The 144,179-nt window shown below is 35.0% G+C and overlaps 1 protein-coding gene across 4 annotated transcripts; it reads right to left on the bottom strand.

Annotated features, from left to right (window-relative positions):
* Nucleotides 1-33,204: 33,204 nt before the first annotated feature.
* On the bottom strand, nt 33,205-125,782 carry LOC138701777 (sodium-independent sulfate anion transporter-like). 4 transcript variants are annotated; one of them, XM_069829027.1, is made up of 13 exons: nt 68,699-68,853; nt 68,317-68,518; nt 59,450-59,703; nt 56,317-56,512; nt 54,603-54,823; nt 51,030-51,201; nt 50,471-50,635; nt 48,129-48,290; nt 47,841-47,981; nt 45,769-45,914; nt 42,348-42,515; nt 40,214-40,367; nt 33,205-37,373 (listed from the first exon to the last, which is right to left on the bottom strand). In XM_069829027.1, exons 2-13 carry the CDS (start codon nt 68,459-68,461, stop codon nt 37,285-37,287), a joined length of 2,013 nt encoding a protein of 670 aa, XP_069685128.1. In that variant the 5' UTR covers nt 68,462-68,518; nt 68,699-68,853; the 3' UTR covers nt 33,205-37,284. The 4 variants fall into 4 exon arrangements, with proteins under 4 accessions (XP_069685128.1, XP_069685129.1, XP_069685130.1 ...); XM_069829028.1 differs by lacking the exons at nt 68,317-68,518; nt 68,699-68,853 and adding an exon at nt 125,640-125,782; XM_069829029.1 differs by lacking the exons at nt 68,317-68,518; nt 68,699-68,853 and adding an exon at nt 68,999-69,520.
* Nucleotides 125,783-144,179: the final 18,397 nt, after the last annotated feature.

The following is a 144,179-nucleotide window of genomic DNA, read 5'->3' as shown; positions in this document are numbered from 1 at the left end:
TCGAAGTTGGTTGCTTGACGGTTGTCAGCCCACTTTGAGATCTGTGGATATAAAGGGAAAAATTGGATCGGTGTCGGGTAGAGTTCCCGGGTAGCTCAGTTGGTAGAGCGTTGGTACGTTAAACCAGAGGTCCCGGGTTCGATGCCCGGCCACGGAACAATTTTTCCCTCGAAATTATTCATGGCGGACTAATGTTCAAATTGTCTTCAACCAGAAGGCGTTGTAGCCAATCTATAGTAATATAACTCGTTGGTTACAAGCAATGAAAGATAGAATTATGTCATGGCCTCCTTGCTACAAAATATACGACGACCAAATAGCTTTTTGATGATAACAGAATGACTCTAGTAGGCTATGAACGGAAACGAGAACGGTAGTTAAAACTTCGCCAACCTTTACATTCCCGTTCCCGGGCTCCGGCAAGCTTCTCGTTAATAATTATTGTGAATGCTCACATTTAGATTTATGTATTTTAACAATTTATCTCTTCTCGTTGACTAGCCTTAAGCGAAAAGGACATATGGGCGGTGGTTTCTGAGTTCCGTTTCTCTTCCCCGTTGTGCCCAGGACTGCTGCACAACAGCTACTGCAATGTAATGTCGAGTTTGTCGAGCCGACCGCGGTTAAGCACACATAGTGTGCCATGGTCAGTGTGCCGCGCGAGACCGTGACCCAGAGAAAGAAGAATCTCTCGCGATTCGTTATTCTGGATGAAAGTCGCATGTGAACAGCTTACTTTCAAACTCGCTCATTCTACGCCACTCGTTAGCACTCTATGCTTGATTCGTATTAAAATATCTCCGTTTTTTTTTATATTGATGGCGATATCCGAGAGTTTACAGACAGGCGGTTTGTCTAACATATGGGTAAAATGTAGAGACAGTATATTAATTTATAAAATAAAAATATATTTGGTTCAAGATAATTAATACATTTAATTTATGTTAACATCTAAATAACTGTGTCGACATTAAAGTCGCTGTGCGATACACACCAAAGGGAGGAAGATAATATGACTACGAACATGGTAACCAGGGTGTGAGTGGAATGGCAATGTCTGTGAAGACGGAGTGGACCATTATTGAGCTTATAGGTTTTTACTTCTCTTCTTCTCCTGTCTTTCAGCATGTAGGTCTCTCGACCTGTTAGCACCACCAATTTTTATTTTTCTGAGTTTTTTCAAGTGATCTCTCCTGTTTTTTCTGTATTAATATTGTTTTGTAGTAAATATGACCAACTCACTTCTAATTCCATTATTTCAAATGCTGTCCATCTTTTCACATACCTTTAAAGCTCAGAAAAGTTCTACTTCCATTGTATCATTTCGAATCTTATCTCTTCGTGATGACATAACACAAGATTCACACCGATATAAGAGGGTAGACCATAGATGTCCAATTGTAACTCGTACGAGGTAACCTCTGGCGTAAGCAACCCGCAGCGCATATTCTTTAAGGTCGATTTTCCTATTTTATATGGAAAGTTATTGACCTCAGCAGAGCATGCTTGACGTGCAATATCTCCTGGTTCTATAGGCCTTTGGACACCCATGGGATAGACATTTAAGCTGTGTTCCTTATGTATTTTTAAAAGTTTTTCGAATTTCATTGTTCCACAGGTAGTTTGATGGCGGTAACCTTTAAATTTTATAAAAATTGACACAGAATTTGAGGAAATTCCTATGATTGGATGAACGTCTACAGGCCTACAGGGGTAATGGAATTGGGGTAAATACAGATAAGCCTACAATTTGCTATAAATTTAAGTGTCTTATGGCGAAATGAAATAAGCTATGAATAACAGCCAATCTTCCTTCTCCTTCTCCTCCTTCAACAACAATAACAACAACAACAACAACGACATAATAATAATAATAATAATACTAATAATAATAATAATAATAATAATAATAATAATAATTCATTAAAACAGAATGCACTATGGACAAGTATAGAACTGATTTTGAGCCACAGACAACTAACAACTAACTGGTACCTATACTGTATATAAGTACTTGAGAATATCCCGCAAATATTCTTATTATCATTTATCCATCTATATATCAGTAATGCAAAGTTTGTAGTATTAACTTTCTATAGTTACGCATGTATTTTTAAAGTGTCTGTTTCGCATCCATATCAAAATAACTGAATAACATTTTTATATAGGCTCATTGCAAGCCCTCCCCATGCATTATAATTAACTCTTCCTGTAGGTTTATGCGTACTCCCTCCTTGTGTATAGAATGGACTCTTTCACATTGTTGAGTTATCGGATACGACGCAAGCATTTCTATGGCGACCGAAGTCCAATGACGTCAGTATAATTTCCTTTCCACTAGATCCTTTGAGTTTGTATTAATGTAGGTCGAATATGCACATTATACGTGAAAAATAGAAGCGTCATGTAAGCCGTCGTCGTCATCATCATCATCCTGACAAGTATTAGGCCGAGTGGCCTGTTACGTCATGTAACATAAACGAACGTTAATTTTCATCGAATTTTATAGATTAAAAATTGGTGAGTTTCGAGTTATTATTCAACTCGATTTTCGTATGATTATGGCAATGACTAATTGTCTTATGCATATGGATAGACTCCAGAGTGTTAAAAAAATAATACTTCTTACACAGATATGTATTTCTAAAATAACATAAAAGAGGCATTTGGAGCAACATAAAGATATCTTAACCACCTTCAATATTCATTGCTTCCTTTTTCTTTGTTTTTATGTGAGTGACAGGCATGTTATGGGGTAGAATACAAAATTACTGCATTTTTATTATTAATAATTTACATAGACAAATAGTTATGTTTTCAAGATATGTTAAACTTGAAGTGAATATATGTCAACAATACGCAAAATGATTAGAAATTCTTTTGTTTTTCTAAATCTACATCTGTATAAGTAAAGTAAACTAAATAGATTAAATAATATGCCTGGATGTGTAATAGATGAACATGTTCTAAGATATCAGAATCAGAAAAAAATGTGTTTACACTACTTTTAACTACTTAATCGGAGAACAGACTTTTGAAATCATCATTCTATCTTTATGCATGAGTGTACCGTGGTACAGTTGGAACCAATGTATTGAAGTTTTACGAACCTGATGCCGTAAAAAGTTACTTTGACGCTGTCATTCATAATTCCAATTCAATATGAATAACATTCGTTGATTAATAACACGGTGCCCTTGTGAGATCCAATGAATATGAAATCTATTCAACAGATACGATCTCAGTTTACTCGTCTAAGTTTCTTTGAAATGAGGTGATAAAATATCTCCGTACGACACAATTTGTCTGGCACTAATTTTTTTACAGCAACTGTGTCAACACGATAGCTGCGAAGTTTGTACTTGAGATGTATATTATCAGCTGCACACTTGGCGTCTACGAACAATAATCACACATAGCTCTTAACAGCTCTCAATTCTGTGCTACATTTCCGCTATTTTGAAAAGCGACCCAGAAAAAAGATAGGACTATTAATTGAGAAAGGAAGAAGGGAATAAAAGAAAGGAAAGGAAAAACGAACGGAAGAAAATGAGAAAAGAAGGAAGGAAGAATGAAAAGGTAAGAAAAGGAAAAAAAGAATAGAAGAAAAAAGAAGGAAACAAATAAGCAAACAGAAGAAAGAAAGATAGAATGAAAGAAAGAAAGACAGAAAGAAAGAAATAAGGAAAATAACAAGAAGAAACAAAAATAATTAAAGATGAATGTAAAAATTAAAAATGAACCAATGAATGAAGGAACGAATGAATGAATGTATGAAATTTATTCACTTGCTAGCCTATCCATGAAATAATTGTCCATATACAATGCACAATCTGTGAAAAATATAAATACCGGTATTAGAAATTTTAATATTTGTAGCTTTGGGAATAGCCTATATTATGCTTTATAAAGTAGAGGATTTGAGGAAATCGCTAAAATTATGTGCAAACGTACAGACAAGAATTAGAGTAATGGAATTAGGATAAATAAACAGTTTGCTGTAAGATTTAAGTGTCCAATGAACGGAATGAAATAAGCTATGAAAAGTCAATCCTCCTCCTCCTCCTCCTACAACAACAACAACAACAACAACAACAACAACAACAACAATAATAATAATAATAATAATAAATAAGCCACCACGGTGGTCTAGTGCTCTGGACTTATAATCCTGTGGACTCGGGTTCGATCCCCGATTTATAACTTGTGTTGGGCAAGCCCGTAGTCTAGATAACACAGGGGTTTTCTCCGGGAACTCCGGTTCCCCTGTGGCATCCAACAAATCTCCATAATCATCTCATCTCATCGCGTAGACCAGCCTCCTCTGGCGCACCCTAGGCAACGACTCTGTCGGTAAATTGATCTACATAACTGACTTCATATGGGTGAATGACATAAGTCAAATACCCGCCATTAGCAAAATAATAAAACTAAAAATAATAATAATAATAATAATAATAATAATAATAATAATAATGCATTGAAACTGAATGTATGATACTATTGAGAAGACAAGTAAAGAACTGTTCTTGAACCACAGACAATTACAACTTAACTGATATACTGTATGTAAGCACATGATAATATCCAGTAAATATTATTACTTATCTATCTGTGTGAGAATAATACCAACCTTGTATTAACTTCCTACAGTTACGCATGTATTGTGCACGTGTCTGTTTCGCGGAAGCACAACTGAATAACATTTTTTTTTTTTTTAATTTGTAACTCCTATAAGTGGATTACGTACTGTATATTATTATTTGAGGACTTCCCTTGTGTGTAGGAATGAACTTGTCCACATTGTCATTTTACCGGATATGACGTAAGATTTTCCATGGCAACCGGTCGAATTTCCGTTCCACAAAATCCGTCCATTTTTTCTATTAGTGTAAGTCGAACATAGACATTACAGGTCAAGAATATTAATATACGGTACTCTTTCTTTCCTCCTGTTTAATGTCATCTGTGACAAATTTATTATATACTAGCCGTACCCGTGCGCTCCGCTGCACCCGTTAGAAATAAATATAAAGTAATTACATAATTAAAATAGGACATTGATCCAGGGAAAATTCGTGTTTGATAGAAGGATAAATCGTTTAATATGATACTTAATTTAAATTGCATCCAAATAATTAAAATGCGATCATTTTGGTCCAGAGACCACTCATTGGTGCAATGACAATTCCTTTAACATGTTTCTAATTTTTATTACATGCCACCATAGTTTAATGAACATTGACATCATTTAGGTTTAATGTGTATATTTTATTTTACTTGTTACAGGTTTTCATTGAATTATGGTAATAACTTAATTTTAACCCTTGTTTTCTATGTATTCAGTAAATGGCGTTTGGCCCACTATGGTTCTGAACCCTTGAAATAACTTAAATTATATTATATAATATTACATTTCATATATTATATTATATTATATTATATTATATTATATTATATTATATTATATTATATTATATTATATTATACTATATTATATTACATTACATTATATTATATCAGAAGTTACTGTAATAACATTATAGCATTATGCCCATCTAGAGAAACTACACTTTCCAATGGTGAAATAATAATTAATTATACAAATCGGTTAATTTAGCTTCCGATATTACTTCATACAAACACAGAAACATTCTCTGTAGGCTATCTTTCATAGCTTTCGATTGTTGCTGTCCAAGGCCCCTTATAGACGAGTCATTTGTTTTTTATTTCATTATACGGCCTTAGATGGCAGTTATTTTAATTTTAAAACTCATTTATTTCATTAAATATCAGTCCTATCAAAATTTTTTAAGGAATAAAACTTATCGAAAATTATTTTTAAAGAAACTTTTGTTATGTAACATTTTTCACAAAAATCAATAATAAGCGAGATATTTCGATTTATTTAATTCAGGCCCCCTTATAACCCTCCTTTTAAATAATGTATTTTGAATGCCATATAGCCTAAAATCTAAGTTACAACGAACATAATTTATATTCCAATTTTCATCGAAATCCGTTCATCCATTATCGCGTGAAAAGGTAACAAACATACAGACAGACAGACAGACAGACAGACAGAGAGACAGACAGACAGACAGACAGACATACATACAAACAAAAATTTCAAAAAAGCGATTTTCGGTTTCAGGGTGGTTAATTATATATGTTAGGACCAATTATTTTTGGAAAATCGAAAATTACCAGAAAAATTTCGGCTACAGATTTATTATTAGTATAGATATTTTTTTTCTTCAAAATTTGCCCCTTCCTGTTCCTCGATTATTTAACGATATGCCATTTTGCATACCCCTTCAGGTCTTTAAATTTTTATATACGTAACACCGTGGTTTAGATACTGACTGATATGTAGACTAAAATACAAGAAGTCGAAAAGTCAAATTGATCACTCTGTATATAATTGGGAATCAAAGTTCTTCGGTGTTTCGTTTTTCTGTTATACTATGTACAAAGTTAAACAAAGATAATGAAAGCGTTTCAACTTTATGCATATGTTTCTAACTCATAAATTTAAATATATGCCTAATATATAGATGTTAAGTTATTCTTTTTAAGGCCTAGTGTAGTTTTCCAGTTGTTTACGAGAATAATAAATGTAATTTGCAAATGTAATTATGCACTGCAAGAGCTGGAGCGCACTTAATCGCATGGGAAGAATGTGAAGTGACCTTGTTATGAAGTGTTTTGTAAGAGTAAGGTTAGCCCTAACCATTCTTCATCTTAGAGCACGTTTGCCAAATATCTCACGCTATTTCTTCCTTTATTTTCTTTTAAAAAAGAAGTCCGGTCTATTACTATCTAGGCCTTGAAATGAAGAAAAAATCTATTACGGTTGGACGCACTTCTTATCCACTCCGCATTAGAACGTGCTATTGTCAGATGTTTCCGTAATGTTATACACGTCGCACATCATATTTTATTTTTTAATGCGATTTCTTCTAAACATCAAGAATTCAATAGGTTTAATGTATAAAGGCAAAATAAGTTAAAAAATAAATAATATAATGATAGGTGTAACCTGGTCCGTATTTACGCATAGGCCACATGGGCTCAAATTCAAGGCGGCAAATTCGTAGGTGCCGAAAATTTTTTAGAAAAGATAATAATCGAGCTGAAAATAATTAGCCGATATTTTCCTACTTCGCATTTGACAGCTTTAGATAGAAGCATATGCTACATTGTTATCACTGCCACTTTCTTTCACTGCTAAATTCTAAGATTTGCATAAGTTAGTTGGTGGGGGGGGGGGCATAAGATTTTTTCGGGCCCATGGACCTATGTATAGGGCTGGGTGTAACATGCGTAAGTTTTAACATCGAGATTGAGTTCTGGTTAATTCATATGAAGGGAAATATTGTGTTATTGCTTTAGAGCGATATTTCAATATGAAACCCATCAATGTTTATTCTTAAATTATTATGGCTTCATTCATTACTTTTAGATATACAACTTATTACTAAGGTTGGGATAAAGTAGTTGCATCAGGATAGACATCCTTGGTACGCACGTTTTGTTTACAAACATTAACAAGGTTCTATCCTATACAGCCTATTCTGTTACAGCTACTTTATCCGAACCTTACTTATTAAGCATTCCTTTTTATTCTGTAAGCATACAATATTCACTTATGTGGTCTCGAAAACGTTCGCAACACTAATAATAATCAGAGAAAAGCAAAGCTAGCTCACTACAGGCACAGAAAGACCCTAAGGATAGGAGAAAGTTAAGGAGGGATATAGAGGTTTGAGCACTAAAAAATTAGGAAAATTCAATATTTTTTCTGGGCAACTAATGACTCTTTCACCTTGCAATTTTACGTGCTCAGTATTCACTGCTTCTGCAATTATAGACTATTTTCAGATTTACTTAAAGTTTCATCATTATGAGTAATTATTATAACAAAAAAGTGGCCTTTTTGTGCAATGATGTGCCGTTTTTATGATAATGTCCACAAATATGAATATTTTTCAGCCATTCTTGTTTATATTTATTCCTGAATGTCAAATGAACAATAAGAACTACAATCTTTGAAACGTCTACATTAGAAGTATTTTTTAATTTTTTTATGAGAAGTTAAATTTTTAATGTTTTTTACGTAAAAGATAAATTAAAAATAAACTAATGTTCGGCAAAAAAGCGATACACTTAAAATAAATTACATTTTTCTATATAATTAGGAACCAAAGAATTCTCTTCTCATTTTTAAGACGTTTAACACATTAGAACATCTCTCTGAACTGTTTGTGAAAAGAAATTGAGGATATGACCATCTTCAGAGCAGTTTATTACACCCTAATCTCCGAATCTTTATGATTTTATTGAAGGAGCGCAATAAAAGCTTCTAAGGTTTACAAACTTGTGGAACCCTTATTGATGATCTATGGACATCGAAAAACATTTTGAACCACTCACTAAAATTTTAGTCAGTTATTCATGTGCTGTTGTGAGTAAAACATGCTTCTTAGCTGTGAAGATGTCGAAAGGGTAGTTGCTTTGGTGGAGGATGGACACAGCCTTCGTTATGTGGCTCGGGTCATCAGAGCATCGCTCAGTAGCATTCACAGTGCAATGCAACGCTATGGGGAACTTGGAACATACGACAGGAGACAGGGATCAGGCTATGGGAGGAGTGCAAGTGCCAGGGATGACAGGTTTCTCAAAGTGCAAGTTCTGCGTGATCACCATACCACAGCAGTACAGTCAAGAAATTGACTGGAAAATGTCAGGAATGTGAGAGTGAGTGAGCGGACAGTGAGGAGGAGGTTTGCAGAAGCTAATCTTCTGTCCAGAAGACCTGCATATGGACCCCAACTCGAGCCACAGCACAGGAAAGTGCGCCTTCGTTTCGCGAAGCAGTACCAGGGATGGACTCCAGAGCAGTGGGCCTCTGTCCTCTTCACTGATGAGAGCCGCTTTAACCTGAGGTCTGCTGATGGACGAGAAAGGGTATGGAGAAGGCCCGAAAACAAGTACTCGCCCATTGGTTTCTCCTCCAGGACTCCGTTTGGGGGCGCCTCAGTAATGGTGTGGGCTGGCATCAGCAGTGTGGTTGAGCTCGTGTTCGTCGATCACGGGACCCTCAATGCACACAGGTACATCGAAGGGATCCTGCAGGACCATTTGATGCCCTTTGCACCTATCATTGGCCAGAAATTTATAATCATGCACGACAATGCTCGTCCGCATACCGCTCGTTGTGTTATACAGTACCTACAGGAAGTTGGGATACGAACTCCAGACTGGCCAGCTCGTAGTCTCGACTTAAATCCTATTGAGTATGTGTGGGGTATGCTCGGAAGGAATGTCCAACGGCGTGACATCAACACCTTGGAGCAGTTGAGGGCAACATTGCTGGAGGAGTGGGATCTTATCCCCGAAAGGCTCTCCAATGGTTAATGGGCAGTATGACTCAACGCTTACAGGCTGTCATGGACACCAGGGGTAAAAATACCCGTTTTTAGTGATTAGTGACCTCATGTTAGGAGAAAATCCACAAACGATTAGGGAAAACACGGGAATTTTACTGGAAGCAAGTAAAGAGATAGGTTTGGAAGTAAATCCCGAAAAGACAAAGTATATGATTATGTCTCGTGACCAGAATATTGTACGAAATGGAAATATAAAAATTGGAAATTTATCCTTCGAAGAGGTGGAGAAGTTCAAATATCTGGGAACAACAGTAACAAATATAAATGATACTGGGGAGGAAATTAAACTCAGAATAAATATGGGAAATGCCTGTTATTATTCGGTTGAGAAACTTTTATCATCCAGTCTGCTGTCGAAAAATCTGAAAGTTAGAATTTATAAAACAGTTATATTACCGGTTGTTCTGTATGGTTGTGAAACTTGGACTCTCACTTTGAGAGAGGAACAGAGACTACGGGTGTTTGAGAATAAGATTCTTAGGAAAATATTTGGGGCTAAGAGGGATGAAGTTACAGGAGAATGGAGAAAGTTACACAACACAGAACTGCACGTATTGTATTCTTCACCTGACATAATTAGGAACATTAAATCCAGACGTTTGAGATGGGCAGGGCATGTAGCACGTATGGGCGAATCCAGAAATGCATATAGAGTGTTAGTTGGGAGGCCGGAGGGAAAAAGACCTTTAGGGAGGCCGAGACGTAGATGGGAAGATAATATTAAAATGGATTTGAGGGAAATGGGATATGATGATAGAGAATGGGTTAATTTTGCTCAGGATAGGGACCGATGGCGGGCTTATGTGAGGGCGGCAATGAACCTCCGTGTTCCTTAAAAGCCAGTAAGTAAGTAAGCAAGTAAGTAAGTAAGTAAGTGACCTCATGAGATGCAGTGTAAACATTAACTTTGTTTTCATTGGCCTTAAATTGACAAAATCGTGATGCGAGGTAATTTAAAAGTTTCAAGATCTGCTAAAGTTACAGAAAATTGTGAGTTACATGCATGTTGCTAATAATGTTTCAGTATTTTTTATAATCATATATGTTTTCATAAAATTGTCATAAATATTTTAAAGGAAATATTTTTATTGTAATAAATTAGGCCTAAGATTTTTATAAAAATGTGAAGTGTATTGGTTTTTTTGCCGGCCAGTGTATAAATGTTACAGCAGTAATTTATTGTAGTTCATCTTGTTCACGAGTATGAAAACATGCAAATTTTACTGCGGTATCTTAAAAACTTACCGAGTTACCACAAAAACGGTTTTGAAAAATACAAGTTACGGGAAATGAGTGTTAAATATAGGCCTATCTTATGTGTGGAGAGTTAAACAAGCGCACTCTCGCACGTTTATGGTTATATCTACCAAAATATTGTAGGCCTATATATCGTAAAGACTGGCCTTCACTGACATAAAGATAAATGTTCAATCTTCATACAAAAATAAATTGAAAAATGACTTTCTTTTACTCTCAAACCTACATAGTCCCATTAAGGCTCCACCTCACAAGACAATTGGTATTAGGTAGCAATGGGTATGTTAGTCCTACTTGCTAGTCGCCTTGATACTCATTTGTGTTAGAGACTGAGTGAACTCCAGGGCCACAGAGGGCCGAAAGAATTAGATCAGTGGAAAAAATCCATGACCTCATCGGGAACCGAATCTTGCTTGCAGCACAAAGCATTAATCGCGACTCTACCGCTCACTCCAACACTTACACATTTTTCGTTTGTACCTGTTGGTGAGTTTATCTCTGTACTTACTTTTTCCTATCTTTTTGTATTTATATTTCTACTTTTATTCCATTTTCTTATTTATTTCTTTCCTCTGCAATTTTCGTTTGTTTGTATTTCTGGTATAGCAGAGAAAGCCTGTTTACCTTAATTCTACTAGAATAAATAAATAAATAGATGGATGGGTGGATGAGTAGGTGGGTGGGTGGGTGGGTGGGTGGGTGGGTGGGTAGATAGATAGATAGATAGATAGATAGATAGATAGATAGATAGATAGATAGATAGATAGATAGATAGGTAGGTAGGTAGGTAGGTAGGTAGGTAGGTAGGTAGGTAGGTAGGTAGGTAGGTAGATAGATAGATAGATAGATAGATAGATAGATAGATAGATAGATAGATAGATAGATAGATAGATAGATAGATAGATAGATAGATAGATAGATAGATAGATAGATAGATAGATAGATAGATAGATAGATAGATAGAAACCACTAACACTTTTATCCAATCTCTAATTAACTCATACATACATGCTGCATACATACATACATACATACATACATACATACATACATACATACATACATAACATAAACACTTCCTTGGGAGAATGAGCCAGATTTGTTTGGTCGGTAGTCACACACACACTATCAGATAATATTTTATTTTCGCACGTAAAACATGCGTACCGTGTAAAGAATTCGTTCGAATAAAGACGTGACATTAAGACAACGTTAATGGTTTTGTTAAAATTCCTACATCCCATGACAAGTGACAAGGTTAAAAACATTTACTCATGCCTGACACCCTCTATTGTTAATACCTCTTCGAGATTGTCCAGAATTCTTCCGGGTGTTAGTGAGATCGACACTGTGGTTTTATTTCAGACTCTACTGTTGCAAATTTCCAGGGTCACCAGAAGTACGACAAATACTTTCATGCTCCTTATATAATTATGCAAATCATGTCATGATTTCCAATTGCCGATACTCAATTATTGTTATTTTATTAGCTTTCCGCATCAGAGATATAGGTCAAATGGCTGAAGGAACAGAAAAAAATCACACTTCTTCGAAAAGTATGGGCACAATAAATATTGAAGGTTCAAATAGACAGAGATGTTTTGGCAAATAAATCAGGCGTAACAATAATTAAGAATAAATATGACCGTCATGAAAATGACACATGATTTCTCATTATAAGTTCTATGCATTCGCAAAAATTCAATTCCTTTATCTTATGGTAAATAAGATTACTATTCGTAGTTTCTTTTATGTAATTATTATTTAAAAGGCATACTACATGAAGTAATTTGCTATAGACTAAAAGGAAATACATTTTCGTCTTCTAGATTGCTTACAAAAGGATATTCCTTATAATCCTAAAAAGTAAAGTAGAACCTAAGTTCCTGCTTTTACCATTTTAATTTCTTTTTCAGCATTCTATCTTCGTAACGGCTAGGGGTACATTAGTTATAAAATTAATTCATGTAGATAATATCTTAAAACTACAAAATATTTGTCTAAATTTTCAATTAAACACGCAGACTAATTATGGGTGGAGTGAAAATAGGACAAATTTAGTAATTCTGCATAAATTAAACGCCTATGTGCAGAAAAGTTGTCTATTGTAATGCAGAATAATCCGCAAAATCTGAATTTTCTGTGACGCCATCTTTAGCTGCCCAAACGACCTTGAATTTGAATTTTTTATGCTTATTTTAAGATTAGAGATTTCACTTTGTGTACCTATTTGCTTGTTTTCTTTCTGAAATACAACCCAGAACTCAGCAGGCGGAGGTGGCTGTACTTCCGAGTTCCACCCACCCTCCCACCTTTTACGCCTGATCACATATAACAGATTGATCAGCCTAATGCATTTCAATACAACTTTTATAAATTTCACTGCTGTCATCTAGCGACTACAAAAGAAGTCACTTTATAATCCTGATGGAATTGCATGGAGTAATAGCACAGTCTAATATATATAGTCAGGAAGCTTGAGTTTATGAGGGTACTAGGAACAATAGACTGTGCAGGTACTATTTCGCATTGTCTGTAATGAGGCGATAGTAGCGATCCTAGTCGTTAGCAACTGTCTATGGATGCATATTTACTACGGTACGTATTGAGCTTCGTGACTGTATATACTAGACTGTGGTAATAGCTTGCAGTAGTACCTACTTCCATCTAGCATCCTTAGGAACATACTTCTGGAAAGTAAAAGAAAACGAATGAGGGAAATAAATAAAAGACATGTAAAATAAATTTTAATTTTTTTTTAATGTATGTGTGCATATAATGTAAGAAGGTATATGTTGATAAGTGAGTAATAGCTATATGACCGGAATTCAATGCTGTCATTTAGCATTGTAACGAACTGGAACTGCAGCTAAACAAACAAACAAACAAACAAACAGACAAACAGACAAACAGGCAGACAGACAGACAGACAAACAGACAGACAAACAAACAAATAGATAAATAGATAAATAAATAAATAGATTAATAATAATAATAATAATAATAATAATAATAATAATAATAATAATAATAATATCTGTTCCGATGATCGAAATGCAATGCATATGGAACACAAAAATAATGCTACTATTGGTTAAACTGGGGATATAGGTCTAATAATAATAACTTCAAATTATCTTAAAGCTGTTCATGAAAACACACACCAAATGCAATGAGAAAAATAACCCTGGAAACTTTCCATATATGCTCAGAAAATATATAGGCCTAGTGTGAAATATAATAGGTCTAGTAGAAACTGAAGGATTATCTTGGACTGAAAAGCGACTATGCTTTCGGATTAGAGAATAATACTTTCCTAAAGAGGTACGAGCCACTGGGGTAAGGGCGTGATCTGATCCGAGGCTGCTCTCGGACATGGGTTCGAATCCCGCTTGGACTCCATTACCTGGTTTGGTTTTATCAAAGGTTTTCCCCAACTGTAAAGCGAATGCCAGGTAATGCATAGCGAATCCTCGGTATGACCTCACCATCATCAATTCTACCGTCGCAATTGATAGAGAATTTAGATAAGTGTGAAGTATAATAAATAGTAACAACGAACGTATTGTTGCAGTCCACAGCTGTGAGGAACAGCATGTCTGAACGTAAAACGAGTAGGCACGGGATCCAATCCTGGTTGGGACAAGTTACCTGTCTGACGTTTTTTTTTTTTCAGGGTTTTTCCTAGCAAATGCTAGGTACCATAACTTTCCACGCTGGACACTGGGCTCATTTCGCTGGCGTTATCACTTTTATTTCACTGATAGATAATCATCGCTGTAGATAAAGCATTGTAAAATGAACCAATTAAAAAACTCGCGCATTTGAGAGTCGTTCAAAAAACTGTTCAAAGAAAGATTTCGCAACGTATACTATTAACTATATTTGTTTATGATTCGGTTTTATATAAAACACTAGAGGGAATATCACTAATTGTTAGAAACATCTGCCAAATGACAATAAGTTTGCAATTTACATTAGCTAAGGACTAATGACTGTACATTTAACAGCGTCAATTATTCTTTCCCGCAGCCTCTTATCAGGCATCCCGCGACACAGGTAGAGTCTACATTTGCTTTGCCGACAGATGGTACAATTAAAGCAAAACACTGCAGCCTTGAGAACCTCCGTCTGCTTCCGCGAAGTTGACACCCTAACCTACTCGTGCGTCCATTCGACTTTCATGAAGTAAATTATTTTCATTTAATACCCTGAGATTCAAGTGATAGCGCATCCAATTACAAATATAGCGTATCCTGTTTCGATTCCCATAAGAGAAATATAGAATTACTTTACTCTTATAAGGAACAGATGACGAATGTGTGTGTGTGTTTTTTTTGTCTTGTATTGTAAGAAAAGATGGACTTTTGCCATACTGATCACATAATCAGGAAGTCTATTATTGTAGATATCTACTGTTGGTTTAATATTGTTACTAGAATAGGACGAATCACGGAATAGCCCAAAAGGTCCAGTTCTTGCAACAGGTCATGATGATGATGATGATGATGATGATGATGATGATGATGATGATGATTTACTGTCTCAAAAAATATAAAGTGCGCATCCTGAAGAAGCGGATTTCCTGTGTCGATCACGCAGAGTTGGAAAGCACACAAAAAATGCGTGTTAAAAAGCATGTAAGCCTGCCAGTTCCTTCCTCTAATTCAAACTTACAGCTCTTTGTGTTCACTCACAGATATTAGAGATACCTTCCAGTTCATTTGATAATAACTTTATTTTCATCGACAGTCCCATTTTGAAAGCGAGAAGTAAAATATAAATTGGCGTTAGGCCAATTAAATAATTGATGCAATATCACAGCGTCGCGCATTACAGGGGCTATGTCCGGTTCAAGTTTGTCGAATATGGCGAAGTTCGATATTCGCCGATGTTCGCTCTGCAGAAGAAGGCCTGTAGTATTTGTCAGTGGTGGCTCGTGATCATTTTTGTTGGTGGGGCCAGATATTTCACAAATTTTACGGTATACGTTAAATAATGCACCAAGATTTATTTCATTTTAGTTAATTGTTTCTGCTTAAAAATTAGTTCAACACAAAACAACTAAAACTACCACTCATTACTGCAGAACCATCATATGCTTGAGCTATGAGTTTATTTTCTAAATTGAAAGGTTGTAGACTTTGTTTTAGAACATCGCTCAGACCGTTAGCCATGCGGTTGTTTACCTCTTTGATAGAAAGAAACCTTTCCACAGTTTTACAACCTTTTATGTATCTCAATATAATAACAAATTGGCTTTTGTAGGTTATGTCTGTTGTTTCGTCAGCCTGCACAACAACAAAATCTGTAGAATTAATGTTCTGTTTCAGATCTTCGATGTATACATCGTACATAGGCCTACTGTCTGATAATTCATTTTGTATAATGTGTAACTTACTTACTTACAAATGGCTTTTAAGGAACCCGAAGGTTCATTGCCACCCTCATATAAGCCTGCCATCGGTCCCTATCCCGTGCAAGATTAATCCACTCTCTATCATCATATCCCATCTCCCTCAAATCCATTTTAATATTATCCTCCCATCTACGTCTCGGCCTCCCCAAAGGTCTTTTTCCCTCCGGCCTCCCAACTAACACTCTATATGCATTTCTGGATTCGCCCATACGTGCTACATGCCCTGTCCATCTCAAACGTCTGGATTTAATGTTCCCAATTATGTCAGGTGAAGAATAATGTGTAACTTAAAGTATATTTAGAAACAGAAGCACTGTTTAAGTGTTCATCCAATACATTATCAAGACTGGCAAATAAAGATAACAAGTCTAACAAATTTCCCCGATTTGCAGAGCCCTGATTTTCGTTCTGAACCCTCAGTTATAATTAGTGAGTTCCGCAAAATACTAAAGAATCAAACTTGCTAGTATACTGTATGTCTGTTTTTTGTGACCTGTTCGTTGTGTTTCTGGATTGAAAATTTGACCGCGGAATCAATTTGTGCTGCGATATTTTACTATCCCTAAATCTTACAAGCATTTTCTAAATGTATTGCACTTTCTCCTTGTTTTTTGGTGCGCTCCCTTAAATGCTTTTAGATCTTTACAACCTGTCGACGTCCACAGTCCCTCGCCACCAAACAATAGACAATAGAAATAAAATAAACTTTGTTTTTCGTCACTTACAGTGAGCCAAGACTTCTTTGTAAAACCAGTTGAAGAAAGTTCTCCTTTTCATACCATCCGCCTGTGTAAAACTGAAGCCATTAGGTTGATGTGTGCCTAGTCGCTTAACTTCAAGTTTACCTTCTAATTTTAACGAAGAAAACGATGTTTTAATAGGCAATCCATTTTATTCACATTTTCGCTCGCATGCACTATTCAAAGTTCACACGGACACTTCTAGAATTAACCCACTGTTCAGTGGCACTGCGACTCACAGTCAGTGTTGCCAACATATAAATTGTATCCCCGTCAGTCTAACACATGGAAATCTGTCAGAATCCGTAAAAAAAATAATAAGACCCACTCAATATACCTATATACAAATGAAAGCAAATATTAACGCAACTTCCTTACCAATCTTGATTAAAAGAATTATACTTCATCCATATCATCTGCCTCTAAGTTTGCAGTTGATGGGCTAGGTTGAACTACGCTTTCCCAAAAATTAAACTATTAAAAATGACAGCAGCTAAAAGAATCAAAAGACGATGTGAATCGTAATTTCCGCCAGAAAATCCATCACCCGTCAAATCCATTCTTTTTCCGTCCTCTACATTGAAATTCCGTCAAAACTGACGGAATTTACGTCCAGTTGGCAACCTGCTCACAGTACAACAAATAACTGCGACTGTCGCTCCCGTCCGGCAGGCGGTCCAGGCTCGGCGAGCCCCAACGAGAAGCATTATACTCGTGACGGTAACTTCGTAACACTTCGTGAATCTCCGTCGATAGCGAACAATGCATACCTCGCACCATGACAGTTGAGCGCTAAAGTGATTCAAGTTGTGGGTCCCTTTGACACGGGCCCAAGCTCACAATGTTTAGTGTCATACAATCTTTGACGTTTACCGACACACATTGCGCCATGTTATGAAATTTACTGAAACAATTATGAATCCAGTACACTGTACACTGTCCTAAACAAAATTTAACGTATTTTAAATGAGAAAAGAAAATTGCTGGGGAACAAAATATTGGTGGGGTACGGCCCTGGTGGTTCCTATGAACGGGCCGCCCCTGGTATTCGTTCCACCTTGTTATAGAAATATTCGCTGTCCTCCACTCCCACACCTTCATGTTTTAATAGCTTAAGGATTTTAGCACAGATCTTGCGATTAGTTTTTCATATTAATAAGACAATGTTTGTAATGTTTTGGTTGCCTCTCTCATGTTTGACCATTGCAGGACACTAATAACAGTACAGTGCTTGCCAATTAGCTAAGGACTGCAGACCCCCTGTTTTTCAAAACCCAAGCCATAGACTCCTGATTTTATATATATATATATATATATATATATATATATATATATATATATATATATAAAGGAGTCTTTCCTGGGGGTAAAAGGTGGTCAGAGCGTGGTGCCGACCACACCACCTCATTCTAGTGCCGAGGTCATGGAAAGCATGGGGCTCTACCTCCATGCCCCCCAAATGCCTTCGTGGCATGTTACGGGGATACCTTCTTTTTTTTATATATATAGAGGAGTTACCTATGCAAAGAAATTTTTGGAGAAAATGTGGGGCCGCCTTTAACAATTAAAAACACAACATAAAATGTAAATAAATATGATTTAATTGGTGGAGGGAATTACCAACTTAAATAAATGAAAAATGGAGGCATGCTAGACATAAAGGGTTAATATGTCTTTTTTTGTCCCGTCTCTTCTACATCGGATTCAATATTTCCTACTATTATTCTCAAATCTACATCAACATCGAGTATATTTCTATGAAACTAGAACACAGGAAGTTCAAATGACTGTGTTGCATTTTTGGTCCAGGGAAAACACCGTTTTTTACGAAAATGCTAGCGTGGTTTGCTGAAGTATAGCACCTTAAATAGTAAACGTCATCTCTATTAAATAGAAAAAAAAAACTTACGAGTTTCACTTCCGAAATCACCTTAATTTCCCGTGCGCTAGTTTAGCCGTTTGTTGTTCATATAACAAAATTGCGAAAATGTCACTTCAATAAGTGCAGTTTAAACTTTCACATATACTGTTAGTTGGACATCATTAGGCATACTCAAAAGGATGCCTTGTACATGAATTTTTAGGATTTGGTGCAGGTAAATAATCTGGAGCTACTTGTTAAGTCATGCATGTGCTTAGTGTTATAATATATTTACTTTTTGGTAACAATTAATTTTACATTTTCAGTGTACTCAGAGAAGTCTCCTCCAGTGTTGGGATTTACTGAGAACTTTCACTTGGCCTGCCCATAACAAAAATTTTTTGATCACTACCTCAATCTTATCTTCAATACTCACATCATCACCTTGAAAGCTTATGTTGAGAGTGTTAAGTATGTCAATGCCGTACAAAACTACTTACCATTTTGTTCAACTGAACACATGAAAATTTTTAATTTTTAAGAAAAGTTCGTACATCATCACTGGAATTTTTCCATGTGAATAAAGCAACAGAAAACCCCCCCCCCCCTGGGATTCGTGGATCACCAAAATTGGGAACCATTGTAATACTGTATATTAGTTTTAGGTCTACTATGTGTTTCTAATATTACCCATTTCAAACTCCCACGTATTTAGAGATTGGCAGGAAAGAACTGAAAAGTTCTCTCCCACTTTGCGAAATAGAATCGAATCGAAGTGCTTTCTTTACAACGAGTTAGATACTAACTCGTTGTTTCTTTAGATCTCATTTATGGAGTCAAACCAAATGAAACAGATATTCAAAAGTATTTCATTTCAGTTGGTATAGTAGTACCATAGCAAAAAGACTCATTAGTGAAATAAGAAGTAGATTCAAAATAATATTCACAATGAGGGATGAAAGAAAGATATGAATGAATGAAAGAAGGTAAGAGGAAGAATTATCAATAAAAAGCTCTTGGAAGTCATCATAACCTTTATGTGAGCACTTAGCCTAAAGGTCATTCGTCTCATTTCATTCACACTGTCCCAATTATGGGACTTATGGAATTCTGCAGGGAAAAAGACCCATAAACTAGGAAAATGTCTGGAAGGCACTGAGAAAATACAACTTGCATGTAAAAGTGGCTATAAAAAAGCCCTACATTAGATAATTGTCTGTCGATGAGGACTTCACAGTAAAAATGATACATGGTAATATTTACATTCTTACCTCTGTAAGCGTCTTTGGTAAAATGTGTGTACCAGTGCCAGTGTTCAGTCAGATTCAGTTGAAGCGAAATGTTCTGTCTCAAACATTGCAATGGATACTTATGATATTCGTACAACAGTGAAAAGAACGTAGATTAGAGAGCAGTCATTTCAAGAAGAGAAAATTTGTCAGGTAAATAATAGATACCATCTAGAGAAATCACACAACTGTTCAGAATTGTTATTCGAAAGTTTGAGAAGGAGAAAAGATTCATTGCTAAAATAAGGGAGGAGTTACAAAATGATATTTAAAGTGAGAGATAAAGGATGGATTATAAGACGGATTTCTAAAATCCGAAACTAAGTGCGACAAAATTGGTCAAAGAAATACAGCAACAGTTACATCTGAATATTGCTGTGGAAACTGTCTGACAGGTACTGAGAAAACACAACTTACAAGTAAGAGTGACTAGATAAAAACCTTACATTAGTAAGAAAAGTCAAACAGCTCACATGGAATTTCGAGAAACTCACATACATATGGATTCTGAATTTTAAGGAAAGATTTTGTTTGCTGAAGAAATAAAGTTTAATGTATTTGAGTCAGATGAACGTAATTAAGTCAGGTGAAAACCCAGAGAAGAGTAAAAAAATCTTCCTATGCTACAAATTAAACTTTTTTACACAGCGTCATTACAAGACACAAACATTTTGAAACTGAGGGAGAAAAGTGGAACGAATTGCAAAAGCAGTTAAATCCCTGATCTACTCAATTGAAAAATCAGCCACATTCATCAGTCATGTTTTTAGATGTAAAAACAAATAAAATTATAAAAACTGCAATGGCAATCTCAAGCTTCATGCAATCTTTCCTTTCCCATATGAACTTACAGTTAGGAAAGAAAATGCTTACAAAAATATTATGTTGGCTACACCTATTTGCTGAGTTTTGTACAGTGCTATATCTGGGGAAAGACTGTTTGGTTCAGGACCAGAAAGTATAAGTACAATGATGAAGTACTGAAGCAGCCAGGTCAGTGACTTTTTCAGGTTCAGAAAACAGAAGAAGTAAAATAAAAAGCATTCTTGCCCAAGGTGAGCTGTTTCGCAAATTTGAGAGGAGTTAGTCAAAAGCTCTGACCAGGTAGGCAAGGCTTTCACCAGTTCAAAGATCCCTTTTCTTCCAAAAGGTGCTACACTCAAACCTGCAAAATTGATTGATATGCACTTATTCCTAGTTCTTCAAGCAAAGCTCAAACATGTTTTATATCAGATCAATGGACAAAATAAAGAAAAATGAGCAGGAAGATCTGTTGCATAATTTTGAAACAAATCCTGAAGGTGTAATGATGTAGTGTAAACTGTTATATACTAAACTTTTTCCTGTTGAAACTTGACTAAACGAGAAAGATTTTTCCTACTTACTAACGAAAGGACTATGATTTGATTTCTGTCTAACATTGTTTTAAACGTTACTGATAAATACGAGAAAAATTCGTACCAGCACCGGAAATCGAACCCAGGACCTCTCAGCTCTGCGCGCTGAGCGCTCTTCACCAACTGAGCCATGCCGGGAAACGATCCACAGTGCCGGCCGAACCCCTCTCGTAGTACGTTTTACGCTCTTACTACCTGCATTTGAGACGATACACGTCATATGTATGCAGGAGCGCATATTAAATGACTTTGTGGCCGTATTCAACATCTTAAATGTTTTAAATTTTTTTTCATGCTCAAATCTGACAATAAAAGAGAGAACAGGCTACTTTACAGAAATTCGTTGTACATAAGTGATGGGTGGTATACGATTTTCAATTAATGAAAATGTTTCCCCATTACTATTTTTATTCAAAAATCTACTTCTCTTACATTTTGACTGGTTGTGCATCTGGATGTAAAATCCATTTGCAAAACAAGTTAAATGCATTTTTTTTTTTTTTTTTTTTAGAAATTAAAACTGAATTAGATATCCTATATTATACAACTTTTGTGAAGTCTGTTTTTTTTTTTTTGCCATTTCAGGAAAGTAAATCGCACAGATAAATTGAAAAGGTAGTTTTAAAAGTTTTTTGTCATTATCGAAAATTCATCGAAAGTGAATTTATCTGGTTTTGCAACTGAGTTAGTGAATTAAATAATTATCTTTACTTACTATGTTTTCTTCACAGCCTATTTAACGCCAATGTTTCACACGAACATTGGGCAACCTGAAGGACAGAAAATTACTTTGTAAAATATTATTTTTTGTTTAGGCATGCACATACATGCATGCTTTGACAATAATCATTTAAATAGTTTGTAGCGATTTATATAATTGTGTGCATGCTGGTATTAATCAAAACTATATAAGTAAAATTAAGCAGGAGGTTAGAGGTCGATAATGACAGTCTATGTTGGCCATATAAGCATGTCTGATGTGTTTCCAGCCGGGACCCGAGCTGAACATTCTATAATAGTACATGAAATATCAGATGGCACTGTGAAGAATGAGATGACAATTTGTGAATCCATGAACATTGCATAAAAGTGGTCTTTGCTTCTTGGCACTAGCAACATCTATGAGCTGCATGTAGGCAGGGTGAATAACGAAAAGTTGAATCCTGCCATTGGGAGGGAGGAGGAAGGATAAGAAAATGTTCCATTATTATAGTTTAACAAGACTTAAGATGCAGAGAACTGAGTTTGACGTGTGCTTAACCAGAATTTAATCTGTATCTTCATATATGGGGAGTGTCACTTCAAATCGTATTGTCACTCCTCCATCAAAATTTAGTTTAATGCGATTCTGCGCTTATAAGCATGTCTTCTATCATATTCTGTAACAAAATTGGACCATTTCGTATTATAGTCTATGTTTTTTGCATGCACTTTCTGATGGGTCGGATCAAATCGTCTTATGTTCGCGAAACTGATCTGTTCAAAATTTATTAAATTCCAGATCTTCTTCCTTGTATCGAAATGCCGTCTTTTTCTTAAGTTGACAGTGCCTGTATATGAAACAACAAATACCAATTGCTTACTGCTTCTGCGCAAAATGGACGATTCGGGAATAGTTGGAGGGAGATCAAAGGAGAGCTAGAAGAGTGCAAACAAAAAGGAAGCATGAAATGGAAGTAAATTGAGTACATCAATTGTGTTACTACAACGAATTGAACTAAAAATCACATTCTGGGATGATATATTTCAAACAACATAATAAAACGAAGAGCATGGTCATAGGAAAAAAAATACAGAAGATAAACTTGCGAATTCTAAATAAGGCAGTAGAGCAAGTGGACAGCTTCAAATACTTGGCGTATACTATAAGCAGCAACATGAGTTGCTGCCAGGAAGTCAAAAGGAGGATAGCAATATCCAAGGAAGCTTTTAATAGAAAAAGGAGCATCTTCTGCGCACCTCTGGAAAAAGAACTAAGGAAGAGATTAATGTGGAGTGTGGCATTGTATGGAGCAGAAACATGGACATTACGACGAAGTGAAGAGAAGCGAATAGAAGCATTTGAAGTGTGGATATGGAGAAGGATGGAACGTGTGAAGTGGACAGACAGAATAAGAAATGAAACTGTGTTGGAAAGAGTGGGTGAAGAAAGAATGATGCTGAAACTGAACAGAGAGAGGGAAAGGAATTGGGTGGGTCACTGGCTGAGAAGAAACTGCCTACTGAAGGATGCACTGGAAGGAATGGTGAACAGGAGAAGAGTTCGGGGTAGAAGAAGATATCAGAAGATAGACGACATTAAGATATATGGGTCGTATGAGGAAACAAAGAGGAAAGCAGAAAATAGGAAAGACTGGAGAAAGCTGGGTTTGCAGTGAAAGACATGCCCTTGGGCAGAATACTAAATGAATAAATGCATTTAATTATACACACAATTGGACAAACTAGACCTTTCTACAACCAACAGTTTCCAAATAAAACGCAACAAGAGCCTACGACTTTATTGTCATCTGATGTAAATATTAACAAACTCTTTAAGTAATACAATTCGAAATTACAGAAGATTTTTCTTCAAAACATTTTTCGTGTCCATTTCAACTTCAACTTCAACTTGATTGCGTTACATGGCAGTAAAAATTTTTAATAGCCTCCCTATCAAATTGTTGGATTCTTTGTTAAATTGTTGGATTCTTTGTAAGTTCATGCATATGTATATACACTTTTTGCTGGTTGAGTGGAAGAGAAGGCCTTACGGCCTTAACTCTGCCAGCTAAAATAAATCATTATTATTATTATTATTATCAATATAAAAAATGAAACTCAAAACATAACATTATTTAGGGCCAAATTAAAGAAGTACCTAATTTCTCATGCCTTCTATTCTGTAGGTGAACTCATGACATTCAACAATGCTTCATGGAATTGATACTAAAACTTTATGTTGTACTAATAGATTATACTGTAAACCTCTTCTGTATATATTTCAACTAGACTGTGACTATAAATTAAGACTTTATAGTAGTATTAAGTTTTCTGACTTGTTCATATTCGAGCTGTGAAGCAATGTATGAATATCATGGAATGTTAATAAATACAATACAATACAATCACTGGTGACAGATGTGTGTTGTTGCATTGCTCGTACGGCAAGTGAAATAAAGACAGAAATGGTTTCAAAACAACTTCTTATGCTATGTGCTCACAAACTTAAATCGAAACAGTTTTATGAGCTAATGAAAAAATACCTCCCTGGTTCAATCGAATTCTGGTTTGATTTACAGCAGGTATAATCGTTAGTAAAACTGGCAATTGATGAAGCCTATTACTCTCGCCAAATTGCACTTTATTCACTGAATTACTGACATTCACACAATGTCCCCAGTATTCTACATGTGGAACGAGACTCAGGCTGGAAGAGAGCAAATAAAGTGGCATCAGCATAGTGTCATTTTTCGAAGAACTCTGCTTTCAACAGGATGTTACTTGTATAAGCCCTTTCTGTGAAGAGTGCAACAGACAGAATAAAAACATGGACGTCGTACATGTTCTTTCTTTCTGGCTTCAAAGTAAAGCACCTCCATACATTTCCAAAATTGTAATGCATTTTCCAGTGCGAGGTCATTCACTTTCTATCAAGACTTTTCAGAGCTGGAGAGAAAACAGTGCGCAAGTAAGCCGAGATAACTGCCTCTAATGATTATAAGGCTGTTTATGGAACTGTGGTTTCTGTTAAATCTCTCGGAGAAAACTGGACAATTCGAGATTGCAAATATCTGGCTTTACAATACAAGAAGGTGGACGGAATCAAGGATATGAAGAGGGTTATGCTGAAAAGGATCCATAAAATGGAAAACCACAAGTTACTTTGAAAATGGAACCCACATTTAGATGTGATAATCCTTTCAAAGCAGGCACTCATATTGTACAATGAGAAGTAAGAACAATAACAGAGCCACAAACCAAAGGAATTTATAAACCTCTTAGTGTTGCTAATAAGAACGATGTGGATACTCTGCTGAAAGAGAGATTTGGAGATAGCTGGAAAGAACTCCATGTCTTGGGGTTCTATGTTTCTGCTCTCAGTATTGACACAGGACCTTCTGCTGAAAATAATGAATATAGTGAACTGTGTGATTGTCTTCGTGAAGAATCTGGTTTCGAAAGACACTGAAAGAGTGTATTTTCATGATTGTATTAATTATTTGTATTCATTTCAGACTAAAAGATAATGAAATACAGAATGACGGATTATTTAGTCTCCAATATACATTTGTGTTACTTTAGAGTTGGTTATAAATGACATATTATGTGAAAATTGTCAATAAACGGAACAGTATTGCGTAAAAAAACAGAAGGTGATAGATCAAAGCATATTAAATTCATTGTGTTGTTTCAAAATGTAATAAATAAAAATTTTAAAGTCAAATTGCTATGCATTGAGATAGAAAACTCATGTCGGATTTTATCAATAATAGTTCTAAATTTCTATATTAATACGTTGACAGTTCATTCTTCTACATATTCAAAACACTTCAGAAGAGGAACGTTTTTATTACTTCCTGTAAAATTATAATTCGGGAACAAAACACATTTTGAAACGATGGTCCACATCCTCATGGCCTTAACTCTGCCAGGCAAAATAAACCTACTACTACTACTACTACTACTACTACTACTACATATATTCTCGTAACTTTTCTTTAGCAAACAATTAAATGCAAATGAATTATATTTTACTGTATCCTGTTAATTCTGATAATTTGCAATGACTGGAAAGGGAAAATGAGTTAGGAAAGAAAGTGAAGGTGTTTTGATTTATATCATTGTACTACAGTTTTCAAAACATTATATAAATATATTTCAATAGTTAAAAATAACATTTTACCACTTTCAAATACACACTGTATTCCACACACACACACACTTTTCTGATCCGAACTGATGCACCTAGAAAAATATTACACATACTGGCAAAAGAAATGCCAAGAACCAGACTAATTACAAAAGAAAAAAATATGAAGCAACATGAATTGAGGACCATTTTTGCAAACTTGCTAACTGCAAAATTTGCAAAATTGAGATTTAAGTGAATTCGTTAACATAAAGAAGGCCACTACATGATGTTAAAGTTATCTTAGTAAAATTGAATTATTTCTCTTCATTGTAGTGTGTCAAAGTGTGATGGTTGCACCTATAACCTATTTGTCTCCATTCAGTTTTTAGTGTTTCCTGTAAAATTTAGTTTTTTCAGTTAGCAAGTTTTGCAAAAACGGTCCTCAATTTCTTTTTATTCAAGAATGGAAGAGAGTTTGCAACCACTCGACATATAAATGGTGAAGAAGAATCTTTTCTCAGTACTAAAGTACCGAGTGAGTCAGCCAGGGCTAAACTGGCGTCAGCAGAAAGTCGTATCACAGTGATCAGACCTCTTGCCCGTGTACGTTTCGTGTTTAGTTATGTAAACACGTTCACACAGTGAGGGTGCAGCTGTATACCGTACATTTAGAGTGCAGTAGTGTGTCCATTATGAAATATAACCTTGAACAACGAGTGGTTATTTACGACAACTTTGTGAAATACGAATCTTGGTGAACAGTTGTAACAAATTTCCGTCAGTCATTCCCTAATTCGCCAGAGCCTTCTACAGCAACGATTTACAATTTAGTGAAGAAATTTCGTACAACTGGATCAGTATGGGATAAGAAATTAAAATGTTTGAAGCATGTTTTCACTGGGAAGATGTTAGATGAAACTGGCCACCGAATAGAGAGAAGTCCTACGACATCATCCCAACGTGTAGCTCAGCAGGTAGGGGTGTCACAGTCTTCAATGATAAGAGATACGAAATAATTAAAACTAAAACCTTACAAAATTCGTTTAGTTCAGAGGTTAACGGAACCTGATTATGAGAGCAAACTTAGGTTTTGCATGTGGTTCCAACAGACAGTGTATGATGGACTACTTTACCTCACCTTAATTTTTTTATAACGACGAAGCATGGTTCCACCTCAGTGGTTAAAAGTAAAGTTTACACGAAGAACTCACATTCACTTGAGGAACTCAAACAAAATATCCGGCACGAAATTTGAGCCATTTCGGAGAACGAACTGCAGTGAGTTGCTGGACATGTCTTCAGGAGATGTACAGCCTGCCAGATATCACAAGGACGTCATTTCGAACATGAATTGTGAATTAGGTAAGTACATTATTATGCAATACTAGCCGCAAAAGCGCGGAATGAATCCTCCGCATATGGTAGTGTCGATACATATGAATTAGCCACTGTGAGTGCAGTTAGGAGTCTAGCCCTGGCTGGTTCACCCTATACTACAACTCAGGTACATGTACTAAACTTAAGACACTCGAATTTCTTTAAATAGATGTGCTAGAGGAGACGAATGCACTACAATAAAGAGGAAGAAATCACAATCATAAATACAAATTAAAACTTCTAACATCCATCATAAGATCACACTTAAATACACAAAGAACAGAGGGATTTTGATACGAATGAAATATTTTAACACTAACTTTTATAATTTTCGTTGTAGGCCTCACATGAATTGCTTGAAATCTTACTTATCATAATGCATTTGTTTCTTCAACAAATCCTTCAGCGAATTTTACTACTGTAACAAGTGGAATACAAAATGGATAGGCCTACTGTGTAATTGAATTCATATTTATATAATTATATCAATATTTAAAGATTCGTAGATTACCGAAAAATACATTATATCTGTCTCAGCACAATATTTCAATTGATAGTTAAAAAAATTATTGTTCATATTTTCTGAGGACAGAGATTAAAGTCGTTAATATTAAAATAAATTACTGCAAGAAAGACAGTTTTTGTTGCTAAACTAGTACAGTTATTTCAATGTCAATATAAAACACAAGAAGATACTCTCCCTCTTCATTTAACTTAGCTACCTTTCAAAGATAAGTTCATAACAATGAATATTGCACCAGCCGTCGGTATTATAATTTAATTAGGAACTTGTAATTGGCATTTTCATTTTTGGTATTTTTCAACGTCCCTTTTAAAACTACAATGGGATAATGAAATGCCAGTATGGGAACTATGAAGTTTGGAGGAAAGTAAATTAAGCTGAAATATTTGAAGAAAACTGTTTTGAGGCAGCTTTGCATAATCTTTCAATAAATGCTATACGAAATTAAACAACTGCATTTTATAATAATGTTACAAGATGACTCCGAAGGGTGGATGGATGAACAAAGGGATTGGTGTATGAGTGATGATAAAAATAATGGCGAAAATAGACGACAATGTGGGTAAGTGTGTATGCAAGTGTTTAAAAAAAAAAAAAAAAAAAAAAAAAAGATAGCGAAAATAATAACACTAATGGCCGAGTGCAACAATCTTAGTCACAAAACGTAATGATCAGGGGTCACTGGAACACAGTAAAAAGAAAACTGCGGTCAAAATCCGATTGCGGTGCACCAAAAATGATCCTCGGTCACAGAAATCCATTCTTCTGACTGCCCTCTTTGCCTGGGTTAACTCAGAGATTGCATGCTATTTTTGAAGAGCAAAGTTAGCAATAGATCATATCCAATTGTTGCACGCTTCAATTTTGTTAGACTGCTCTGCTTGATTCATTTGTTTATAACACCACAGAAAGATAAAATGAATATGGAGAACAAAAGAGAACTCCAATTTTTCAGATCATGAAATAGGGATTCCATTACAGCTGATTGGCTCTTATGCCAAGAAGCCAAGAAGGGAGAGTGAATTCTGATGTGACTACAGCATATCGTTCCCACAACACCAGGAAATCCATGTATTTTATGGAATCCATCCATTGCAGATCATAGTTCTGTCCTTGAAAGAAATGAAATATAGCGTGGGCAGAAAGACGTAATAATGTTTGACACATGATTAATAATACTACGTAGTGCAGTGGTAGATGAATATTACAAATATTATCTATCACAATGTTAGGCCCTAAATGTCCCTGCAGCATACCCGTACTATCTCAATTGTCAAAACTCTATTCACAGGTGAGACAGAATTCAATTGATCGAATGCAATGAGTGTGTCTGTGATATAGATGGGTATTTCTTCTTTGTTTATTTTATAGAAATTACACAGAATATTATCCGACAGTTTGAAGAACATCTGAGATCTGGATCATTCATTTATTTCATTTAGTGTTCTGCCCAAGGGCAGGTCTTTCACTGCAAACCCAGCTTTCTTCAGTCTTTCCTATTTCCTGCCTTCCTCTTTGTCCGCTCATATGATCCATATATTTTAATGTCGTCTATCATCTGATATTTTCTTCTGCCCCGAACTCTTCTCCCATTCACCATTCCTTCCAGTGAATCCTTCAGTAGGCAGTTCCTTCTCAGTCAGTGACCCAACAATTTTTTTTCCTCTTCCTGATCAGTTTTAGCATCATTCTTTCTTCTTCATTTCTTATTCTGTCTGTCCACTTCAGACATTTCAAATGCTTCTATTCGCTTCTCTTCACTTCATCATTAAGGTCCATGTTTCTGCCCCATACAATGCTACACTCCATAAAAAAAGCACTTCACTAGTCTCTCCCTTAGTTCTTTTCCCAGAGGTCCGCAAAAGATGCTTTTTCTATTAAAAGCTTCTTGGTCATTACTATCCTCCTTTTGACTTCTTGACAGCAGCTCATGTTACTGCTTATAGTACACCCCAAGTATTTAAAGCTGTCCACTTGCTCTACTGTCTCATTTAGAATTCGCAAGTTTACCTTCTTTATTTTTCTTCTATGACCATGTTCGTTTTATTTGCATTTACCTTCATTCCATACTTCTGACAGCTGTCCTGAAGGTTTTACGGAGATAGTGTTGCTTTCAATAATGAAGAAAAATAATGCTAAGAAATGTAACGAGTTCAGGACTATTGGCCTGATACCGCACTCGCCGAAGATTCTCTTGCGAATACTGAATTGACGTTTATATTCCAAGATGGAAGAACAGTTGGAAGAAGAGGCGAGAGATACAATTGGACTGCTAAGAACAATCAGTGAAAGATACTTAGAGAAGAATAAAGAAGTGTATGTAGTATTTGTGGACCTAGAAAAGGCGTTTGACAGGGTGGACTGGAATAAACTGATGGGGATTCTAAAGAAAATAGGTATGGATTGGAAAGAGAGAAGGCTATTCAGTAATCTTCATATGAAACGAGTCAAAGTCAGGATAGGAGAAGAAATGTCAGAAGGAAGTGAAATTGGGAGAGGAATACGCCAAAGATGCCCTTTATCAATTACCCTGTTCAACATATACTTGGCTACTTGGTGGATTTAGTGAAGAACTGTTTTCAAAACATGGGAGGAATGATAGTAGGAGGAAGAAGAATAAAGTGCATAAGATTTGCTAATGATATGGAGATCTGGATGAGACTTGCAATTTTAAATGTATTTTTAGACTTTCTTTTAATACATAGTGTCTGATTAGTTGAATATTACATTCAATTAGTGCAACAGTTAGGGTTTTTGGGACTCCTAGGCGTAATCTTAAGGCTGAGTTTTGAAGACAGACATTTCTTGTAGATGAGTTGCTGATGCTCCTCCTCATATTTCACACCCATAGGTAAGTTCTGATCGTATATAAGCATTATAAAACAGACGCATTGTCGTGATATCGGATCCCCATTCATTATTAGCTATGACCTTCAAAAGATTTAATCGAAGTAGACACTGCGAAGCTACAGTGGTTAAATGTGTTTTCTATAAAAGTTTTTCATCAAAAATTGATCTTAGGACTTGGATTGTACTGCATTTCTTGATTATTCAGATAAATGTGAGGTTTATAGTTTTATAAGCTATATTTTCTTGTGAAGACAGTACAGTATATTCAGTTTTTGAATGTGAGATAAATAGATTCCATTTGGATGTCCAATTACTGATATTATTTACAGCTGTTTGTATAACTGTTAATGTTTTATTTGGATCATTGTTTGTAGCCCATATTGTAACATCATCTGCATAGATACTTATTTTTACCTCAGGTGGAACAACATCAGGTAAGTCATGTAACATTACATTAAATAAATTTGGGCTTAAAACAGAACTTTGGGATATACCACCTGTAATTTTTTGGATATAGATAAATGGTTATTTACTGAGGTTTTAATTGCTCTTTCATTAAGAAAAGAATGTAGAAATCTTAGCATTCTGGCTTTAATTCCAAGTTTCATAGATTGTAATAAAATGGATCTGTGAGGAGTATTATCAAAAACAGCTTCAAAGTCTATCATTACAGTTAATGTGTTTTCTTTTCTGTGAAACCTTTATAAATTTCTTGAGCAAAATACAAGAGCTTCAGTTGTGCCACATGATGGTCTAAAGTCAAACTGATATGGGCTTAAAAGAATGAAAGTTTCAAATCTCCAGGTTAATCTTCTGTGAACAATGTGTTCGAGTAATTTAGAAATACAGGATGTTAAGATATCAGTCTATATGATTTAAGGTAACTTTTGTGGACTGTGACAGTCCTTCTGAGACTATAATCTGTAGCATTCTGGCTGATGATGATGATGATGATTATTATTTAAGGTCCAATTTGTCTTTACCTGGTTAGAGAATAGGAATTATGATTGCATTTTTCCAGTCTTAGGATAAAAGCCTGTTTTCCAATTATTATTGAAGAGATGGAGAATTTCTTGCCTAATTTTAGTTGAGGAATTTAATAACATGCTGTTATGGATTTCATCTTCTCCTGTAGCAGAAATGTGTAGCTCTGATATTGCCAAATTTATTTCTTCAGTGGTAAAAGCATTGTCTGTTATATCAGTATGATGAAAAATGAGTTGAAAATATTGTAAGATATTGTTCTCCTTTGTTCATATATTTAGGCCATGATAAATTATTAGTCAGCCTTTGGGCATAATGTGAATTCAGGTGTTCTGCCTTTTTAGCATTTTCTGTTATTATTGTTTGAGTGTTATCTTTAAGGCGAGTGATGTGTTCGTAACTCTTGCCCTCTATGATTTTAAATCTTTTCCATACAGTTGTAGGTGGAGTATTTGGGTTTAAGGAGCCAACAAATTGCTGCCAGCTTGTTCTTTTGGCTTCAAGAATACTTATTCTGGGGTTTGTCCTTGCTTTATTATATTTTATTTTGTCATGAACTGTCCTTGTTTTCATCCAATGTCGCCAAGCAGATTGCTATTGTTATCTCATTCAAGTTAAATCATTGTTCCACCAGATGTTCCTAAGTCTACAAGATGATTTGTGTTTGATAGTGGGAATAGACTGTTTTGCTGCAGTTATGTTGATATCAGTGATTTCTGAAGTTCTGGAATCAATAGTTTTATTTCGACTAGTAGGAAATTCCAGTCTTTCACTGATTTCATTCACTAACCACAACACGGTTTCTTTGGACAGAAGAAATCTTTCCTCGCATTTCCTATCCCTGTATTCTTCAAAAGAATCACAGACAGTTAAGTTTTATCTCAGTAAACTGCCACGTTTAATTTTGATTGTGATTCATGCACCAGATACAGAATAAAATGAACAGAATAAAATGCGAACTTCACTGCGGTAAGTTTTGATCAAGAATGGTGCACTCAATCATAAGAGTTAAATATGGGTAACTATGTACAATTGGAAACAAAGCCTTAGTTAATTTAAATGAAGGTAAATGACACTGGTATATGAAATGTACTAAAAACAGTAAAATGATGATGTAGAGATCAATGAACAAGCAAAGTGGATAAGGAATAAAGCCAATTAACTGCGTGTGATGCATCAGCGAAAGAGGAAGGTAGGTACGGAATTTAATAACTTCAGGTGTGAACTGGCATAAAATTTGCATATGAATCAAATAAATGAATTACAACATTTTTCTTACAGTTTTAAAATTACAGTATCACAATTAAAATTATTTCAATTATGAGCACAAGCATAAGGTTCTTTCAATCTTTACTTTATTCTTGATGTTATGACTGTGATTAAAGGCATAAACAGTATAAAACTATAACAATGGAGAAATGCATAATCATTCATTAATTACTGACAAGCAGAGAACTTCATCGAGAACTTCATCACAGTTCATTCCATTTAAACTGTTATAAATATACTTATTTAAGATTTGTGAAATGGTATATCCTCTAGAATCTAGGCCAAATTGATAATAAATTTATAAACTGAATACAGTTAACATGTAATAAACAAGTAACTATGAATATATAGGTAATTACCAGTACTTAAATCTTACAAACTTAACATACAACAATGAATCTAATAAAATATCGGCAGGCAGACGCTTCATAAGAATACTTATTTTTTTTAAAACATGACTTATCAAACAATAAATAAGGACCAAAGACTTTAGACAACAAAAAAGACAACAAATATTTGACAGGTTTGAAAAGTCAACTATAACATAGTCTACAAAATTGCACAAACTACTACAAGAATGCTTACAGAGACAAAATAAATGATATTCCTCACTTCTTATAATGCTATTTACACTCCTGAATACTGCATACAACACAAACACAACAGCCATTTTTAAAAGTATTTTGGTATGGACAAATAGTTATATTCATTCCAGAATGAACCTGCATGAGAAAAGATTTGGTGCAAACGCACAATTTCAGAGCAATGTGCATTTGTTAAAGAGGATTCTTCTCTGAAACATCTATGAGCATAAATAAGAAATATGTTTTAGTTTAATATTATTAAATGAATACATATTTTCTATAACAAATAATAAATTAAATTCAGATTTAAATATTGGTATGCAAAGTTTTGAAAATAGTATAAATGCTATTGGTACATTAGGTAACTGAAAAGTGTTTCTGTAATTCAAATGCAAATTATGCACCTTGAAGGGATGTACACCATTAGACAGCCATCATTGGAACTATAATAGATATGAAAATAAGAGGGAATGCTATTTCAAATGAGATATTCAGTTTACACAAAGATATCATTCTTAACGACCATTAAAAATTAGGAACATCAAAATTTGTCATGAAGTGATATTTTGTGCTAATAAAATGAATTATGTCATGAAAAAGTCTGTTCTGATCTGACTGATTCAAATTCAAATATTTTCTTATGAATACAAATTGAACATCTTTTATTTATTGCTTTTATATCTCAAATACTGAATTACTTAAGTCTGATTACTGTTGAATCCCAGTGAAGTCAAATTACACGTTATAATCTATACAGCGTTTCTCAACCTGTGGTCCACGGACCACTGATGAGACAGGTGGTCCACAGCCAGAGTTACAAATTTAATTCTAATTGAATTAAAAATATCATAACAAAAAAATAAACGAGTAAAAAAATTGTTCACATAAAATGATATTTTGTTTTATAGAACTTTGCCAACCCGAACAACTGGAGAAGAAATATTTCACTCTCTCTATAGTAACATAAGAGACAAAGGGATCCAGTGGGGAAAATGTGTGGGCTTCTGTACAGATGAAGCTCGCACCCTTACAGGCAGGCATAGTAGGGTTGTTTCTAAGGTCAAGGAAGTAGCTCTAGATACGAATTGAGTGCACTGTTTCATACATAGGGAAGCACTGGCCTCCAAAGCAATTCCACCAGAATTTGAAACTGTGCTTGATAGTGCTGTGAAGCTAGTTAATTTTATTAAGGCTCGATCATTACATAATAGATTATTTTCTGTATTATGCGATAAAATGGGGAGTGAATACACACAACTTTTGCTTCATTCTAAAATTCACTAGCTTTCCAGGAGCAAAGTATTAGCAAGCAAGTGAACATAATTCTGATTTTGCATCACTCATTGTTGACAAAGCATGGTTACTAGCACTATCCTATCTTTCAGATATTTTTTCTAAATTAAATGAACTAAATCTCTCTCTTCAGGGAAAAATCTTTAGCTGTCTTTGATTCTACGACAAAATAAAGGCATTTGAGAAAAACTGGTTATGGATTACTTACAAAAAAAAGACAGGAAATTTGCACGTTTTCCAACATTGGAATCATTTTTAGTTAAAAGTGATATTTGTGTCGATTTTCACTTTCTTGAAAGGGTTTGTAACCACCTCAAAAACTGTGAAACAAAAATTTGAAACATATTTTTTATGAGAAATTTATGTGAGTTCGCGACCCATTCCAGGCTTACAGTTACGAGAATGACCTTTCGTTATCGAAGAAAGAACAGTTAATTGAGCTTTCAAGTGACAGTCAGCTTAAAATGCAATTCTGTGACCTTGGTTTGCCTCGATTCTAGAGCTTGCCTTCAGTGAGAAGTGAATATCCCGAATTATCTGAAGAAGTATAAAAAAATCGTCATGCAGTTTTTGAACAACCTATCTTTGTGAGAAAGGATTTTCACTGTTCTTTCAAATAAAAACAAAATACAGAAAACGACTTAATGTATGTGCCGATTTTAGACTGAATTTGACTAATATTGAGCTATATCCAGGAACTCTGCAAGGGGCGACAAACTCAGCCATCTCATTAACAGTGTGTGATAATATAATATTATTATTCTTTTTTTCTTTTCCGTAGTTTACTCTCTCCCTTTGTAGGTTCATAATATTATTATTCATTTCGTTAATAAATATTAAGAGTCTGTTCAATATATAATTCACTTTTAATAGTTCACTTCCAATTTCATAACTGTGTTTCTGTAGAAAATCAAAACATGCTTTTAGATTTATTATGTTATAATGGTACAATTCTGATTGAGGTTCTGGTTGATATGTATATCTATTATCAGGCAGTACATCTCACTTGACAGTACATGTCAGAGGAAGAACAATTGTTTGTATGCATCTGAAGTCTGACTAGTGTAATATGTAGCTAGTCGGCGATGTATGCATGGAGGGGGAAAGGAACTGGCCACTCTACCCCATTATCTCCTGGCCTAGTTGCCTCATAAGTGGTGCTTTCTTGGTATCACTTGTGGGGTTCAGACCTGGGCTTCGAACAGTTGACACAACAACAACAACAACAACAACAACAGTACAATATGTCCCAAATGTTAATAATTTATTTTTTTTTTAACCAATGGCAGGCACTTGACTGACATCATTCATCCGTACGAAGCCAGTTATGTAGACCAATTTATGGATAGAGTCATTGACCAGGGTGCGCCATAGGAGGCTGGTCTACGCTACACCCAAGATGAGATGATTATAGAGATTTGTTGGAATGCCACAGGGGAACCGGAGTTTCCTGGAGAAAACCCTGTGTTAACTGGACCACGGGTTTGCCCAACACAAGTTATAAATTGGGGGTACATCGCTAATCGAATCCGGGTCCACAGGATAAGTCCAGTGCTCTAGCCGCTATGTTAATAATATACACATAAGTAAAAAATTAGGCCCATATAAGTTAGTGGTCCATAGAATTATTTCAGAGAGTTGACTGGTCCTCGAGTTGAAAAAGGTTGAGAAACGCTGATCTGTAGTATATTGCATCAGAGCACTCATCTCTTTCAAATTTTTATTATTATCATCATTATCTGCCTGGAATATCACAGTAGAACTATTATTTTTGAGCTAAAACATTCACGCACTTTGTGTATTACAAAAATAATGAACGAACATTACAGTTCTGTCTTTATTATATCAATGCAATTTATTCTTATTGTTTTACTACTTGGACTCCCTTGTATCAAAAAATACAACATTTCTGAAAGAAAAGCCACTTTTACGTTCTAAATAAAAGATAAAGACAGAACCTCAGAAAATTACTTTCATCACAGTAAAGATACAAGTATTTAATAAAACACGTCTTGGATTACTGTGATAGTTGTATCCTACTGGTATGTAGATACATGTTACAGAACATATTGCTAACCTTTTCATTTGTCAGCAGTATGGCTTACTGCCATTATCAAAATTTTCACCCTGATTTCCGACTAGTACTGTTGAAATATCACACAATGGGTTCATTGTTTAAAGATGTGTTCTGGGTTCCATTTGTGCTGTCTCCCGTAGCTATGGTTTCATTGTTAGCAGTTATTTCTGAAAAAGAAGATATTTAGAGTTCAAATTAATAGTGTGTTAGTTGAGAGGCTGGAAGGAAAAAGACCTTTGGGGAGGCCAAGACGTAGATGGGAGGATAATATTAAAATGGATTTGAGGGAGATGGGATATGATGGAAGAGTCTGGATTAATCTTGTTCAGGATAAGGACCAATGGCAGGCTTATGTGAGGGTGGCAATGAACCTCCGGATTCTCTAAAAGCTGTAAGTAAGTTCCAAAATCTCCTAGTCAAGAAATTGAAGTTAAAAATGAACATATCTTAAAGCTTAAAGGCTGCAAATGATAACATTAAACTGAAAGCAGTGGTTTAGCTGCGTTGAATGCATCAGAATGCCATTTCGGAAAATGAAAATGTAAGAAGGACGGCCTCCAGATATGGAGAGTAGCTGTGAATATATTGAATAAGTAGTTATGGACAGCTGATAAGGGGTGGTCCTCCAGCTTGGGGGTTGGGTGAAGGGCTAACAACCCATCACCGTAAAAAGGAGCTTGTTGCGAAATCCCAACATAAGATATGGAAAATGCCTGTTATTATTTGGTTGAGAATCTTTTATCATCCAGTCTGCTCTCAAAGAAGCTGAAAGAATTTATAAAACAGTTATATTACCGGTTGTTCTGCATGGTTGTGAAACTTGAACTCTCACTTTAACAGAGGAACAGAGGTTAAGAGTATTCGAGAATAAGGTGCTCAGGAAAATATTTGGGTCTAAGAGGGATGAAGTTACAGGAGAATGAAGAAAGTTACACAACACAGAACTGCACGCTTTGTATTCTTCACCTAACATAATTAAGAACATTAAATTCAGACGTTTAAGATGGGCAGGGCATGTAGCACTTATGGGTAAATCAAGAAATGTATATAGAGTATTAGATGGAAGACCTGAAGGGAAAAGACCTTTGGGGAGGTCAAGGCGTAGATGGGAGAATAATATTAAAATAGATTTGAGAGAGGTAGGATATGATGGTAGAGACTGGATTAATCTTGCTCAGGATGGGGACCGGTGGTGGGCTTATGTGAGGGTGGCAATGAACTTCCAGGTTCCTTAAAAGTCATTTTTAAGGAAGTATGGATGTCGGAAACATGATAACAAAATGGACATCCATTACCTGTCCATTTGGTGACTGCTAAATTTATAAGGTGAGTTCCTGTAAATATTTTTTTCAACTAAATCACTGACTGAAAGAATATGAATATGGAACTTCAGACCATCAAAATGGTGCATGTTCCCAGTGTTTCAAACCTTCTTAATTATTCTAAGTTCAGGGACAAAGACAACTCGAATGCATCATATTGTATATTACTGCAAACGTGACTTTTGTAATTTGAACAGTGAAATGCTTAAGTGAACCTGTACTATATACGTAGATTCAATGTGCACCATATTATCATTGTGCAGATCCAGATTTATAGCCACAGAAATAAAAGGAAAATCAAGAAAAGATGATTTTCGACTTTCTGGATTGCATAATTTAAGAAAACACTATCATTACATCTGCCATATAATATAAACCAGTCATACTATTATTCAATTAATAAATGCAACTTTTACATTTGCTCATAAATGAAGAATAGTATGGAAAGTTTCGTAAGGAATATGTACACTGAATCAAGATCCAGTAACATGTACTCAGTCTTATGGTGATTATTTTAAGTTTGTAGAGTAAGTATAGATGTGCTATTTTCTCCAGTAATCTGCTTTTAGAGTACATGACACATGTATCTCTGTCACGAGACAATAATTTATCAGATCATAAACAAGAAGAGTGAGGGAAGAATAAGATTTTGTTATATAGTTTGCAATCTAAATTTAATTTTAATACAGTAGAACCTCGCATTTACACTTTTCAGAGGACCAAGAAAATATTATAAAAATGAGGTAAAGTGTCAACTAAGGGAAATTTTATATACACAAAAAGCTCATGTGGGTGGGGGGAAAAGGAAAAAAAAAGTGGTCTAAATGACAAAATTACGTAAATTCCGGAAATGTAAAGGCGAGGTTCTGTGGCATTAAATAATAATTATCTTCAAAATGAATTACAAACAAAATGAAGATAGTTTCATTAAAAGGTCAGATCTTGAACCACAAAATATTATTTTATTAACCTGTGCTATTTTTATTAGAAAATGAACCATTCTGGTACGAAAGAAGTAACACATTCTCCTTACTTATTGATTTCTGTGTTCAGTTATTAAGCAATTACACGACATCCACAAAAAGTGTCTATAGATCGTGAACCTCATGGCATCTGCTGATAGATATCAGCTAAAATTTACATACTGCTTCTACTTTTAGATACTAGAAGGCACTGTCACGGGCTAGTGTATACAATGACTGATTCTAAATTTTGTACATGACGTTAATCAATTAAAATCTCATGTAGTCTGCAAATCTAGCTTTCAGGTATAGCATATTCTCATGTAGTTTCTTTTGCAAAGACAAAACTTGGCATGAAAAGGACATATGACTCCTAGCTTTACTTCTCTGTTGAAGAAATCATATCTAAGGTTTGTTATTGACCAAAAAATCCATCGGCTACTTCCATTCAGAGGAAAGCACAAAGAACTATCAGACCACAGAGGACGAATAGAATACATTACATAGTTTTATTTAATTTTATTCTGAAAATGACTTACACTGATAGCATGTAAATCATGGTTAATAGTTACATATGAAGTATGGAGTACATCAAAAAGTCATTAGCCCGAATTATAAAAAAACTGGACAAAAGACAAGAGTCATGAACTTCATTTACAAAAGTGATGTTCTCCACCTTCCTAGTCATGGTAATTTGTATCATAACATAATACACTTCCTTACCTTGAAGCAAATTTTCCAAGCTGTCCTCATAAAGAAAGTATTCTGTCATTTTGGCATCTAAACCACGGCACACCACCTCTGCACTGTGTTTCCAGTTCCAGAAAACAATTTTTTGCTTTCTAAGGGACATGTCCTCAACAAGTGACGTTAAATTCTGCAGAGAAGAAATGTTAAAGATTGAAAATACTGTCATGTGTATAGATAAGTACAATGTTAAGATATATGAATATAATAATATACATATGTCAGGAAGATTCTCAATGAAAGAACAAAACAGGAACATATTATTCCAAAATTTTAATAACAAAATTCGACAAATGAGATTATCTTTCCCAAAGGTAACTTATCAATCTCAAGCAATCTACTTGCAGAAAAAAAGAAAGAAATTTATTTATAACAAAATGCAGCAACAGATATTCAAGATGAGATTTTTTAATCATTTTCATAAGTGTCGGAGGATTGGTCAAAGATTCTTATTTAGTTTTCTTTATACACTACTCTTCGTCACTGAATGATACTACTTCTAATTACTGAAGAAAAATGATTATGTTTAAGTAAACAGCCATTGTTGTTGCCATTGTTGTTCAATAGCATAGTGAAAGTATATTTTCAAATACAAATTAAATATTATTTGAGCATCTAACTAGGGCCATTTTTACAGTTAACATAATTCTGTGTGTCATTATTCACCTCATCCACTCCATACACGTATATCAAGACCAATATTTCTTAAGTTATAAATTCGATCATAAAAGGATGGTATACCTTCCTGACCAGAAAACTTTTGAAGAAAACATGCTGGGAACAGCAATCCGATATATTCTCATTTAAAAATGGTCCTGAGTTGAACAATTATTCATTCCAATTATGTAGATGCCATGTAAGGTTTAATTTTTAACTTAAGATAGAATCATTAAATATAAATACAGTAAAACTTCTTTTATATGTTTATTACTTGTATGTTTTAAACACTTGTACATTTTTTCTGAAGTCCCAGCAAAATTCCTATATTTTCCATGTTAATTTATTTTGGTTATATGTTTTCCACACTTACACGATCGTATTTTGAACTCCAGGAGATATGAACGTCATTTATACTTCCTAAATCAATTTTTCTCGGGATTTGGTTAGCTATGAAAATGTAATAACTCGAAAACACAGTACATGTTCACTGTTAAGACGCGGCCCATTTTGAAAATCGTGGAAATTTGAAGCTGCTACTTGAGATCCTGTGAGTAAACAAGTAGGGGTCTATATTTTATCATTTTCCAATTAAGTATCCGTATTTGTGTTAAGTGTTAATTGACCTATTTCAATGTTTTATAATACACAGTACTGAGGAATAATATGTCGAAAATTAAGAGCAAGCAACAATAAGAAAGCCAGTAATGCACTTTGTTACGAAATCAACTGTACTCTCGCAGTGCCACCTCACTCCTCAGATCATTACATCATTTATACTCCGTGTGTTCCAAACTTCAATCTGGTGACTCGGTGACCCTAGGCCGTGGTCTGGTTATAAGTATTTCTTCTTCAGATTCACATAAAAACGTATAAACGAAGTTTCATTGTACGTGCTGTTAAATTTTTATTAGAAGCATTTTCTTAAGACATTTAAAAATATTATCCTCTAATATTATTACCAATACAATTCTCCAAACTACAAATTGTACAGTCTTAGACACAAAAAATGACCAATCTCCTGTACCATGAATTTGTCAAGGTCCACTTTGGGCAGCACCTGGTTCACATGACTAGGGAAATGATGTTTATTTTGCATCCAATTTACTCCTTGAAAATATCTTTGTTATAGATTATTCATACCACTTGACCTATACACAGGCAGAAAAAGCAACAAACAAACAAAACAAAGGAAAAACAGAGTGCAGTCATGCATAAGAAATTCCTTCACATGTAAACCTAAGCTCTCACGGAATCAACTGAAGTCTTCTGATGGGGATTTAGTGTATGGCAGCTGGTCTTTTTTTTTGTCTAAGACTGTACATCTATTTAGTACAAGTATAAAATTTTTCCCATTATTCTACTGAAATTTTATTACGCATATGATAATACTTTGTAATAGCTATCACTGTAATAAATTTATAATGAAGTATAGTAAATTCACTGCTCTCACCTTTGCTACAGTAGAGTCTATGTTATAGATTTTATATCCATTAACAACAACAATTACATGCTGTTCTGTTGAGAGACATGCTTCGAACACAACATCACGAACATACTCTGCAGCAGGGAATGCAAGACCCTGTTCTGGTGTCACCAACAACAACTCCTGTGAATCGATCTGCAAAGAAATGTTTACACTTTATTGTAACTATTTAAATAAAAGCCTTACAGATTCACAATTCAAAGGTGCGGTGGAAAAAGGATATGGGTCAAGTTTTTTGAGAAAATGAGTTATTGGCGATTTCATGTTTTTTTAATATTTACTCATCAGTTAGTACAAAAAGCACACCAGTCCCATGGCCTATTTTTAAGATATTAATGCTTGCGACTTATGATGCAGTAGTGAAGCGTGTTTCTCTGTTTCGAAGCATAACGAATTTTATGTTTTGCCAATGATATGATGTTCGGTGTATAGTAATGGTGCAGCAACTAGTTGTATTGCGAACTCATTCTGCGCGCAGCTATTGAGAATTACAGTTCATTGTGTTATGTGTATGTTCTGTGTTTTCTTGAATTTGTCTTGTATTTGGCAATCATCAAGTCAAGTATGACTTTTACAGAGAGTATTTTATGATACCGTGGTGTTGTAGTCTAAGGCATTCTGCCTAGGGCTTGTGTTACGGAATGCGCGCTGGTTCGAGTCCTCATGGGGAAGAAATTTTCTCATGAAATTTCGGCCAGTGTATGGGACCGGTGTCCACCCAGCATCGTGATGCACTTGGAGAGCTATGCTAGGTAGCGAAATACAGTTGTGCTAACCACACAATACTTCCATTCTGGTTGGATTATCATCCACTTCTACTTCGGCATGTGAACGTGAGGCCAGCAGCTGGCTGGTCAGTCTGGGCCCTTCAAGGGCTGTAACGCCACGAATTATTGTTTTATGATACACTTTAACATAACATTTTGGTTTCCACATTCTGATACATGTGCAAAGTGCGACACATTAACTACCAGAATGAATAATGAAACTGTATCCCTAAAAACCTGAGGTGCATGATTTGTTGCACCTGCGAAAGGCAGAAACTTTTTGAAATATTCTCAAGGAATACAAAGAAAAGACAATCTCTGAAACATATATATCATTTGATTTTCAACAAAATCTTCCTCTACCCAAGCTGACAGTCGGTGCTGTTTTTTTATTCCAGGCAACTCTAGCTGTATAACATGAGTGTTCAATATATGTAAATTATGCAAAAAAGCAAGCAGCAATAATGTATATCTTCACTGAGAATGATGGCACGAAAGGCCAAATGAGGTGGTTACATGGGTGAATCATTACATCAGAAACTATGTGAACACGAATATAGAGACTATTGATATATTCACTCATTACTGTGCAGCTCAGCATAAGAACTTACTCTGAGTCTCCTTTTTGTTAGTCTCATCGAATGTGGACAATTTAAAGAAATTTGTCACATATTCCCAGAGCCAGGTCATTCATACCTCCTTTCCGACCAGGATTTCACAGTCAGAAAAAAAAAAACATGCCGTCATGAAGTGATACGACACATGTGATTGGATTGATGTAATATGTTCGGCATCACACGCCTTTGAAATCGTCCATATGACTCGCCAGGATTTCAAAGGCTACAGTAGTCCAAGATCAACAAGGGACCAAATTTACAACCTCAAGTACAAAAAGCTTCATTATTCACAAGAATATCCTGGACATGTGGCTACATGTGAAAATATGAGAACAGACTCAGTGAACTACGACAAGTTCAACTTTGCCAAATAAAACCACTCAATTTCAAATGTGTCAAAACTCACACATCTATATTCAAACAATCGTCCCATTGCTGAACCCAAGTTGAAAGTTATACAAAAATTGAAAAAATTTGTTCCAGCTCTCTATCACCCATTCTGTGACTCCTTGACCATCAAGGCAACTGAGTAGGACAACTCTGCATCAGAAGAACCAGAATAAAAAACAGTACAAGTCAGACGCAGATTGTTTGATAGTTGTTTGAAGAATGTGCAACATCCTGTAAGTTCAATAATAAAAAAAAAAAAGCATGTCGCATCTATCATCCAGAGCATAAAATAAGACTAATCTATTACAACATTAGATGGAAATAAGGGGATTTTCTTGCTATTAAATTCGAGTCAGATATAAAAGAGCATGAGTCAAGGTAATTATGATGCATATGATTTCCGTGAAAAAAGCAGTAATGTAATGCAGCAATGTACACATGCATATTACACCACATACCATATCCAAAGCAAATGGCAACATCACAACTCCCATATTTTAAAAAATATTCAGTTTTTCCTGTCTCCTACAAAATTTCGTTTTCATGACTCATGCCCTTTTTCAGCAGCACTCTTGAATTTATAACTTTTAAATTTAATACTTCATATGAATTCGTGTTAAAATTTTGGCTGCTTCAGATTTCATTAATTAAGACACTAATCTCTATTAATCTGTGTCGAATTCCTTTTTAAACCCTAGAAAGAACAAATCATTACCTCTAATGACAGAATAATGGAGGAAGGTAATGACTAGAAAAACTGAATTTTGAAGTGGGGGGAAAAAACCGACATATTTATTTTGTTTTGATGAAAGCGACTAAGGAATTTTTATTACTCTAAAAAAATCTATTATTCCATTGTCTCTGAACAAGCAACTGCTGGATCTAATGGCAAGTATTTTAACTAATCAAGCATAAAGTATGGAAGTTTCATATAAGCATAACATAGAATATTAAAGTCAGTGAATTTAAAATTTGACCTGCTACAGGTCTTTACGGAAGGATGCTGAGTGAAATTTGAGATGGAAGCAGAAATACTTCATTAACTAAAGGACTGATACATTATCTTCCTAACAATCAGAATTTGAATGTCGTTGGGGACGAAACTGTAATATGTTTTTAGGAATATTTTCATTTTTCTTGCCACCATTTCTTCAACTCTTCGCAATCATCTTTATCACCTCATTGACTTCGTAGAACTCAATAGGATTTCTCAATACCAGTGTAATCTCTCTACATTATTATCGTATTCCAAGAATATCAACAATTATGATCACAGCATGTTCACACTGAAACTCAACGAAAAAATGTAAGTTGTCCAAATAAATAGTATGAAATAGAGAACTTCACATACAAGTTTACAGCACACTTTAAAATTAAAATAAATTCTAAGAATTAGACTAGCGATAAAATGAAGTAACAATGTTATCAATACATTAAAATATACACAAAGTGCCAGAAAAATTTAATGTGAATGCCTCTATTTACAAAATAAGGATAAAAATTGTCTCATATGTTTTGTTTAGTTATCTTTAAAGCAGACAGGATTACCCGCAATCTTGCTACTTTTAAAATATCTTTAGATTTATTAAGCAAACACATACACCATTTACTTACAGTTAAGTGGCGAGTCTGGACATCAGGACGGGCTGTGTGGTAAAGTACGAACAATAGATTCACACCAATACCAACTAGTATGCCATAATCAAGACTAATTCCCAAGCAGGCTAAGAAAGTGACGATCATTGGAATCAAGTCAGATTCTGAAACAATTATGTTTACTGTTAGCACAAGTTGAAGTACATTACTAGGTGAAATAATATTTTAAATACGTTTGTAAGTTGCCGCTAGTTTTTAAGTTATCAATAAACTAAGTTAATGTTCATAGTTTTTAGTGAATGGAGTAGTACATATTACAGAACTTTAAATGTAATGTTTAATCATGAATTATCTCACCAATATCATTGGATTTTAAAAACTACAAAACTTAAGAATGTTTGAAGACATTATTACCATTAAAATGAAATATTATTACAGTTTATGCCATGATATATTTGTCACTAATGATACACATTAATGCTATTGACATATTAATGATATGAAAGTGAAACTTTTTGGGATTATATAAAAAGACTTAGAAAATATCTTAAAATAGATCTTAGTTTCTATAATTCACTGAGTAACAGAAACATGCAGCAGCTATGCTATTGATCAAAAGCATGGCAAAACTGGCATTTTCTTGCCTCTCATCTGCAATCTGCAATGACTTGAAATAGCTACTGCTTTACCCTCGCATGAAAAAGTGCTGATCGCCCTGATATTGTTACTTGGGTCTTCCCATTGAAACTCAAAAAAACTGAAGACGCATATGTTCAAGAAAAGGTATTTGGCATAAAAACCATTAAGAGGGAAGTTTTTAGAAGAGATATGTTTGACACTTCTTTGACTTATTACGTTGCTTTCAATGTTACATCTTTCATGGAGTATGTTTCATTATTATGGAAGCAAACTTAAAAAATACCTGGTATTCTTTCTGGAAAATAAATCTGAAAAATTTTTATTTGAACTTCTAATGAACTTAGTTTGCAGCATTTACTGCATAAACCACTAGTTATCTTAATATTTCTTTCTTTACATTTTATTACGATGAAGAACGCAACCAGAATTCCATATATACTGAAAGGAATGGAGTGAATGAAAACAAGGCCTATGCGAAACTCCTACATAACAGTAAACCAATAGTGCGAAAAACACATTATGAGTGCCCCACATCCTCAGTTCTTACTCTGTGGTGGATTTGCGTACTAGGATTTGATCAAAGCAAATTACGAGAAAATGCAAAATTGTTGGATATCGAAAACGAAGCAGAAATTACGAAAAGATGTGGTAATGATGAATTGATGTAAAAATTAGTAAATAAACGGATTTGGGGTTTGTGCCACAATAGTTACGAGGCACAATTAAAAATAAATGTGTTACAGTAAGCCCCAAATTCCAACAATCTCCGTGAATTTCAGAGAAGAAAAACTATGAAGAAGTTTAAATTTAATAGCAACGATTTTAGTTGGTTTCCAGTAGAAATGGCGTTAAGGTATGGTACTCCAATCATTTTTTTATGAAACAGGCAGTAGTTTCAGAATAAATTTTAGATAACACATTATTCTCTACGTCATCTTATCACTTCCAGTAATTCGAAGATCATCATGCATTCAAGAATTAAGCACTGAAGGTGAAAAACTAAGCAAGGAAGTTGGTCAACCTGCACAAGTGTTATTGTAGATAATCATGGTTTTGAACTACGTCAACTATACAATGTTTCTGGAACAAGACTTTAACAGAAATGTTCTCCAGCAATGTTTTTTTTATTAGTAATAAATTGTAATCGACTCTAATGTAAATGATTCTTGTTGAACAAGATACCATTTTTACATCTTTTAGCCTATTTTATGCAAGCAAGAAAGCTTTATTTTATCTAGCCATTACTAACACAATGCATTGGATGGGATATCAGTATGAATAGCTTTGTTACTTGTGAACAAATGGAAGCTATTCATATTGAAACAAATAACAATCAATATATAAATACATACCGTACATACTATACATAAAAATAAGTATATAAGTATTTCATTGGGCAAAACTAAATTAAATTTTGCTCATCTAGTCATAGCTTAAACTTGCAAACATACTTTTTGAACGCCACAGTAATGGAACCATTTCATATTCCACCATGAAGAGTACTGCGCTCATGATGACACCTGCAAGAGTTGCCTTTGGAATATAAGCAAAAGTAGAGGTAAGGAGACCTAGGGCCAGCAACACCATGACACCTGTAATCAGGACACTCAAAATTAAGAATTATAAGCTCGAGTTAAGAATAAGAAATAAATTACAAGCATTTTAATTATTTTCTTCGAATAAAGTTGTTCTGTTCTTATTCCATTTCAAAATATCAAGAAAAGAGAATGAGTCCTCACCGCTCATAATGCCTCCAAACTGAGTTCTGACTCCTGATGCACTGTTTACTGCTGTTCGAGAGAATGATCCAGCAAGTGGGAAAGATCGTACGAAAGAGCTCATGATGTTGCAGAAACCCAATGCAAACAATTCCTGAGTAGCATCCACTGATTTTCCTTTAGCTATAAACATACAAAAAGAATAACTCTCCTGTTGATTGTTTCTTGCTGATCTGTGTTTGTTTTCTTAACTCTCTTAATACCAAGTTCTATCTCAATGATGTTCGTAAAACTGGCCAGACCATTTTGTGTGAAAATGTATAGACAGTAATGAGACTGATAAGATCAGAACACAGCAGGCATTTGAAATAATAAAAGTCACAAGACTGGTCATTTACAGCGATCATACCATTGACAATAATACTTACTTACAAATGGCTTTTTTTTTGTGGGTTATTTTACGACGCTTTATCAACAGCTTAGGTTATTTAGCGTCTGAATGAGATGAAGGTGATAATGCCAGTGAAATGAATCCGGGGTGCAGGACCGAAAGTTACCCAGCATTTGCTCATATTGGGTTGAGGGAAAACCCTGGAAAAAACCTCAACCAGGTAACTTGCCCCAACCGGGAATCGAACCTGGGCCACCTGGTTTCACGGCTAGACTCGCTAACTGCCAACAAATGGCTTTTAAGGAACCCGCAGGTTCATTGTCGTCCTCACATAAGCCCACCATTGGTCCCTATCCTGAGCAAGATTCATCCAGTCTCTATCATCACTTCCCACCTCCCTCAAATCCATTTTAATATTATCCTCCCATCTACGTCTCGATCCCCCAAAGGTATTTTGCCCTCCAGTCTCCCAACTAACATTCTATATGCATTTCTGGATTTGCCCATATGTGCTACATTCCCTGTCCATCTCAAACGTTTGGATTTAATGTTCCTAATTATGTCAGGTGAAGAAAACAATATGTGCAGTTCTGCATTGTGTAACTTTCCCCATTCTCCTGTAACTTCATTTCTCTTAGCCCTAAATATTTTCCTAAGAACCTTATTCTCAGACACTCTTAATCTCTGTTTCTCTCTCAAAGTGAGATTCCAAGTTTCACAACCATACAGAAGAACCGGTAATATAACTGTTTTATAAATTCTAACTTTCAGATTTTTTGACAGCAGACTAGATGACAAAAGCTTCTCAACTGAATAATAACAGGTGTTTCCCATATTTCTTCTGCATTTAATTTCCTTCCGAGTGTCATTTATATTTGTTACTGTTGCTCTAAAATATCTGAATTTTTCAACCTCTTCGAAGGATAAATCTCCAATTTTTATATTTTCACTTCGTAGAATATTCTGGTCACAAGACATAATCATATACTTCGTCTTTTCGGGGTTTACTTCCAAACCTATCGCTTCACTTGCTTCAAGTAAAATTTCCGTGTTTTCCCTAATCGTTTGTGGATTTTCTCCTAACATATTCACGTCATCCGCATAGACAAGAAGCTGATGTAACCCGTTCAATTCCAAACTCTGTCTGTTATCCTGAACTTTCCTAATGACATATTCTAGAGCGAAGTTAAAAAGTAAAGGTGATAGTGCATCTCCTTGCTTTAGCCAGCAGTGAATTGGAAAAGCATCAGATAGAAATTGGCTATACGGACTCTGCTGTAAGTTTCACTGAGATACATTTTAATTAATCAAACTAGTTTCTTGGGAATACCAAATTTAATATTCCTTTGCTGTGGTCATGCCAGAGAATCAGTCTTATTGTATGGATTCGTAACAAGCTGTTTTTACGGTGATGGGTTGTTAGCCCCCAAGCTGGAAGACCACGAAAATTGTGTGTGTGTGTGTGTGTGTATCTAATGCTCTGGATTTAACAATGAAGTCATCATCCTTCTTGCTTCCCAATATTTTGATGAAGGTCCACAAATGTCCTAAGAGTTTCACAATTAGCCAGGTGCTCCATCTCCATGTCCTCTTCTCTGGTGCACAGTAAGCATTTAGGTGAATTCAGTACTCCAATACGATGGAGGACCACGAAAATTGTAAAATATTGTAAAAATTGTAAAAATTTGTAAAAATTATAATTGTAATATTTTAAAATTTTGACTTGTTCCACATCTTAAAACTTCATTGCTCATGTAAAATCTATGGAATATAATAAATGAAATGAAAAAAAAAAAAAAATGGAAAACTTATCGCAACCAAATAGATTACAACAGGACATGTCATTTACTAACGGGAACTTTTTTTAATTCAAATATTTCTTTGCATTATCAGCAGTAACATTGTAATTTAAATAAACTAAGCGGAAATAGATGTCAGATTTATATGTAAAACATACATAATTTTTACTCACAGAAAGATTTAGCAATAGCGATGGTCTCCAGAATAGAGATGAAAGGGACGCTGAACAGAGAAGTGCCATACTCGGTTACCATGTCATCGAAGTACATTGTCTTGTTATTTGCGTATGTACTGAATGGAGGAAGGTCAAATGAAGGCAAACCTTCCTCCAGTGGCCCTAAAACATAAACGAAATAGTTATATTTATTTATTACTCTGCTAAACATGTATTAATAAAACATGCAGCTAGAAATAACAATTTATATATAGTAACAAAAGAAAACAAACACGTAAGAAAAGAATAGAACCCTATGAAACATTTATACTACATACTGCTTATATATACAGTACATTATAATCTTTACAACAGGAAAATATTTTGTGAACAGGAATAATGGCATTCTTAAGTAAAACTTTCAAAACTATTCAAAACGTGATATCTAAAAAATAAACGCCTGTTCAAGGAGCCTTAAAGTATAGTTCATAAAACACTCTAGAGAAAGTAGGAACAGGAAACTAAAGAAAATACGGTAATATGGAAATAATACCTTGCCAACATTAAAATGCTATACCTGTGAGACTAAATGGGTGATATCCCACTTTTTCGAGAACAAACGCCAGAATCATGCCAAAGATGACGAGAATGGAATTTCTGGATATTGAAGTAATCCAACATATTTTCCCTACAACTCTACGCATCACAGACACCTCAGACGGTCGTTTCACATCGAAATCCTTCAGTTTCTGCAGATATAAAGAAAGTAACATGTAATGACAGTATTAACAAATCTCAAAGAATTATAAATCCATAAAATTAACTGCACCCACACATGACTTAGTAGCTCAGACATCTGAGAAGTCATGTTTAACAATAACACTAGTATCAAAACTTGATCAGTAGGGAGTAGCATTCAAATGTATACAATGAGTAATTGCAATGAAAATTTGTTAACTGAATTTGAAAGAACAAAACATTACTCAAATGATGTATGCATCAAGCTTTCAATATTAAAATAACATTTTCGGATCTACAAGAACTTTTCTGATTCTTAGACTTCTATATACCATATTTACCCATGTAATAGACGCATTTTTTCTTCTATTTTTATAACAAAAAACTGGGGTGTGTTCTTTATGAGAGGAAAAAATTTTAATGAAGGAAAAAAAAAACACGTATTCAAAATGTGTGCCAGCTCAAATGCTGAAATAATCGACAGAATACGTAACAATATATGGGCCACGACTAATTTATATATTAATTGCGTCGCACTTAAGACTATTGATAGCAGCAGTTCTATGAACAATGAATACAGTGACAATAAGACAAGACTCTCTATTGTTATTATTAACACTAGCCTTACCTCATACACTGTAAGGTTCAGCACTGCTATCATTTGTCACAGATCCACATTCCTCTATGCGTCTATTACGCGGAATATTTTTTTTTATTTTAACACGAAGAATTGGGGTTCATCCATTATGCAGGGGCATCCATTATGCAGGTAAATACGGTAATTAATTTTACTGCAGGTCAGTATAAAATACATTACCATTAACATCTATAAGCACACACGAATATCATTCATAAATTTTTGGGACAGAAATTACATTAAACATGCAATGCATAAATTACACAAAATTTTAAAGAAAGAAAACAGTGGTCAAGTTTCTATTAAACATTTTTAGAAACGTCATCAGTCAGTGTTTAAGACAAAGAAATTCGCCAAAAATTTCAGTTTGAATAGCCTATAACAGCAGCATCTATATTTAAGACTGATAACATCAAGATTCAAAAGTTCTTTGAAATTATAGAAGTTAACCCATAAAAAGTGTTCAGATGAATGTGTAAAAAATATGTAACTTTAATGAAAATTATTTCTAAAAATGGTTTTGATAAAGAAAATATGAACGTGAGAGGTCATATTTTATTCTTTCTGTGAGGTTGAAGCTATGACATAAAGTAATTATTACAATTCTACAGTTTCATGGTAAGAGACAAAGAAAAGAAGATGGATGTGACTAGGGCACACTCTCCAAGATAGCAGAAACACAGAACGTCCACAAAAATGTACTTGGATGTGCTTAGTTGATAAAGAAGTCAAGAGAACTTAGCTACACCTGGAAGACAGTTAAATTATGGTAACTATTCAGATTAGAGTGTGCTAAAGACAGCTGGTTCAGGCCCTATGGTCCTCACAAAGCAATAAAGGACATTATTGTTTATATCTTCATAACATTATTTTCCTACATATTGCGTGAATTTGGAACGTTTTTCCTCATTATTTCATGTTTTCGAGAGAAAATTAACAGCAGCAATATTTTAAAGATGCTGACTATTTATAAGAGAGATAAAAACGGAAATTAAGGCTAAATGCTTGTTCACATGTTGTTATTCATTTCAACGCATATGAAATGAAATATCGAATATTTGATAATGAATCTAATGTCACAGATTTATTAATCATTTAAAAACAGGTTATATAACTAGAGTTGCTCAAGGTAATTACTATAATCGAAGGTAATGATCACTCTTACAACAATTGAGAAACTATTACTCTAACAAACAAGCTATTATCAATATTTCAAGCACTGACTGCCAAATTCCAAAGATAAAGCTTTTAGAAGAGATAACTGTCATATTCTTGCATGTGTGTTTTTCCAATGTCAAATGTAAAACATTAAGACTGCGAGAAAAATGCTGGTCTATATGGCATGTAGTTCAAGTGTATGTTGCAAATGTATTTGTCTCTGATAAATCTATACAGTGAATGTCAGAATTAAGATTGATTTGCTGAGAGTGGGAACTGATTTCTCTTAGAGTAAGATCACTGATGGGCCTGACATCACAAAAGATTGACCACTGCTCCTTTATGTACCAATCCCAGCAGAGAGAATAGCTCCTTTTGCTCTTCAACCCTAGTACGTCTTTTGTAAGTTCATTAAGAGTCATTAAGTCATGAAGAGTTAAAATCGTAGTAAATTGAAAAACACTAAACATGTGGACTGTAACATAAACGAGTATTTTAATTATTTTTGTAAAACCATAGATTACAGAATCTTAGAAAAGGAAGTCCGTAATGGAACTACGGTACTAAAAAAAGTGATGATATTTTATGTTCCTTCATTGACAGTGAAAACAAGATATTAAGAAACGACAAAAGAAGAAATGAAGTTACCAAAGTGACATTTTTAACATTCATAGCAGGTTACATGTTCACTGATAAAAAATAAGTCAAGACAGGATTGAAATTTCAGATCATACAAATAAAAAAAATATCAAAATTACTAGAAAACACATTTCAAAACATACGCTAAAAGAGGTTTTCCCCAACCATAAGGCAAATGCCAGGTAATCTTTTGGCGAATCCTCGGGCCTCACCTCATCTCACTACATCTCGCCAAAATATTGTAAACAATTGTAGAAAATTGCAAAATTGTAAAAATTGTAAAATATTGTAAAAATTGTAATTATAATTGTAATCTTGTAAAATTTTGACTTGTTCCACATCTTAAAGCTTCATTGCTAATGTAAGATCTATGGAATATAATAAATGAAATGGGGGGGGGGGGGAAAACAATTATAAAAACCATTACAATTATAACATCAAAATAAGTTTTGAATGAATTACTGAATAAAAAATGTATTGGGGGAAATAAGTTACTATGAGTTAATAAATAAATTAAAAATATACTATGATACATAGAAGAGAATTAAACAGCATTTCTTGGCCCAATGCACAGATATCATACACATTTATGATATTTTACAGGGGAAAGAGATTTTTTTAATGATAATGAATTAAAATAATACCAAACTATTTATATCTATGGATATTACTACGGTAGGTAATGAACATTTAATATAAAAGTAAATAAAAATATGTCTATACACATACTCATCAAAAGAATGAATGGTTGATTACTATATTATGTATGTACATAAATAAGTAAATAAATAAATAAACAAACATACAAATAAACAATCAACTAATGTATGAACACAGAATGTTAATCGCATTTAAGAGAGGATAAATTAAATAGAACAATGTCTGATATTTTTAACATAAGTTATTTATAGAAAACTAAGCTATACTTAGGAAAACTTCTGTATAAAATCAAACATCTATTACATAAAAATATCATACCCTTCCTATTAACAGAAGAATAATAGTGCCAATACCCAAACACAAATCTCCGATATTGGTATTTTGAATACGGTTGAACAAATTTTCCCAGGCTTCTATAAATGTGTTCGATTTTCCTCCAATTCCTAATAAACTCTTGAGTTGAGTTGAAGCAATAGTGATAGCTGCAGCTGATATGAAACCTGTTATAACTGGAAGTGATATAAACTCCACTAGGAAACCTGAGACAGATAACACAAAGCAATATATTAATTATTCTTTTTAAAAGAAAAAAATTACTACTATTTATATGATGTGTTTGTGTGTATCTATATATATATATATGTATATATATATATTTATTCCATCAGAACTGAATTTTTTAATATCCTATTGTAGACTAGAAATTCAAGCATTGTGGCACTGTTAAAGTGAAGAATGTTCTTTAGGAACTGAAGACATTTAATTGTAATTTTATGAGAGCTGAAAATGGTGTTATTTTTTTTTTTAAAGAAACTTGCACAATAAATGTAATTCTTTATCCTCTTTTACGAATATCTGTGGTCAACTTTCTTCTCTCAAATTACTGAATTGCATCTGAATTTGTGGTAATGTCGCAAATCATCTAAAATTTATCTACAAACCTTGTGTTTACAAACAGAATTTTCCACGTCGTTCAAGAACTTCTTCCTCACATATTTGAAACAAAGTAGAGTAGGCCTACTTTTATTTCCTTAATCCACAATGATTTATAAAAATATGTAATTCAATACATCCATCATACACCACAAATTCAGAACAGCAAATTATTTATATTAAAAAAAAACATTTCTCTGTTCATGAATTATACTTCAAATACCTAGATTACCTAATATTGAGAATAATTTGGACACACTGTTAGCTGAACAGCTTGAATGTTGGCTTCCCAAGCTAGTGAACCAGGTTCGAATTGGTAGGCTGAAGTGAATTTGTGGTAGACAAATTTGTGGTGGTAAGTTTTCGTGGGGTACTCTCGTTTTTCCTACCAGTAGTGCACCAATACTCCAATAATCATCAATAATTATCATACTGGTGCACTATATCACTCCCATGATGCACCAAGGACAACAAGGGAGAAATGAGAAATTTTACATAGCTTATATTCAATTAATTAAAGATTACATGCTGAGTATTTGCATTACAATTTAAGATGCATTTAAAATGGTTAGTAAATTTAAAATATTCCTGATGTACATACATAGATGTGCATGCACATACATCTATGTCTGTATTTACATATACAGTTTCTCCCAACATGAAAATGCTTCAGAAAATAACTGTTGTTTTTTTTTAGCGACATCTCTTTCTCTTACATTGCACAAAAAAAGCTTAAAAATGAAAATGTAAAAGTGATTGATTAAAATAAATTTTTAACATTAAATATTCATTAACTCGAAAAATGTCTCAAATATTGGGGATCATAACAAATTCGATATTTTATGCTTTTTATATATTATGAAAACAAATCTTTCAGTAGAATAATTATTACATACTGCAAACATACATATGCTATTCTGTTCAGAAGAAAAGCAAAAACAAACAATATGTAGATAAAGGATGTATTTTATCGATCTACTGGTATGCCCTCAACATTGTGTTATATGTTCATACAAGCTATTAGTATCTGGTAAAAGAAGACTTTTTAATAAGATAATCTATAGAACTTTAATAACAAGAGATCAGTTATAAGACATACCGAGTCTTAGCAGTCCCACTAACACTATGATGCAGCCTGTGAGGAAACATAATAGTACTGCAAAGTCTGCATTATATTGCAACACAAAGCCCTGAGTCATAATGGCCATGATAGCGGTTGGGCCAATAGTGATTTCGTTGCAGCCACCAAATAAGATATACATGAAGCAACTCATGAATGAAGAATACAATCCATACTGCAAAAGACAAAGAACAGGTTTTGTTTAAGAACGAAAAACAGGAATAATAACGAATGTGATAACATTATGAATAAATAATTATTATCTTTAGATTTGAGTTTATCTTCTGATTAACGGTATTAGGAAACAAATAGAATTGGGAAACAAATGGAAGTGAATAAACCTAGAGCTTTACTTTTCGAATATAACACGAATACTATTTAAAACTATACTTTATTTCAATGTTTATAAAGAAAAAATAAAAGAATGACTCTAGAATACAGGTAAGTAGCTAAAAGCTGTGCTTTAACACTGCGAGAAATTATGGCCAACAGTACAGAGACGTTTGTGAGGTAATCATGCAAGATTCAAATATTAAGGTAGATGGTGAAGGTTACATTGTGGAAACTGATGAACTGAAGTTCGGGAAAAGAAAGTACCATACAAGGAAACACATTGAAGGCCAATGGGCTTTTGATGGAGTCGACCATACTACCAAATAACAATTTTTCTGTCCAGGGAAAATACTCGCCTTTCATTTGCTGATTATTTTTAGTGCAAGGGAAAGTACAATTTTTTTCCAGGGAAAATACTCGTCTTTATTTATTAATCGAACACATTACTCATTTCAACTTGATATTTTGCAACATCCATCTACTAAATTAGCCATCATTAAACTATCTTTTTGTTATTAAAATAAATTAACAACCAAATCACACGCCACTTCCCCCCCCCCCCCCCCTAATGATCGATGCTCTTTTTCCTCCTGGCTCAACACGGAACTGTCACTAATGCCAAAACAGTTTGCTTACTTGTATTCTAGAATATAGCTTGAATATATAATGTACAGAGTTTATTAATTCATCTCTGGAAGGCTTTCGAAATAGAAGTACCATTTTACACACGAGTAAGCTTTACATTATAAACAACAATGAAATAAATTAAAATCAAATTAAAAAAAACTCAGATTAACGAAATAAAGAAGTAAAACTGCTTTCCTAGTTATAAATAATGGTGTCATAACCCATAATCTGTTAATGTACAAATGTCGACTTTGAACAATAAGGAGAAGTCATTTAAACGTTTACAAGATTTCATGTTGTCATATATCTTGCACTATGAATTAACTTAAATCTTCAGAATCTACTTGAATAGCAAGTTTCTGTACTGAAATCACTCTCCTTCATTTTACAAGTAAATTCATGTGAAACATAATGAAACATAGTTTCATTTTATTGTAATCCACAGACCTTACCAGCATTGTTGTCAACTGTTCGAACCCCATAAGTGACACCAATAAGCCATCATTCAAGGGACAACTAAGCCACAAGATAACAGGGTAGGGTGGTAGTTTCCCACATCAGCATGCTTAATTTGCTTTGGCAATCTTAGTTGTTTTCTTTCATTTTGCTTCAAAATTAGTGCAGTATTTGTGACAACTATTATATCCCAGAGAAAAATGTGTTGGATGTAAGAAATGAATAATGATATTATTGCAAATCTGGCTTTCAGGTATAGCTCCCAGTGAAGCTGACTTGAATAATTTCAAGGGAAAAATATTGTTCCGGGACTTTGACGTCTTGTCAGCCTAATTGAGGTATGTGGATATAAAGAGAAAAATTGAGCTAGTCTTTGGTAGAGTTCCTGGGTAGCTCAGTTGGTAGAGCGTTCGCACGCTTGGCCAAAGATCCTATATCTGAAAGCCAGATTTGCATAATATACATCACTGTTCGTTAACAGAAAACCACAATTCAAGTCACACAGAGTTTGTGTGCACTCAATATTGGACTTTGATATCTTGTCAGCCCACTTGAGGTATGTGGATATAAAGGGAAAAATTGAGCCAGTGTCTGGTACAGTTCCTGAGTAGCTCAGTCGGTACAGCATTGGCATACTCATCTAAAGGTCCTGGATTCGATATCCGGCCCCAGAACAATGTTTCCTTTGAAATTATTCATATTACAATTGTTGCAAGTGTTTATAAAAATGGCGAAGTAAATGCCCATGTAACTTAAACTGTTGCGATATATTTTTGTGAAAAGCTAAATATTAACTTTTGTTAAAAATGGCACAAAAGGATATGGTGAACAGCTACAATAAATATTTTTTACACATGTCCCCAAGTTTACGTAAATTATTATTACTTTCAAGAAAGCTTCATTGAAATCGTATCAAAAATATGTTGCTGTCATAATAGGTAGTCTACTTGATTTAAGTATTAAATCCAATTTTCGGAATCAATAGTCTTGTGTGAGTCACACCTATTGCCATTCTCGAATATGGAAAGACAACAAATGTAGTAACATCGCAATTATGAGGCAAGACAAATTGTCTCACAATGGACTGTAATATTTTGTAAGTGTACTACTCTGAAAGGGCAATTTTTATGGTTTATGGCCATTTATGCTATAATTAGTGGTGGCATTAAGAAATTGCTGGAGCTGGCATCTGTGCATTAAGATTCAAATAGAAAATTTCAATTTCTTTTGGGATTTATACAACAATTTTCCAACCATAGAAGTACCTATGCAATTTTTACTTTGAAACATGGAATGCCTCAGAAGATCGTATCTACATTTGTTCTCACAGTTCATGTTATATCCTAATGAAGCCAACAAAATAAGGATGCTGTGCTCTGTTTGACAAATAGAGAATGACTTGGCACGACCTGAACATAAATTAAGTTCTCATACTGAAATTTATCTTAAAGCAGAGAAACTATTATTTTTATTTTTATGAGCTTCCTGAAATTTCGAGGTTGCCCATAGACCAGATACATGCAAATAATTAAGATAATACACTGAATACAATGTTAAGTTCTGTAAATTCTTTAGAATGTACATACACTATAAGCATAAATACATAACAAAAAAATTATTAACCCAATGAAACAAATATTTCCTAAAATATTAAAAAATTTGAAGTGGAATTATTACATAATTTAAAAATAAATACCTGTGGTTCAAGGCCAGCAACACTGGCATATGCAATTGCCTGTGGAATGAGGGTCAACGCAACAGTTAAACCAGCAAGCATATCTTGGCCAAACATGCCTAAGGTATATTGTGGGGCCCATTTCGTGAAGGGAAGTCGTCTATGCAAAAACTCTTTAGTACACATCTCAGATATTTCTGACCGAAAGAAAGCTGTTGTGGCACCCACCACTTTGGCCTGGAAGGACTGTTCCTGACCATGTACACGATTCTTCCCTGTTAACAAAAAGCAATAAATAATTATTCTTTGAAAAAAATTAAAAATTACATGTAGTATAAAGCTTAAAAATAAAATATTGTATACAACAATTATTCCACTTAGGTAGTGGATCTTTACTAAGAAGTTTGACATTATACGGACATTAAGTAATAAGACGAAATATGCACCAATTTAGAGGGTCGAAGTAGCAGTGTTATTTTCTGGTATTTTATTAATCTGTTCACTGTATATTGTACTTTAACATACATAATCTTAACAAATGTTTTAAGATACCGGTACATTGCTCTCATGGAAATGAAGAAAGTAGTACTTTCCACTTTCCTATGAACTCTTTAACTAATTAATATCACTTCAACATTTATGTACTGAAATTATAAAGACAAAGATTTAATTAACTGCTTGTTAACATAATGTAATGTGTGTGTAATGAAGAAGACTGTCAATTTTTTAGATGCAACATGTTAGATAATTGCAGAATTACTATAAAATTTTAGGTAATATATTTTATTGGAGAAGTTTGCGAGTTGAACAACTAACCATTTGAGCAAATGGGTGCTAATGGTTACTGTAACTCGCCATGAAATCAAGATGTGCTTACTTGGGGTGTCTTTTTATCAGTTATTTAACAATGTTCTATCAACTGCGACATTATCTAGTGTCAATGAAACTGGTGATAGCGAGATTAGTACCAGAAGTTGGCATGGGATAGTTTAACATTCGCTTTACAGCTGGAGAAAATCTAACCCGAGCATAGGTCCCACCTGCTAACCAGCAGACCACATTGATGACACTTGAAAATGGTGTGGAATGGCAAACCTCTCATACTAAATCGTTTCTTTTAAAGCTCAGATCCAATTAAATAAATGTATTTATTTTTTGCGACAAATATAACTAATATCAGAATGAGCACCTATGAGAAAGGTAAGATAAAAGTTTCGTTATGTAAGAATTTTAAATGGGATAACACTGTAAGCCCTACTACATAACAGAATATTGCAAATTTGAATAATGAGTTACTGAGTGTACATGTGAAGTGAAAATAGATATATTTGAGGCTGTACATGTAATTGCGATAGCATAATAAGTTAACCCTGCAGCAGATATGATGAGAGGTAAGGTATACATTTCGAGAAGAGGTTATGAAAAGCAAACAGGAGTGGAGGTGATAACAGATATTCAAGTTACACCATCACCATAACTCGGGGAGAGGGGAAGGCAGAATTAGACACACAAAAGCACACATGCACACAAAATACCTTTTTGTTGTTCCAAAAAGCAAGATATTGGATTTAATAAACTACACAGATTATGTAACTTAATTTGCACAAATTTACGATAAATATAACTCTTCATAAACTGTAATTTCTTGCAATATTATTTCACTACATATGAAAATCGGATGTTAAACACATTACAGATGTCAAAAGGACTAAATAATATATATGACAATGTAATCATATTATTTAGATGTCAGGCAACCAACTTACTGTTTAAGAAGAAAAATATTTTATTTACATTCTCTTGTGAACACGAACACGGTCTAGGTAACAGACTGTGGAAAACAGGTAAACCATTCATTACAAAGAGTGGCCTATTCCGATCTCAGTCAGTCTTGCTTGTGTTTAAAATTGTGTGTGGCGAAAAAAGAATTCTGACTAGACATTCTGCAATTTGTACAGAAAGTGAAAGTAAATTTTTTTTACAGAAAAACAAATTTTTTATATATTTCTGTCATAGCTAGAATTATGTTAAACTTATGATACATTTGATGTAAACATATTTAGATCGTAAAAGTTTGTACAAAGTATTTTCCAATTGAAGACATAATTCTGCAGATGTTACACATTAAAAAAAAATAATAATAAACTACTCTTTTTGTTATCTTCCATAATAAACGTTACTTTTAAAAAGTATTTGTACAGGTAAAGCACATATTTAAGTTCTAAAATTATCTTAAAGTAGTTTATGATCAGACATGATTATCTAAACAATAATAATTCATTTCTCCGACATTATGTGGTTTGCATGAATGTTTAGGTCTCTGGTATATACACACTGCCTATACCATTTATTTTATATTAGAAACAGAATTGAAGAAATAATTAAGGCGACATTTAGACTCGGTTTCGAGTAACTACCATTTCATCTCTTTTTTTCAGATAAAGTTTCATTAATTTGTTAGTACAGTAAAATCCCTCTTATTCGGCACCAAAGGGACCAGGCTAGTTCCGGATACGAGATTTTGTCGGATAATTGAATAAATATCGATACCGTATACACAAAAAAAAAAGTTTCTAATTCATGATGCCAAATATTGAAACTGCAGCCATGTGAAGCTTATGTCTCTATCACTTGCTCATTAACTGAATAAACATAAAAACTGTGTGGATTTTCCTTATTAAAACACATCACACCAACACAAACAATACACTAATTTTATGTTCGAATATTTACTGAAAACGAAAGTTTGTGCGAACTTCCTAATGTGGAAACACTAATACCCCGAATATAATTATATAAACATAAAAACAGTGTGGATTTTCTTTATTAAAACACATCACACAATACAAATAATACACTAATTTTATGTTCGAACATTTACTGAAAACGAAAGTTTGTGCGAACTTCCTAATGTGGCAACACTGACAGTCCGAATATAATTAAAGAAACATAACAACAATGTGGATTTTCTTTATTAAAACACATCACACAACACAAATAATATACTAATTTTAGGTTCGAATATTCACTGAAAATGAAAGTTCGTGCGAACTTCCTAATTGGCAAAATTGACGGCTCAGATTATGGCAATGTGGTAGATTTAAACATTTTTTTCCTTGGCCTAGCCATAAGTGCCGTTGTTTTGGTGTATTACTGGCTATTTGGGTGCCGGTTACGAGGAATTTTACTGTAAATGTATATCATATGAATCATCTCCAGTAGAACTGACTTGTAGACACTGAATATAAAATGAAATCCATCCAATAGTTTAACAAAAACAGTTGTACTCAGATAAACATCAAGTCAAAAACAACATTTTCGATATTAAAGATGCTGAAAATGTATATCTTCGCAAAAATCTAGAAATAGTCTTTTTGCAGAATCACAATAATATACTTCGTATAATGAGAAAGAAACAATAAAATCCTCAGTACTGAAACTACTTCAATGGCACGATATACTGAATGTAGCTCTTAATAAAATTTGTATATGTATTGATTTTAGTCTACATGATGAAAAATAATTTGTCCAACTGACGTAGATATGAAAAATAGTTACTATTGCAGTATTTGTCATAGAAATAACTGGAATTATCTCAAGTTCCTTTTTTTTTTTTTTTTCAAATTTCAAGGTTAACAAGGTAATACGGACTGATAAGGCAACATGTTAACATAAAGCCTCATAGACACGTAGTTAACTGCCTCAAGGAGGTCTCAGGGTTGTCCATTCCGAATGTGTATAAATCACATAAATGCTCCAGCTCTTGGTTTTGTGTTTTGGAATATGTCCCTATTTTGTAAAGAGTTAACTCAGCCATGAGACTTTCACTGGAAGAAGCAACAGCTTCTTACAAAGCTAAAAAGAGGTGGTTGTGATCGAAAAAATGGGGTCTTAAGAAAGACAATTTTTAAATGAAAGTTTAATTAGGGATCTGACAATTAGATGCCCACAAAATTTTAATAATCATTTGTGAATGGAGATACAACTTCTGATCACCTATGCTATAAGAACTCATAAGGGGGTTAATTGGACAACAAAAAGCATTGTTGATTATGTCGTTGTTGAATGACAATTATTTGATTTGGATCATTCTTTCTTCAGTTTTCCAATGAAATGCTTCAACATTGTTCTTCCTGTTATTGGAATTCAGCTTATCAAAGAGGAGAAAGTGCTGTTTGTTCAAAATTTAATTTTTGTTACATATTGGGCAGTTTGTTGTTAATTTGTTTGTTGCCATGCTCAATGAGACAATCATATCTTGCAAACAATCGGAAATGTGCAACTGCAAGTAAATTTATATGCCTAGGATTATACTGTATGTATGATAAGTAAGGACACCCGATTTTCATTAATGATTTTTTCACGAATTTATGCTCGTTGAGTTAAGAGAATTAAAACTGTTACAGATATGAAATAGACTCGTTCTGATACTCTCGCGAAAATCAGGTCTGTTAGTTGAGGAACTCTAGTATTTTCTAATCAGAGGATGCTACACTGCTCATGCTATGAGGCAACAGCTTTGGTTCATACGATGACGAGATATTTGCTTCACTTTCCTGATTAAATAGTAGGCCCATTACACATCTACGGTCAGGAGAAATTAAAACAATTGCCTCTTGAAATATTTTCGCCTGCTCAACAATTAAATTTCTCATTGTACGTACTCGTTCATATAATTAATTACGAAATTGTGAACGCAACATTATTTCCAGAGAACAAAGTTGCTTGGATGAAAGAATAACCAGCTATAAAATGGAATGTTATGGATTCAAACTGGCCAGAGTCAAAGAATTCTTTCCTTCACCATACATTAAAGAATAATTTAGGCTCACTCAGTCTCCTAGATAATTACTCGAGTTTTTTCATAGTGGTAAGAATAGCAAAAGTGTAAATCTAACCACTTTTATTACTCTTAAGTTGAGGTTAACGAAAAGTCAGAGCTTTACATTTCTAGTTTTCGTACACATAATAGTGTACCTCTTTATATAGCCTAATTTTAGCTAGATGTTCCTATATAGTATAAACAAAGTTAATAGAGAAATATATGGTCATTCAAAAGTCACTTCAGAATTTAAAGCATTATAAATATTTTAATATTTGAGGTAGAAAAAAAATATCACTTTGTTGAGCAAACAATAGGATTTGGGTTTTACAAAACATTGGAAATATGCCTGCTGTTCTCTTGTTCAACAAATACCATTCTTTCTATGACACCATGCCCAACATTTTACAGAAAAAGTCTTGAAATATTTTAAATTTCTTGCGAAATAACATCTTTCATTTCCTGTAGGGTTATTGGTTGTACCACTAAAACTTCTTCTGCAACTATAAGTTGATCGGATTGAGATCTGGAGAACATACTACTGGTACTGAAAAATGCCAAAGATCTATGTAGGCCTAATTAATTGTTTTGCTGGGGTGTAGGCAGTGCTGTAGTTGAAAATTTTTTTTACTGGAAGTGCTCAATTTCAGAAGCTCCCAGGTTGCTTTGTAAGTCGTTTCCTTTACAGGCTCTCGCTTCATGTATGCAGTTTCATCTGTTATCTGCCTTCCTGTTCGCAACCATGACTGCACATATGGAAGTGCATTGAATCCTTGAAGAGAGGGACCAACACAATTTATGAAAATTAAGCTGCTTGCTCTTGAAATCAGAAGATGGTTCCTTTGCTTCGTCATAATTTCAGCCATAGCACTAAATAATCTATCACATTCCGATGTAGACATCGGCAGTGTTTCAACTGTTTTCATTGAAGTTTTCAGTTCCTCTGTTTGATTATTACTTTCAACAAATTCCCTGAAAGCATGAATCAATTTTCGATTTTCTGGTAAATGAAAAGGTCACACAATCTGCTGGCACTTTTGTCACTGCAAGTGATATTCATATCAATGTCAGGAAGCCAAGTTTCGGTATGAACAACACTTATGCCCCTCATAATTTTGATTCAATCCTCTGATTTACTTTGTTTTGTTCATTATCCACATTAGAACGAACACTGGATGACTGACTGATATTAGTCAGCTTCAGAATTTTTGCTTAACTAAAACAACAGTCTAGTATATACAGTCACGAAGCTCAATACGTAGTAAATATGCATCCATAGATAGTTGCTAACCATTAGGATCGCTAATATCGCCTCATTACAGACAATGCGAAATAGTACCGGCACAGTCTACTGTTCCTAGCACCCTCACAACTCAAGCATCGTGACTGATATACTAGACTGTGCTAAAACTGATCACATTCGATGGAAACTACTCTATGGTTTGCACATTTGTTTCTTTGAGAACTATTCTTGAGCACTGCCTGAGGTCAGTTGTCCCTGGCACACTGAGACGATCACTGTCCTCTAGAGTGCCTTGCCACTGATGATGGCTACTGCAGCTTCCGCCCCAATTTCTGGATTCATCCCAAGTTGATCAACTTCACAAACACAGCACATCCAAGAGTCTCAGCTTTCTCAACCAACTGCTCATTTCCCTTAACAAAATAAGTATACTGGTATGAAGACCAGCATTTAGGATGTGAGCAACATGATTGTACATGTAGTTCCGTTTCTTTACTAGAAGCTGATCTATGGAGATCTTGTTCTGATATGTACTTGTCACACAGTTTTTCGCAGTCCTCACACATGTAGTTGCAGTCTTGGTCAAAATGATGGTAATTATTTCGTGAACATACCTTATACTGGAATGCATAGACTACTAGCCATGGTCATGTTATGTCTGATCTCTAAATTTGATCACAACTATTCTCAATTCAGAAAGGTGTCTGTTGCAGTTCAGGACGAGAAGTATGTGCTGTATTTTCGAAGATATTTTCAGTGTCTATGTAATTAAATTATTTTTACTGGAACTATGGAATCCGAATATTATTTATATGGAACTGCATTCCAGCCCAAATACAGCACTGGGTGTAGATATGGGGTAGTACGACTTCAATGAAGATTAGATTTTCGAGTCATGATTCCTCAGTCTGGGGTGACAAAGGTCTGTAACATACTGTAGTGGCACTCTCTGGTTACTGTAAAAGTCTCTATTGTTCCATTGTTGTCTTTTTCGAAGAAATATGAACCAATGATGAAGTGCAAAATGAAGCTACACCATACAGTGATTTTCAAATCAAGACCATACTGAATTAAAATCTGGTGGTCAATTTCAGAATAAATTCTATAATTACATGTCTTTAACTTGACAATTAAGAAAGAAGTGTGTTTCGTCTGTCCAGAAAACTTAGTCTAGTCAATGATTACATATTAATTTAATCTCTGCTATAACAAAGCAAAATCGTAGCCTATATTTTCTGCTTGTCACTTTCTTCAGGTACAAACACTAGTTTTAGTTTGTGATAAAAATTAAGATTTTTTTTCATAGAATTCTCCAAACTGTACTAGCCTATAACTCAATATTATAATTTTTGTGGCAGAAAAAAAAAACACACTATGTTGCACAAACAATTGGGTTTTTCATTTGTTACTTTTTGCCTTTGCATAGTTACAATTTTGCTGATTACAACATTAATGATTTTTTTAGTACTGTTACGAATATTTGAAGTTTCACGCTATGGTTCTGCGATTTTAATGTTAGGATATAGCTGGTCCAATACTATTACGAAAGCAATAGGTGTCTTTCTTCAGGTCTAAGAAAACTTAGAACACTTAAAAATAATTTAAGAGGAGGTCCATGCTCCATTCGTAATTACAGGGACTTTATCAGGAGGTTTGAGGAAACTGTTTTGTTCCTGATAAGAAGTAGCTAATCTGACTAAAGGCAATCAGTGATATCTCTGCTGCTGATGTGCTTTAGACACGTAATGAAATAAACAGAAATGATTATTATGAAATTAGTAGTATTAGTCAGATATCCAGACATCTTCAATAGGTAATCATAACGCTTTAAAGTTTGAAATTACTTTTGAATGATCTTATATAGCCAATTAAAATATAAGAAGGCTAATTGTCTTTCACACAAGAGCTATTAAGTGTGATGAAAATTCAAATAATAGTAATGTGTTATGTTTTTAAATGTTATTTCTTGCAAATATGGTTGTGAACTTGTTTGAATTTATAATCTTTTTAATCAGTGTGAGAATTTCTAACAAAAATTTCTAACTTTTGTAGCCAAAAAAAATTAGGCCTATAAATTAAGGTTCAATGATCCAGGATATGACAGTCCTGAACAATAATGTGTAGGTAGTCTAATATATTCCAATATCATTTTCTGGAGAAGAAAGGTACATTTTGCATCCAATATTTAAAAAACCGAAAAACTTTTTACAATTATGGTTATGCACAGCTACAAAATGTCTCTACAGTAATTAAGGGAAATAAGATTTCAAAACTGTTCTGGCTCGTTTAACATCATTGCTACTCAGCTTCACTGAATAGAATAGGCACTGCTTGGGTAGACTATTACTGTGTGAATTACATACAAGTTAAAGTATCAGAGCTAAAATTGGATACATGAGCAATGCAATGGTGTCACAATAATGAATTTCAATTAATAAAGTTAAGGTCGTTATGTTGGGAGGGAAAAAGACCTCTGGAGAGACTGAGACGTAGATGGGAGGATAATATTAAAATGAATTTGAGGGAGGTGGGATATGATGATAGAGACTGGATTAATCTTGCACAGGATAGGGACCGATGGCAGACTTATGTGAGGGCAGCAATGAACCTCCGGGTTCCTTAAAAGCCGTAAGTAAGTAAGGTCGTTAGGTTGCATAAAAATTATCAAAGACTGTAAAGCTGAAAGAGTATCAGTACCTTTTCAAAAGAATAATAAGCTATGAAAATTGAGAATGACAGAAATTTAAAGCGAATTTTTTCCCTATGCACATACAGAACATACATTTACGTACGGTATACTTCGTTTTAATTAATAATTATTACCATTCCTGTTTTGTATTCGACAGGTAGTTGGTGTGTATCCTGAGTGCCATTTGTTTTCAGTATTATTCTTCAGTCCATGCATGCAAACAGGTGTCTGATATGAGGTCAAAACTGCTTCTTCCTCCGGCTCTGCCTTGCGACTCATTTTTATTTCAATATATCTCTTTGGATGCAATAGAAACTGCACAAGACATCAAACAATCTACGAAGAAAATTTGTGTTGTGTATTCTTCAAGCGATAAAAAGTTCGGTATTATAAATTAGAAAGCATACTGGTATAAAATGGAAAAATAACAGAAATAATTATCTATCACGTTAATAAAAATGTAACAAAAACGAATTCTGTATGTTACTGAAATAAATTTAAAAATAATTTGATTACCTCAATGCTGTCATACATCTCTCAAACTTACACACATTCAACGACTTGCAGCCCCTTCAATGTTGAGAATGTTATAACTATTGCTGAAGAAAGACACCCATATATAAGCACTCTATGTGGAGTGGCACTTCAGGTTACTTATATACTGTATATATGCCTACCGCTGATTAGATTACATTTCAAAGTGACCAACGTCCCTCTCATATTAGTGCAAAATAGTTGTGTACACAGAAAATATAGTAACTAGCAGTGTCCGTAGTCGTCAAAAGATATTGATGCACTTAAAAGATGTTGACTAACCTGAACTGTTTTCAAGTCACGATGTACTTCATTGCACATAAGGTTCTTGCTTTAAACCCTTATCACATATAATGATAAATGACAAGCGTAGGTACTTCAATAAAAGTAACTTCTGACATACTTTCCCTTTTGCCTTTTTGGCTACTTGGTATCTAGGCTTACTATTTATTATGCAATACAATTGAAACGTAACAGAAAACCCTGAAAACCTGTTATCAATTTTCTAAACGTCAGACTGATAGTACTCTCTACTCGTTTTGAATCAGAGTCGCCAACTTGAAAATGTAAGAAGACTAAACCAAACATGAAAAACAGATAAACAGAATTGAAATACTGCATTTTTTTTAAACATCGAAGCTTCATCTGTATCCTGCAAGTTCTGAATAAAAAGGTGTACTTGGAGCACAACTCAATTTTCCTCTACGTTCCATTTTGTTGTGTAATATGCAGTATGTCAAGTTAAAGAACTTATAAATAGCTACATCCATTATATCTCATGCCGTCCATTCATTAGTAACAACCAACTATCTGATTACAACGACAGTCGCCATGATTTTTTCCGATACAACAGCGGTGAACTCTAGTGAGAAGTAGAAGCAAATCGCACGTAGTGTACTCTGTTGTCGATTTGCTTAACTGTTGGGATTCTTGAATGCGGTCGATAAGTATGCACTCTAATCGAAATTAAAGGTGTTACCACAGTCTGCTATATACAGTCACGAAGCTTGAGTTTTGAGGGTGCTAGAAACAATAGACTGTGACGGTACTATTTTGCATTGTCTGTAATGAGGCGATATTAGCGATCCTAGTGGTGAGCAACTATCTAATGTTTGCATATTTACTATGTTTTGAGCTTCGCGACTGTATATACCAGACTGTGGTGTTACTCCTTGTGCCATACGTGTCTGTCTAAAGGTCTAATGTTATGGAATATATATAATACTGTAGAATTGGAGGGGTAAAATGGAGTAGGGGTCTGGTAAGCATAATAGAGTTAGAGTAAAATAGATTAGGATAGGTACAACAAAGTTTGGATAAAATTAGGGTGACCAGACGTCCCGGAAAACCGGGATTGTCCCGGTTTATCAACCTTTCCCCTGTTTTCGAAAATATTATTTCGGGACGCACAAATGTCCCGATTTTTTGCCATATCATTAAGAGGGAAATTTTTATAGTTGTATGCACTGCTAGCATAATTGATTCATTTCATGATCGTATCAGTTTAGCCGCGAATGTCGTCAAATTGCATTATCATTATATCGGAAGACGTACGTTTTTACAATTTCACCATATTGAGAGGATATTTTCCTACAAGAATATGAGTGGACAAATGAAAAAAAAAAAAAAAAACAGAGTAGAAATGGGAACACTGGAAGAAATATTACGAGTGCTGTATAATAATCTTTCGTGTGCGGAATTTTATCAGTTGGTGTCAAAGGATAGATAAATTTTGAAGAAATGTGGGAACAGTGACAAATAGGAGCACAGTCTCTATTTATCACATACACATACGTCGAATGCTGTGTAAAGGTATGTGTAATAATAATGTACTGTACACATAGACAAGAAACACTGACACCTCTATGCCAATAAGTATAGAAAACCATGCACATTGTGCGCAATTTCTTACTTACTTATTTACTAATGGCTTTCAAGGAACCCGGAAGTTCATGCTGCCCTCACATAAGCCCACAATCAGGCCCTATCCTGAGCATGATTAATCCCACCTCTATAATCATATCTCACCTCCGTCAAAGCCATTTTAATATCCTCCCATCTACGTCTCGGCCTTCCCAAACGTCTTTTTCTCTCCGGTCTCCCAACTAACACTCTATAAGTATGCATATTTGAATTTGCCCTTACGTGCTACATGCCCTGTCCATCTCAAACGTCTGGATTTGATGTTCCTAATTATGTCAGGTGAAGAATACAATGCATGCATTATTATTAATACAATTTTTATTAATAATGTACTGTAAGCCTACTATAACCAACAATTATTGTATTGGTGAAGGTTACCTACGAACTAGCCACTAGAGGAAATAGCTGAAATACCTTGAAAATGCCTAGGATTTATAGCATAGAGTAGTGGAAATTGGATGTGATCACTGGGACAATTTATTATTTACATACCAAATTCGTCGTGCGTGAATGAAAAACACCGCTACATTTCCTGAATTTGGCGTAATTTGAGGAGGGAATAAAGGGGTTTTCAGTTTCGCTAACACCTCTCACATAACACTATACGCCTAAACTAATCTAACCTAACCTCTCACATAATACTACATACCTAATCAAATCTAGTCTAACCTGTCATACAGTATACACCTAATCTAACCTAACCTGCCACATAATACCACACACTTGTAGTAAAATTCCTCACGTTTAGTATCATCACAGTCTAATATCATACAGTTACGAAGCTTGAAGTGATTTTTTTTGCATTTCTCGCGATACAGCGCTCCAAGCGGTTAGCAACTGAGAATACTAGGAGCAGTAGACTGTGCCGGTACTATTTTGCATTGTCTGTGATGAGGCGATAGTAGCGATCCTAATGGCTAGCAACTAAAGTTCAACTGTCATTGGGTGCACATTCCCAACATATTGAGCTTTGTGTTTACGTTCGGATGAAGCCAAGTTTACTTTGCACAAATGCATACTTCGAGGTTTTCCCTCTTAAATGCATATATATATATATATCATCGTCATCATCATCATCATCATCATCAGCAGCATCGTCCACACCTGTGGAGTAACGGCTAGCGCGTCTGGCCGCGAAACCAGGTGGCCCGGGTTCAATTCCCGGTCGGGGCAAGTTATCTGGTTGAGGTTTTTTTTTCCGGGGTTTTCCCTCAACCCAACATGAGCAAATACTGGGTAACTTTACGTGCTGGACCCCGGACTCATTTCACCGGCATTATCACCTTCATCTCATTCAGACGCTAAATAACCTGAGATGTTGATAAAGCGTCGTAAAATAACCTACTAAAATAATAAAAAAAACATCATCATCATCATCATCATCATCATCATTATTATCAGCCTTCAAGTGTTAGACCCCAGTGGATCTGTTACGGTCTCTTGCCAGCGTTTCCTAGGTCTTCCTAAATTTCTTCGACCTCTTGGGACATACGATAAAATCTGCCTGAGCCATCTAGAGAGATCCATCCTCTTGACAGGTGTCTGCCGCTGAAGCCTGTATTGCTGCAGATAATGGACAATAGAGTCAATTTTTAATTCCTTTAGAATATCTACATTCCGATGATGGTCGAGAAGAGAGTATCCAGCAGTTTTTCGCATGAATCTCATTTCGGCAGTTGTTAGCCTCTTTCTTCTCATTTTCTTAGTGTCCATGCTTCACTGCCATAAGCCAAAACCGGTCGTGCGAGAGTTTTGTAGATTTTCAGCCTTGTATGTCTCTGTACTTGGGAAGGTTTGAATACACGGTTGGTGGTTCCAGCAATTTTTAGAAATTTTGAGTTTTTGTTGTCTGTCATCAGTGATGTATGATAGATTATAACCTAAATAGTTGAATGAATTCACACGTTCTATTAATTTGCCATTTATAATAATTTTGAATGGAACTATATCTTTTCCTAAAAAGGCCATATTTTTTGTTTTTTCGGTTGACATTTCCATATTAAATTTTGAAGCAGTTATTTGTAAGTTGTGAACGGCTCGTTGCAGTTCATCTTCTGATGTTGCAATGATAACTTGATCGTCAGCAAACAGCAGTGTCGAGACAAGTGTTCCGGTTGATTTGTATTCCGGCATGATGGCCTTGCCTCCAAATTTTGAGGATGTGGTTCATATATGATGAACAAAAGTGGTGAGAGTCCACATCCTTGTCTAACACCTTGATTTATTGGAACCCCGTTAGATGTTTCACGTTCAGTTTGTATGGTAATTTCATTCTGGTTATATAAATTGTAGACACTGGAGATAATTTGATTTGGTACATTATCGTGGCATAGAATTTCGATAAGAATGTTTCTGTTTACTTTGTCAAATGCTTTAACGAAATCAATGAATGCTAAGTGTGTTTCAATATTGAATTCTCTGTTTATTTTTCTGTTATTTTCTTTGTTATATTTTTAATTTGCATATTCAAATGCAGCCGGTATCGGTAGCGCAGTGGGTATAGTACTCGAGGTTGCGGGCTCGATCCCGGCCCAGGTCGATGGCATTTAAGTGTTAGTAGATTTAGTGGCATGTAAAGGAACTCATGCGGGACAAAATTTCGACACACGCAACGCTGATATAACCTCGGCAGTTGCGAGCGTCGTTAAATAAACGATAATTAAAAAAAAATTATATTAATTAAGTTATGTTATAGCTTTTCCTATATCAGATTATGGTTAGTGACGCATCAGAGATTGTTTAATATATATTGATAAATAATTGAAGTGGAATGCAACTGTTTTAATAAAAATGAAACTGAATCAACAAAGTCTTCTTGACTAGTAATCGTCCAGAGAATTCAATGAAAATTGTACAGTTAGCACAACTAATAACAAGAGAACAGCTATCATAACACACTACCGCCATCTAGCGGAATAGCCTATTTGTAATGATGAGATGATACAATAATATATAAGACAATTAGTAACTTATAAGTCAATTAATATTTTATTGTATTAAGGTACTTTATTTCTTCTAATCTTTATATAGGCTACTTTCTTATAATCGTGTAATATTCAATTAAATCCCATTCGAGTTTTGATTTTCTCTAGATAAATCAAAACCTCTAGTGAGATTACTATTGATAATATCGTCCTGTCCGTCTGTGTGTGAGATCTGTGGTTCTGTAAGTTCTTATGGAAAATTCATTAAATTCTTCGGAACGAGACTCTTCTAATCGAAATTGTGTACTCTCATTTAATAGATGGAAATATAAAAAACACTGAGATTGCTGTGTCACGATATGATTAAATGAATGGTTGTAATATTATAAAGTAAATATTTACCAGTGTATCACAAAATTTGTTCTCAGCATTTGAGGAATAAGTATAATAGGCCTAAATTTATCATTAAATTGAATTAACACTATAAGCTAGAATGAACTTTTATTCCAAAAAGATTTTGATTAAACTGCGTGCCATAACATGTTATGTAGCTCAGATCTAATTCAGAATTCAATTTCTTCTGTGTGTTTAAGTTTCGTCATTTCATCTCACTTCATCCCACTAAAAAATTGTAATCATGTAAAATTTTGACTTGTTTCACATAGTAAAGCTTGAATGCTAATGTAAGATCTATAGAATACAATAAATGAAATAAAATGGAAAAAAAAAAGTTACATCGAAACTAAACGCAATCTTTCTCGTGTCTCGAATGTTCTCATGAGCAACTTAGGCTATAGAGAGTAATTGAATGATATAAACATCTCACTTTTTATTTTAAATCATTTCTAAATTTAAAAAAGATCATTAACTCATTAGAATAATTTGTAGCATCACGAGAAGTTATTATCCATTGGTCCTTGGCGTTATTGATATGTACAAAGAACGAAAATCTTTAGAAAACAGTACATGAATTGGACGTTCACGAGTAATTAGCGACACCTACACTCACATAATAATAAAAAAAATCAAACAGAAATCTAATTTAAGTGCCTAAAAGTTGACACAGAACTCAGAATAGAACGTAGTGTGAATAATGTCCGACCGAATGGTTATGTCGCATCTCGATTTCCCCCACCCGTTTCTGCTGGCCTCTCTGTAAAGGCTATTGGCTGAGGCGTTAACCTCTTTCTTGAAAATATTTGCTATTCGGAATTGGAAGTCTACGTAATATTATACAACTGTTTAAAATAATTTAAAGAAAAAGGCCCCGTAAAGTAACTGTCACATGACTTCCCCCGTTTCGCCGACCCTGCGACATAACAACTTGTGTGTGTGATAGCACAGAGCCAGAGAATATCGTGCGAGAGTTGTCCGTAATAAAAAAAATTCGTGAGCGAGACCAACAGACGAAAAGTCTACAGATCGCGAATATATTATAGTATGAAATCTCCAATGGATCTGTAAGTTTGAATTTCAATGCTTCTGCTTCTGGTGGAAAATGTATATTGCGGAGAAATGAGAATACAATTACTTACTGTGAAATACAGAGGAGCCTCCGTAAATCTATGGAATGTATGAGTGCACCAGGAGTGGGTTCATGCCATCATTGCATTTCATCAACGGAATCATGGATTACTAATACCATGTTAATGTATGGTATTAAGATCTTGGTGCAGAAACAATAGGAATTAAAGGCAACTTTATACGAATCATAAGCCTATACTCCTATAGCATTTAATATAAAGTATGTGGGTCTTCTGTATAATACAGACAAAGGCAACTTTATCTTCATGCATAAGCATATACGAAACATAAGCTTACAGCATTTAATAAATACAGTATGTGGATCCTCTTTAGGGTATAATATACTGAAATACCTTCAAACATCAACTCCTTGTCAAACCCTAAATGTAAGTCTTATTGGACATCTGTGGAAAGAGGATTCGAAATTCGAAGTCGCAGAATAAATTTCTTCAAAGGAAGATATGAAAATGGCACTCGCAGAAGACTGGAGTAGTTTAACATTAGTATAGACCTACATCTAATCCAATGAAGTCAGTGGCCAGACGACTGGATGGGATTATTAAAAAATTGTTATCTTACTAAGTAGGCCTACTGAATGTCTAAAGTTAACCATGAAAGTGAGACATAGGAAATTAAATAAGTGTGGGAAACTGAAGTGTTCTAATCCTTGTTGCGTCTATTACAGTTTTTAGATACCGGTAATGATATTTCGTTAATTTTTGCACTACCTTCATATATATTTTTTAATTTTCACTAAAATCTCGTGAAGACAGTTATGTACTGTATTTATTTTTAATATATTATATAGTCTATATGATACGTCAGTTATATACATTTTTATTCCAAAAACTATTAGCTTAAGTAATCCGTGACGCGAGAGCCCAGTAAGTAATCCGAAGACAGGTTTGAAACTCATAAATTATACCAATAAGGCGTCACTCATGAGGCAACTAAGCCTGGGGTAGGGTGGAAAGCTCCTTTCCTCCTCCATTGGATACAGAAGTATCTAGTAACATATTACGCTAATCAGACTTCAGATGTAGGCCTATATAAACAAATTGTTCTTCTTCATTTCATCGAGTGAGATGTACTACCTGATAATAGATTGTAGTCTCATTGTTAGACAAAAAAAAAATGACCGGCTGCCATACATTAAGTCCCCTTTGTAAGACTTTGGTTGATTCCGTGAGATCTTAGGTTTAAACGTGAAGGAATTTCTTATGCACGACTTCGCTCTGTTTTTCCTTTATTTTGTTTGTTTGTTGCTTTTTCTGTCTGTTTATAGGTCAGTTGTTATAAATAATCTATAACGAAGTTATATTCAAGGAATAAATTAGGTGCAAAATAAACATCCTTTCCCTAGTCGTGTGAACCAGGCGCTGCCCAAAGTGAACTTACAAATTCACGCTACAGGAGAGCTGTCATTTTTTGTATCCAAAGCTGTACATATCAACCAGAACCTCTGGTGTTGGAATATTCTTTACACACACTACTGTATGTATAACCTGATATCGGAACATTGATTTTGGGAAGATAGGATACGTTTCTTTATTAGAAAATTAGATTTATTATTTATTTGAATATTATTCACTGTCACTTAGGAAAATTAGTATATAATTCAAATAATATAAATTACACAGACCATATGACTAATCAGGCGCGGATCCTTAATGTTGTAGCAAGTTTGCGCTATACCTAAAAAAAAATTAGGAATATTTTGGTTTAAAATACAAGTTAAATTTTTGTGGTCTAAGTACACGATTGGTATGATCAGCTGTAGCAAGTTTCTCATCCAACTAGAATAGTTTGTAGGAGCCTCGTCGTTGACTTGCCACAGTAAACGACTGTGCTTCTTACAGGGACTGGCTTGATCTTGGGTATCTCTTCGGGGCGAGGGGATGAGAGGGGTGCTGTCCAGTGTAGATTTTAAGTTGTTGGTAAACGAACAGCGTTAATAAGGGGAGGTAAACGAGCTTTGAAAAATGGAAACAGTTGACAGTAGCTCACACACCTACTGATGAGTGACAATGACAGTGGCGGCTGATTGACTGAGGCAAGTGAGGCCGGGCCTCAGTCACTTGGCTTAACTGAAATCAAATTTTACTTTTATGTAATATATTAGTTATTTCAATGAAGCATATATCGCTGTAGAAGCATTTGAAAACTTTGTGATGTAGATAGACTTGTTTTGCAGTAAAATTTGTTCCTGAGGCCAGGATCTCTCGTGCCGAGTCTGGCTTGTGATGTATATAGATCTGTTTTGCAGTAAAATTTGTTCATGAGGCCAGGATCGCTCGTGCCGGGTCTGCTTCTGCATTTTCGTGTGTCTTTGCGGGCTTTTGAGGTTGCGCTTAAAATGTTGTAACTGAGGCACAATTCGTCTGGCCTGGTCAGGTTTCACTCCTCCCAACCATGGGCCGGCCTCAAGGGTAGAATAGGGTGGGAATAGAGTGACTTGCCTTCCTAAATAGGCCATAAATAACAAACATTCCAGCTCTTTGGCAGGCAGAGACCCACACTATTCTCTCCTCTTATGTCTTAGTTTATGACTTAAGTGAGGGTGTTGTACTATTGTACTTTGTGTAGCGGATCTGGGCCAATGTTGTTATGTATTTCGGGAAAATATAAACAGAAACAAATGCCAGAAATAATGCTGGTGTAGTTAATTCATTGTTAGAGTGTCCTTTTTCGAGAAGAAATAATATTGAAAGAAAGGAAGTTTTAAATAAAGAGAGAGCCGATCGAGATACCTACAACATCGCTGACAATTTTTCTGACAGATAATCTCAAAACGCGAGCTCTATTGCATCCTGGTATGGGCAACATAAATGGTTAAGTGGTAATGTGGTGCAAAATAAACTTCTCTGTTGGCCTTGTTTGTTGCTGTCAAAGGAAAAAAATAAAAAGAAAAGAAAGAAAGGGAAATTTCAACACATAATCACACTGAAACAATAACTGAAACTCGCAGCATAACAGCTTATTTGGTGAGTGAAATTATTATTTTTCATTACTAGTAATAATAATAATAATAATAATAATAATAATAATGATAATAGAGTAATAATGATATTAATAATATAATAACAATAATAATTAATATCATAAATACGCGTAAACATTTTCTATCGGAGGCATTTAAACTAGTTGCATCTGGCCTCACCGAGGATTTCGATCACCGGCCGCTACTGCAATGAATGAGTGAGAGAGACAAAACATGCCAGCCCCACGATTTCAGTTAGGCGGGAAAACAAGTTTTTTTTTAGAGGGTGAGCTTGCATTTTATTGGTGATTTTGCTTTCCATTTCCACTGCAGTTACTTGAGTCGAGTTGGTTGAGAGCACGTGATGGCGCGTAAGAAGTTGTTTTAATAAATTAATAGTGTTATTTGTGCCAGTATATGGGTTGTTCTAATACTATATTAAATAGACCCTAGTTAAGATGAATACAATTCAGTTTTTAATAGTACATCAATTTTCACGGCGCAGCTTAGAAGAGAAGTGTGAGATTAAGCATCTTGGTAGACCGACTCCGTACCTTGAAATTTCGCAGTGCGTGAAAACCAAAACTAGGTTGTTCAACAGAAAATTAAATTCTGACGCGTACGAGAAGTTTCAGTGGTTATGTGGCTGTAAAAGAAGAAAAGCTGTTTTCCTTGTGTTTTGTTCGAAAGAGAAGAGTTATGGACTAAGGACGGTGTTAGTGACATACAGCACCTCCAGGATCGCTCTAAAAACACGAAAACTCGGTGAGTTTTCTATATAATTAGGTTAGTTTTTGCAAATTTTTACAACCGTAGCGTGGTAAGCCTAATATTTTGTAGTAAGAAAATAAACAACCAAACTTTTGAAGCACCATCCGCCAATTAAGAATATACTGTACAGTATAAGCCGCGCTTTTACAATACGCAAGGACTGCAGTCATGGATTAAACTGAATGTAGGCCTATGAATATTATTTTGTTGTCAACGTGATGTCATCTTAAATGAAGTCCTGACGCTGCAGCGCATAGGATACCCGTCAAGTTCATATCTGTATTATCAGTGGTTTAGTTTGTCCGGGAAAATAAAAATGTATGCATGTTGAAAACATGAGGATACCAGACTTGACACCCAGTATGAGTTCATTTGGCAAAATTGTTTACACTGATCAGGTGAGTTCCTGTAAATATTTTTTCCAACTAAATCACTGTATATTATGTCGATAAAGTCATAATTGAGCTTGGAGTATAACTCCATTACTGTTGAAAACTTATGATAGGGTTAAACTCTAGAATCCGGGTAAGACTTATGTCGTTTCTTGCACTCCTCTGCAGTTGTGCGTGATGGATGCCTGTCAAAGCTGCCGCCGCTTGGTTACTTCTAAGACAGCAATACCACAGTCTAGTATATACAGTCACGAAGCTCAATACGTAGTAAATATGCATCCATAGAAAGTTGCTAACCACTAGGATCGCTAATATCGCCTTATTACAGACAATGCGAAATAGTACCGGCACAGTCCATTGTTCCTAGCACCCTCACAACTCAAGCTACGTGACTGTATATACTAGACTGTGGTAATACAGTATAATGTGTTTAATCTGTATAGGGTAGTTTTTTGGCTAGTTGTTTACTAGGGCATTCGAAAAGTAATGGCAACATAGTTACTGTTTCTCACTAAATTTATTTAGGTTCCTTTTGGCATTACATACTTAAATTATAGACCCCTGTTATGTTAATAGTGCGTTGACAAATTCTTGGAAGATGGCGGACTCCATCTGCAGCATCATTGCTGGATCTCTTTTTTACTGCTCGATCTAAAGCTGTTCGGAGGCCAACTCTTGATTGAAAGAGAATGCCTCGCTTATACCTATCTTGCAATATCTCGTAGTTCGGTACGATAGGACTTTTCTCCCACAAGCTTCTTGTAATGCCGTAAAGCATTAGGCTATATTATTTTTTATGAAGCATCTTTGGTCATACCTACCGAACATTTTTAGGTCGGTATTAATTAATACAAATGAGAAACAGTCCCTGTAGTCACAAAATATGGTTACTTAAAAACTGTTAATATTCTACATTTATGTAACTATTGCGCCTCTATTACGTATTAAAAGAATCCGATGCCGCTGATTTACAGTATTGTTGCCATTGCTCATTGAATGTCCTAGTATTTTATTTTTGGGTTAGGTTAGGTTTTGTTTCGTCAGACTAATTTCAGCTCCATTTCAGTTTTTCTTTTTTTTGGGGGTTTGTCAGACTGATTTTAATTATTTTAAGTGATTTTTAGATTAGGTAAGTATGATTTTCTCAGATTAATTTTAATTTCTTTAGGCTCTGTTTACTAGCTAGTTTTAATTTTACTCTGCGCCGGTACTCATGTCAGATAATTTGAGCTTTATTATGCTGCTCTACTTATTTCGAGTTACTTTTAATTTTATTTTGCAGCTATATTGATTTCAAGTTACTTTCAGTTTTATTCTGCTGCTTTACTCACTTCATATTACTTTCAGTTTTATTGTGCGGGTTAACTCATTTCAGGTTATTTTCAGTTTCATTCTGAGGCCCAATTCCAGAATACTTTCAGTTTTTATTCTGCTCAATTATACTGATTTACTGCCTTCATTTGCCTCTCATCTATAACCATTAGCCCAGTCCTGGTTTGACTTGGCTTTATGAGGGCTGAACCCGCGTACTCTTAGACATGGTTTGGCCCTTTGTGCATTCTTATATGCGAGGTGGGCTGGGTGGCATTCGTGAATCCTACGCTGACAGGTGGGCCATCCTGCACGAGCCCCCGATAGAGCCAGGTCCCGTTTCGCGGACGAATATCCTGATAAACTCCAGGACCCTGGAGCCCCAAGGCCTCCCTGTCATCGTCGGCTGACAGTTGGGCCTCCTGCCTTAGCCCCTGATAGAGCCATGTCCCGTTCGCACACGAGTAGCCTGATAAACCCCAGAGGCCAGGAACCGAAAGTCCTTCCGCATCAGCATCGAAAATCCATAGTACTAATTGCAGATGATAGATGAAATGAGAGGTAGGTGGAGAATGTTGGTGGAATGAGGGAAACGGAAGTACTCCGAGAAAACCCTCTGCGTCGTCCGCTTTGTCCACCACAAATTCCATCACGACCTGGCCTGGGATTGAACCCAGACCTCCTGGAGCTAGCACTTGAGCCACAGACCAATCACAACACTTAAAATTTCGAATTTCTTATCCCTCTTTCTGGCGCTGTGACTTCACTTTGTCATGCATATTATGGGCTAAAGTGGCTAGACTTAATTCGCATTTCATCACTTGACTCCGTAGCTCAGTGTTCTAAATGTAAGACCAAAGCTACTATTGCAGGCGTGAATCCATTCGTCTCTAATGGTAAGTAAATGTACAGGTTTTTGCCAAAAGTTTAAGGACATCCCTCCATAAGTGATGTTTTACTCCTGTCCTTATACTTATATGAAATCCCTTGATATTTATACAGGCACTTTTTAGAGTGAAGTTTTTACTGCAAACCCAATCTGTCTATCTTCTAAATTGTGGATTATATAACAATTTGTCTGTTATGAAACTTATTGGAAAATTACATATTGTGTAGAATGAATTGACTTAGATCAATTAATTTTGTGATGGATTTATACATATCTGAAATAATTCTTGTGCAATTATTGTTTTTCGTTTAAACAAATTGTGCCAGTTCGTGCAGGAATTGTAATCCAGGTTGTTTTTCTTTTTCCTTCAGGAAAAATTGCCATTTTTCTAAAATTCTCTTGAGCTTGAAATTCGCAGCAAATAGACCCAGGTCCACCACTGTCATTTACAACATTACATTGGGAGTTGTAACATTGGTGAATCAGCTTATTCTCACCATTTTTAGTAATCAGCTGTGAAGTGTGTTACAAGTGTGGAAAGATTGAATTTCTTCCTTGAAAAAATGCAAATAGGTCGAAATTCAGTGAGTGCGAACTTCGTCGCAGATTATTGGGATCTGGAAGAATGACTCGAGATAATATCTAACTCCATTCCAAAATTCATTGATCTAAGTCAACCCATTCTGGAATCATTAATTTTCTTCCTACACAATATGTAAATTTTCAATAAGTTTTATAACAAAAAAATTGTTACACAATCCAGAGTTTGGAAGACAGATTCTGTTTGCAGTAAAAATGTGATGTTTAACAGGCATTTGGTCCCTGTATAAACATCAGGGGGTTTCACTAAGTATAAGGACAGAGTGAAACATCACCTACGGAAGAGTGTCCTTAAACTTCTGGTAAAACCTGTAAAATCCCGTAATGCAATAAGGCTGTTGGTTGACTGATTTCACGAGAGCTGGATACGGGATGGATCCTTACACTTAGGCCGTTTAGGTCCATTGTACGTCCTATATGCGATGCTAAGCCCGACTGATGGTCCGGATGTCCTTCGTGAATCCGACGCTGACAGGCGGGCAATCCTTCTTGGGGCCCTGAAGGTAAGGTCTCATCATCTACTAATGAGCTCGAACCCAGAGCCCGGAGTCCCAAGAACTTAGATGAGCGTCGGAAATCTGTACTATTCCCAGACATCACTCCAGCCTATTTTTGCTATTACTGTAGATGTTAGATGAAATGAGGAGGAAGTAAAGAGTGCTGGTGGAATGAAAGAGGGAAACGGGAGTACCCCAGTACCCTTTACAAGGTCTGTTTTGTGAACCACAAATTCTACCCAGACCTGATCGGGGATTGAACCGTGGCCGTCTGGCTGGAAACCAACGCGCTGACACAGTAGCCACAGACGCGGCAGTAAGTATTACTAATCTGTAATGTGTTTGAGAGAGAAAGAGAGACATATGGAAGGAAGATTGTCTGGATACAGTGCTTATGTCCACTGTTATTTAAAATATAAAATTTACATTTTTTTCTCATAACTCTGTATTTACTCTGTTCGTTGGCGAAACAGTGGCTCAAGTTGTTATCTAGATTCTAGGCTTTATCCCAGGGGCGTATTTTGCGGACTACCCGGGCTAACGGCGGTAGCCCAAGGAAATTACAAAAGAAAAAGTTTATAATATAACATAATGTAATAATTTTGTATTATTAGTTTTACCATAGTAATTAAAATTAAAGTAATTGTTAGATATATTTTGTGTAATAATAGGGTCAGTGGTAGCCAAAACCCTTTAACCAGTATACGCCACTGCATCCAAAGCTACTTATTTGATGTGCCTATGTAACAATATATAATTTAGATTAGACAGTTACTTGTGTTACAAGACAGTTCTTTACTGCAGATGAAGACAGATTGTTAAGATGCTCTATATTTGAGATTATGCTACTATAAATAAACATATGTATTTTCGTTTCATATATATGTAGTATGAAGAAGTATTTTGATGCTATAAAAATAAATTCATGATTTTCGGGGAGATACACGTGTTCAGGTCTTGATACAGAAGAATAGTTTCTGACTTACTGTATTTTCTGGTAATCCGTGTATATACAGTACAGCTCATATAAATCACTAAACTTACTCATTTTCAACATCTGTCAATTCGTTAGGAAGTATGCAAATAAAATGAGGTAATTTTAAATCCATTTCATTTAAAGATCCTATGCCAAAAATTGCACAAATTAAGAACTATAATCGGTTCAATTTGGTTCCTTCTCGACTTTTGTGTAACTGTCAATTGACAAAATATGATTTGTATGTCGAATTGAATTAGAGTAGGCTAATAATTTTTATCTACATATATATGCATCAAACTGAACTGAGGCAAACATTTTGAAATTCAGACACATCTACAAATTAATTTTAGCTTACGAATTAGACTATAGCTCGATAAGTTTATTATTAGTAGATCTTACACGTTGGTTGATGCCATAATGGAGAAGATGCAGTAAGATTCACAATACTAATACTGACATCACTGGTACAATTTTCGACACATGTATCTTATATTCATTTGTTTGATGCTATTTTTTTCTGTTATAGATATGAATTTAACATAATACACGAGTATTACGTTATGCATACAACTTATACCATAATAATATCGTACTCTTAGATCATTTGTTTGGCAAATTATTTTTATAAATTATTTCATTGTAGTATTGGGCGCGGAAATTCATTTTCATGAAGCATAATAATAATAATAATAATAATAATAATAATAATAATAATAATAATAATAATAATACGACCTTATTAATTTAATTATGTGACAATAATTATATCTATATTGTTATACGAATACATTACGCTCTACACAGCAGTTTCTTCTATTATAATTTGCATATGCATGCAAATTGTCAAAAAAACTGGGTTATACATTTTGTATTAAACCCGAATCATGTAAAGTGAAGTGGGTAGGCATTGGATACATACATACATTTTTGTGTTAAGAAGGAATAGAGAAAGTTACACAACGCAGAACTGCACGCATTGTATTCTTCGCCTGACATAGGAACATTAAATCCAGATGTTTGAGATGGGCAGGACATGTAGGCTACATATGGGCGAATCCAGAAATGCATATAGAGTGTTAGTTGGGAGGCCGAGACATAGATGGGTGGATGATATCAAAATGGATTTGAGGGAAATGGTATATGATGATAGAGACTGGATTAATCTTGCACAGGATAGGGACCGATAGCGGGCTTATGTGAGGGCGGCAATGAACCTGCGGGTTCCTTAAAAGTATTTGTAAGTAAGTAAGTAAGTAAGAAGGAACACAAAAAGTGTTAAGGGAATGGAGTGGAGTGAGATTATTCTCATTTGCTCGCTAATATCATTTTTATTTTTAAAACATTTTATCCTTGATATCCCTGTCAGACTGTTTTTAATTTTGAACTTTAGACATTGTGCATGTGACGAACTTCTGTCACGTGGGTTTAGAGTGACATGTGTCTCCATCTGAGAAGCACAAGAAATGACAGTGACAACGAACAATCATGCACTACGCAGTATTCTAATTTCTTTACGTTTTTGCTCCTTTTCGAGATAAAAATTGATTTATATAAAACATTTCATAACGTGTTTTGGGAATGCCATTGATTAAATTCCCAACATTCTCAGTCAATTTAAGAGAGCAGTGTATTATAAAAATAAGTGATTGAAAGAATTTTAATTTTGTCCTTCAAATGTGCAAATGTAACTTTGTGTTCTGAAGAATAAATTTTAAAATTTCAGATTTGTTCGGATGAAATTTCTGCACATTTAAAGTACAAAACTAAAATTCTTTCTATAATTTATTTTCGTAATACGCTACCTTCTTAGAGTGACTGAGCATATTGGGATTTAAATCTATGGGTTTTCCCAAAACACGCTATGAAATGTTTCATATAAAAGAATTTTTTATCTCAGAAAGGAAGGAAATACGAGCAAAATTGTATTAAACTTTTTTGACTTAAATATCTGAAAGAGTAACTCCCTGAATTTAATGACATTACTTACGATTCACTCTGTATACTCCCCACAACATTTAAAACAACTTAAAAATGGCACATTTATTTACAGACGTCAAAAATGGCACGTTTATTTACAGACGTCAAAAATGGTACGTTTATTTACAGACGTCAACTCTTTTCCAATGAATCTGGCTTATATAGACGTTTATAACATTAATTTATCAACGTTATGAGTACAGTTAATCAAACTCACCTACGAACACTCGATGTTAAAATCGAAGACGCCTTGTTCGTTGAAGTTCACCATCCTGCGGTTAGAACCATGTTTTCGTTATTAGATTATTTTAAATACTGATTACATTTCTATCGGTTTTAGTGTCGTAAGAAGGCTGAAACTGAAACTCCCAGCACAATGTTTTATTTTTATTTACGTTGGTTTATTATATAAATTTTATACATAGTACATGATTACGTCTTATGTTCTAAAAGAGGGCGATATTTTAAGTACATTATGCCTATTTAGTTTTAGTTTAATAAATAAGTTTAACTTTGCAATATTTACATTTCGCTTGGAAAATATGCTAAAATGAAATATGTATCATTATTGTATTAACATGTAGTATATCTGATTAATGTTTTATGGGCATGATTCAAAATGTTCAGTTTTAATGTGTTTGCTATTATACAGGGTGATTCAAGAAGATTTACCGTCACTTACGGAGCTTATTTCCGAAGACATTCTGAGCAAAAAATGTGATATAAACATTTGTCCTAATCTAAATATTTTCAAAGTTACAATAATTTGAAGTTGTTTGTAAAATACCTTATTTCTTCACTTTTAAGGGTAAAAGAATATTACAAATAGAGAATGAACTATTCAGAAGTATCATTTCTTTAATTGGCTAGTGTTCTGAAGCTTAAAATGTCTTGTCGGTAGCTTTGTACAAATTTTGTTTTTCAATTTTTAACTAAAAATGACATCGTTCTTACGCACTTATGACAAAAATTGTTACAAATCATACGACTTTAGGAACTTGATTCTTTACAGTTTAATTATGTACAGTTTAAGAAGAATTTAGAAAAGTGACATGATTTGTAACAATTGTTGTGATAAATGCGTAAGAAAATGTAATTTTTTAGTTAAAAATAAAAAAAAAAAAAATCTGTACAAAGCAACTACGGAATTCACAACACGTTTTTAGCTTCAGAATATTAGCTAATTAAATAAATGATACTCCTGAACAGTTCACTCTTTATCTGTAATATTCTTTTACCCTTGAAACTCAATAATAATAATAATAATAATAATGATATTTTACAAACCATTTCAAATTAGTGTAACACTGAAAATATTAAATTTATTAAATTATTAACTGCCTCCCATTGGAGGTAGCCCAGAAGGACTCAGTATACTATCCTACATGAATTTCACAATATTAAATGTTTATATAAATTTTGTTGACAGAAAATTAAAATAAACTTATATGAAATTGTAAAATGAAGAAATGGGGGAAAAAAATAAACAGAGTGAATATGATGACTCAAAATTTGGCAAGAGCGTTTCAAAACTGAAGTAGTCAGTAGTAAGTGTCTGTGGTAGTTCAAAAGTCTTCCTGAAGTTTTCAAAGATTAGGACAAAAGTTTATATGACATTATTTGCGGAGAATGTCTTCGGAAATATGCTCCATAAGGGACGGTGCGGTCTACCAATGTTATTGGTCTGATGTTTTTCAAATAAAAAAATACAAATAATCGTTTCTATTTAACATTCATGCTTTCGAATTTTACACTTAGATTTCGTACTATCTTAATATTCTGAACCGACTGTACTTTAAAACGAAATCTAGCCATTAGTAATTTTTCTTTAGGCCTATATACTGTAGAGTAAGTGACATGAGATTTTAATGTAGTTATTACCCAACAAAATTATTATAATTTGTTGTTTTTTATGTAATTGTATTAGCTATGTCACTTTCTTTCTCTGATTCGCTTCTGTTTAAATAATAATTACAAAACTTGTGAAAATACATTAAATATGTAGTTTTGAATATAACGATTGGTTATAATCATTCAGTAATACATACCTGATACTTTTGAAGATAGTTTTGACACTTTCATTTCTATCATTATATTTTAACTGCGAGAGCAAAATTGAAAAGCACTTGTCATTCACTCAACTGATGGGAGCTACGGTTTTAACCACAATTTTAAGCCTCGAGTTGTGGGTAATTAAATCTGTGATAGACATATTTGAATTATATGTCAACGCCACGACTTAAGCACGTGACATCATCTTCGGTTCACTTCCACTACTCAAGGTCATGAATGACAGCGATACTATCATTCTGTCAACTGGGTCTGTATTTCATATAATTATCTGCCAAAGAGTGTGATTACACATTGCGTGTTGTGTGCGATATATGGAGTCTACAAATATTGTGAAGAAACGATTCTGTTGATTACATTTCGTCATTTTTGTAATATATTTTATTTTATTATCCCAGTTTCAGAAAAGGAAGAAATCTGTACGTGTCTAATTTTCTACCTCAACATTTAATAAAGACTAAATACACTAAACCAAATATAACCGAACCAGAGACATCTAGGATCTGGGTCTGTAGGAAATTTCTACTAGTATCGAACGAAAATTCTGTTGACTTACATAAGCAATATAAGAAATAAAGAATATAATTTTTATTCAGTAATAAAAATTCACCAAATATTTGAGGGAGATAGCATACACTAGAAATAATAGTTTGTACATTGGTAACAGTTCCGCCAAATCGATTGTAAGAAAGTATATTTATTGCAGAAATAATTGAAATAAGTTTGTCAATATGATTGGCGTATACTCCACGTTAGAAAAGTAATCGCATTAATGTTTAATTTTCTAGTAGACTGATGAAAGATTGGGATAAATTTAAATATACTTACCCGAATTTACCGAAATTCAGAAAGCAGTCAGTGCAGTTAGATCAGATTTTTTTGTTGTGGAGCTAAATGACATCTGTGAGCAGTTTGGAATGAAGATAAAATGCAAACAAGACGAAGACCATGGTCATAGGAAGAAAAATAAAGAAGGTAAACGTGCGAATTCTAAATGAGGCAGTAGAGCAAGTGGACAGCTTCAAATACTTGGGGTGTACTATAATCAGTAACATGAGCTGCTGCCAGGAAATCAAAAAGAGAACAGCAATGGCAAAGGAAGCTTTTCATAGAAAAAGGAGCATCTTCTGTGAATCTCTGGAAAAAGAACTAAGAAAAAGATAATGATGTTCTCTGTGTGGAGTGTGACATTGTATGGGGGCAGAAACATAGACATTATGACGAAGTGAAGAGAAATGAATAGAAGCGTTTGAAATGTGAATAAGAAGAATGGAATGCGAAGTGGACAGCTAGAATAAGAAATGAAGCCGTGTTGGAAAGAGTGGGTGAATAAAGAATGATGCTGAAACTGATCAGGAATAGGAAAAGCAATTGATTGGGTCACTAGCTAAGAAGAAACTGCCTACTGAAGGATGCACTAATATATCAGCCATTTTTTATTTCTTTATCATTTTTTTACTAACGCCGCAGAGCATGTTGACGTGTAGTCATTTGCACATGTGTCTACTTTTTGACGATTAGGATGAAGAATCCTATTCTGAGTTTGGGGCACAAGATATCATACTGGCCTCGCCGCGTCTGTTACTCAGCACTAGAGTCCTGGTTCAATCTCCGGCTAGTCGTAATGGGATTTGTGGTTGACAAAGCAGGCATTGCAGGGGATTTTTCTCGGGGTATTGCATCTTCGCTTTTTCATTCTACCAACACACTTTACTTCCCCTCATTTTATTTATGGTTATCATTAGACCGCGGAATTTCATGCAATTTTATGTTTTTATTGATTTGGCATATTGGAAAAGTAAAAGTGGATCTTTTCCGATCATAGATTTTACGTTCGGATGAAGCAAAAGTTTATTTTGCATAAATGCATATTTCGAGGGTTTTCCCTCTTAAATACATATACATTTTTCATATTTAAATGCATATATTAACACCTTTCCTTGTTTACCCGATTTATTATCTATTTTCAAAATTTCTCTCTGTTAAAAATATGAATAATTTCAAAGAAATATGAACATTATGTGAGAAATAAAACAAATACATTTTCTTGACATCACAATAATAAAAGTCTACAGAAAACCACAACAACAACAACAACAACAACACCACACATACACAACACATCCAATCACCCAACACAACACAAACAAGCAGCATTCCGAACAATGGTACACAGACTACTCAACATACCAATGAACCAACATGATTACAAAGAAGAGCTAAACACAATCAAAGACATAGCACAAGAAAACGGATAGAATCCCAACATAATAGACAACATAATACGAAAGACAAAACATAATCACAAAAAACATAAGAATACAACACAAACACAGGAACACAAAAAATACATGACACTAACATACGAAAACAAAAACACACACAAGATTGCAACCTCATTCAAGAAATTAAATAACATCGCATACAGAAGAAATAATACTCTACAAAAACATCTCAACACATAAACAACACAAACAAACAAATACAACCACACAGGCGTATACAAACTCAAATGCAACACCTGCAACAACTTCTACATAGGACAGACAGGCAGATCATTTCAAACACGGTACAAAGAACACATCACAGCCATAACAAAATTACAAAACACTTCCACATATGTAGAACACATCACGAATGCTAACCACACCTACAGAGACATCACACATCGAACCAAAAAGCCAGAAATTAAACTCACTAGAACAATACGAAATATACGGACACACAAAAACACATCCAAATGAACACACAACTCAATTTCAGAACACACACACTCTTTGATTCCATATGATACTACACAAACACACCCCCACAGGAAACAAAACAAAAGGCGCTAAGACCAACAACAACCAGTTCTGAAGAAGACCAATAGCAGGCCGAAACATGTTAACTAGGTACGGTAAAATTTAACACGAGAAAAACATATAATACATATTGCGAAGTGATATAGTGTTAAAAGTTGTGTAATCAAGATGTACAAATAATTTGTTAATTACTGTTGAGGACATGAAATTACTGCGACGGCAATGGATATTTCTGACTATTGCATAAGTTGGGTTGTTTTCCACTTAACATAAGGCTAGTTCTGTGTACCTACGTACTAGTCGTATAAGTGTAATGTTTCAGCAGCCAGGACGAAAATACGCATCGCTTAGATGTCACTCAGATTTTTACTTTGATTTCGTCGGACCGAAAGTAAATATACTGTATTTTGACACCTGTAGCAATATAGTCACGTATTGTTGATATAATGATACTATTGCGAAAGGTAAAAGACTCGATGGAAGCTGTTTCAGGATCACAAAGTAAGCAGAGCAGTGTCTGCAAAATTTAAGTAGGCCTATTCGTTAGATAATCCCAATAATCCCAATTTTAAAGAAATGCTCCAAAGTGCTGACATTCTCAGTGGAAAATGTGAGAGTCACTGAAATTCGGAACATTTCTGCTTACAAGTAGGCCTATGGACTAATCACATCATGTGTTGTCGAGAAATCGTTCTCGGCATTTAATTTTTTTTTAAGATGAGAAGTTTCATAGTAGAGAACCTGGAGAAATCGTTGATTGTTTACTGCCATAATAATTATGTGAAAAGCAAAGAAAGTTATAAAAGTTAGAAATGTACCAATTCAAATATGTAGGCCTATGTAAAATGAGTAATTAATACATTTATAGAAAAAATATTTAAATGAAAATGATGATGGCTTGATGACAATATTATTATTTAACTTATTTTCACTTATATCGTATTATTAAAGCATATTAACCTCTAAAGTGTATTCTTTACTGCATGTACTGTATTTAAATTTTAGCGCATAATTCAATAGTTTTTAGTGCATAGTTGCATGCATATTTTCAGGTTTTTTAGTGCATGAAGTTCCGTGGTCTACTCATCATCATCATCATCATCATCATCATCATCATCATCATCATCATCATCATCATCATGTACTAATGTACTATTATTTAATTTCCACCTATATACCTACTTACAAACCAATACGGTGTACTCGTAGGGGACGGGTGTCTTTAGACAGACATTAAAATGTATGCTTCCTTCACATTGCAATCAGCACGATAGAGGGCCATAGTGAAAATGTCACAGAACAAATACAAGAAAGAGACAAACATCCAGTCCCGTAGAATAGAGATAAATCTCTGCTCACACTGAAAATCTAACTAGGAATCATTTGTTTGGAAAGCGCACGCGCTACCCATTAAGTATGCGTCGGTTCAGAAAAACCAAGGCTTTAGCAATATCGACGGACCGTGCATCATCTTCAGTAGTGACAATTAATTGGCTGAGGTGAAGTAACCAACTTCGGTTATAAAATCGGAAACCTGACCTTCCTCTGTTAAAATTTTCGGCGTATTATTTGATTAGAAATATCCCCATTGAAGTGATAGAAGTTCATAATCGCAAGTCATGCATTTTTCATATTACATAATGCACAGTCAGAGCCATTAGAGCCAAATGGGAGCAAAGGTTTCTTAGACTTATAGGGTCATCAAATATGTTACCGATAAATCAATGACGAGTTTAATAATTTTTATAGCAATGTAGACAACTTGTAAATTTTCGTAGATAAATTGATGTGGTGTACAATGCATTTCCTTCAATAAATAATTGAAGTTATGAGGAACGTAATTATATTGTTTCTTCTTCTATCATTTTCTTTAATAAAACGTAACAGGCCTCAGTGACGGTATCTCATGATTACCGGCATTTTTATTTAAAGTAATTGCGTGGTTTTTATAGTACTAATGTTTACTTACTTACTTATGGCTTTTAAGGAACCCGGAGGTTCATTGCAGCCTCACATAAGCACGCCATCGGTCCCTATCCTAAGCAAGATTAATCCAGTCTCTGCAATCGTATCCCACCTCCCTAACATCCATTTTAATATTATCCTCCCATCCACGTCTCGGCGTCGACCTGAGTGGCGCAAGCGGTATAGCGCTGGCCTTCTATACCTGAGGTTGCGGGTTCGATCCCGGCCCAGGTCGATGGCATTTAAGTGTGCTTAAATGCAGCAGGCTCATGTCAGTAAATCTAGTGACATGAGCCTGCTGCATTTAAGCACACTTAAAGAACTCCTGCTGGACAAAATTCCAGCACACCGGCGACGCTGATTTAACCTCGGCAGTTACGAGCGTCGTTAAATAAAACATAATTAAAAATCTACGTCTCGGCCTCCCCAAAGGTCTCTTTTCGCTCCGGCCTGTTTAGCGTTGAAAATGAATCCTCTCTCAGATTAAATAAACCGTGCTTAAAAATTACAGTACCATTTTCATGTGATTATTATTAAGTAGATATTAATGAGAAATTAACATGGCATAGTCAAAGTTTCAAGTTCTAAGTTTCCATTGAGTGTGTTCAATTTTGTACATATGTTTTTATCAATAAATGAATTATAGAGTCCTGCGTTTGACTCGCAATAGTGTATATATGGAGTAAGGATCGGTGGAATTCGATCTTACTACACAGTTCAGATGTAGTGTTCAGTGAACATGCGAAAATAAAACAAATCTGAGAGCTTAGAGAACAATGCTGTAATAGAAGAATTTGGTAGCCACCTCTTTATTAGGAAAGAAGACCATGTATTTTTATCATAAAGAAGGAGAAATTTGTTCATCTGAAACACTTAAAATGTTCTCAGTCATTCATAGTAATATGTAGAGCAGGCTTTCTCAACCTGGTGCTCGCGAGCACGTTGGCGCTCTTTTAATGACATTTGGTACTCTCGTCATGCAAGTAAAAATGTGCTCGCGAGCACGAGCGCTCCTGAGGTTCTTTTTGCAGTGCAAACTTTGGTGTATATCCATCCATTAAGTTATACTATTTTAGCGACGTGATAGGTCTTCCCGTATTTCATTGTGTACAGTCCTTTTCAATTCAGTGTGGACTTTGTCCGAAAAATCAAAATTATTCAAGAGAATAATATGATTGCTCACGTGGAACTTAAAATTGATAGATCTCTAGTCCTCCTTAGCGCTGAAATATTTGTTTTAAAAGGAGAAATTCATAGCATTAGAAGTTACAAAAAGACTCCAATACTATGGAGTGTTTCTCTGAAATGCTTTACTAAGTTCGGGACGATTCACTTATACGGGGGGGGGGAACTTTCTCACATATGAAATAATACCTCACGATTAATTTATTGATTCAAATCTAAGCGACTTCTTCTTGGACATGACTGAAATTTTGAATAACATTGAAGTTCAAAGTTCGCATTACCCTGGTGATTGTTTTATAAATTTATATTTTATTTGTTATTTAATTTATTTACGTATTTATATATTAATGCCTGGTGGGAGGCCGGAGGGAAAAAGACCTCTAGGGAGGCCGAGACGTAGATGGGAAGATAATATAAAATGGATTTAAGGGAGGTGGGATATGATGATAGAGAATGGATTAATCTTGCTCAGGATAGGGACAAGCAAGCAAGCAAGCATGGTGCTCGCTTACTTAGTATTTCATGTGGGTCGTGCTCTCAATCATAAAAAGTTGAGAACCCCTATTGTTCATGGTGCTCGCTTACTTAGTATTTCATGTGGGTCGTGCTCTCAATCATAAAAAGTTAAGAACCCCTAGTGTAGAGATTCGCAAACCACGCACTCGTAATTTGTTTTATTTTAAGTTTGTGCTGACATTTATATTTTTTGATTTGTTAATTTCAACCTTTAATTAAGTCTGAAGTATCTTAAGGCGTTTTACTTATTGCAAAAATCAGGGGTATTCAAATTCCGGGAAGCATGTTGTCATTGCGACTAAAAAATGTTTATGTGGTGCCTGAAATGTTTATAGAGTTCAAATTTTTTTAAGACTTCGATTTCTTTTATGTCACTATGACTAATAGCCTATACAAGGTTAACAAAAGCGGTTGTAGAAAGAAATTCGAATATGCTGCTTAGATTAATATTGTTACATTTATTGCGGACCTCAAGATACTGTCACTACATAACTGCAGTGAAGAGCACAGAGCGTCTCTGAGAGCGTGTGTTTGTATTGCATAGATATTTAATATTATTGAATTATGTTTCTGTAAATGTATCTTTACCTTAGTTCGAATGGTTTTCTCATTGCATATGTGGGCAAAATGTGGTGGCTTCCGAAAATAAAGGGGATAGTTCCTGAAAATTCTTAGTTTTGTTTAACAATGGTAAAAATGGTATTTTATTGTATATGAGCTGCCTTTAAATAAATACTTCGTTATTATTGTTATTAAATCCAAGTAGTATTTTGTGTCTGAGAACTATTCCTGTTTTTCACCGACTTACAGACCCAGGTACACGAATAGATATAAACACACAGTACCGGAACGTGCGGGGATAGACCGCAGCATGAACTGTTTACTCGCCACTTGCTCTCCGTACTAAGTGAAGCTAGTATGATCGACGTGCACTTAACTTGTATTCAGAGTAACCAAGCACAGACTCTTATTATAATGTAACGTTTGGTGCAAAAAATTCTTTGAACAAAGCAGAGGAGAATCCCATATTATTATGAATCATTTTCAAAACACAAGATCTGTTAATTTTTTTTACAATCTGTAGTTTAAATACTTTATTTCAATATTATGGTTATGAAACTGTGACATGTATTCAAACACTGAATGGTAAAATAAATGAGTGAATGAATTAATTAAATTACCGTTTTAGAAACTGCAGGATTTACATTTTTTTTTTTTAAGTTGTGTCATATTCGACATGTACATATCGGAAAGCGTGTTTAAAATCACTAAGTCTTTGATTATTTCTATATTACGTAGAAATATTTTTAGACAAATTTATGTTTCAACATCATATAAGGCAAACTTGGCTAATTTCGCAGTATTAAGGTTTTCTGTCTATAGTTATGTCCAAAAATGCTTAAAAAGCTTCCTTCATGCGGCAATTAATCACTAGACAACATCCCCGACAGGTTCTTACATTCATCCGTATTTTTTGTAAGCTTAAACGAACTGGAGAACTCCGCAACTAATTAATATATGAGATACTGCGAAATTAGGCGTACTGCGAAATTAGCCAAGTTTGCTTTACTGTACGTAATACGAATGAAACAATTTCAATAAAGTGTAGCAATTTAATTTATACGAAAATGTGCTGTGAGAAAATCAATGCAGATTGTTTTGCATAAGTGAAATCAAGAAAACTGATCCAAACTTACATATTTTAGGAAACATTTGATGAATTGTTTGATGCAATTCAGTTTAAAATTCGTGAAAATTGTTATTATTCCTGCATTCTTTCTAAGCGAGTGTGTCATTTATTTGAACCTGAAGAAAATAACAAAGTATACGACTTCGATGAATTGTAAAGGAAAGAATTGTGTATGTACCATCTTGTCACGAACTGCCATTAAAAAACCTCAAATAGCATAAGTTTTAAACGTGTATCTCAAAATATTATTACCTTCATTCGTTGTCACAATCATCACAATTCTGTATCCGGGTAGCTGGGAGCTTGAATAAGAGTCAGTCTTATCTCGAACACAAACAGTATAGACATCAAAAGTGACTGTCTCGTCTCTTTTTATTGTGACCTATGTTTATGGACCATGAGTTGGATAGACTTCCTTGTTTGTTTTAGGTCACAGAAGTCAGTTGTGTATTCTCAATCGGAATTAATACGAAGACATTAAGTAGTTAGAGTGTCAATTAGGGGTTTCTTCCAAAATAAATATTAATTATTATCTTTTATAACAACACTACCGTATTTTGTTTCTGCAATTTGAATTATATATTGGGAATATTCCTAAGATGGGAGGAGTTAAGAGTATTGATAAATAATATATACTACTATTACTACTACTACTACTACTACTACTACTACTACTACTACTACTACTACTTACTGGCTTTTAAGGAACCCGGAAGTTCATTGCCGCCCTCACATAAGCCCGCCATTGGTCCCTATCCTGAGCAAGATTAATCCAGTCTCTACCATCATATCCCACCTCCCTCAAATCCATTTTAATATTATCTTCCCATCTACGTCTCGGCCTCCCCAAAGGTCTTTTTCCCTCCAGCCTCCCACCTAACACTCTATATGCATTTCTGGATTCGCCCATACGTGCTACATGTCCTGCCCATCTCAAACGTCTGGATTTAATGTTCCTAATTATGTCAGGTGAAGTATACAATGCGTGCAGCTCTGCGTTGTGTAACTTTCTCCATTCTCCAGTAACTTCATCCCTCTTAGCCCCAAATATTTTTCTAAGAACCTTATTCTCAAACACCCTTAATCTCTGTTCCTGTCTCAAAGTGAGAGTCAAAGTTTCACAACCATACAGAACAACCGGTAATAAACTGTTTTATAAATTCTAACTTTCAGATTTTTTGACAGAAGACTAGATGACAAAAGCTTCTCAACCGAATAATAACAGGCATTTCCCATATTTATTCTGCGTTTAATTTTGTCCCGAGTGTCATTTATATTTGTTACTGTTGCTCCAAGATATTTGAATTTTTCCACCTCTTCGAAGGATAAATCTCCATTTTTATAGTTCCATTTCGTACAATATTCTGGTCACGAGACATAATCATATACTTAGTCTTTTCGGGATTTACTTCCAACCCTATCGCTTTACTTGCTTCAACTAGAATTTCCGTGTTTTCCCTAATCGTTTGTGGATTTTCTCCTAACATATTCACGTCATCCGCATAAACAAGAAGCTGATGTAAACCGTTCAATTCCAAACCCTCTGTGTTTTCCTGAGCTTTCCTAATAGCATATTCATATTGATAAATAAGATATATAGAGAGGAAATAGAAAATGAAAAAACACTTGTGTTGTGCCACATTATTCCACAACAACTGCATAATAATAAAATATTTAAAAATAACATCTAACGCCGCATTAGAACTCAGAATAAAAATTTATGTAACAGAATTTAGATTATATCTTGGAATCGGAAATTTACAAGTAGCAAGGAAGACGCAAAATACAATCAAATGCCTTAAAATATTTTGTTAGCAATTTTATGAAATTTCATTAATCAGTTCAATGGTGTATATATAAGCATTCATTTTCCTCATATCATGAATGGGATAGTCTATTATTTAGCAGTAGAAAAATTATATAATGTACAGTCTTAGAAAAATGTTTTGTTGCAGAGATACTAAGTCCCAGAAAGGAGGCATTGCGCAAGATCAGACATACAACGAAACAAGACTAATTTTTATTACCTCAACTAATGGTTCTGTCGTGAACCAGGTGGCTCGTGCTCTGATTATGCGCTCTGCCTCCTTTCTGGGACTTATAGAAAGTATTTATGCGGCATAACTTTTTTCTAAGACTGTACAGCCATTGAAAAAAAACGTTTAATTATTGTAAATAAACATGTTATTTGAAAATAAAGCACGCTTTTGATTACATATGAAAATAATTCAGGAAGGTCTTTGGTCATGTACAGCTGTCAAAAAAAAAAAAGTGGCCGCACTCGTGAACAGCGAATATTTTCAAAGTCCACTTCGGGTCGCGGCGATGTTACACGATGCATGTGCTTGTACAAGCAGTTCCCGAACTATGAAAGTGTTCCATGTCTGCGCCTCGTAGGCCAGCGGTAGAGTGCTTGTTTAATGATTCAAAGGTTGTGGGTTCGGGCCTTCTTCAAGTTTTCATTTTATTTTTTAATCGTTCTTTAGCGATGTAAATGCTATTCAAATTATCATTTATATTCAGTTATCGTTCTTTATGGATATCACGTTATTTATATTTTGTTATCGTTCTTTAGAGATATGAATAAAATTCAAGTCATCATTTGTATTCTGTTATCGTTTTATAACGATATGAATAACAATTATTATTATTGTATCTCCAATGGTGGTTAGCCCTATTTTACATATGTATGTTAGGGCTATAGTTTCATACACAAAAAAGATAGGCATAAAGAGAAATAGAAAAGAAAATTAAATTAGCTTACGCGATGTAAACAAAACATAAACAAACCGTAAATTAGGCATTGCGATTGCAAAATAAATATCAGGTATCAATTTGAAACATACAAAAACATTAACAACACACATACGTAACACTTCTATAACACAAATACGCAGCTTTCCGTACCATACATCATAAATTAATACACAATAGTCACACAAACACAATCAAACTATAATTACGACATTGCGACGACATCAAGCATCACATAACTGACTCACATACATAACAAATCAAGCATCCGTTACAACACATACACTTCAACATAGTAACCACACTTTTAAAAGTTACAAATTTGGCTCCAAGAAGAATAAATAGGATACTGTTACTAATTACTATTCTTCTACAATTTCTTAAATACATCTGTAATAAAGCTGTGAAATTCTGATATGAATAATATTCACGTTTTTTATATTGTTATCGTTCTTTAGCGATATAGATAATATTCAAGTTATCATTTATATTCTGTTTTCCTTCATTAGCATTATAAAATAATATTCAAGTTATTTATATTGTTATTGTTCTTTCGCAATATAAATAATCTGTATTTTATGTAAGTAATTATTATTACACAAATAACCATCTTTCTTTGTAAAATAGGTTATTTTATTTAGATAATTAAATAAGTATTATATAAAATCTTATATTAATTAAACAAACCGATATTTATCATTTATATTGTGTTATCGTTCTTTAGTGATACTGTATAAATAATATTCAAGTTATTTATATTGTAATCGTTCTTTAGCGATATAAATAACATAAATTTAATATTAGGTTTGGAAAAATCCAGTTGCATAATACTGGTATTAGTTTTTCTTTTTGTATTATTACATTATACTATCTTGAACCACAATAAAATGAAAAGGAGTAACGGGGAATTGAACCTGAGACGTTGACATCTAAATTCCGACGTTCGTCCGCTGAGCTACGAGGGCAAAAGTGTGGAAACATTTTCGGAAAAATTGGCCCAGTCACACTCTAAGATTTTCTGATGATTCGTAGAACCTAGTCCAGGATGCGGGGGGCAAGGGCTAATTGAGATTTCCCGATCTCTGATAGGGTCAAACATCCTGATAGAATTAATATTTAACCCTTGCCGTGACTTTCGGTGAAATCCGGAGGGTCCAATTAGTCAAATCCACTCTCCTCATCTCCACGCTTGGGTCCCCTGGAATTTAATAAGATGCGAAATAGATAGTGGTGTGCGGAAAGCAACGGGATGTTACCGCATTTAGGCCTATCCTTCCCAAGAAAAACTGCAAACATGAACAAAGGAAGCTTTTAATAGAAGAAGAAGGATATTCTGCGGACCTCTGGAAAAAGAACTAAGGAAGAGACTAGTGAAGTGCTTTGTGTGGAGTGTGGCATTGTATGGGGAAGGAACATGGACATTACGACGAAATGAAGAGAAACGAATTGAAGCATTTGAAATGTGGATGTGGTGAAGAACGGTGCGTGTGAAGTGGACAGACAGAATAAGAAATAAAATTGTGTTTGAAAAAGTGAGTGAAGAAAGAATGATGCTGAAACTGATTAGAAAGAGAAAAGGAATTTGTTGGGTCTCTGGTTGAAAAGAATAATAGATGACATTAGGATATGTGGATCATAGGCGGAGACTAAGAGGAAGGCAGAAAATAGGAAAGGTTGGAGATTGCTGGGTTTGCAATGAAAGACCTGCCCATGGACAGAACACTTATGTATGTGGGTATGTTCAGAATGCCTGGAATATCGTGTCTAAGAACATTCGCTATTTGCAAAGACTAGTCGATTCCATGCCCACTCGACTGCAAGATGATCGAGATAAGAGGGAGATAGACTAAATATTGAATTGTGGCTTTTTGTTTTGTTTTTTGAACGCTTAATTGTTTGAATGTTTTAAGGCCGACGCCAGTAAATTTATTTTGTTTATGCCACGAAAGATATTTTTATTGAGAATAAAATCTTTTTTCTTTCCATTTGCAGCCACAATATCATAATGATAAAGTCATGGCATAATATATTAAAGAACCTGATGTTAATTACTAAAATAATCGTAAAAGAGAAAGGAGCCATTATGTATAGTTTGTCTCTCTCAAAAACATAACAAAAAAGAACAAAAAGCACGACGTTGTAGTCGAACGCAGGACCTCATGAATAAGAGGCCTGAACGCTACCATTACGCTATCGAATCACAGAGAGAATACTTCAATTATAACTGTAGATATCAGGCAACGTGGTCCAACAACATGTAACATCGCCTGTCTCCGAATTATAGCGAAGATACCCGAAGGGAACTTTGTTTCAGGAGAGCGGCCACTTTTTCTTTTGACAGCTGTACATTTATTATGAGGCAGTACATCTTACTTGATAATGTATGTCAGAGGAAGAACAATTGTTTGTATGCATCTGAAGTCTGATTAGTGTAATATGTAGCTAATCGGCGATGTATGCAATGGAGGGGGAAAGAAACTGGCCACCCTACCCCATTATCTCCTGGCCTAGTTGCCTCATAAAGCGATGCTTTGTTGGTATCACTTACCTTCGAACAGTTAACTAAACAACAACAAAGCATAATAATTATTGTCACTCTCAATAAGGAGCTTTCTTTTCAAGTTTTCCTGTACTTAGTTATTAATTGCGCCTCGCCTTTCCATCATTAGACTCCTAACGATGTCAAATATTTCTCTGTAATCCCACGAAAATTAAATGTTAGACTTATACTCATATCAAAAGAAATTAGTCGGCCTGGTTGGCGCAGTTGGCATAGCGCTGGCCTTCTATGCCCGAGGTTACGAGTTCGATCCCGGGCCAGGTCGGTGGCATTTAATTGTTCTTAAATGCGACAGGCTCATGTCAGTAGATTTACTGGCATATAAAAGAACTCCTGCGTAACAAAATTCCGTCACACCGGCGACACTGATAATAATATTATCAGTGTCGCCGGTGTGAAGAAATTTTGTTATATTATAACCTCGGCAGTTGCGAGCGTCGTTAAATAAAACATAATATTTACATTTTCAAAAGAAATTAGCACTATAACATATCTGAAAATACGTGTTTCAGATACGGTAAAAATGTAAGGGCAGCTGGAAGGAAAATTGTGGTAACTTTTGAACGTATAAGAAATAAATAATTGTAAAAGTAGTAAATTTCCGCACTACCGCATGGCGATCCAGGGTATCGTGCTTAGACTCGCGTTACGGAATGAGCACCAGTTCGAGTACAGCCTACCCAGCATCGTGATGGATTTGGGGAGCTATACGATATGTAGCGAAATTCGGTTTCGAAACAAGCTGTAACGGCTGAAGGATTATCGTGCTTACATCCGTTCAGGTTGGGTAATCGTTCGTCTCTGCTGAGGCATGTGGAAAAGACCCCAACAGTTTGCTGGTCGGCGTTGACCCTTCATGGGCTGTCGCGCCATGGATTACTAAAAGTATTATTATGTGATAAATCACGTAGTGCAGGATTGAACATTGCAATATAGTTTTCTTAAAATGTAGGTTTTGGTACCATTTTCAGTACTGTATATGGATTCAATATAATATATTAAGTTACGTTATGTGTCAATTTCGTTTCGTTATTGGAACGCATTGCTGTGAACGCGTGATCTTGGTCAGCGTGCAGTCAGCAGCCAGCGCGAGCGCTATGGAAATCAAAGATAGCCGTATGCAGTTACGTAGAGCGACGAGTGCCGTTCACAAGCGTGCGGCCAAGTGTACTCAAGCGAACGGCTACATTTTTTAAAACGTGTTGTAAACTCTCCAAGACTGTAAATTAGGATGCAAAATTGAACTGCAAATAATTAAGTCGGTGGAAGTGGTATGATTTATAATAATTGTTGTGATAAGTGCGTACGAATAATGTAATTTTCTAGTTAAAATAGAAAAAGATGTCTGTACGAAGCAACTAAGGAGTTCACAGCACATTTTTAGCATCATAATACTTGCCAATTAAAGATATGATACTTCTGAATGGTTCATTCTCTATTTGTATTATTCTTTTACCTTCAAACTAAAGAAAAAAACGTATTTTACAAGCAACTTTAAATTAGTGTAACTCTGAAAATATTGAGAATAGGAACTATGTTTATATGACATTTTTTTGCTCAAAATGTCTTCAGAAATAAGCTCCGTAAAGGACGGTAAATCCTCGTGAATCACTCTGTATGGTTGAAATCACGTAGTGTAGAATTGATCATTGTAATATAGTTTTCTTGAAATGTAGATTTTGGTACCATTTTGAGTATATGAGTTCAACATAATATATTCCTTATGTGTCAATTTCCATGCTGTTGCAAGTACAAGACACATGCTTTGAATTATCAAAGGACGTTGTAAACACATAATTAATTATCACAACTTTCCTTCAAATTAATGATCTCGTGCCCTTCAGAATGCCTACCAGAAAGCTGTTAACTAAAAGTATGATCCTGAGAATGACTGGCAAAAATCATATCTTTGATTTGTCTTAGCTCGTCGCCCTCTCCTAGGGGTCGTAGGTCGTGAACAGAATGATGATAAATATACTTGCGTGTGTCACACAACTGTCACATTGACTGCATGCTTTTTTAATCTTGTAAAAAAAGTTTGCAGTATTGAGAATAAAAATAATAAACTGCCCTCTTGAACTATCAATGCCCATTCAGATCCGACGATATGACGATAATGGTGAACAGAGAATTGTAAGAAAAACTAACGTACTTGCACAAAGCCTTTATTCACTACAGATATCGTACGATCTTTTCGAGATATAATTCTGGTTATGGTGTTAAGTAGTAACCAATAAGATAATTTATTTTGAATTGGTGGTCATTAGAGTAGAGAGAATTTCTCTCTATTAATGGAATACCCAAACCCATTAGCTTGACTTAGCTGAAATTATTTTTCTTATGTATAGCACACAACATTTTTGTAATTTGGTAATGGTTTAATTTTACTGTAATTTTAAGTTTGTTAAAGTGCTATTTTACTTTATTAAAATTTGTAATAGTTTATATTAAATCCAGACTTTTGGAATGGATAGGGCATGTAGCATGTATGGACGAATTCAGAAATGCATATAGAGTGTTAGTCGGGAGATCGGAGGGAATAAGATCTTTGGGGAGATCGAGACGTAGATGGGAGGATAATATTACAATGGATTAGAGGGCGGTGTGATATGATGTTAAATACTGGATTAATTTTGCTCAGGATAGGGACCGATATGTGAGGGCGGCAATGAACCTCCGGGTTTCTTAAAAGGCGTAAGTAAGTAAGTAAGTAAGTAAGTAAGTAAGTAAGTAAGTAATAGTTTATATTTAATTATGCTCTTTTACGATGGAATTAAATATTCTCTTGCGATTTACTACATAATAAATACCGGCTCTTAATACATAAATTCAGTTACAACCAATACATTATTGATAAAACTGAATTAAAACTAAAAAAAGAATACGTACGTATGTATGTATGTATGTATGTATGTATGTATGTATGTATGTATGTATGTATATGTATGTATGTATGTATGTATGTGTGTGTATGTGTATGTATGTGTGTATGTATGTATGTATGTATGTATGTATGTACGTATGTGTGCGTGCGTACGTGTGCGGAAGTCTGTTTCAATTGGTTAAGGGAAAACCCCGGAAAAAACCCCAACCAGGTACCATTTCCCAGCCAGGATTTGAACCCGGGCCCGCTCGTTTCGCAGTCAGACGTGCTAAAAGTTACTCCACAATGTTGGACAACAACTATGTTAGTCTAACTTAATTTTTGACACATTCTGTACATTGAGGATCCCATGAAGAGCGACAAGCATGACTCCAGACCTTAACGAGACAGCGCAGGATATTACATAAGCATCCATATGTCTACTACCAACATACGACTTCGGCTTTCACGCACCTCTGCGGTGGCTCAGAGGTCAGACCTTCAGCATGTCATACAAGGTTCGAGTCCCGGTCAGGTCTGGAATTTTTTTGTTTAAAAATCCATAGTGACACTTGTGGCGAACAAGGTCGCAGTTGAGGTTTTTCTCGGGGTTCTCCGTTTCCCTATATTAGGCATCTACACCATTCTGTCCACATTTATTTTTTTCGTCATCATTCTACAGCATTATCCTAACGCCGGCTGGCCTAGGGACTAGCGAGGTTATCTGCTCGAAACCATAGTGTAGTCAGCCGGTGTGGGTTTGGAAATAGGCCTAGCTTGAGAGTAAGGGAAATCCACCTAAACAGATCGCAATGTTGGGTCGTAGTGCCCCCTCGCGAAATTTCATTCCATTCCAAGATTGGCATTCAGCAGCGTCTGTGGCTCAAGTGCTAGCGCACTGGTCTTCTATTTCATCTAAGCGACCCAGATTCGATCCTCGACCAGGTCATGATGAAATTTGTGGTGAACACAGCAGACGTTGAAGAGTTTTTTTTTTCAGAGTACTGTACTACTTTTATTTCCCTCTATCATTCCACCAACACTCTTCACCTCCCCCTGAGTTCATCTATCATCTGCATAGTACGGGGATAGTACGGCTTTTCGATAGGGTCCCTAGGGCTTACTAGGTCAGCATCGGATTCACGAATACCACCCAAGTCAGCTGTCGGACTTGGACGATCATCTCATATAGAGGGCGCATTATAGCCCTCTTAAAACAAGCAAGTCAGTCAGTCAGTCAGTCAGTCAGTCAGTCAGTCAGTCAGCCAAGAGTGACATTGATTCCAGTTGTTATAGCCTACTGGAAGTTAGTGAATCGATGTTTTATTTCTGCGGATAGAACCCAAAAGGTACCTTTTTACATTTCCAAACTGATTCAGACATTGTTTGTAAATCCAGGAGAATCTAACATATTTAGGAAATTATGTTGGAGAAACTTAGGTCTGGGATAAAGGTTATAGTTATGAATTTTAATCCAGACATATATAACATTTTTTAGTGGTTATGCTGTGTGAAAAAAAGAACAACATTTTGTTTCCCATATTTTTCACAAGTAACGAAGAGACGTGAAGATTTTCTCTACAAATAGGGGACATATTATGCTTTTTCAAAAGTAGCTTAGATTGAATATTGTTCCGTTATATTCTTTTAAGTATTTTTTTCTTTTTAAGAATAGTTTTATTTAGCATGGGTGTTATTTTTATGAAATTATGTTTTTATTTCCGAACGTTCTGTGTTGTGTCGTGTCTCTGACATATACAATAGCGGTATAATTCTGGCGGGATGGGATCTGTAATATGGTTGCTGATTTCATGAAATTAAACCACCAAATTTATCAACCACCAGATGTCACTGGTATTAGATAAAAATCTGTTCAGGCCTGTGGAATTATCGACCTCATAAACTTGTGATATATCAGTATATACTCTTAAAACATGCTGATTATATCTAAAGAGAATAATACACGCATGAGTTATAGAATTTCAGCAACTTTTCTTTAATCAGTTATTTAATATGAGTATGCTGTTTCAATAACGGAGTTATCTGGCGTCAATGAAATTGGTGATAAGAAAATGGTATTGGAAAGACGAGCTCCAGCATTCACCATAAATTACCTGACATTCTCTTACAATGGGGAAAACCCCAGAATAAAAATTAGACCAAGCGGGATTTGAACTGACCCCCGAGCGCTGCCTCAGAGCACAAAGCTACCTACATCGGTGGCTAACATTTTGTTAATTATCCTTCTGTCATATGGACACAGTATTGAGAAAATAAAGTATAAAGTCAAGTCACGTGGGAAATGCTGAAAGGGCCTTAATTACTTAATTTTGGATTTTCCATGGAAACCATTGAATGTGCCAAGGCGAATAACTTAGGAAAGGTTGGAAGTATCAGAAAGGTTTCGTTGTAGCTCCAGTACATCTGCTAGAACACTCGAGGTACTTTAATTACTTAATTTTAGATTTTCCATGAACACCAATGAATGTGCCAAGGCGAATAACTTGGGAAAGGTTGCAAGTACTAGAAAGGTTTCGTTGTAGCTCAAATACATTTGCTAGAACATTGAAAGTACTTTGATTACTTAATTTACCAATGAATGTGTCGAGGGGAATTACTCGGGAAAGGTTGGACGTACCAGAAAAATTTCCTTGCAGCTCAAAAGGCATTTACTAGATGAGCAACATGGAGAACGCTGAATGTGCCTTAATTGCTTAATTTTAGATTTTCTATGGAATCTAATGAATGTCCCAAGGCGAATAACTTGGGAAAGGTTGGAAGTACCAGAAAGGTTTCCTTGCAGCTCAAAAGGCATTTACTAGATGAGCAACATGGAGAACGCTGAATGTGTCTTAATTGCTTATTTTAAATTTTCTATGGAATCTAATGAATGTCCCAAGGCGAATAACTTGGGAAAGATTGGAAGTACCAGGATAATAATAATAATAATAATAATAATAATGATAAATATCATCATCATCATTATCATTATCATCATGTTCCTTTTGGTAAACTGAGGACTGACACAAGTCAATTATGCTATAAGCTGATTATGAAGATGAAAACCACCTCAGCTGGAGGACCTATTTACCATGGTTGAATCTCTTGATATGAAATACAGAGAATTTTATATTTTTTTGTGTCAGTGATATTACCCTGTAAAATTTTATGTGTAGCGCAGCAGAGCACATTCAGCGTTTTCTTGGCATTGCAGCAAAACACATAAATCTTTACCAAAATGTTCATTTCTATATGAGAAAGCATCCCAAAATTTATGTGATTTTGAGACATTGTTTGAAGTTAGGTGTTAAAAGTGATGTGAAACTATAAGAATTTCCAATTTAATTACATTCAAATTACTAAGGTTGGATAAAAAGTAATGGCAACAGTTCGATATTTCTGACATTGGTTTTATTCATAGGGGTACAACATTTACGTACCTTATATATAGTCGCCCCCCTTATTTATTACCTTTTACCAAATGTTTGGAACGCGTTGTACACCATCAGCGCGTCCATCTTTGTTGATGTTCCGTATTGACCGCCCTAAAGTACAGATAAGTTCATCTCTGGTATTGCACCGGGTCCCTCGCAGTGGTTCTTTCACTTTGGTGAAAAGATCGTAATCGCATGGATCATATCGGGTGAGTACGGTGGATCCAACAGGGAAGCAAGGTGTTGAACTGTGTTGTCCTCCACGCGGGGTCGTCCTGTACGGAGGTTGTCCTGAACTGCATCCCTGCCTTCCCGGAACGCTTTAACCCATCGTGCCTCTGTGCGATATGGCAACGCTGCATCGGCATATGCTTCATGCAGTCCCTGAAAACATTCTTGTGCACTACGACCTCGTGTCACTTCAATTTTGATCCAGGAACGTTGCTCTAGTTTTGTAAACGTGGTCTTAGGGCGCTCGCACTATCCCTATGAAAGTCAACGTTCTACACACTGCAGTAGAATGACAGAGTGCCGCTGGCTGCACTAACTCATCTAACAGTCCTTGTTCATGTCCACAAAGCTGGTAGCTTTCGAACGCGCCATCGTCACGTGACAGCAGTGTTGCCATTACTTTTGTAATACCAATTCCCCCCCCCCCCCTGATATATTTTGCACTATCAGCGTTTCCCATTTTCAGTCTTGAATTTGTCTATAATTAATTCCAGCCGTCGGAAACTGACTGATTAGCGAGATCATATTGGAAACAATAATACCTCTAATGTTGATCCGAATGAATGTAACTTTTCGTTCTGCAAAGGGATTTCAAAAAATTACATTTGTTCGGATTAAATTTTTGCACATTTAAAGAACAAAACTAAAATTCTTTCAATAATTTATTATCATAATACACTGCTCTTTTAAATTGACTTGACATATTGGGAATTACAAATGGCTTTCCCAAAACACACTATGAAATGTTTCATATAAAAAATTTTTATCTCGAAAAGGAAGTAAAAACGAACAAAATTGTATTAAACTTTTTTTGTTTGAAATATCTCAAAGAATACCCTCTGAAATTAATGATATTACTTACAATTCAATCTGTATGTTTCATTCTGGCTGAGTGGAAGAGAAGGTCTTACGTCTTAACTCTGCCAGGCAAAATAAAACTACTACCGGTACTACTACTGCCACCACTACTATTTAATGAAATATAACGAAAAATGTAGTAAACTAACAAAAACTGAATCCAAGTTTACAATAAGACGTTTTAACACATAGATTTTCATTTTTGGATAACAATGTATCCAGAAAACATTGCGGAAATAAGTTACTTCACGTAATGTGAGATAGGATACTTGAAAATAATGTTATGTGTTTGTGCTCTAGTGTTGATGTCAGTGGAGTTATCAGTAAAGTTTACTCACTTCCTTGAAACATTACTCCATTTACAATCATGTACTTCATTCTTCGCATCGTCCGCCGTTGCATCACTTAAAAGAAAGCACTTAATGCAAAATGAGCACGGTGCATATGAACATAGTCTATACTACTCGTACTTCTTCACAAAAAAATTCAGAATTACAGACTGAAATTCTACACCTAATCGATAGTGAAGTATTCAATAATCATCGCAAATATAATGAATAGACAAGCGCCGGAAACACGTGTGTGTATGACACTACAAGAGCTCTGGTTCGTAATGTCTGTCGTCTCAAATCGATTCTTCCGAAATATTCCGATCATTTTCCGAAATAACTCGATGTAATATTCTTTGAGCTTTATTTCACCTTAATATTCTACAATAAGTTTATTATTTTAATTATGGTGAGATTATTATTATTATTATTATTATTATTATTATTGATAAGTTTAAGTAATATGAATTTGGTATTTATTTATGTACCGTAGGCTTTGGCTTACTTTTAGATTAAAGTTTCATTTATGTCTTTTCAATTATAAGCTACGTCCTTATATTTATTTATTTATTTATTTATTTATTTATTTATTTATTTATTCATTTCAAATATTAATGTGCAAAACAACAGCAGAAGGCCAATTACAGTTTAGCACAAAATAAAAAACAAAACAAAACAGAACAAATGATTATGAGAATGAATGACAGAAAATGGCAGTGAGATCAAATACAATCAATATAATGGTCAACATTAACTATTCACCAAATGCAACAAAATAAATGGCAATATCTAACAAGTAATAAAAGATATTAAATAACAAGTAAGGAATATCATGCCTAAGTAAAATCAAATCAGATCTTGCAAATTGGCACTTTTAATACATCTGGTTATTGGAGAAAGGGATTTAAATAATTTAGTGAAGAAAATTCTTCGACCACGAAAACCTTTCACGGGAATTCTAAGGTAGGTGTTATGTATAAAAGAATCACAATCAATTACACCATTAATAACATTATTAAAGAAAGTGTAATCAATATCCTGACGTCTCGAATACAGACTGGTACAGTTAAAATATTTACTAGACAGTTCATAATTTAAAGAAGAGGAGTTGGGTACGAATCTGAACGCACAAAGAGAAATGAATTTTCTTTGGATATTTTCTAGTTTAGCTGAATCAGTAGACGTAATAGAGTTCCACGCAACAGATGCATATTCTAATTTAGACCTTACTAAAGCATAATATAATGTAAGTAGTGTATCAGGAGAGGAAAAGGAATAAGTAATAGACCTAATGAGACCAAGCATTCTTAGTGAATGATTAAATAAGTAATCAACATGGTCATGAAAGTACAATTTAGAATCAAGATATATACCGAGATCCTTTATACAGTCCTTCCTGATTATGGCGGCATTCGATAGCGAATAGTTGAACTTCAATGTAGTTGTCTTCCTAGAGAAAGAGATAACGCATGTTTTAGAAATATTAATTTTCATACCGTTATAATCAGACCAACGTTGAATGGCATGTATATCATTTTGAAGTAAATGACAATCAGCAAGACTATTAATTTTTCTAAATATTTTTAAATCATCGGCAAGGAGAAGATAATGGGAACAGATGGGCTTACAAATGTCATCGATAAAAAGCAGGAATAATAACGGACCTAGGGTGGAGCCCTGTGGAACACCACAAAGAATAGTGAAAGGATCAGAGAGAGAGTTTCCCAACCGAACACAAGATTGTCTGTTGGTTAAATAGTTTTCAAACCAGCTAAGACAATTAATGGAAAGTCCAAACTGATCTAATTTACTTATTAAGATTTGATGAGGAACAACATCAAATGCTTTACTGAAATCAAAATAAATGGCATCAATTTGGCCTTGGGATTCAAGTGTAGGCATAATAAGATTGAGATAATTGACCAAATTCGTTGTTGTAGATTTATTTTTAATAAAGCCATGTTGAGTAGGATTTAATTTAGATTTAACATAAAATGAAACATGTTTGTGAATAATTTTTTCAAAAATTTTTGAAAAGTTATTTAGTATTGAAATAGGTCTGTAATTATTAACAGAATATTTATTGCCATTCTTAAATATCGGAATGACAGACGCTTCCTTCCATAAAGAAGGATAAATACCCGTTCTAAGGCTAAGGTTAAAAATAAAAGTTAATAGAGGAATAAGAATCTGAGAACAACCTTTGATAATGAAATTAGGTATGCCATCAGTTCCCATGGATTTATTGGGCTTAAGCCTCCTAATGACATTCAAGACATCTTCACACACAATAACCGGTAAACATAAGCAGTCAGTAGTGATAGAATCATTAACAAAAATATGATTGAGCTTTTTTTGTACCGATTTAAATTGATCAGCAAAAGCATTTGCGATCTCAGTTTGATCAGTGATGTGCTCCCCGTCAATAATTAACTCAGTAGGCAAGGATTTTGATTTACGAAATGATTCTACATACTTCCAAAATTTCTTAGGCTCATTTTTTCAAAATTCTATCAATAGATTGGAGCCAGAGTAATTTATCAGATTTTATCTTATTTTTTACTTGTTTTCTAAGGGACGAAAATATAAGATAATGGTAATCAGATTTGGATTTTTTAAAATTCTTGTGAGCTTTATTTTTTTTTTCTTTATGAGTAAACGAAGTGAGTTTGAAAACCACTTAGGTTAAGTAGATTTTTTTACTCGTGATAAAGGTACAGCATCAGCAATCGCGTCATTTATTGTATGAGTTAATGAAACTACGGCTTCATTGATATCAGTAGACTCGTAAAGACTAGTCCAATCATGATTAAAAAGAGTTGTGTATAATTTCATATAATCACCCTGAGAGAAATTAAAATAAGAATGATTAGAAGAATATAAAGGAAGAGATAAATTGACTTCAAGATTAACACAAATAGAAGGATGATAATTGTCTTGACGAACAAGAGAATGATTAGCTAGGTAAACAGAACTATTAATAACATTGGTAAAAGCAAGGTCAAGAAGATTTTTATTATTCAAAGTAAAATTAATCTGATTTAAACCAAGAAGGCAAGAAGAAGAAAATAGATCAAGAGACTTAATTTTTGCGTAATAATGGATGTTAGGAAGACTACAACCAGATGCCCAGTCAATACCAGAAGAATTAAAATCACCGAGAATAAGTATTCTAAAATTATGTGAATCAAGATTATTCTCAAGAAAAGTAAGATAATTTCTTAAATTTTTGGGATCAGTGTCAGGAGAGAAATAGTGATTACCAATTAATAAATTACTACCATCAGAAATTTTTATTTCAATCCAGACACATTCATTAATTTTTTCTAGGTCATATCTCCTGCATATAATGGGAATCTGATTGCTTATCGCAATTAAGACGCCTCCACCTTTACATTTATTAGTGTCATCACGCACTCTGTCAGCACGAAACACAGTATACGAATGAGGAAATAGATTGCTACTAAAAACAGAATCAGATAACCATGTTTCTGTGAGACAGATGATTGCATCATTATTGGATACTATATTTTGAAAAATTTCATCTACTTTAGTGTTAAGTCCTCGTACATTTTGGTAATAAATCTCAAGGTGATTATAAGAACTACACATGACAATAGAAGAACATAACTAGGAGGAAGTGCCCTGAGTATCATTGGAAACCACTGGCGTAGCAAAATCAAAATGCTGTTCGGGCTTAAGCTTCCCGTAGAACGGTGCAATTAAGCAGCCCTCAGGCCAAACATTCGGATTATTAATAGCTTCAAAATCTCTTTCCTCCACTAATATGTGGAAAGAAGAATAGGCTATGTTTGAAATTTTGTTTTTAGTTTTGTAACCTTTAGGAAATTGATATTTATTTGATTCGCCAGAGTCGATTGTTGGGTCAGAGAATCCTTAATATTACTTATATAATAATAATAATAATAATAATAATAATAATAATAATAATAATAATAATAATAAATTATGGTTCTTAGAGAACTCGGAGGTTCATTGTCGCGCTCACATAAGCCCGCCATCGGTCCCTATCCTGAGCAAGATTAATTCAGTCTCTACCATCATATCCCAACTCCCTCAAATTCATTTTAATATCCTCCCATCTACGTCTCGGTCTTTCCAAAGGTCTTTTCCTCCGGCCTCTCAACTAACAGTCTTTATGCATTTCTGGATTCTCCCTTGCTGTTGTCGTGTCAGACAATCAGTCCTATTCCGAGACTTATTTTGGTGTTTCGTAACAAGCTGTTTTTCACGGTGATAGGTTGTTAGCCCTAAGCTGGAGGGCCACCCCTTATGGGCTGTCCGCGACTGCTTATTCTACATATTCGCAGCTAACCTCCATATCTGTAGGCCATCTCTTCTAGCCTCAATCTGAGGACGCGCCATGCCGTAGTTTTTTTTTACTTGGTTATTTAACGACGCTGTATCAACTACGAGGTTATTTAGCGTCGTAGTGATAGCGAGATGATATTTGCCGAGATAAGATCGAGGACTCGCAATGGATTAACTGACATTTGCCTTACGGTTGGAGAAAACCTCGAAAAAATCGAACCAGGTAATCAACCCAAGCGGGAATCGAACCCGCGTCCGAGTGCATCTCCGGATCGGCAGGCAAGCGTTTTAGCCGGCTAAGCTACGTCGGTGACCTACCATGCCCTCGTGATAGGGACCCACAATATCTGGAATAATGCCGCCTGAGCTCGAGTATGTAACCTTTTCTGGGGGTGCTAGAGTGATTATTACAGTATATAAAAAAACAATATTCTAGCAATAATAATAATAATAATAATAATAATAATAATAATAATAATAATATATTATTATATTATAATATTACAGCATTATTATTATTATTATTATTATTATTATTATTATTATTACCGGTATTAATATAGTTCGATGCGGATACCATCTCCACACGGTACCGCGGGCAAGCTCTAAGACGGCAAAGAGATCTAGAACTTTGTGTGTTACTCGTAAAAGGGTCGTAAAATTAGCCGAAATACTATGTCGAATTTTCGTGCCGGAATTTCCAAATTACGTACGAGAAACACTTCTATTTGAAGATTTACGGATAAATTACACATTTGTAGAAATGGACACTTGAGTCAGAGTCATCAATCAAACGCACGCTATTGAGAAAAAGAAGAAAACAAACTTTCTGACATCAAAGACGTGTCGAAGAATAGCACGCCACTAAATGAACTCGCTATATTGATTTTCGAACCCGCGTCTTCGATTTCATGTGACTACAAGGTTGACTTAAGATTATAGTCCAATAGCTGTAAATCTGTATTCGTCCACCGCTGCGAACTAACGTTTAGCACGTCTGATAGTGAAATGAGCGGGCTCGGGTTCAAATCCTGGTTGGGACAAGTTATCTTATTGGTGTTTTTCCGGGGGTTTCGCTCAACCAATTGAAACAGAATTGCTGGGTATTGTAACTGCCGGCGTTGGACCTCGGGCTCATTTTGCAATCATTAATTCACATATCATCATCCATATCATAGCCAGAGTTAAGTTCACGGTGTGGCGTTCTGTACTTGTACAAAAGCACGGCCGTTCGGCTACCCATTGTTCTAATGTCACTTGTAAATGGCATTATCTCTGTTTGAAATTGAAAGGCAATTCATAAAAAGAAAAGATATGGTTGTGTTTGAGGACTCAAGCCAATTAATTACATCTTCATCATTATCACAGTAGTTAAGACTGTCCCATCTTATCAATATCTGAATCATTTTGACGTCTCCGTGTAAAACAAAATAAATGACCTATCTTATGGTCTTAAAGTGGGTAATCCTTAAAGATTATCCGGTATAACAATTTTATTGAATGTAACGTAAAACAATAACATTGACAAGATAATAACATTTTGTTAAATCTGGTAAACCAAATTGATTATAGTTCAGGAGCAGCTTTCGTAATTACCAACAAATAAGATAAGCGTTAAGGGTTTGTATCTGTAGAATAGGACAACAATTACAAAATTTTCCACTGTATGTCATTGCATTCGGTATGCTTAATTTCCTGCTTGTGCCTTGCATTATGTCAGAACATAAATTTGTTACGACTACCGTTTTACTAAAGAATTCCACTACCTGTAAGCCTAAACATACGTATAATATTGATGTACAGGGTCTTTCATAAGTAGCGAGTCTATCGAACAATTAACTATTTAGGATAATTTTTTTAAATTATTTTCATCCTCACGAGAAAGAACCCTTCCAGGTGCCGTACAATCGATTTGGAAACAAATACCCCCTTCCCTCGCCGCCAGAGCTATTAAACAAAAGAATGGTTATTGTTTTAAACCTTTATTAAAACACACAAAAGCACAAACAGTTTCATTGTTGAAAAATTATGGTGTACAATTTTCAAAATGTCTTCTGTTCTGCTGAATGCACAAAAAGCGACGTATCAACCCTTCATGGACTCTGGTGAGAATGTCAGGCGTAACCATTTGTATCACTGCGTTAAATTTGTTCCACTAATTCAGGAATGGTGCGTGGTTTTGTCGGATAGACACGATTCTTGATGAATCCCCAAAAAAATACGTCCAGAGGGTCAATCGGGTGACCGCGGAAGCCAACGGATTAGGCCTGTGCGACCGATCCACCTGCCTGGAAACACTTCGTCTACGGAATGAACGCTTAATTTGAGAGACACTGTTTCCAAGTTCAAACTAGGCAGCAATTTTTCTCTTCTGCAATAACGTTAAGCGGTTGCGTGGCATTTTATCATTCCAGTCTATGACAACAATGTGTATCGGCATGACTGTGTGCCATTATCCTTGGCGTATATAAGGCCATGCTTCAAGTCATTTTAAGTTGGCATCGAATGCACATTACACATGGATAAGTAACTCCCTCTGGCGGAAGGAGGAGGGGGTGGTTGTTTCCAAATCGACTGTACGGCACCAGAAAGGGTTCTTTCTCGTCAGGATGAACATCATTTAAAAAATTATCCAAAATAGTTGATTTTTGGATAGACTCGTTACTTATGAAAGACTCTGTATAACTTACGAGTATATTACGATGTTGAAAAATTAGTCCAGAGTGTTAAACCTTAAAATCACAAAATCACTTGTTTTGATTGATTTATAATTTAAAATAATGTTTCGAAAATGATCACTTTCAACATCTGTGAAAACATTTCTTTGATATATTGTTCATATCCGGCAACAACTCAATGAATTTCATTTTACCACTAAAACAACGAGGAAGATTCAATTTAGTAGAGTACTTTCGTCTCAGTTACCGAAGATTAACATTGTATCCTTCAAAGAAAACATTTCTCCCTTCTTACCTCATCCTTCTTTCTTTTGACAGTCTTTTGTGCTGAATTTTGAAAACAGCCATTTAGAGACAACTAAGTACATAATATAATTAATTAACGAAGTCCAAGTATGAAAGTTATCTTTTCATGAAAGGCCACTGAAATATAGTTTAGAAGATGAACCTACGAACTATCAATAATACATAGCAGATGCATTTGCAATTGGTAGGAACGTTTGTTAAAATTTTATATTTCTGCTTACTAGCCGGAAAAATACATCAAATTATTGAAGGTGTACAGAGAAAAACATGAAATTCGATACTCTTCTGACTGCAATTTAAAAACAAAGTTTACACTCGACAAAATTCTGAGAGATCCAAATTAAACTCTTGTTCTTCATTGCGCTTATCCTAGCCTAAACTCAGAATAAGGAAAATATATAATTTTATCCATCCTAGCATTATAAACAGGTCCTTACTACATCGAAAATCGTGCGTAATTGCCTTATTATGGCATGGGTGCCGATAAAAGGAATGACGTATTTGCTATGACGTAATACCGAAATGCTTGCTATCTTGGTTATTTCTACGCGTGACGTAACAAGAAATGAAATGCAAGATAGAAGGTAACGTATCATTTATTTCCAATCTTTAACAATTTTGTATCACTTTTGTAATACCACAAAACAGTTCTGTGGTTCAGAGAAACTATATTAACGAACTAAAGAACATAACCTGCAAGGTCATTCATTACTATTTAGTCAATGCCAAGGCCAAGCGCAACTAATCGATACGAACATAAGAAGACAATTTGTCAGTTATGGATCCCGAATTGAATTTCTTTCCTACAATTTATAATGCTAAGATGCCATAAAGCAGCGGTCATCAGCACGGAGCACCCTGGACCTAGCGTCTCTTACCTGCGGAGAACACACTGCACTATGGTGCACTCGTAGCTGCTAGCGGGTATGCTCTCTACCTCTTCCTGCTGCACGACGGGGCACACGGGACGGCTCCGCTTACTCTTTACCCATTTCAGCGAGTGCTGACGACCACTGCCATAAAGTGTTGTGTGGATAATCTTATTATGACACTCGTGAACGATCGTTCGTGCGACAAACATTCACTCATGCCATAATCATCAAGATTATCCACTTTTTGCATAAATAACTATTATAGACTGTTTTTTAGTTCAGTTCAATCAGTACTAACACTAATAAGCACGTGATGTTGAGCCACTTCAGTTTTTTCTTATTGGGCCTCGACGAAAGTATACGATGAGTTAATGAGTATAAAACGAAGCAATTGTGTTTTGAATTGGGTTTCTGGTTGTTTAATTGACAAGAGTCGAGCTTATTTCATTTTTTCAAGCTTAGTTTGAAGAAGTGTGCATACGACTTCTGTCAGCCTATTTATATTATTGAAAAAAAAAAGAACTTCAATAAGAAGTAAATAGAACAGTAACACAGTCGCATATAACAAACAAAATTTAATTTCTGTAAGCCATGCCATTTAGGATATCTTGTGTGAAAGTTCTCGTGTTTATTTGTTTTTTTATTTTATTCAGATTAACGTCTTTACTTGACTATCTGAACGAAAATGAGACTAGTACTGTTTTAAATATAATTAAATAAATTGATATGACAAAAGTGTATGTACAGTACATGTATTCGTCAGTTTTTAATTTTTGTTTAACCTGTTTAATTTCCTGAACGTATTTTAAAAGCAAATTTTGCAATTTTTACATAGTTTTAGTCGACATCATTATCACCACCACCACCATCATCATCATCATCATCATTATCGTCATCATCATTATCGTCATCATCATTATCGTCATCATCATCATCTAATGGTTTAGACTCAAATCCTGTTTCGGCTTCACGTTTTCCTTCTTCTTCTTGGGCGTCTCTTCCTTATCGACATGTAACGTATACATTTTTTGGTGTCTTGAACCCTCCATTCGAAAAAAAAGTGTTCTCTCCTCTTTTGTCTAAAGCTGTTGATAAGCTCGAAGAGCGAGATGGTTCCTAATAAATTCTTGTCTGATGTTATCATGACGTATTCGATCAATTGTTGTGCAATATTCATTGATCTAAAGCAGCGGTGACAACCCGCGACCCGCCACTATGTTTGCTGCGGCCCGATAGTAAAGTTTCAAACTTAAAATTAAAAAAAGAAAAAAAATATATATATATATAATTTGAAGTGGTAATGGAAATTACGGAAAAACGGATGAACGGATTTTAATAAATGACTCCTCATTTTGAAGCTTGGAACCCAAAGTTTTTCGGAAAAATAGTAGTTTTCAGTGAAATGTCAATTTTCCTACATCATTTTCCTATTTTCCAAAATCCATCTGTCGTCAGTTTTGAGAACTAGCTAATTGCATTCAGGAAAAGCGAAGCGAGCATCAAGTCGGCCGTGTTGCATTTCAGAATAAAACAAAACACACACTACAGTAAACAATATTACACGAAGGCCATGATCTGCAAGAATGCTGACATATTTAGAGCTCAAATTAAATTGGTTATTAAAAACTTAACTTACTAAAAATAATTTACAGGTTCGATTCTGTGGTGTGTAATTTTCTGGGTACAGCTGTGTATTGGATATTAAAAACTACAAAACTTGAGGTGGTTTGATGACATTATTACTATTAGAAATGAAATATTATTGTAGTTAATGCCGTGATGTGACTATTTTTAATTAATTATACATATTAATGCTAAATTGATGATATGAAAGTAAAACGTTTTGGGGTTATATAAGTAGATGTAGAGAATAACTTAAATTAGATTTTGATTTCTATATTTTACTGAGTGGCGACTATATAGTATATATAGTAGGTCTATATGTTACTGAAAGCTATAAAACTTACATAAGATACTAATATTATTAAAAATCAAATATTTTTATAGTTATTAATCAAGTGGGGTTGGGTCTTTTTCAGATATTTAATGGCGGTGTGGTGTAGATATTTATATGCGTGGTTCTCTTCAGTATTGGCTCGAGAGAGAGTATCTTTCATTGTTATGGAAGCAAATAACTTTCAGAATGTCTGGTATTCTTCATTGAAAATAAATCTGAAAAATGTTTATTTGAACGTCTAATGAACTTAGTTTGCAGCATTTGCTGCACAAGCCACTAGTATATATTATAAATTACTGCAATCACTAATTAGTAAGACATTTATGTAAATTATTTATTATTGGAGGATGTCTGCGGCCCTCCAAAAAGACATTTTTTAAACTATTGGCCCGCAGTATTCATAAGGTTGAGCACCCCTGATCTAAAGTATATCTGCAGCTGTTATAGGTTCTTCGGGCTAAAGCCCACCTTTTTTTTCTGGCGAGTAACTGACACCTGAAAACTAGGTCCCCCTTGACTAAGGCATGGAAACCCTAACTTAAGAGTCCCCGGTCCTCCAGGTTGGGATCACTTCCACGTAAAAAATCTTCTACTAGTAAGCTCCAGAAATCAATACAACTGAGCTAAGACTTGGAAACACCAACAGCTGTGTCCCCGGTCTTCCGGGTTGGAGATTGTGCGTAGAGTTGGTATCATTTCCATGTAAAAAAATCTTATTTTCTTAAGCTTCACAAATTAATAAAACTGGGGCTTGATATTAGTCCCATTTCTTAAATGTATAAAATAATAAGCGAACCTAAAACACAGGATTTCTGTGGTCATAATACAGTATGAGATAACCCAAAATGTATTAGACATAGTTCACTCATTTACTATTCTCTGTTGCCTAAAACGTTTGTATTTATTTCTCTAACACCCTGCATATCTATATTGCATTTCTACCTTATGAGTTTTAATTTGTTGCGAAATATTTAGCTATAAGCCCAGTATCCTGGGTTAGGTTTCAGTGAAGGAAAGGATAGCCTCGAACTGAACTGATTACATACCCATAGGAAGGAAGCTAAATGTTGTTAAAACGCCTATATATATGGAGAGAGAGTACGTTGCAAAAATTTTCTCCGGTGTTCATTACAATTATCACACGTGATTTTAATGTAGTTTTTTTTTTTTGCTCTGAGACTGATGACTGATGTACTTTTTATGCAGATTAACTATGATTGGACATACTTTCTGCAAATAAAAGATAAGTGAATGCAGATAGAATTGATGAGATGACTTGTAAATAATGCAAGAAAAAAGATATCTAGCTCATTAACCATTGTACAGGAGAAACATAGCTCGGGGAAAGAGAGGAATTTGGACTAGGAAGAGAAAGGGAATCCTAAACTGAAATTCAGAAAAAGGGGGAGAGGACGTTCTAGACCGGCCATTTCGTACAAAATTCCTATATATCTATGTCCATGGTTTCATCTCATATTCCATAGTTTACAATATTGTTCTGTTGTCCTCTAATCAACAACACTGGTAGGAATAAAGAGAAGGCTAGTAGGATGAAAGAGAAGGCCCTTATGGCCTTAATATTGTTAGAATGAATGAATGAATGAATGAAAGTGAATGGATAAGTAAATAAATAAATGATAATTCTGTCGATTGAGGACAGTTTATGTAGACTAGAAGAGTCGTTAAATAAAGATTTTCAATTGTTTTCATTTAGGATGAACTTAAGAACTTGCCTGTGCAGAAACTTCAAAAGTAGAACATTATTTAGGCCTATTCTTTTTTCAATAAATTGTATATCTTCTCAATATTCGTGCCTGAAGGAGCTCTGTTACTTTCATTGAATTTCTCCTCTCGTGCACATCGCTTGGTTCTTTCTAACGAAAACAACTACACTTAACGTACTAGCGCGGAGTTCTTTTTTCAACAAAAGGCGAAATAGCCACTTGTAGCTGTCATGAAAAAAGTTTGAATAAAAGTAAGTAAAGCAACACAAAAAAGAACAAACGAACAACAAATTCTAGAACTGTTATTCTTAAATTTTACGTCCAACATTTACATATACATTATATACTATTTTATAAATATGTATTTATACTAATCCTCTTTCTTTATTACATTTTACTTCAGTCCGCACTAGTTAATGTATTTTAACGTAAAAGCTCACAATCTTTCACTATGACTCTAGAATTAGCATAGGAAAGAAAGTGCCCTGTCCTGTGTTTGTCCTTTATTATCTTATGGGATGAAATTGAGTCATGCTGACCATGACTGGAGTCGCACTGCTTGTGAATGTCTAATTTGAAGTTTATAACCAAACGAATAACGAAGATATAGATAGGCAAAAGAGCTCAGTTTTCAACGAATATTATTACTGGTATAATAATAATAATAATAATAATAATAATAGTAATAATAGTAATAATAATAATATATTATTATTATTATTATTATAATAGTAATAATAATAATAATAGCGTAGCGTCTTTTAAAGTGAAGCGAGGAATAGCTTTTCAGTGAAAATTTCTAAATGCGCATAACCACAACAATGAAAATAATAATAATAATAGTAATAATAATATATTATTATTATTATTATAGTAATAATAATATATTATTATTATAATAATAATAGTAATAATAATAATATATTATTATTATTATTATTATTATTATTATTATTATTATTATTATTATTATTATTATTATTATTATTATTATTATTATTTTCATTGTTGTGGTTATGCGCATTTAGAAATTTTCACTGAAAAGCTATTCCTCGCTTCACTTTAAAAGACGCTACGATCAGTAGATTCAAGATTCAGGTCGTTAAATGAAAGAAGGTTCAAGATTACATTTCGGAATGTAAGGTCACAAGTAAACTTGGCATCCAACAGCAATACAATGTTGGGCAAATATATACTGCCAGAATATCAATTCAACATATCAGAATACATCACTGTTATTCAGGAATTTCAAATAATACTTTTGCTATCTACTCTTAATATGAATGACCAGGTAAAAGAAGAGCGTGTTCGCGATTTCTTAGAATGAGGACAGCGTTAGAGTCTCGCAAATTTTCCATTCGAGAATATAATTATTTTATAGAGTCGTGACCTGAATCTACTGTCCGTGAGAAAAACATCATATGGATAATATTACATTAGCAGAGATTCCTCTTTATTTTTTTTTAAATATAAAGCTATAGCATTAGCATTATTTCTTATGTAATCGAATGCCTGCAGTGTCTGTTCGTAGGTTAAGAATGTATTTCCGACTGTGTACCTGAAAATTTTTATATGCCAAACATTAAGAAAATATTATTTAGACTCGAATTTGTATACTGTTGAACATGTTAAATTTAATTAAAACATTTTGTGAGACACTGTGATAACATCTTTAGATTTGAGGAAAAACGTACACAGATATCATCGATCTGTATGGGATTTATCAAGTTTTCGTCAAATATAGTAGGCCTGCAAGTTTTTGTAAGTTAAAGCAGGTCGAATGAATTATTAGTGCTGTGACGTGGATTGACCTGAACCCTGGACTGCACATGATATTACATGGATACAGACAAATATTTGTCATTATATGGAATTCGAATTCGTGTTCATACTGTAAGTTCAGTGTAGTTTCGAAGTTCAGCTTTAACCGCTATGTACAGTAGTGGCAAAAAAAAAAACCGGACCAACTCTTGTAGCTGATACAAAAGAAGTAGTAGAGTTTAAGAAGGGCGCGTCAGCTACTATGGCTATTTGCGCCCTTATCTAAAATTCTTAATATAACAAGTGCATAAATAATATAATAATCAGTGCTAAAAGAACTAAAAAGCGTTGTCACGTTAAAATGAGGCACACAAGATACAAAAGAATCCTGTGCTGTGTATTGTGTCAAACTGTGGTAATTTCAATATGAATAGTGAAGTCAGAGGTATGTACTGCTATTTAATGTAAAAATACGCAGTTATCTTTGCCGAATAGAAGTAGAAATGTAATATTGAAGCCAGATGGAAATAAAACTCTCAAAGTTTATTCTTCTGTAAGTTTGAAGTACTGAAGGAAACAAAAGACGGTAAGAATCGAACAAATGCAATAAATTTCATTGTTACAATTAATTATACAAGATAGATTTGTTTTGTGACTAGCAAAATTTGAATTTGTGACTCTAAAATCAGCTACAAGGGTCGGTTCGGTTTTTTTTGCCACTACTGTACACCACGACCGATTTACAAAATTCCTTTTGTATTATCTCTACAATAAAAGGCAGTTGTTTAGGGTTTCGTTACTACGTACGCGTTTGTTATAATGCTAATAAAATCAGAATGCTATACAGCTGTACGTATAGGATAGTATAATATTATGAAACAAGTTTATAATGTTATACTTTATTCCACGAGTCAATGTTCAGGAAACAAGCGAACTTGTTTCATAATATGCTCTTTTTTGTAGGACAGTATTATAAAGAAATAACGACCACCTCTGTGGTGTAGGGGTCAGCATGCTGGTCTCTTACGCAGAGGGCCCAGGTTCGATTCCCGGTCGGGTTGAATTTCCTGGTTGAGATTTTCAGGATTTTCCCTCAACCGTAAGGCAAATTCCAGGAAATTCAGGTCACAACATCCCTGAATATCACCGGCCTGATTCATCACCGAAATCATATTCATAACAAATCAGTAATACAGTCGCCATCTAGTTCACAACAATAGAACCAGTCTCAATAATAGTACACGGGTCTTCGGATTTCACCTAAAAGATTAACTCACGCTATGACTAAAGATCTTAAAGAGAGTATAAATAACAGCGAGAAAAAAATAACATAAAATATGTAATGAGGGGTAGTATGATATCATGGTCTATGAAGAAAGGGGTTGCTATGACAACAATGATGTATTAAATATTTTATTGCACGGCAAATCGTTTCATAATATTAAATTTATGACAGACGTTATGGCTCGTATTGGAAGTCATGACGTTTTAGTTGGTATGGTAATATGTTACTGCACTGGTTCAATAATGTGGCATATTATGAGCGATTTATAATTCTGGTGTACAAAAAACATTGTTACGAACTGCGTTAATAGACGTAGTCATAAATAAAATATTCCGGTATCTTTTTCACTTTAACGTATAATTTTTACGGCTATAATGAAGAGACAACTGTATTAATACAATAGGCCTACATTCTGACTACATTATTTATATTTCATTCTTTCATAGTTTTCTGCCCAAGTGCAGGTCTTTCACTGCAAATCCAGCATTCTCCAGTCTTTCCTCTTTTCTTACTTCCTCTCTGTTTCCACATATGATCTGTATATCTTAATGCCGCCTATCATCTGTTATCTTATTCTGGCCAGAACACTACTTCCGTTCACCATCATTCTGTAATTCGCTCTATGGATAGTCGAGTGTCATTGTAGCTAAGACTTTAAGATGTGAAGTTTAATTTTCTATGGAATGAGCATATTATAGTTTTCACTTTTACCGTAGGCTAATATAAGAAGGAATATTACTACAAAAATTAGTTATTATTTACAAAGGAAGAGACCAAAGAGACACATGTAGAAGTAATTGCGAAAAGCCTGAAAGCAAAAGATCTACAAGAGGACATTCGAAGGACAGGAACTAATAGAGACATACAATTAATAAATTGTTAATATTGGCCATGGGAAGAAGTACTAAGCATCATGCACCTGATTTTATATGTATGTATGTATGTATGTATGTATGTATGTATGTATGTATGTATGTATGTATGTATGTATGTATGTATGTATGTATGTATGTATGTATGTATGTCAACTACGAGAGTACTTTTTTATACTGGTATCTGTTGTCGGTGAAATTGGCGATAGTGAGATGTCCTCTGTAAAATACGCCCAGCTTGTTAATTTAATACATGAAATTATATGTAATTAATTTAATAGAAATGACTTATTTGCACAATTGAAGATCAATTACATAATATGTTGACCATAAGAATGATCCGAAAATTCAACGGTGGGAAGTGAGAATAAATTAATTTGTTAGATTGGGTGAAGTTGATTTACTCGTACGTTGGGTGACGTATAGCATTGATCCATGTTCAGTTCTTCTCGATACGCCTTTAACACCACTAGTTCTTTAAAATCACCATATAGTAAGTGAAACTTTTTTCCATAACAAGTAAAACACATAACACAAATCAAATTCTTGAATAATTAATTAATATACGTTATTGCAAAATTGTTTTTTTTTTAAGTAATATTCAATAAAATTACATGGTAATATCGTGGAATTACTGGTACACGTTGTTGGTAAGTCTCATGTTTTCCTATGTAGTTACCAACGTTTTCCTTTAAGCTGACGATATATGAATAAAATTGTTACAAGGAAGTCTTTGTTATTTAATGTACAGTTTATGTTGATGTATAAAACGGTTCCACTTGCATTGTTTTATGAAAAGATTACGCATATATTTCTTTGTGAACCATTTTGTCTTCTCTGTTGAAATATTCTTATAGCAAATAAGGAACTGTCACAGAATTGATCGAATGTCATTATCCAAGCAGCGCACACGTATTTAAATGCCGTAAGAAACAACAATAAAGTACAGCCGCCGAAGGAAAGCACAGATCAGCTGTACCAAGATGGCCGTGACTGTGGCTGCCTGACCTTGGAAGCGCACCTGATCCAGCCACAAAGAGACTCTAATTGAGCCACATAACTACGGTATACATTCACATCCCTCATATTTATAAGGGTATGCACACTCACCTGGTTGGTCAGGATCCGATATCGTTTCGGTCGTCTTCATGGTGGGTTCCATGTTGCGTTCAGCTTGTAGAGCTGTTGGATGGATACTGTCGCCGAGCGGCCCGTCTTCATGACTCGTAATCTCAACTTATCGAGGTGCACACGCGTCGGTGGGAAGAGAAGAGCTTAAAGGTACTTGCTGAAACCGGTCGAGTGAGGCGAGTTATGTGGGATGTATACCGAAACCCATGATTGCACATCTCAAGTACAATACATTGTATGCAGAGCGAGAATCTCGCTGCACGACTTAACATACTTTTTAAAACTACAAGAATTTTATTATTCAGAGGCGATAAGATGGATCACATCAGCATAGAGTTGGAATAGTGGAACGATAATGACAAAGGAATTTTTTGTTGATCATTTAACAGCTCTGTACCAACTATTAGATCATTTAGCGTCGATTAGACTGGTGATAGCGATATTCTATTTGGCGAGAGAACGCCGAGGATTCGTCATAGACTATCTGACATTCGTCTTACGGTTGGAGAAAATCTCGGGATAATCCCAACCAGGTAGGCAAATCAACCCAAGCGGGAATCGAACCCACACTCAAGCTTAGCTTCGGATTAGTAGACAAAGGATATCGAGATTCTCTTAGGAAGCTTGTACACATTTCTTGTATCCATTATAAATGACAGGATCTGCCGGAAATTTTTTAACACTAGTAGCACTGGATTCCATTTATTATGACTTAACAACGTAGAATGCCGAATATATAGTATATAACAGTGTTGTTCGTACACCTCATATACTGTTAAACTAACCTTTGAAATGACATTAAAATTCAAAATATATCAATAAAACTAAATTCATTATGTTTGATGAGTTAAACACGAACACAGTGACACGAATAAAATTAATTTACATACACCTGTTACATAAAAATTTAAAACTACAGTAATGGCAAAAAAAAAAAAAAAAAAACAGACCGACCCTTGTAGCTGATTTCAGAACCTTGTTCACTCCAGAGCACGATAGACTGATAACTAAGACTTTCGTGGTTCGAATCCTGCCTGGGAAGGAAACTTTTTTTTGTTCCTTATTCAAATTTATTTCCAATACTTTTCGATTGAAGCGATATTTTACTACTTAATTAACTTATTATTCCCAGAACGTGAATTTTACCAGCAATCGAAAAGTATTGGGAATAAATTGAAATAAGGAACAAAAAAAAAGTTTCCTTCCCAAGCAGGATTCGAACCACGGAAGTCTTAGTTACCAGTCTGTCGTGCTCTGGAGTGAACAAGGCTCTGAAATCAGCTACAAGGGTTGGTCCGGTTTTTTTGCCACTACTGTACATATTCCGTGAAATTCATATGACACTATTGTTCGTACGCTTTCCCTACGGAGATGGAGTAGTTAAGTTTAGATACATAGTACACATGCATGCAGTGCGCATAAGGTTGTCTTTTACTGGAGATCACTTGTTGTTAGTCTGTGATTCAGAATTGTGTACAATGGAGCGTTTAAGAGGCTCAGTTCCGATTTAAAGGAAGTTATTGCTCGCCTGGCTCTGAAAGGCTATTCCTATAGAAAAATAAAGTAATGCATAAGACACATTCTACTGTGCAACACATTGTAGAAAAATTTGGAAATCATGGAACTTGGAATAACTTGACAAGAAAAACCAAGCAAAAATTGCTAAATACACGTGACGAGAAATTCATAATTAATCAAGTTGTCAAAAATCCAAGAATAAGTGTTCCACAAATTCGAGTCATGATTAAAGAGTCTTCAAACAGTAATAAAACTATCCGGCGTGTGTTGTGGAAAAATGGTTACCATAGCAGAAGACTATGAAAGAGGCCGTACATTAGTGAGATAAATCGAGCTCGAAGATTGGAGTACGCTCAAGAACATGTTAGTAAGGATGAGGAATTTTGAAACAGGGTGATTTGGTCAAATGAGACGAAAAAAAATCTTTATGGTTCCGATGGCATTCATAGGATATGGAGGAAGCCCAACACCGATAATGACAGAAACAACACATTACCCACAGTGAAACACAGGGGTGGATGCATAATGTTGTGGGGATGTATGTCTACAAATGATGTGGAGAATATTGAGTTCAAAGATGGGATTATGGATAAGTATGTGTACAACAACATTTTAAGGTCAAATGTTAGGCAGAGTGCACAAAAAATGGGGATGCCACTTGTGTATGTTCCAACAAGACAAAGACAGTAAACATACTGCTCAAATTAATAAGGATTGGCTCATATGGAACACATTCCAGGAACTGCGAACTTCTTCTCAATCACCAGACTTAAAGCCTATCGAACATTTGTGGCGAATTTTGGAAAGGAGTGTGACAAAGCAGAAGTGTACAACCATAGAGTAATTGAAACATGTAGTGAGAGAAAAATGGGCTAAAATCAAACCAGATCAGTGTAAAAACTTAATAAAATTAATGATAAGAAGATGCCAAGCTGTAATAAGCTCGAAAGGTTGTGCTATAAGATACTGTATTAATTGTTTTTCACAATTGTAAATAATAAAAGTGTACGAACAAGACTGTTACATAGAAATTGGACATGTTTTTGTTTATTTTGTTTTATTTAATGTATTTCAGAAGTTTATATTTTATTTTTTGACTTGAATATCTTCCAAAGTTCATGTATAATAGTTCTCTCATATGAAAATACATTAAATTATATATTTCAATAAGATAAATTTAGCGTTTTATTTGGAAAATAGAACTGTACAAAGAACACTGTTATAAATGTATATATATTTTTTTGGTTATTTTACGACGCTTTATCAACTGCTAAGGTTATCTAGCGTCCGAGTGAAATGAAGGTGATAATGCCAACGAAATGAGTCTAGGATCCAACGCCGAAAGTTACACAGCATTTGCTCGTAATGGATTGAGGGGAAATCCTGAAAAAAACCTCAACCAGGTATTTTGTCCCAACTAGGATTTGAACCGGGCCCACTCGTTCACGATCCGGCATGCTGTTACTCCACATACTCCGAAAGTATTTGCCTGATCTGCAACATGTTCTGGTTTTAGAGTAAATTATTCTTTTTTTGTTTAAATCATGAATAACTTTATTTTCAAAGTTCAGTATGCTGAATCGTTTGATATTACCTTTTTACATAGTTCCTTTCAGTGTTGCGTCATAAATAAATTTATACTTTTGAACTTTTCACAAGCACGAGTGTGACATCAAAAAGAGTGACAGTTACTAATTTTATTATTTGCCCCTGAATTACCTAACATTTACCCTTCAAATTGGGGAAAGCTTCTAACAGAACCCAACCAAGTAATTAGCTAATAAGCCCAAGAGGGATTCGAATCCACGTCCCAGCACAGTCTAGGAATTTTATTCGCGCCTCGTTACCCCAATTTTTTTCGTAGCAATAACGTAGGTGAATTATTATTGTTGTTGCACAAAGGTTAGAAGAAAATAGCAACTAGCATCCCTACAAATGCTGTCTCATAAGTAATGTCAGTTCTGGAGCAAAATTTTAGTTAGAGTGTGTTGTGATAAGAAATCATTCTGTTTTCAAAGTAAACGCCATTCGATTCTATGATCATGAGTACCTTTCAGTGAGGTTTGTTACCCAGTGACGGTAATAGTTTCTGGCTTCTGATGTGAAGAATTCGGTGATACCAATTTCAACGGCTTTCAAGTCCTGGATATTTCTTCCACGCAGGAAGTGGGCTATGGATCGAAACAAATAGTAATCTGAAGGCGCAAAAATCAGGACTGTATGTTGGGTATAACAGCAGTTCGATTTCTCCCATTTTCTAGACTGTTCGAACGGTATGGGGTCTCGGGTTGTCCTGTTGCACTGTAAGTCTATTTCGATTAACAAACTAATGCTGCGTAGCTCTCACAAATCTTCTTGTATTCGTTCAAGCTGTTGAGAATAAAGATGTGCATGGACTGCATGTCCGTATGGAACAAACTCCCAGTGAATCACACTTTCAAAATTCCACTGTCACTGTTTTGAGGTGTTAGAATTGCAGTAATATACTCATGTTTCATTACTTGTGACAGTTCTCCTGATAAAACTATCAACCATACTCTCAGCGATAAGATGACGACAGATGTCCACTCTGCGTTAATCCTGTCTAGGTGTCAATTCAGTCTACAACTTCTGTCTGATTTTTCTCTTAATATGGCGATGAATCGTATCTTTTGAAGCACCAAGTTCTGCTGACAACCTACGAGTACGTTTTTATAATTTTCTTTCAAAACTCTGCGTGTATTCTCAATGTTTTCATTGTTTGATATTACTTACATCTCGTGATTTTTTTATCATCACAGAATTCGGGAATAAACAATTGTGAGTCATCTGGGATAAGACAAAATTAATAATATGAAATCAACAATACTGCAGTGTTAGATGGCTTTCCCTGGTTAAAAAATTCAAAGGATTGTAACACTTCATTGACGAATTGATATATTTGATATCACTGTGAGAAAGAGTATGTTCATATAAGAATTATAACACGTTAAGCGTTGTCTCAAAGATTGATTGTGATAGATGGCACTTTATTTTTATTGTTTTAAGAGAATTTTTTATTTACTGGCTCCATATTTATATTTTGTAATGGATTTATATGTTATTTGTTGGTAATTCGATTTTTTTTATTAATATAAGATATTATATATATATATATATATATAAATTAATTATTTAAATAAATGGCGTTCTTTCAAATGTTCTTGAAAAATCGATTATAACATAAAGTTCAACATTTCTGCGGAGAAGGATGGAGCGTGTGAAATGGACAGACAGAATAAGAAACGAAGCTGTGTTGGAAAGAGTGGATGAAGCAAGAATGATGCTGAAACTGATCAGAAAGAGGAAAAGGAATTGGCTGTGTCACTGGTTGAGAAGAAACTGCCATCTGAAAGATGCAGTGGAAGGAATGGTGAACGGGAGAAGAATTCGGGGCAGAAGAAGATAACAGATGATAGATGGCACGATGGCTCTCCTAAGTTCGACAGAACAGAATTGAAAGTTTAATCTAATAAGGGTAGTGGATGTGACAGGTGAAATGAATACAAATTCTTATTGGTTATCCGTCAAGAATACAGTACTTGCATTTCCTGCCCGCCCCAAAACTTGTGTTTGCGCTTCTAGTACCACAGTGGGTTTCGACAGTTCCGTCTCACAAACGGCACAGTTCTCACATAGAAAAAGAAGAGTTCATTAATTTAAAATCAGTGATCAATATGGATGACCTAATCAATATAATATTCTGTTTTCCTTTAACAAAAGTATCACTACAAGACACAGGACCAATTCTTATTCAAATGGCAAACCCATTTCTCAGTGCCCGTATAGGGATGTGTCTAATTCTCCTACGTAAGCAGTCGAACTATAGGATGTCGAACTTGATTTCTATCGAATTTAAGAGCTTTCACAATACATTCATTCCTCTGATGAAGGATGAGTGAAACGGAGAGAAATTCTCTCCGGCACCGAATCCGACATCGGGATGGGAATCCGGTGTGGCTTAGTGGCTAGAGCGTCAGCACGTAGAGCCGAAAACCTGGGTTCAACTCCCGGTGCCGGAGAAAATTTTTCTCCGTTCCACTCATTCTTCATCATATGATGACGCAGAATTTCTGCACGGAAATATCATATGTACTTCGGTGCATTGTAATAATATATTCATTTCTCTGTTTTTTATTCCTGTGGCTACGGACGGCTCGTGTTCAAACCCAGTTGAAGATGGAATTTTCTATCTTACTATAACTTCCAGGGGGCTCTAAAATTCAGGCAGCCCCATGTAAAGTGAAGTATTGAATCTTTTCCTGTTGCCAAAAAGCAGCCAGAAAGTAATATTGACATAATTACCTCACTCTAATACAATATCAAGGAAGTGTTGGGGCTCTGTCTTCTTTTCCCCTTGAGTCACAATGTCCTGTGTCTTTACTGTTTTCCGTCGAAGACTCGTTCGTTATTTAGTCCCGGATATAGTGCATATTTCACGCCCCCCTTTTGTATTGTCAGTTTTATTTCCTGTATTGTCCCAACAAAAAAATAGAGGAACAGTATTGTAGGTGAAGTGCTAGAATAGTTTCAGTTGGGAACTACTGTTGTTCTTATACGAATACTTGCAGTAAATCGAATACACGAAACTACCAATTTTACTTCTTTCCAGAAGGAAATCAGTCTGATATTGTCATGTCAAAAAATTCATCATACTCTCTCTCTCTCTGTCTCTCTCTTTCGCGCTCTCTGTCTGGTCTGAACCCGTAATAAAAAGTATGGTACTCTTTAGATTTCTGAGGAATATTAACGTTGTCATAGGTAAAATTCAGCTTGTCTTCGGACTCACTTTATATGAAACCATATCGACTTTTCTCCAGAAATAATAATTAATATGCAAAAAGTAGAGACAATAATATTTACATCTCCGGACTTTTCCACATAGAATGGCTTTAGGATGAAACTGTACATATAAAAATATTAAATTTCATTACTGCTCCTCCTGTAGTAGACTATAGTGTACGGTATCTCGGGTTCGGTCCTGGCGTTGACTAGAATAATAATTGTGGTAGAAAAGTGGGCAGGATAAGTTTTACATAATTTTTTCGTTTTTATCAGTTTAGAAATTTTATTCCATTAGCATTCTCCATTTCACATTATTCTTCCCCTCATTTAATAAAGGATGGCACAGAATGACTAAAGAGCTTACGTAATACTAGATGGAGATGACCAACCAGATTATATCTCTGTAATGATCACAAAAAACACCTGTCGGTCCACCAGCTGGGGATGCCCAGTTGAAAAGAACCTCCGGTATGTTTTTTGTCGATCTGTTGTTTGTAAGGGAAATTTCTGAGCCTGTCTGTATTTCCGGTTGTGAATTCATCCATAGAGTTCTCTAATCATGTCTTCTACAAGACGGTCCAGTACTGTACACATAATAGCTAAATTAATGCTCTTAGTGCTGAAGAACTTCGTAAGTCTTATAAAATGGCTAGTGATGTCACGATCGTTATATAAAAAGTAACTTCACTGATTCTATTATAAAGTAAATAAGCCGCTAGTTAGTTCATGAGTTTCTGTGATTATTATTAACATATCGGGTACCGTTATTTATCTAATTCCTCTTATAGTCTTAAATATATTTCCTGTTGCTTAGACAACTGTCCGGAGACAGATTTGAACCTCATAAGCGACACCAATGAGGCATCAGTCATGAGGTAACTGAACCAGGAGATAATGGGGTAGTGTGACGAGGAGTTCCTTTTCCCCACCGTTGAATACATTGCTGATTAGTAACCTGTAGTATTACACTAATTAGACTTCACATGTATCTCATGCTTTTCCAATTCACTGCGGACTAAAACAAGGAGCTGCACTATCACCTTTACTTTTAAATTTCGCTCTAGAATATGTCATTAGGAAAGTTCAGGGTAACAGACAGGGCTTGGAATTGAACGGGTTACATCAGTTTCTTGTCTATGCGGATGACGTGAATATGTTTGGAGAAAATCCACAAACGATTAGGGAAAACACAGAAATTTTACTTGAAGCAAGTAAAGAAATAGGTTTGGAAGTAAATCCCGAAAACACAAAGTATATGATTATGTCTCGTGACCAGAATACTGTATTGTACGAAATGGAAATATGGAAATTGGAGATTTATCCTTCGAAGAGGTGGAAAAATTCAAATATCTTGGAACAGCAGTAACAAATGTAAATGACACTCGGGAGGAAATTAAACGCAGAATAAATATGGGAAATCCCTGTTATTATTCGGTTGAGAAGCTTTTGTCATCTAGTCTGCTGTCAAAAAGGCTGAAAGTTATAATTTATAAAACAGTTACTTTACCGGTTGTTCTGTAGGGTTGTGAAACTTGGACTGTCATTTTAAGAGAGGAACAAAGATTAAGAGTGTTTGAGAATAAGGTGCTTAGGAAAATATTTGGGGCTAAGAGGGATGAAGTTACAGGAGAATGAAGAAAGTTAGACAACAGAGAACTGCATGCATTGTATTCTTCACCCGACGTAATTAGGAACATTAAATCCAGACGTTTGAGATGGACAGAGCATGTAGCATGTATGGGCGAATCCAGAAATGCATATAGAATGTTAGTTGGGAGGCCGGAGGAAAAGAGACCTTTGGGGAGGCCGAGACGTAGGTGGGAAGATAATATTAAAACGGATTTGAGGGAGGTGGGATATAATGATAGAGAGTGGATTAATCTTGCACAGAATAGGGACTGATGGCGGGCTTATGTGAGGGCGGGAATGAACCTGCGAGTTCCTTAAAAGCCATAAGTAACTATGTATACAATTATTGTTAATTTTCTGACACATAAACTTATCGTCAAGTGAGATGTACTGTCTGATAATACATATATGTACCAGCCAGAACCTCAGTCAGAGATATAAAAACTCTGAAAAGAATAACAATTAATCAATTAATGTAATTATGTAACATTATTAATCATGTATAACAATAAAAGCATACACTGCACTGCTCTTATTCTTATAGGATTTACTAAACTGTAGTAAAATAATACAAAGCATTTGAACCTTTACTACATTGTTTTCCGGGAAGAGAAATTGTACACTAAAACTTTATGTTACAGAGATGTGAAAAAACTAGATTATGTGATTAAATGTCAGTCACAATAAAAATCAAGAAGTATTGCATAAAACCAATAATTCAGAAATGTTCTTTTTATACTTTCTCAACATAAGCTTCCAACTATAATTTACTGTTCGTGTCTTTGTACCTGCCATAGAGTTACTGATATCTGTAGAGTCACAGGATTAAGGGAATGAATGATGCATTAAGATAAGACAATTTTGTGAAGGTTAAGTGTAAAACTTTTGTTCTTAACCATTGAATAGGTAACTTAATATATTATTGTTCTGTTGTTGCATTAAGATAAGACTAATCTAGAGTAAACGTTAAATGTAAAACTTCTGTTACTTACTGTTGTATATGCTACTGTTCTTTTGGAAAAATACGAAAGATATCGCATACCCAGACTATTTGACTATTGCATGTGCATCTCATAGTGCCATTGTGATGATCATGAGGATACAAGGAAGGGAACAACTTAAAGGAACAAGAGTATTTAAGGTTGCAGGGAAGGAATTGTGTGAGCTCCAAGCCGGTAGTTCATTTGTCTCACTCCGTAGTTCGGCGACTCACTGGAATAAATAAAAAAATGTTTGAAGGAGAAAACCTCAAAGATGGATGAAACTTATTAGGTACCAGTTTAAAGAGGTATGTCGCAGAGCACCATTCGAAGCAAAGAAGCAGATTGGGATCATCTAATATGTTAACCATAAAGTAGATCAGGTGTTCTCAACCTTTTGAAGATTGTGAGCTCCGCCCACATGTAATACTAATGAGCTAGCACCATGAAATCGAATAAGTTTAATAGGCCTATATAAACACATAAATAGGCTATGTTGTGCGACCGTCACTTAGGTCGCACTGTTTGCTAGCCGGATGGCTACTGCGTTCGACTTCTGCTCTTTTTCATCAGGATTTCTGACACCACCATTGTACACAACAATGGAAAACTATTTTGCTAGAAGAGCTGGAGCTCTTAGGATACTATAGGAAAACTACATGATTACTAAGCTTAGTCTGAAATGATTGCAATGTTGTAAACTCTGCCTGATTTATTATATATTTACATATGTACAGCAAAACTACTTACAGGGTATATCATTTTCCTCTACCGACGCCATCACCGCTACCGTTTCTTCTGTCCAAAAAAATAGATTCGATGTACGCTCTCCGTCAATCTCCACTCCCTGCCGCGTCTCCTCACCAACACTTTTTATGTTTCGTTATCCGTTTCCTGCCCGGGGTACCGACCACGCCATCCGCCAGGTGAGATGGGCTTAAAAGTACTTTTGATTTCACGTACTTACAAATGTCGTCTTGATCAAACATCTCTTATATTTAATTTTGATTCAGTGCATTATAGTGATAAGTCGCTATAATGAGACTACGCGCAAGAAAAGAGTTCGAACAATGCGTGATATAATTTTAACCAATTAAAATGCATGCTTTGTTCTACTGGACCAATCCGTTTAGTCCAGCAATGATCTGAGGCGTAAGAATACAAATCATTGTAAACAGTGATTTACCACACGTCCGACAAGACTCTATACCGCTGGCTAAGCATCTCAAGACCGTGTATTCCGCTGACACTGTTCCTGTTTCAAATTTAATACTCCACAGGAAATCATGCTACAGGGCGTCTTTTAGCCCTGGGCATAACAAATACAATTAATTTAAAAAATACTTTTGAAAATAGTCACCTGGGTGATGATTTATTGAACTTGAATGTTATTCAGAATTTCAGTTACGACCAAGGAAAAGTCGCTTATTGCTACACGTAAACAGTCCTGCAGATGTGAATTATTACTCGACCGAGGCGAGTGGAGCCGGAGCGTAATGTAAACTATCGCGTTGCGGTATTACGAACGCAGGAGCAGTAGCGCCACGGCTCCGGGTTGCAGGACTCCACTGGCCTTGGTCGAGTAATATTCGTAATCTTGCTTTGTTTTTTTAGGTGTTTCATAAGTGAAAAAGTTGTCTCGAACATAGCCAGACATTTGAGAGAAAGACTCAGCTGCATTCGGAGTCTTTTGTATCTTCTATTCCCAAAGGATATGCATTTCTCATTTTTAAACAAATATTCCATCGCTAAGGAGGACTGGAGATCTATCAATTGAAGTTCAGCACGAGGAGTCATTGTATTCTCGTGAATAATCTTGATTTTTCTGATTACTTCCACACTGAATTGAAAGGGTTTCTACACTATGAAGTCCACACCTGTGGAGTAACGGTCAGCGCGTCTGGCCGCGAAACCAGGTGGCCCGGGTTCGAATCCCGGTCGGGGAAAGTTACCTGGTTGAGGTTTTTTCCGGGGTTTTCCCTCAACCCAATACGAGCAAATGCTGGGTAACTTTCGGTGCTGGACCCCGGACTCATTTCACCGGCATTATCACCTTCATTTCATTCAGACGCTAAATAACCTAGATGTTGATATAGCGTCGTAAAATAACCCAACAAAATAAATACACTATGAAATACGAGATGGCCTCTCAGTTTTCTAAGATATTATAATAGATGGATAGGAACACTATTTGTTTCGGCTCATACAAAAAATTTTCAATTGATAAAAGGACCTCGCATGCTCGCGAGCACCTTTTTACTCGCATGACAAGAGCACCAAATACCATTAAAAGAACAGCATGATGCTCGAGAGCACTAGATTAAGAATGCCTGAAGTAGAGAGTGTTGAGCATCGCAGTCCTCATTAGTCAAGGGAAGCGAGCCCTTAGACTGAGCGAATCAAGATTCAAATTAGCTCGTCCAGAAATTCTCGAAGCCTCACAAAAACCGAGGCTCCGATTTGTGAACGTTTGCCACTTGGAGCCGAAATATGAAATAGGGGAACTAACTACCTAGGTCCGTGGCATATTTATTTTAGGGCTCATCCCAGCACTTGTCTTAGTGCTTAAAGAAAACTATGAAGCCACCGGCGTAGCTCAGTCGGCTAAGGCGCTTGCGTGCCGATTCAGAGTTGCGCTCGGGCGCGGGTTCGATTTCAGCTTAGGCTGATTTCTTGGTTGGATTTCTTCCGAGGTTTTTCCCCAATCGTAAGGTGAATGTCAGGTACTCTATGGCGAATTCTCGGCCTAATCTTGCTAAATACCATATCGCTATCACCAATTTCATCGGCGCTAAATAACCGATTTGTTGATACAGTGTCGTTAAATAATCAAGAGACAGGATGGGTTGTCTCAATTCAGGTGATTAACTATTGTCTATTTAATGAAATATTGTCCGATCAATTCCGAGGGAATAATGGGGAAAAGGGTGGATATTCAAACCAGAGTAATGTGGGGATAAATCATTCTGGCTTAGAGTGTGGTTGATAGTAGGGCGTGCTTGTTACCTTTATTCTGGATGTATGTTATTCCTTTCGTTGATAGCAATAATACTAACCTAGCTTGGTTTTTCGAGGTCCGGACCCGGGACGGATCCTTGCACTTTGGCTTACATTGTGCTATTGTGCGCCCTGTATATATATATATATATATATATATATATATATATATATACACACACACACACATTTATACAGGGTGTTTTAGGGCTAGTGTTACAAACTTTCAGGGATGTTGGAGAAGAACACATGTATCAATTTGAGATAAGGAACCCTGGTCCGGAAATGACCGAGTCGAAAGTTACAAGCAAAAATAGTTGTGTGGAAATGAAATAATTTTATTCCTCTGTACACCTTATTTATTGTATTTATCTTACATCTTACACATACTGTATTCATCTGACGTTGTTTACGTTGTCTACTTACAGTATTCCATTCAGTGCGCTGTCTGAGGGGTGGGGACAGGAAACTACACTAAAGCAATGCATATAGCGTAATGTTTAACGGACATGGTCGGTCCTGATATGCACATATGTAGACAGCAGTGTATGTGTACCAGTTGCAGTGTCCAGTCGATCAGTCCTAGTGATATGGAGGAGTACACGAGAGCGGAATTTGCAGACCTGATTTTCGAATATGGATGAGCCAATGGGAAAAGTAGACAAGCTCACAGATTGTATCGGGACAAGTACCCACGTAGGAGACATCTGGCCCATACCATCTTTCCACGACTGTTCCAAAGGTTAAGGGCAGGAGGGCACGCGGTGCCAAATTTCAATTTCATTTCCACACAACTATTTTCACTTATAACTTTCGACTCAGTCATTTCCGGACCAAGATTGCTTATCTCAAATTGATACATGTGCCCTTCCCCATGACCCCTGAAAGTTAGTAACACCAGCCCGGAAACACCCTGTATATATATCATGATTGTCCATTGCCCTAAATGACATGAATCCTATGCTGACAGGTGGGTCATCCTACTCCAGCCCTGAAACAGCCAGCTCCCATCTTCATACGGCTACCTGATAAGCCCAAGCACCGGGGCTCCAAGCCCTTCATATATCATAATTGGAAACCAGTGTTACTCCCAAGAATTCACCTCAGCTTATATTTAACTATTGCAGATGACAGATAAAGTGAGGGGAATATGGAGAGCTTTAGTGGAATGATAATACGTCGTTGCTTTTCCAAAATCCGTTATGTGCATTTAAACAGATTTTTCAGAAGAAAGAAAAAAGCATTGTCATTTTTAATTCCCCTGATTTTCTGACATTATCACCTTCCTTTCATTCAGACGCAAAATAACCTGAGATGTTGAGACAGCGTCGTAAAATAACCTACTAAAGAACGTCTTGGCGTTGCGAACTACTAATTAAAGTATTTAACTATTCGAAAAATATATCAGTAGGCCTAAGGAAGGCGAGTCTAAGAAGCCAAAGAAAATTGGAAAATAGTTTTGCATATATACGATTTCTGGTCTTGCTGATACCGGCAGGCCTACATTAGAAGATGGGTGGTTTTGAGTAAAATTCGATGTTTTCGATTTTACGAGGATTTGCATTTTTCGAATGAAGTGAAGTACGACAGTGAGGAGCCGCAAACACATCTCACCCAAAATTGGGTCGCGCCTTCAAAAAGTTTGAATTTTGGATACCACTGTCTTAGCATTGAAGGAGAGTTTAAGGTTGATCATTGTTGTTACAAGGAACGAGTGAAGCTTTAGTTGAAGAACTGAATAGGAAGACAGTGATACTGGTAGGAGGTTAAGAAAACAGCAGAGACTCCTGCAATAGATTACATTTCGCCAAATACAATTTCGCTATCACCAATTCTATCGACGCTAATCAATCTAGTAGCTGATACAGCGTCGTTAAATAACCAACTAAAAATCTTATTTTCAGGGAATTCTGTCTTAGTTAAGATAGTGCACTTCGATCCCGAAAGATCCTTTGAAATGTATGGATCTGGAACAAATTTTTCCTGAGTACTTAAATAGGGTAAAGATTGGTAATATTGTGATAGTTCTTTTTGAAAATTTATTACAATTTTACTGAATGAGAGAAGGACCAGTTTTCTGAAAAAACTTGACCACGAAGATTCCCTTAATACGTTGACACAAAAAAAACCGATCTACCTCTCGCTCAGTAAAATTGTAATAGATTCTCAAAAAGAACTATCACAATATTATTCATCACAATATTACCAATCTTTACCTATTCCTCATTCTGTTATTACTCCATTAACCTTTAATTATTTAGGGTAAACTTTTAATAGCCTCTGTAGTTTAAAAATGCCGATAAACAATTAACTATCTTAACCTACTTCGCTTAGCTGTACAACTGTTCTTTGAGCGAAATCTTTGTTTCGAAAACATTTTGTAGATTAGGTCTCATGCTTGGTTAACATTACAATTTACGTAACAAAGGAACTTACGTGTACAGGGGCGTTTTGTCTTGCACCCTAAAAAAGATTGTAGAGAGGAAATTAACGAAGTACCTAGTGTATGGAAATATTAATTATTGTAATTATATTCGAAACACCTAGCATAAGATGCAAGTGCGGGTCAGAGATGAGTATTTATACTGTATTATGAAATCCGAATTCCAGAGCCAAGTTTTGTGCCACTCATTCCACGAAATCTGCTTCAAGGTTAGTCTGTTTGTCTTGTGCATGGGAATTCCGCTCTTTAAACGGCTGGACAGAATTTGTAGTTCTCTTATTTGATGTCCGACGTAAATGAGAGCCTGTGACCTTGAGTAAACATTAAATCCGGATGGAGTGAGTTCATTCTCATTTTAAATAATACCCCATTAATGGATATATAGAGGGAATGTATTAATATATGAAGAGTCCACTGCAAGAATGATGGATGTCACTTTCTTGTCGAAAATGAACCAAGACTGTCAATGCATAGCTTAAGACATATAGAGTGCTATTCATAGACATTTCGCTAGCCCGCGCTACGAGCGTGCTAAACTAGCCCCGACTATCGACTGATTACTTGTACAGGATTCTTATCATGTTTTATCGCTAACACTGGTTTATGAATACGAAAAACGTTAGTTCGCTGATCATCTACCAGAAGCCCGCGCTAAGAATGTCTATGAATTTGGCCCATAGAATTTATATGGCATTAACACTGATAGTCATTGTCCAGTAATGATCGGAAAATCACAGTTAAGCTTTGAGCGCTAAGCATTTCAAACTTTCAATTGCTTCTCCTGCAAAATGTATTCCAAATGACATCCATCATTCTTGCAGTGGACTCTTCATATGTTAGTACCAACTATCAAGGGTTATCATATACAAACATCTTCGCCATTTCTTACTTAGAAACTTCCTTTGCGTATTTTCTTCAATTTGATATTACACACATACATGGGAATTCCCGAGATGTGAAATCAATACGACGTAGAACTTTCACAACGATAGTATAAGAAATCATATTGGCAAGGAACAAACTTCCTTGTTCTAGTAATCTGGAATTCGAACACATGGTCTAGCTTTCTGGCAAAATTAAAGCTGCACGACGCAATCCAGACCTCAGGGAAGGGATACTGTTTTTAAATTTTACAACGGCGGGAGTTGTGAAATCGGCATGACGCAGGGCTACCGCTAAGACATCACAGAACAATCACAAGACAACGGACAAAATAGTGGACGAAAGACAGATTTATTCCATTGTCCAAACCGGGAATCGAATCTTGCATCACATATTTAGGAAGCGCACACCGCACACATCCATGCAACCACAACGGCGGACTATAAAGCAATTACCTTACTGTATATAACCATTTGTTTCATTCCTGCTGTTATGTAAATGTGTAAGCAGCTACTATACCAAGGATATCCTACAGAGTGGAAGTGAATAACCCCCCATATTGAAAGGGACAATAGGGTACACTTAAATGAATAGAAAACCAATATTACGTTTTGTGATTAAATGCAATGTTAATTAGAAAATTAAGTTGCAAGTTTCAGCGGTATGGCAACATCACCGCTAACACACTTCTCTTTCTTCTCGTAATACAGAGGTAAGAAGTTAACGAACTCAGGTCTGTCTTCCTACCCTTCACCTCCCTCTCTGACTTACTTACTTACTGGCTTTTAAGAAACCCGGAGGTTCATTGCCGCCCTCACATAAGCCCGCCATTGGTCCCTATCCTGAGCAAGATTAATCCAGTCTCTACCATCATATCCCACCTCTTTCAAATCCATTTTAATATTATCTTCCAGCTACGTTTCGGTCTCCCCAAATGTCTTTTTCCCTCCGGCCTCCCAGCTAACACTCTATATGTATTTCTGGATTCGCCCATACGTGCTACATGCCATGCCCATCTCAAACGTCTGGATTTAATGTTCCTAATTATGTTAGGTGAAGAATACAATGCGTGCAGTTCTCTGTTGTGTAACTTTCTCCATTCTCCTGTAACTTCATCCCTCTTAGCCCCAAATATCTTCCTAAGCACCTTATTCTCAAACATCCTTAACCTATGTTCCTCTCTCAAAGTCAGAGTCCAAGTTTCACAATCATAAAGAACAGCTGGTAATATAACTGTTTTATAAATTCTAACTTTCAGATATTTTGACAGCAGACTGGATGATAAAAGCTTCTCAGCCGAATAATAAGAGGCATTTCCGATATTTATTCTCTCCGACTACAACGTTGAAATCTGTTCACATCGTTCAGTAGCTTGAATTTAGTGATTTTTAAATTGCATTTACACGAAAACCGCCCACGCTATTGAAATATGTCAAAGGGATAAGTCAAATGATTCTTTAATAGATTTTCTATCGATGTGGAGAAAAATCACGACCCCACTCGCAATAGTTACCGAATAAGAGGATGTTAAACATTTGAAAAAAAAAAATCTGAGAAAACTATGAACTTTCCACCAACATGGTGTTTCACTTTTTTTTGTTACATACAACATAAGCTATTCACTCTGGAAATTTGCAGCGTTATATCACTTCCACTCTGTATAGGCCTATATATTTATCAGTTACTTAAAACTCACTACTGCCTTTTAAACATGACACTTGATCTCTCGGTTCCTGGAAAATAAGTTAGTATTATAAGTTTAATTAAACTAATTTATATCATTAAAAAAAAGTTTTGTGCTACCTTACCGGTACTTCATTTAATCTTTTAATGACAGATCCAGAAATTTTCAGCAACCTTAATAAAGAATTTAATATACTGTTTCTCTGTTCATTAGTATGCTATTTTTAATTTTCTCATTACATACATGCAGTATGACCTATGCGGAGGTTGTGCAGTTAGACTTTCAACCTATCCTACAAGTAGGCTAGTTTGAGTTCGAGTTCCATTTAGGCCTGGGATTATTCATTGAAAAATCTATAGTGATGCTCGTGGCGGACAAGGTCACATTTAGGGTTTTTGCTCGGTGTTCTCCCGTTTCCTCACGTTAGGCATGAACATCATTCTATTCAATCTGCATTCTATCATATTTCTATAGCATTTCGTGATCGCCAGCAGGCGAAGCGTGGAGGAGGCTGCTCTAGATTCTGCTTTAGAACTCACTGGTCTAGAGACAAGCGAGGTTGCCTGCTTAGGAACCTGGGTATTCAGCAAACTTCACCGTAATCACCTGGTGTGCGTTGGGAATATGCCTAACTGAAGGTCAGCGTAAAAATTATTCACTGTCCCTTGTGATGCTGCAAAGAATCATTTCCACCATCACTGTAAGAAGAACAAGTAAATTTTGGCATGCAGCCGGTCTATGTACAGCGATTTATTTTAAACTATTGGAATACTTTTTTGTCGCGGCCCTGTAAGGCCCTGGTGGCGTGGGTCATGTAATAAGAACCTAAAAGGGAGAGGTTAAACTAAGGGAAAGAAGAAGAAGGAATACTTTTTTTATGTCCTGTAGCTACGAGTCAATTCGATAAAAAGTAATGTACTTGAAATATAATTAATAATTTTATGAAGAACATACCGGGTATTTATTTGAAGAGTTAAACGAAATGGCGATTTATTCGAAAAACTCTATTTTAGACTATTTTTCTTCTTAATTGTTGTTTTTAATATAAAATAAATTCGGTAAATCAAATGACAAAGAAAATATGTACAAATACCTAGCTGCAGTAATAAATAATAATCATTTACATAATTAAATCTCCAACTCTTTTTCAGAGAAAATTATTATCGCTCAACGATATGTATATGAATGACTTTTAAATTAACGTAGTTCTTTATGTTCCGGAAAAAACAAAAAAAAAAGACTGAACTTCTCTGTCAAATATTTGTCTAATTATAATAATAATAATAATAATAATAATAATAATAATAATAATAATTATTCTTTGGGTTATGCTCCCAATTTAAAACTAGGCCTACTACAGACAAAAATTTTATCATTAAAAGATTACACGAATTAGGTACTCCGAGAATCGGTTTTTCTTACCGGCCATAAACAATTTAAAAATCATTTTTCCTCTTTTTTCACCGAAGCCGAGTTTAAAATGAATAATAAAGAACTGGATTAGGTACATGCTCCCAGAATAAGTACATATTGCATAAGTCAGCTTAACGAAGTCAATACAGTATTAATGTTATGTCCATTCC

This window comes from Periplaneta americana, chromosome 6 (genome assembly GCF_040183065.1).
Source record: "Periplaneta americana isolate PAMFEO1 chromosome 6, P.americana_PAMFEO1_priV1, whole genome shotgun sequence".
Taxonomy (NCBI): Eukaryota; Metazoa; Arthropoda; class Insecta; order Blattodea; family Blattidae; genus Periplaneta; species Periplaneta americana.
The sequence above is the reverse complement of the archived record's forward strand: the minus strand, read 5'-3'. Positions and strand labels throughout refer to the sequence as shown.

Bases quoted from the DNA above. Each gene is read 5' to 3' on its own strand.
- LOC138701777 (XM_069829027.1), bottom strand. From the start codon at position 68,461: ATGAGTCGCAAGGCAGAGCCGGAGGAAGAAGCAGTTTTGACCTCATAT. The intron at 54,824-56,316 runs GTATGTCTTATA...TATCTGTCTCAG, and splicing joins AGTGGGACTGCTAAGACTCG to GTTTCCTAGTGGAGTTTATA. The intron at 45,915-47,840 runs GTATGTTTGCAA...TAATTGTTTCAG, and splicing joins ATTACTGTGGCGTTCAAAAA to AATCTGACTTGATTCCAATG.